General features: G+C 37.2%; 1 non-coding gene across 1 annotated transcript; it reads right to left on the reverse strand.

The window, feature by feature from the left end:
• Nucleotides 1–62,575: 62,575 nt before the first annotated feature.
• LOC149828528 (small nucleolar RNA R71) lies at nucleotides 62,576–62,678 on the reverse strand. Its single transcript, XR_016434535.1, has one exon. It is a non-coding gene; the product is annotated as a small nucleolar RNA R71 (small nucleolar RNA).
• Nucleotides 62,679–144,179: the final 81,501 nt, after the last annotated feature.

A 144,179-nucleotide genomic window follows, 5' to 3' on the forward strand; every position in this document is an offset into this window, starting at 1 on the left:
AAATTGCAGAAAAGTTTGAGTAGGTTTAAACCTTTAAAGGAAAGCTAAACAAATCGAATTTGGGAGAAAATTTGTGTCGGAACTCTAATTTTTTGTACCGATTCTAAACATTTGAATTTCATTTGGAAGAAAATTCGAGTCAGAACTCTAATTTTTTAGACCAATTTAGAAGGAAAAGAAAACTCGGGTCAGAACCCGAATCTTCGAAGAAAAACTAGATTCATTGTGGAAGGAAAAGAAATTCGAGTTGGAACTCGAATCTTAAAGGAAAAGTAGATCAATTTGGAAGAAAAGAAATTTGAGTCAGAACTCAAATCCCGAAGGAAAACTAAATTAGAAGGAAAGAAAATTTGAGTCTGAACTCGAATCTTCGAAGAAAAACTAGATTGGTTAGAAGGAAAAGAAATTCGAGTCGGAACTCGAATCCTGAAGGAAAACTAGACTAATTAGAAGGAAAGAAAATTTGAGTCGGAACTCGAATCCCGAAGGAAAACTAGATCGGTTAGAAGGAAAGAAAATTCGGGTCGGAACTCGAATCCCGAAGAAAAACTAGACTAATTAGAAGGAAAGAAAAATCGAGTCGGAACTCGAATCCCGAAGAAAAACTAGACCAATTAGAAGGAAAGGAAATTTGAGTTAGAACTCGAATCCCAAAGAAAAACTAGATCAATGTGGACACTGAATTTTAAAGTGTACCAGTGTGAACACCGGATTTTTGAAAATGTACCAGTACAAGTATTATGTGGATTTTGAAAATGGATCAGTACGAATACTGTTTTTGGAAGAATTACCAGCACGAACACTGGATTTTGAAGATTTACCAGCACAAACACTGGATTTAGAACATTTTACAAGCACGAACACTGGATTTTGAAAATCTTATCAGCACAAACACTGGATTTTTGAAAATTTACCAGCACGAACACTGGATTTTGAAAATTTACCAGCACGAACACTGGATTTTGAAAATATACCCAACTGATTTTGATGAGAGATTTTCAGTCTTCACCCTCACGACGATTTGGACAACTGTCGGGGCCTCAGGATTTATCCCTTATCCTGAATGGGTGGTTCAGGTTTATTCCTTAACCTAAAGGGGAAATGAATTTGATGCAAATGCAAATTGATGGAGATGAATGCAAATGAATGCATGCAAATGCAAATGAATGCAAATGCTGTAATTGGGTGCACATGCATGCAAAATAAGAGATTTGTGTGATCCTGCCTGCATAAGGGACGCTTTGAAGACAACTTTCAAAATAATACCCCAGTGTAACTGGGAAAGAAGAATTTGACCATTAATAAAGAAGATATATTGAGGAATTACAAATGATGGAATAGAGGATTTAAGTATAGAAAATTTTCAAATGTTGAGCATTGATGGGGTCTGATAATTCCACACCATCGGCATTGATGAGCAGATATGAATTGCGGGGTAATGCTTTCTCGATAACATAGGGCCCTTCCCAATTCGGCGACCATTTGCCACCTGGGCGGTGCTTGAGATAAGCTGTGGATCCAAGCACTAGATCATTAACTCAAAATTTCCTTTCAATGACAAATTTTGCATATTGTCTGGCTACCCTCTGCCGATATGATTGAATGTGCTCTGTTACTGGAAGCCTTTTTTCATTAAGCAAATCAAGTTGTACCAGTCGCTGCTGTTGATACTGATCAAGCGATAACTCCAGCAGTGATGCGAACTTCAAGGCAGGTTTCTGAACATGTAGAGGCAGTACTACTTTAGTTCCGTAGACAAGTTTTGACGGAGTAGCATTAGTTGGAGTTCGAATGGTGGTTCTGTATGCTCATAATGCATCTTGGATCTTCTCATGCCAATCACGGCCTGTTTCCAAGGTTCGCTCTAGGATTTGAATCAAAATCTTATTGGTGGCCTCTGCTTGACCATTCCCTTGAGGATAATAAGGAGCAGAAAAATGATACTGAATTCTGAACTTTAAGCAGAATATCCTCATTCTCTCATTCTTGAAATGACTGCCATTGTCCAACACGATATCGTACAGTATGCCGAAACGACAAAGAACATTCTTGTGGATGAATGAGACCATGTGTCGACTTTCTACTGTATGCAAAGTGATAGCTTCGACCTATTTACTGAAATATTCTGTTGCGGCAAGAAAATATTTGTGGTCGTTTGAAGCAGAAGGAGTGATGGGGCCCACAACAGCAAAGACCCACATAGAAAATAGCCATGGAGAGATGGCGGTTTGCAAATATGTTGCTGGTGAATGAATAGAAGGTGCATGTATCTGGCATAAAGCACACTTCTTCACAAAATGGTAGCAATCTTGCTGCATAGTCTTCCAATAATATCCTACCCGGATGATTTGCTTGATAAGAGTTTGGTAGCCGATGTTACTACTGCAAATGCCTTCGTGTACCTCCTGCATAACTTCTCTGGCTTCATCTTCGTCTAGGCATTTAGAATATTCAGAACTGAATCCACGACGATAGAGGACATCGACAAGAATAAAATATCGGCCTGATATACGCTGAATCGCTCGTTGCTCTTACCAGTGATATTCTGAGAGAAGGAGATAGATGTCTTCTCCTTGATGGGAGCTTTTCTGAAACTGATCTCAACTTGCTCAAACATCATCCTAATCATCATTTTCTTGAACATCTGATATGCAGCAGGATCAATGTCATCCCTATCATTTGAAATCTATCTTCTGGCATATCTTGAAGAATCAATTTCTTCTTACTTGATGCTTTAAAAATCACTGGTGCACTGATACAGTGGTGTCTTTTTGCTTGATCGGATCTGAACCACTTAAGAATTCTGATATTCTCTATAGAATGAGATGGATGATTAAATTTTGATGATGAAGATTCAGGATAAAAATGAATATAGGAAAAATATTTGATGAGAATTTGGTAGATAATTGGAAGAATATCCCATTCCTAGGGATTGGGTCACCGCTGGAGTCACGACAATTGTGTTGCCATTCTTTGCGAGGAGAACGAACAACTGCAAATATGCCTTGTCACCTTGGTGAGGTCGTCAAACCAAGAATTGAAGAATTTGCAAGATTTTTATTTATTGAAAGGAAAACATGATTGCATCAATAATAAACTTGGGAAAGAGGGGGCAGACAGACAATTTGCCACCACTCCTTATAACTAGTAGAGACACGAGGACTGGGAAAAAGTGGAAGAGTAACAAAAGAGTCTCAGCCATATCTAGCAGAATGGTATGTTATGGACCACTGCGCTGATGTAAGGTCGAACTCTGGCACGACTCCTGATAGCAGCCGCATCTCTATGTGCTTCTGTCTCTGAGAAAACTGTCGAACACACCGATCTGGATGATAGTAAGCGCAGAAGAATGGACCAAGCAGCTTGAATCTCTTTTCATATGCATAGGTGTATCTGAGAGGTGATAATTCTCGATCAAAATAATCTCATACTACTTCTTCTTCCTGCAGATAATCGATCAGAAACCGATATCGCGCAACTGGAAGGAGCTCCTTGCCATTGTATCTGAACGAACTAGCTCTGGTCGACACATGCTGAAGGAACCAAGATTGAAGTGTGTAAGTAAACGCCTCGACTAAGATGGACTTTCCAAGTGTGAAGCGGGTCAGTCCTCTGTATAGAAAAGCCAGCGCGGCCATGGCTATCGAAAGACGGCTGGTCTGTCGACTTCCCCATCTTCTCAGAAGTTGTACTATTCTGACATCCACATAATTTTGTCCACCTAAAAAGAAAGCAAGTCCCACAGTACACAAAATCATCACATGTTGAATTCTTTCTCGAGCTGTCTTGGACAACAAGCTGACTTCTATGAATTCTCCATACTGTCAGTAGATCTCGATCAGACTCACGTATTCATTCCTATTTTCCTCAATCATTGGCCAAAACTTACTCCATGTCATGTGAGCCACAACATCTTTAGGATTCAGACCCTTGACATTGATTCGAAACTGCTGCTCTAATGGATCTCCAGGCTGACCAGCTGGCTTGAGCAATCCCATTATCTCTGAAAATTCGTCCATCAACAGAGTCATCTTGCCCCATGGGAACCAGAATGTGCATCTGCACGGATTCCACCGCTCTGCTAATGCATGGATCAAATTGTCATTGACTGTCAACTTTCCCGCTGCAGATGCTAATTTCAACCCGCAATCGCTCAAGTGGTCCAGAAAAATACGAGAGAAGTTCTTGAATCAAGTAGAGTACCACCGGGAAAAGAAGGGTCCGGCTCTAAGAGCTTGATGCTTAGGAAGACTTTGTCGCACCTCATAGGAGATGTGACCCTCAAGAAAGACAGAGTCGAGCTGACTGAACGCCATTGGACTGAAAGATAAGAAGATTGGAATTAGACTTTGGAAAAATACAAGAATTTTGAAAATTGCAGGCAGGATAAAATAAAAAGCTGGAAATTCGAAGTCTAGAGGAACGAAAGAATGAAAAATCACCTGGAGTTTTGAAGAAAAGGTAGATAATTTGGAAAAATCGTCAAGGTTTTTTGAGAAAAATGAAATATTTCATAAAAGATGGAAAATGAAGTATTTTGAGAAATTATCCAATATTTTGGAAAATTTGGGAAAAATATGAGAAAACAAGACAAAAGTGAATATCATACATTCAATCACAAACAATTATGCACATACAGCATTCCCTAAGAAGCTGACTCTAAATGCATCAATTTTGAAAGAGCTTTAGGACCCTAATCCTGACTCTAGGCTCAGATCAACTGTGTCCAATTATGCTATGCTAATATACTCGAGCCGAGGCTCGATGTACGTGGCATAAAACTCATCTCCATGTCTTGGCTTGTGTTTTCCCAACATCCTTAAGCGCCTGCCGATATACGTCGGACTATGGCCCTTGGTACGTGGTAGGGGGGCGTTAGCCCAAATAAGTGGTCCAGTTGTGAGGCTTTGTCCCGAACTGTGGTTCTGGAAGAGATCCCAGCAACGTGAAGATCGGGTAGACATAGGTGGGGTGGTTTTTGAAAACATGATCACATGCAAGCAAACAGAGGGCTCTGAAACCTAAAGAGATAGAGATTTTGATTTTTTTTTGAAGAAGCAAGTGAGCATGAATAATTCTCCTCAATTGCTCCTACCAAACCATGTCTAGTGTACGTGCAATTCATGTCAGTTAGGTTCAAGCCTAGGCTCCTAGGTTCACATGATATCAGAAAATAAAGCTGACATTTTGTAAAGCACAATTTTGACAATTTGAGCTAAGTCAAAGCACACAATTGATCAGGCGAAGACAGGTCCCATCTCGGTCGCCAAACCTGTTATCATCGCAAAATTTTTTCCCTCCCTTGCGAGAGAGAAACGATTTTCGCGAGTCAAACTCGACCAAATTTTTGAAAATGGTTTTAAAAATCAATCACCTCCGTTTTGAAAATTTGCGGGAAAATTCTGTGGAATAGGATCCGTCTGTCGGTACGAGGTTCAACCGTTCCTGGCGCCTTTACAAGGGGTAATTGAACCAAGGATCAATTATGTGCTTTAACTTGACTCAAATATCTAAATTATGCTCTATTTTTCCTAGAATGCACAAAGAATCAGGCTTGTGCTATTAAATTTTGAAAAGATGCAAGTCTAAGAAAATATGATGTTTGCCTTTAATATTGAAATATGCTTGGAAAAGGATTGGAAAAGTACTTGAAAATTGAATTCCTGGGAAAATCATTGAAGCTCATTGGAAATCAGAATTTTGAATTGGAAAATGAATACTCAGGAAAAATTGAACTTTGGAAAATCAATTTTTGAGATTTGGAATTGCTTTTATGAGGAAATGGATTTGAGAATCTTGAGAAAATCAGGAAATTCATTGGAAAATGATTTTTGAAATGGAAAATGGATTCTCAAGAAATTGGATCTTTGAGAAAATCGATTTCTGAAAACTTGGAATTTTGAAAATCAAGAATTTTAAAACATTGGAAAATCTTGATTTGAGATAGGGAAATGCGTTTGAAATCTCATTTGAAAACTCAGGATTTTGACAAAATCAGATCCTGAGAAAGACATGAAAATTCTTGAGAAAACTGAATTTTCTGAAATTAAAATTGGAAAATGAATTTGAAAACAATGCAATTTGAATAATATGAATGAATGAATATGAATTTGAAAGGGAATTTCAATTGAGGAATTGAAAAATCCTTTTGAAGTTTTTGAGAAATGCATTGCATTTTTGAAGTTAGCCTAAGAGTGTAGGCTGAATGTGACTAATATAAAGATCATAAATCTTGGTTTTCTTCGTATTCTGACTATGGCCATAAATATGAATCCCACCGAGTTTATAAACTCCATAAAAGCTCGTGCATGTGCCAATCGTGTAAATCATAGTGAATTTGAAATAAATATGCATGAATCATACATCAAATATTGAAATTTGCTGAAATTAAACTATATGCAATGCAGCCCTATTCTAAGCAAAAATGTAACTCTTATTCCAAATATTACATTGATTTTTACATTGAATTGAATAAAATAAAGAAATAAAGTGACTAATCCTTCTTCTTGAATGTTCCTGCAAAACTGAAAAACAAGGTTAGCACAAAAATGTAGGTTTTCTGAATTTATCCGAAAATATGGGAAATTATCAGATATTATTCAGATATAAACCCAAAATCATACCCCCTTTGATATAAACATGATAAATAATGAATAAATTTTGAAAATAAACTTGAAAATTCGAAATTGGGGGTCAAAATGACCAAAATACCCCTGATGACCTTGAAATCAGGGTTTTATGAAAGAAATTTTATAAATTTTGGAATTTTGAAAATCAAATAAAATAAATCAAATACAATATGATGAAATATGATGATGTGAATGAAAATTTATGAAATTAAAGATTGAAATTTTGAAATTTAGGTCAAAATGACCAAAATACCCCTGATAACAAGACTATGGCCTTGAAACCAGGGTTTTCTGAAATAAATTTTGCAAAAATGAAAAATGTGAATTGAAAATGACATGGAAATTAACCCTAATATTATTCTACATGCTCAAGTACATGATAAAAATCCTAAAATTGCGAGAATATCATAAAATATCAAATTTAACCTGATTTTTGCCTGATTTTTGCTTCTGAATTAATAGATAAACTAACACATGGAGCAAATGAACTTAGAATTAATCCAAATTTGGCATAGATACCTAAAATAATCGTAAAAATAGAATGGAACTCAAAAATCTATTTTTTTTGTATTTTCTTAATATAGAAAATAGCTAAAATCCTAAGAAAATCCAAAATTTACTTAAAATGCTGATTCTAAAGGGGTGTTCGGATATAAAACTTCTATAAAAAATTTCCAAATTTTATGGGGTGACAAAGGACAGTAAGGCAAGAATTTTTTCCTTTTACACTTTCTAGTTTTGACCTATGGTCGGAGCTGTACCACCCCGGCAAGTCGGATCGGAATCCGACGACTCTAGGATTTAGGGGAAACAGACAGGTTTCGGTAGAAAATGTTCGAAAAACAACAAACAGATGGAAAAAGGAGTGAAATTGTAGGAAAATGTTCCTGACAAATAGGAAAAAAATTGATATTTTTACACCAATGGGATTTGGGTTACTGTTTGGAAAAGGGCACACTGTTATCAGAGACCCGAATCTCTGAAATTTCTGGATATTGAAATCTGTTAAACAGAAAAGAAAATTTTGGGAAAAATAATGAAACAGTTTGACAAATCCCAAAATTTTGGGAAATGACAGAAAACTATGTTAGAAACAACTTTCATGTTGAACATTTTTGCATACAGGCTACGGATTGAACGTACTTGGTGCATTAGGGTCTATCTACACCCTGACAAAGGAAAATCGAGATTTTCCCAGAGGTATGGAAAATACGATTTTTGACATAAATCAAAACTACTTGGAAAAACCTTAATAATTCCATATCATTAGTAGATTCAATTACGAATCCACTGTGATTTTTGTAGAAAAATCTGAATCTCCCACGCGGGTGATGCCGGGGGTTCTTGTCTGCTAAAGCTCAAACTGGAAATTCAGAGATACCGAAAACCCGATGTAGGGTTTGATCGGTTTAGATGGGTTTCAAAACCCGGATCATTCTGGGTTTCTGGCAAGATAACACAGGCAAGTAGGGCATTCATAACCTTTTTTTTTAGATTTATTGACAAAAAACTAAGCATAAAATCATAACTGAACTGTATGCCTAAGATAAAACACGGTACACTATAAATGTAAATTGAACTTAAGTAACAAGGAATGAATAAATGATATTAAATGCAATACCTAAAACATAAAATTTATCTAAAACCTAGAATGAAACATGGAAAACTTAGTGGGACATGAATCTATTTCACTTTATTGTTGTGGCTATGAGAAGGGAGGATCCGGTCCATTGATTGGACGGATTATTTTCTCTCAATAGCAAAAGCATAGAAATGAAAAAAAATGAAAAAAAAAACAAAATAGGATAATATGAATATCTTACCTTGGATTAGCTTGCTGCATGGTTGGAGATCTAGAAGGTAGCAAGGTGGGCTGCAGTTGGAGAAGTTGGTTTTAGCACCAATAAGAACGGTTGCAATGGAAGGTTGGACCTTGCTTGTTGGAGTTGTTACGGTGGTGAAGGTGCGCCAGCTGAAGTGATACTAGAGATGATGGTCACCAAAGAAGGCTGAAGGTGACTGTGGTTGGAGCTGTAGCTGTTGTATAATAGAAGGGTCTTGTGGATGGAGAGATTGTTGTGCTTGCAAAGGTTGTGGTGGAGGTTGCAGACAGAGTGGAGGCCACTGTTGTTGTTGCTGCCCCATGTTGGGTGGTTGCCCAGGATATGAGTGAGCATGATGTAAATGAGGTTGTGGCTGCTGATGGAACTGTATCATAGGTACCTGTTGTGGAGGAATCTGTGCTGGAGGTAGGAACCGTGAGATGAATGGATGGAGTCCTTGGAGAGGTTGCTGTCAAGGGAAGATGGAGCTGCTATTTGGTGGCTGCCAATGGTGGAGGTGAAGCAAGGGAGGCTGGATCCAGTGGAATGTGGCTGGAGAGTTGAAGGGCTTAGAGAGGAGAGAGGGAGAGAGATGAGAGATGAGAGAGCTGTGGGAGGAGAGATGCGTTGAATGGAGAGCAGCCGTCTGAGACCTTTTTTCCTTTTCTTTTTTTTTGTGTGTAAGACTTAGGGTCTAATAACCTTCCAACCTAAGTTTCCTAATAATATGGTTAACAACCATCTACGTGAATGGCTGGAGGCTCTTGTGCCTTTGAAAAAGATGGAAATGAGGTAAGGAAGAAAGGGGAAAGAAGGAAGGGAAGGAAAAGGAAAGAAGAGGGGAAGAATGAAAAGGAAAGAAAGGGGAAGAAAGAAGAGGGAAAGAGGAAGAAGGAGGGGCTGAAGAAGGATGTATGTGAGTGGAGGGAGAGGAAAGAAAGGAGGAAAAAAACAAAGAAAGAAAAAGGAAGAAGAAAGAAAGAGAAGAAAGAAAGAAGGAAATAAAAAAAATAAAAAAAATGGAAAAATAAAATGGAGGAAGAAAGAAAGGAGATGGGCTGGATTGAGGGCTAGGGTGGTCGACCCCCTTGTGGGTCCCACCTTAAAAAGAATAAAATAATTAAATAAAATAAAAAATAAAATAAAATAAACAAAAAATAAAGAAAAAGATAAATTTTTTTCTTTTTTTATAAATTAAAACAAGAAAATGCAAATGGTTGGGCCATCTCAGAGCGGGTCCAAATTCCACTTTTGAAATTCAGTTTAACGATTAGAGGGGTAAAATAGTCTTTTCATAAAATTTTCAGACGAAATGAGCTATTTTTGGCAGTTTTTGAAACGAGTTCGGATTTTGAAGTTCAATACCCCGTTGCGAAGCAAATCCAATGTAGAATTTGAAAATTTAATTTTGAAAGAAATCTAGATTGTTTTTCTCGAGAAAATATTTCCAAATTTAGACTCCCAGGGGTAAAATTGTCAATTTTGGAAACCTGGGGTTTGAAATTGATTTCTGAAAGCTTTTAAAACTCGATCTGGATTGAAATTTATAAAACTGGAGTTCTGGACTTCGAAAATGGGATGAAATGTGATGAAATGTTATGAAATACTGAGAAATGATAGGAAATGATGAGAAATGACATTCGAAATGCTAACCCTGAATGAAGAATTTTGGAAATTAGACCCCGATTGGCAGTTTTACCAGTTTAAAAAGCATTAAAATTGATAAAATATGTAAAATAGTTGAAAAATGGTTTTCAGGACTCTACTGGGTTAGAGTGACACTGAAAATTGGAGTTCAAGCTGGATTGAACTGAGATGAGCTAGATTGAGCTGGGTTTTAGAGTTTCAGAACTTCAATGAGCTGACAATGATACTGACTCAACTGGACTTTCCGACTAAATTTTCAAGAAATACTGTCATTTTTAGAGAAATGGTACGGAATGGTCAATAAAGTGAAGTGAATTACGAACCTGAACTGGGTTTGAGCTGAAACAAAGGCTACTAATACTGAGATGAACTAAAACCAAAGCTCAAACACTAGCTCAACTAACTGAACTCATCTCAGTTTCAGCTGAAAGAGATGAAATGAGCTAAAATGGGCTCCTAGACATATAGAAATGGTTTTGAACTGAAATTGGAGCGCTTAAACTCCTGGTGAGCTTAAGTTAGACTTTGAGGAATATGACTGAATAAGAATGACTGCCTAAGAGACAATTGGCTTGGATTTGAGTGAGAAATGAGCTCATTTCTGAAGAAATGATCCCATTTTGACAGGAATGGTCAGAAATGAAAATGGTCTTCTAACTGTGAGCTCAAATGAGCTTAAAATGACTGATATTCTAAATGTTCTAAACTAGCCAGTGTGCTTTGTTAACTCTGACTGACTGGGGTCCGGGATGACCTAGGGGCAAAATGGTAATTTTCCTACTAAAAATGGGTAAAATGGTGATTTTCTGAAACTGACTCGGGGTTGGACTCCTACACTGACCTAACAGGGTTGGCACTGCACGAGGAGGGTTGTTTGAGAATGGATGATGAAAATTTGGGGTGTTTACAGATGCCCCTCTTTGCTACTAAGCCGGCTTGAAGACGAGCTTAGTGGCAAAGAAAAACGCACTAAATTTGGGCTATAAAAATGCCCCAGTTAGAAGGATCTGGATGGATATAAAAATATTAGCCCTGATGAAAATGGTAGATATGAAATGGAGAATAAAGAAGAAAGAATTTACCTCAAAAAAAGTGAGATTCAGGTTTTGCCCTTAACCAGCATGGGACGGGAAATACCTCGTGTAGAAACGAAGCTCAGGTTTGACCCTTAACCTAACCGGGAAATGAATTACCTCATCAGAATGAGGCTCAAGTTTAACCCCTTAACCTGACCAGAAATGAAATACCTCATCAAAATGAGGCTCAGGTTTAATCCCTTAACCTGACCAGGAATGAAATACCTCATCAAATTGAGGCTCAGGTTTAGTCCCTTAACCTAATCGGGAATGAAATACCTCATCAAAATGAGGCTCAGGTTTAATCCCTTAACCTGACCTGGAAAATAGAAAATGATAAGTTGGATGGCGAATAAGACAATTCTTTTGAAGAAAAATAAGGCGACTCTTTTGACAATGCGAAAGATGACAAGGTGATCCAAAGGAACAAGACGATTCTTTTGACAACGCAAAAAATGAATTCTTTTGACAACGCGAAAGATAACAAAGGTGATCCAAAGGAACAAGGCGATTCTTTCAACAACGTGAAAGATGACAAGGCGATCCAAAGGAGCAAGGCGATTCTTTTGACAACGCAAAAGATGGATTCTTTTGACAACGCGATAGATAGCAAAGGCGATCTAAAAGAACAAGGCGATTCTTTCAACAACGCAAAAGATGACAAGGCGATCCAAAGGAACAAGGCTATTCTTTTAACAACACAAAAGATGGATTCTTTCGACAACACGAAAGATAGCAAAGGCGATCCAAAGAAACAAGGCAATTCTTTCAACAACGCGGAAGATGACAAGGCGATCCAACGGAGCAAGGCGATTCTTTTGACAATGCAAAAGATGGATTCTTTCGACAACGCGAAAGATAGCAAAGGCGATCCAAAGGAATAAGGCCATTCTTCCAACAATGCGAAAGATGACAAGGCGATCCAAAGGAGCAAGGCGATTCTTTTGACAACACAAAAGATGGATTCTTTCGACAACGCGAAAGATAGCAAAGGCGATCCAAAGGAACAAGGCGATTCTTTCAACAATGCGAAAGATGACAAGGCAATCCAAAGGAGCAAGGCAATTCTTTTGACAACGCAAAAGATGGATTCTTTCGACAACGCGAAAGATAGCAAAGGTGATCCAAAGGAACAAGGCAATTCTTTCAACAACGCGAAAGATGACAAGGTGATCCAAAGGAGCAAGGCGATTCTTTTGACAACGCAAAAGTTGGATTCTTTTGACAACGCGAAAGATAGCAAAGGCGATCCAAATGAACAAGGTGATTCTTTCAACAATGCGAAAGATTACAAGGCGATCCAAAGGAGCAAGGCGATTCTTTTGACAATGCAAAAGATGGATTCTTTCGACAACGCGAAAGATAACAAAGGTTATCATTTCAAAGAAAAGGCTAATCTTTCAACAACGCGAAAGATGATAAAGGTTACTCCCTCAAGGAGGCAAAAGGTGATACCAAGATGTGTCAAGATGGACATCGAGCTCTTCACTTCATGTCAAGATAGTAAGAAAATATTGCTAAAATGTTAAAAATTGTTTGTTGATTCAAAATAATTGAAAATGATGCACATTGGTTTGAAAGTATTCCCTCTTTTCTACCTGAAGTATTACCTCCGACTGGGCTTAACTCCGTAGAATCAATATTCAGATTCAAATTTCTTTCAATTGACTTTCTTTCAAGGAAGCTATCAATTTCTTTGATATGAACAGAAAAGAGAGTATTCTTGATATTGTGAAAACAATTGGTGAAAGAATATTGATAGTAGAATTTCACAAAATTAAAGAAGATTCTTTGGTAGATTCGGCAGTCTGATATCCTGGGATTCTTTTCTCATGATGATCTTTCTGCCCACCTTTTTTTTTATTGGCAAAATTAGCTCTTTTTTTGAAGGGTACGTCACAAACTCCTTCATCTTGGAGATGCTCTGATCCTTCTTTCTCTCAGGGTTGATCTTGACGGTATTGGCTCATTGGTTGGGAATCTCTTAATGATAACAGAAATTAAATATCTTTTAGGGTTTGTCGGGAGGCTCATCGCAGTCGCCTTCATCTTGACGGTGCTCTGAACTTTCCCTGGAAGAATCCGTCACAAACTCCTGCATCTTGGAGATGATCCAAATCTTCTTTGACCCCAGGAATCTAACTCGGATAATTCATCCTCATCTTGACGACAATTGAGAGATTCCTTTTCTAGATATTTAATTACAACTTAAACGATTTAGGAGATATGGAAATTGAATGGATTTTTCTGTGTCTCCCAGGATATTTTGACTGCTTTAATTTCCAAGAATGATATTTAAAATGTGCCATCGACTGCAATCAATACCGATCACTTATGGCTTTGCAACAATATTGAATTTTCTTTGCTGGCCATATCGAGGATTTATTCTTCATCCTTTTGGTTGGCCATTAGAAAGATTTTGAATTTTGAATTCTTTTTTCGCGAAAGCTTTGTCCTTTCAGAAGTAATACTGAAGGTATTCTGAGGTAATGTTTTTGTGCAATAAAGATTTTGAAATCAACAAGTATTTAATGACAAATTGGCAAAATTTTCTTGAAATCTTTGGTGAAAGAAATTGCTTGAGGTCTAATTGACACATCCATGACCAAATTGAGTCCTGAAAAGACTCGGTAAAAGATCAACTCAAAAGTTGGGCTTTGTTTTGACTAATAGCTCGAAAGCAAGATTTGTTGATCGACCAGCTCGACAACAGGATTTTGATTGAAAGATTGAATTTGATGATTTGAAATTGATTGACATTGATGAAGTTGTAACCCAAAAGCTCAGAAAGTGATAGATATTGATAAAGTTGTAACCCGAAGGCAGAAAAATGACTGAGGTTGGTAAGATTATAACCTGAAGGCTTGAATTTGGAAATTGATCGACCCGAAGGTCGAAATTAGAAATTAGTTTATTGTGAACAACATGGGTTTAATTGAGAACGACATTGATTCTCTGGGAACAACATGGGTTCAATAGGGATTCATCCTAAGAACGACATTGGTTCAATTAAGAATGTCATGGGTTCAATAGGGATTTAGTCTAAGAACTATCAATTCCATAGGAATTTAACCTAGGGATCACATCGGTTCAGCAGAGATTCAACCTACAAACGATTAATTCCATAGGAATTTAACCTAGAGATTGCATCGGTTCCGCAGAGGTTCGACCTATGAACTACCAATTCCATAGGGATTTAACCTAAGGATCACAGTTTAAGAAGGAAGGATTCAACTTGTGAGCTTTGAATGGACCAGGTGCTAAATTGGGTTTTGAGGGAAGATTCACATTAGAATTCAAATCTTCAAGGAAAAACTAAATGAATTGGGTTTTGAAAGAAAATTCAAGTCAGAACTTAGATCTTCTAGACCAATTACTAAATTGCAGAAAAGTTTGAGTAGGTTCAAACCTTTAAAGGAAAGCTAAACAAATCGGATTTGGGAGAAAATTCGAGTCGGAACTCTAATATTCTAGACCGATTCTAAACATTTGAATTGGATTTGGAAGAAAATTCGAGTTGAAACTCTAATTTTCTAGACCAATTCAGAAGGAAAAGAAAACTCGGGTTGGAACCGAAATCTTCGAAGGAAAACTAGATCCATTGTGGAAGGAAAAGAAATTCGAGTTGGAACTCGAATCCTAAAGGAAAAGTAGATCAATTTGGAAGGAAAGAAATTCGAGTTCGAACTCAAATCTCGAAGGAAAACTAAATTAGAAGGAAAGAAAATTCGAGTCAGAACTCGAATCATCGAAAGAAAACTAGATTGGTTAGAAGAAAAGGAAATTTGAGTCGGAACTTGAATTTTGAAGGAAAATTAGACTAATTAGCAGAAAAGAAAATTTGAGTCGGAACTCGAATCCCAAAGGAAAACTAAATCGATTAGAAGGAAAGGAAATTTGAGTCGAAACTTGAATCCTGAAGGAAAACTAGACTAATTAGAAGAAAAGAAAATTTGAGTTGGAACTCGAATCCCGAAGGAAAACTAGACTAATTAGAAGGAAAGGAAATTCGAGTCAGAACTCAAATCTCGAAGGAAAACTAGATCAATGTGGACACTGAATTTTAAAGTATACCAGTGTGAACACCGGATTTTGAAAATGTACCAGTACAAACATTATATGGATTTTGAAAATGGATCAATACAAATATTTTTTTTGGAAGAATTACCAGCATGAACTCTGGATTTAGAACATTTTACCAGCACGAACACTGAATTTTAAAAATCTTACCAGCACGAACACTAGATTTTTGAAAATTTACCAGCACGAACACTGGATTTTGAAAATTTACCAGCATAAACACTGGATTTTGAAAATATACCCAACTGATTCTGATGAGAGATTTTCAGTCTTCACCCTCACGACGATTTGGACAACTGTCGGGGCCTTAGGATTTATCCCTTATCCTGAATGGGTAGTTCAGGTTTATCCCTTAACCTGAAGGGGAAATGAATTTGATGCAAATGCAAATTGATGCAGATGAATGCAAATGAATGCATGCAAATGCAAATGCTGTAAATGGGTGCACATGCATGCAAAATGAGAGATTTGTGTGATCCTGTTTATATACGGGATGCTTTGAAAAAAAATTTCAAAATAATGCCCCAGTGCAACTGGGAAAGAAGAATTTGACCATTATTGAAGAAGATATATTGAGAAATTACAAAGGATGGAATAGAGGATTTAAGTATAGAAAATTTTCAAATGTTGAGCATTGATGGGGTATGATAATTCCACACCATCGGCATTGATGAGCAGATATGAATTGCGGGGTAATGCTTTCTCGACAATATAGGGCCCTTCCCAATTTGGCGACCATTTGCCACCTGGGCGGTGCTTGAGATAAGCCATGGATCTGAGCACTAGATCATTGACTCAGAATTTCCTTTCAATGACAAATTTTGCATATTGTCTGGCTACCCTCTGCCGATATGATTGAGCATGCTCTGCTGCTCGAAGCCTTTTTTCATTAAGCAAATCAAGTTGTACCAGTCGCTGATGATGATACTGATCAAGCGATAACTCCAGCAGTGATGCGAACTTCAAGGTGGGTTTCTGAACATGTAGAGGTACTACATCAGTTCTGTAGACAAGTTCTGACGGATTAGCATTAGTTGGAGTTCGAATGGTGGTTCTGTATGCTCACAATGGATCTTGGATCTTCTCATGCCAATCACGACCTGTTTCCAAGGTTCGCTCCAACATTCGAATCAGAATCTTATTGGTGGCTTCTGCTTGACCATTCCCTTGAGGATAATAAGGAGCAAAAAAATGATGCTGAATTCTGAACTTTAAGCAGAATATCCTCATTCTTTCATTCTTGAAATGGCTGCCATTGTCCAACACGATATCGTGCAGTATGCCAAAACGACAAAGAATATTCTTGTGGATGAATGAGACCATGTGTCGACTTTCTACTGTACGCAAAGTGATAGCTTCGACCCATTTAGTGAAATATTCTGTTGCGGCAAGAAAATATTTGTGGTCGTTTGAAGTAGAAGGAGTGATGGGGCCCACAACATCAAAGACCCACATATAAAATAGCCATCGAGAGATGGCAGTTTGCAAATATGTTGTTGGCGAATGAATAGAAGGTGCATGTATCTGGCATAAAGCACACTTCTTCATAAAATGGTATCAATCTTGTTGCATGGTCTTCCAATAATATCCTACCCGGATGATTTGCTTGATAAGTGTTTGGTAGTCGATGTGACTACTGCAAATGCCTTCGTGTACCTCCTGCATAACTTCTTTGGCTTCATCTTCGTCTAGGCATTTAGAATATTCAGAACTGAATCCACGACGATAGAGGACGTCAGCAAAAATAAAATATCGGCCTGACATGCGCTGAATCGCTCGTTGCTCTTACGAGTGATATTCTGAGAGAAGGAGATAGATGTCTTCTCCTTGATTGGAGCCTTTCTGAAACTGTCCTCCGCTTGCTCAGACATCATCCTAATTATCATTTTCTTGAACATCTGATATGCAGCATGATCAATGTAATCCCTATCATTCGGAATCTATCTTCTGGCAGATCTTGGAGAATCAATTTCTTCTTACTTGATGCTTTAAAAATCACTGGTGCACAGATACAGTGGTGTCTTTTTGCTTGATCTGATCTGAACCACTTGAGAATACTGATATTCTCTGCAGAATGACATGGATGATTAAATTTCGATGATGAAGATTCAAGATAGAAATGAATATAGGAAAAATATTTGATGAGAATTTGGTAGATAATTGGAAGAGCATCCCATTCCTAGGGATTGGGTCACCGCTGGATTCACGACAATTGTGTTGGCATTTTTTTGCGAGGAGAACGAACAACTGCAAATATGCCTTGTAACCTAGGTGAGGTCGTCAAACCAAGAATTGACGAATTTGCAAGATTTTTATTTATTGAAAGGAAAACATGATTGCATCAATAATAAACTTGGGAAAGAGGGGGGCGGACAAACAATTTGTCACCACTCTTTATAACTAGTAGAGACACGAGGACCGAGAAAAAGTGGAAGAGTAACAAAAGAGTCTCAGCCATATCTTGCAAAATGGTATGTTCCGGACCACTGCGCTGATGTAAGGTCAAACTCTAGCATGACTCCTGATAGCAGCCACATCTCTATGTGCTTCTGTCTTTGAGAAAACTGTCGAACACAGCGCTCTGGATGATAGTAAGCGGAGAAGAATGGACCAAGCAACTTGAATCTCTTTCCATATGCATAGGTATATCTGGGAGGTGATAATTCTCAATCAAAATAATCCCATACTACTTCTTCTTCCTACAGATAATCGATCAGGAACCGATATCGCGCAACTGGAAGGAGATCCTTGCCGTTGTATCTGAACAAACTAGATCTGGTCGGCACATGCTGAAGGAACCAAGACTGAAGTGCGTAAGTACACCCCTCGACTAAGATGGACTCTCTAAGTGTGAAGCGGGTCAGTCCTCTGTATAGAAAAGCAAGTGTGACCATGGCTATCGAAAGATGACTGGTCTGTTGACTTCCCCATCTTCTCAGAAATTGTACTATTCTGACATCCACATAATTCTGTCCATCTGGAAAGAAAGCAAGTCCCACAGTACACAGAACCATCGCATGCTGAATTCTTTCTCGAGTTGTCCTGGACAACGACCTCACTTCTGCGAATTCTCCATACTGTCGGTAGATCTCGATCAGACTCACGTATTCATTCTCATTTTCCTCAATCAGTGGCCAAGACTTACGCTCTGTCATGCGAGCCACAACATCTTTAGGATCCAGACCCTTGACATTGATCAGAAACTGATGCTCTAACGGATCTCCAGGTTGACCGGCTGGCTTGGGCAATCCCATGATCTCTGAAAATTCATCCATCAACATGGTCATCTCGCCCCATGGGAACCAGAATGTGCAACTGCGCGGATTCCACCGCTCTGCTAATGCATGAATCAGATTGTCGTTGACTGTCAACTTTCCCGCTACAGATGCCAATTCCAACCCGCAATCGCTCAAGTGGTCCAGAAAAATATGAGAGAAGTTCTTGAATCAAGTAGAGTACCACCGGGGAAAGAAGGGTCCGGTGCTAAGAGCTTGATGCTTAGGAAGACTTTATCGCACCTCATAGGAGATGTGACCCTCAGGAAAGACAGAGTCGAGCTGACTGAACGCCATTGGACTGAAAGATAAGAAGATTGGAATTAGACTTTGGAAAAATACAAGAATTTTGAAAATTGCAGGCAGGATAAAATAAAAAGCTAGAAATTCGAAGTCCAGAGGAACGAAAGAATGAAAAATCACCTGGAGTTTTGAAGAAAAGGTAGATAATTTGGAAAAATCGTCCAGGGTTTTTGAGAAAAATGAAATATTTCACAAAAGATAGAAAATAAGATTTTTTTAGAAATTGTTTGATATTTTGGAAAATTTGGAAAAAATATGAGAAAATAAGATGAAACTGAACATCATACATTCAATCACAAACAATTATTCACATACAACATTCCCTAAGAAGCTGACTCTAAATGCATCAATTTTGAAAGAGCTTTAGGACCCTAATCTTGACTCTAGGCTCAAATCAACTGTGTCCAATCATGCTATGCCGATATAATCGAGCCGAGGCTCGATGTACGTGGCATAAAACTCATCTTCGGGTCTAGGCTTGTGTTTTCCCAACATCCTTGAGCGCCTGCCAATATACGTCAGACTATGGCCCTTGGTACGTTGTAGGTAGGCGTTAGCCCAAATAAGTGGCCCAGTTGTGAGGCTCTGTCCCAAACTATGGTTCTGGAAGAGAGCCCAGCAACGTGAAGACCGGGTAGACATAGGTGGGGTGGTTTTTGAAAACATGATCACATGCAGGCAAACAAAGGGCTCTAAAACCTAACGAGATAGAGATTTTGAATTTTTTTTGTAGAAGCAAACATTGTTTTCACATAAATCCTAGATTGAGGAGTGTTGTATTTCAAACTTAAGTCTAAGTGAGCATGAATAATTCTCCTCAATTGGTCCTACCAAACCATGCTTAGTCTACATGCAATTCATGTTAGCTGGGTTCAACCCTAGGCTCCTAGGTTCACATGATATCAGAAAATAAAGCTGACATTTTGTAGAGCATGATTTTGACAATTTGAGCTAAGTCAAAGCACACAATTGATCAGGCAAAGACAGGTCTCATCTCGGTCGCCAAACCTGTTATCATCGCAAAATTTTTCCCGTCCCTTGCGAGAGAGAAACGAATTTCGCGAGTCAAACTCGACCAAAGTTTTGAAAATGGTTTTAAAAATTACTCGCTTCTGTTTTAAAAATTTGTGGGAAAATTCCGTGGAATGGGATCCGCCTTTCGGTACGAGGTTCAACCGTTCCTGACGCCTTTACAAGGGGTAATTGAACCAAGGATCAATTATGTGCTTTAACTTGACTCAAATATCTAAATTATGCTCTATTTTTTCTAGAATGCACAAAGAATCAGGCTTGTGCTATGAAATTTTGAAAAGATGCAAGTTTGAGAAAATATGATGTTTGCCTTGAATATTGAAATATGATTGGAAAAGTACTTGAAAATTGAATTCCTAGGAAAATCATTGAAGTTCATTGAAAATCAGAAATTTGCATTGGAAAATGAATACTCAGGAAAAATTGAACTTTGGAAAATCAATTTTTGAGATTTGGAATTGCTTTTATGAGAAAATGGATTTGAGAATCTTGAGAAAATCAGGAAATTCATTGGAAAATGATTTTTGAAATGAAAAATGGATTCTCAGAAAATTGGATCTTTGAGAAAATCATTTTTTTAAAACATGGGATTTTGAAATTCGAGAATTTTAAAACAATGGAAAATCTTGAATTGAGCTTGGGAAATGCTTTTGAAATCTCATTTGAAAACTCAGGATGAAATTCCACTAGAGGGGGGGTGAATAGTGAAATATGATTATGATCGATAAAATAAAATAATTAAGCAATAAGGCACAACACATAAAACACAGAAGTTATACTGGTTCGGTCAATATCCAGACCTACATCCAGTCCCCAAGCAAACCACTTGAGATTCCACTATAACATCCGAGTTACCGGATAAATAGTACAACACCCTCTTCCCAAGAGGTCTTCTTCTCTCAACAAAGAAGGGGCACACCCTCTTCCCAAGAGGTCTTCTTCTCTCAACAGAGAAGGGCAACACCCTCTTCCCAAGAGGTCTTCTTCTCTCAACAGAGAAGGGCAACACCCTCTTTCACAGAGGTCTACTTCTTTAAACAAAGAAGGAGTACAGTGAATAAACAGAGTTACAATACTTCCTATAGAACCTTCAGAATGATATGAATGCACGAATGAAGGATTCTAAGAATGTTCTGTTTGTCACTCAAAGGATACTCTTTGTCAAAGAGCTGGACTTGACTTTTTCACTTTTCTTTCTTTTTCTTTTTCTCTTTCTTTTTCAAGGCTCTCTTTTCAAATCACGAATAGAATATTTTTCTCTTTGTAAGCTCACACGTCTATTTCATTCCTCTTATTTGAATAGTTTATGTGTGTGTGTTTATATAGCTTATAAAAAGTAGTCGTTACATTTTGGAATTGTAACTTTTTGAAATATGAAATGTTATGTCTTTTCAAAAATATCTTTTAGAGAAGATCGAGAATGCCTTTTTCCAGAAGAGTAAAATAGAGGGTACACTAGTCGTTGTAGTGTTTTAGGTAATACATATTTCATGTAAGAAAGTCTATCTCTTACAATAGTACATTTGAACGTTGGGTTGTAGTTTTGTCTTTATTCTAATTAATGATTTGAGGTACATTAGTACTTCTTTACTTTAAATGAGTGTAAGTACTATGAGTGCTTTGAGATATTTATTTGTACATAGTCATGTCAAGTGTATTCTTTATGTAGTGTATTTTAAAGTCTTCAGAGAGAATGAGGACCAAAAAGAAGGTCGACATTCTTTGGGAAGGATATTTAGAAGGGATTTGTTACAGAAGGCATTTAATGCTTTGTAGAGAGAATGATGACTTCAAGTAAGTCGACATTCTATGGTTATGAGAAAGAGGTAACTAGAGTCCTTAAAAATTTTAATTTATTTTTCTTATGTAGCCGATTTTATGTTTTTGTCTTTTTCCTACATTCCTTTTTCATGTTGTCTTGTAAGGTACAATGACAAAATGTCTTTTTCATAAAAGGTTGTAAGAAGGTACAATTATTATATGACAAAATATCTTTTTCATAAAAGGTTGTAAGAAGGTACAATTATTATATGACAAAATATCTTTTTCATAAAAGGTTGTAAGAAGGTACACTTATTGGTTTTCAAAAAAAAGAAGCTTTTTGAAACTATCGTATACTTTTATGATATAGTATGTATGAATGAGTATGTAATATGCAAAATGCAAGTTCCTGAAGGTTCTGTTACATATGACTTTAAAGAGAAAAAAAAATCTTCATCTTGAGGTAGCCGATTTCTTCATTTGAGCTTTAGGAAAGCATGGCTCATCAAGCTTTTTCTTCAAGGAGTATGATTGCACCATAGTTGTACTTGAACAGGAAGTCTCCATCCTTATTGGGTGAGATATCCTTGCATCAAATACTCATTAGATTTAAGGCAAAACATATTCAGTCATAATATAACATTATTTCAAGAGAACATATTATCATATCATACAAAATCAAATAAGACAGTGTATCATATTATGTGACATCAAAACCGAATTTCTCAACATTCTCCCCCTTTTTGATGATGACAAAATATGCTCCCCCTGTCAAAAAGACATTATGCATAGAAATAATAATATGATAAAAATGTGAAATAATGTTTAAAGAGAGAATGTTTCTCCAATAATGGAGACAGGTTTTCTCCCCCTTTGTCATGGACAAAAAGGAGGGATCAGAGTAAAAAAGTTATTACAGACCAAAAAATAATTTAAAAGTTATTACAGACTAAATATAAAAATGCGTTTATCTCGAAGGTGGAGAAGGTGAAGGCGTTCGGGTGGCACGATTCCGCTTGCGAGTCTGCTGCAACAGGGCTTGATTACGAAGGATTCGATCTTGAGTTTGCTCGATATCCATCATAGCAGAAAAGTAATTGAAGGAGGATATTGGATCTGCTTCATCAGAGTCGGGCATGTGCAGGGACCTTAGATTGAAGGTGGTAGCATCGAGGACGTGAGAGGATCGGAGGATGACTTCGTTGTGAAGTGGTACTTGGAAGTAGTTGAAAATGGGAGTTATAAAACACCCAAAAAGAAGAGGCTCAAATTTCTGATAACGAATAAAGAGGTTGAAAATAATGGATGACCAATTTATCGGAAGAGAAGAAAGGATGGCGTAGATAAGAAGAGAGATTTTTCGAGGAACTAATCCCTGGCGGGGATGCTTGGGATAGAGGTTGTGGAAAAGAATCTGGGCAAGTAGCTGAGCTTGAGGTTGGAGATTCCTCATGTGCCACGGAAGTTGGTAGCAGTTGGTGCAGAGAAGTATTTTTCGAAGTACCGATCGGTCGATTGGTACTATGGCGTTAAGGTCGGTACCGGTGGAAGGTAGATTTAGAATTCTACCTAGGTCGGAAGCATTGAAAATCATCAGCTGTCCTCGGACTTTGCTGGTGATTGAGGTTTGTTCATGATCAGAAGAGAAGTTGGTATAAAACAGTCGAACTAGTTCAGGATAATAGGCGGCTGGGGATGAAGATCCTATGAGAGGTTTGAGTTCGGGGAGATAGGTGTCTAAGTCGAAGAACATGAAGTCGTCAAAGTTGATCAATTTTCCTTCATGAATGGGGCGAGAGCAGAGTTAGGTGTAGGTGTGAAACAAATCAGGATACCTTAGATCGGCGGAGGTGATCACATTGGTAGAAGAGGAAGCCATTTTCGAGTGTCTTGAAAATAAAGCACTAGGAGAGAAAGGAGCTAGAACCGAGAGAAAATTTGTATAAGGATAGAAAAGATCGAATGGAATGGTAAGAGATGAACCAATTGATTAAATAGAAGGAAGAAAATAATTGTTGATATGAAATGAGGAAATGAGTGAGTTGTAAAATAAGAGACTTGTGAATGACAAATCAAATCAATTTTGGAAGAAAGTGTATTATATTAGCATAGATATTAAGAAGGACATAGTTTCGAAATAATTTTTCTATATATGTAACAAATTTACTATGGGCAATCTTGTTGGATAGTGAGAAGAGTCATGAATTAAGTATGGAGTGTCATATTAAACGTAAGAAAAAGAATGATTCAAGAGTTTTTAGAGATTTTCGTGAAGATCATGAAGAATAGAGAGTGAATAATGGCCTAATAAGAACAAACAACTTTTTCAAGAATTTACTTTATGTGAAAGCATTCCAAAATCGTGAAGAGGGAGTTTGGAATAGGACAAACATGAGAGTATGAGGAAATGCAATAATTTCTTATTTAAGAAGTGTATATTTTGATATACGTGACAGGAGTGTGAATAGATATAAAGGAGGGTGATACGGATATGTAAAAGAAATGAGAGTGGTCATAAAGGACACCAATCACTTGAAGTTGGATAGAAATTGTATGACATAAAGTGGAGTGAAGGACAAGGTTTTAATGAATCTCGATTGGAGAGAGATATAAAATATATGAGAGAGTCATGGTCACGGATGAAAAGGAACTTCGTATAATGTAGAGAGAGAGATAAAATGGTGATACAAAACGTACTAATGAGTGGAGTACAAGTTTTTGAAAAGAGAATTTTACAGTACTTTTTCGTAAAAGATGTAAACCATGAAGAGACGATAATAGATTGTTCTTAGGCTATGATATAATAGATGATATAGTAAAAATTTATGTGAAATATAATAACTTAAAAGGTGGTACGAGAGGATAATCATTTGAATTTTTCATGAAAGGCATTAATGTCTTAGTGAAGTGTCTCGATAGGAGGAAAGGAAGACATGATAAAAATAGAGTGTACATACTATATGATATAACAAATGATATAGTAAAATTTATACGTAAAAACATAGCAACTAGATCTTTAGAAGAAGGTAAAAAGAACCAAAAAACATCATTCGATTTTGACTAAAATTTGAAAAGTAAGATTTCTCATAAAATAATATGTTATCATGTTGAAGGTGAATCAACTTATCGTAAGAGAAGTTTTTACAAAAGGACAACAAATAATAAAGGAGATATGAGATGAGTGATGTGAACAATGTCATGATAGCTTTTAATATAATTAGTTCTTATGGATATGAGTGAAAGGAGATAGGACAAGGAGTCATTATGGATGTGTACTTGAAAGATGACAAGTTGAAAGACATAAAGAATGTGTCTTATAAGAGTTTAGAGTATACGTGAATATGGAAACCTAGTTTGACTAACAAAAATCGATAAGAAGAAAAAGACTTTTAAAATAAGATTTTAACAAAACTTATAAGAAGTATTATATTAAGTGTGATTAATTTATAAGTCACTTAGTTTACATATTCCTAGTTCTCTTCTAATTCGTGTGAAGTCTTCATGTTTTAATGGTTTAGTGAATATGTCTGCTAACTGTTGATTAGTGGGTATGAATTCTAGTTTAATTATGTTGTTTAAGACTTGTTCTCTTAAGAAGTGGTGTCTTATTTGAATGTGCTTAGTTCGTGAGTGTAAAATAGGATTCTTAGATAGGTTTATAGCACTTGTATTATCACAAAAAATAGTTGTATTTTCAAAATTTAAACCAAAATCTTTTAATGTTTGTTTCATTCAGATAACTTGAGTACAAGCTAGGCTAGCAGTAATGTATTCTGCTTCAGTAGTTGATAATGATACACAATTCTGTTTCTTACTGAACCATGATACCAGTGAGTGCCCTAGCATGTGACATGTTCCACTTGTGCTTTTTCTGTCAGATTTACTTCCAGCAAAGTCAGCATCACTGTATGAGATTAGATCAAATGTAGAGGATTTTGAATAGAATAATCCAAAATCAACTGTGTCTTTTAAATATCTCATTATTCTTTTTACAGCTTTAAGATGTGATTCTTTTGGGTTTGACTGGAATCTAGCACACAAGCAAACACTAAACATTATATCTGGACGGCTAGCAGTTAAATAAAGAAGTGATCCTATCATACCTCGGTATACCTTTGTATCAACAGTCTTACCATCTTCATCTTTGTCCAACACAGTAGTAGTGCTCATAGGAGTGGATTTTGAAGCAGTTGAGTTCATGTTGAACCTCTTCAGAAGTTCATGAGCATACTTAGATTGGTTGATGAAAACTCCATCATTGGTTTGCTTAATATGCAGTCCAAGAAAGTAGGTGAGTTCTCCCATCATACTCATTTCGAATTCCTTCTGCATGGACTTAGAAAAATCTTCACAGAGAGTGCTGTTAGAAGATCCAAAGATGATGTCGTCGACATAGATTTGAACAATTAGGGTATGATTATCCACTACTTTGACAAATAGTGTAGAATCTGCTTTGCCAACAGAAAAACCAGTTTTTAATAAAAAGGTTTTAAGTCTTTCGTACCAAGCACGAGGTGCTTGTTTTAAACCATACAAAGCACGTTTGAGTTTAAAAACATGATCTGGGTATTGTTCATTTTCAAATCCTGGAGGTTGTTTTACATAGACTTCTTCATTTATAAAACCATTTAAGAAAGCACTTTTAACATCCATTTGAAATAATTTGAAATCCATATAGCTTGCATATGCTAAGAGCATTCTAATAGATTCAAGTCTAGCAACAGGAGCAAATGTTTCATCAAAGTCAATACCTTCCTCCTGGTTGTATCCTTGAGCTACTAGTCTGGCCTTGTTTCTTATAACATTACCTGTTTCGTCTAGCTTGTTTCTGAAGATCCATCTTGTCCCAATGATTGGATGATCCTTTGGTCTCGGCACAAGATCCCAAACGTCATTTCTTTGGAATTGATTCAGTTTTTCAGTCATGGCTAGCATCCAGAACTCATCAATGATGGCTTCATCAATCTTCTTTGGTTCAAGTTGAGAAATGAATGCCATGTTTGCAATCCGTTCTAGCTGAGCTCTAGTTTGAACCCCCTTTGTTAGTTCTCCCAAAATCTGCTTTTGAGGATGATCTTTGATATCGACAAAGGTTCTTTGGTGATCATCTTCATTAGACTTAGCTGTGTTATCTAAAAATAAATCTATACTTTCAACATCATCATTAGTTTGTATATGAACAGATTGATCAATAGATTCACAAAAACTAACATGCATAGATTCTTCAATAGTATTATGACGCTTATTGAAAACTCTGTATGCTTTACTATGACTTGAATATCCTAAGAATATGCCTTCAACAGATTTAGCATCAAACTTATCCAGGCTATCTTTTGTGTTTAGGATAAAGCATTTACATCCAAAGACTTTGAAGTAGTCTATTCTTGGAGTTCTGTCATAGAATAGTTCATAGGGAGTTTTATTTAATAAGGGTCTAATGAGAACTCTATTTGTTATGTAGCATGCAGTATTAACAGCTTCTGCCCAAAAAGATTTTACAAGATTATTGTGTTGGAGCATAGTCCTGGCAGATTCCTGAAGGGTTCTATTCTTTCTTTCTACTACACCATTTTGAGGTGCAGCTCTAGGGAAGGCAAAGTTATGAGAAATACCATGCAAGTTACAAAAATTTTCAAAGAGTTCATTTTCAAATTCTCCTCCATGGTCACTACGGATTTTAACAATAGAACATGATTTTTCGTTTTGTAATTTTTTACATAAGATTTCAAACTGACAAAACATGTCACTTTTGTTTTTCAAAAATATTACCCAAGTAAATCTTGAGTAATCATCTACAATGACAAAAACATATCTATTATGATTAAGGCTAGCTACCCTAGAAGGACCAAAAAGGTCCAGGTGGAGAAGCTCTAAAGGTCTTTTACTTGAGATGACATTTTTTGATTTGAAAGGAGATTTTGACAATTTTCCTAATTGACATGCATCACAAAAATAATCCTTTTTAAAAGATATGTTGGGTAACCCACGTACTAATTTATTTTTAGCTAGTTTGGACATGTATTTTGAATTGACATGGCCCATTCTCATGTGCCATAGATGTTGAGTGTCATTATTAGCTATAAGACAATGTTCTGTGATGTTTTCTAGGTATAGTTCGTATATATTATTCTTTCTTATACCTTTTAAGATGATGTTTTCATTTGTGTCAGCTATGAGGCATGCATCATGATTAAAGCTAACATTATAACCTGTGTCACACATTTGACTGATACTTAGTAGGTTATGTTTTAAGCCTTTAACAAAGAGAACGTCTTTGATAAGAGGTTTGTCTATGTTACCAATATTTCCAATACCAATTATCAAACCTTTGTTGTTATCTCCAAAGGTGACGGTTCCTCCTTCTTTATGATGAAGAACAGCAAAAAGGTCTGGATGTCCTGTCATGTGCTTTGAACATCCACTATCTAGTATCCATCTGTTCTTCTTTGGAGTCTGCAAAACATTAAGTAAATCTTCTTTTTGGTACCCAATCGGGTCCTTTTTTGTTAGACTTTGGAACCCATATCCATTTGGATTTGGGTTTGTCTATCTCTTTAGAGGAGTTAAAAAGATTATCAATATAATACTCCTTATTTGGTTCAGATGAACTTTTCACAAATGTGGTCTTTTGATTTATACAAGAAGGTTTTTTGAAATGAGAATAGCCAATCCCATTCTTGTAAAAGGAGACCTTCTGAGAGGATAAGAGTTTATCCAAGTTCTCTTTACCTTTAGTAAACTTGAAAACCGTTTTCATGAGGTTCTCAGTTTTACTTTTTAGCTCTGAAATTTCTACTTGCATATCTTTAGTTTTGGAGCTAGTAGAAGAAATTTCAGATATAAGCAAAAGATTTTTCTTTTTCAACTCAGAATTTTCACTGCTGAGTTTTTCATTCTCTTGAGAAAGCTCTAAATTTTCAGATTTTAAAGCTTTATTTTTGAAACTCAATTTTCTAGATTCTTCAAATAGTTCTTGAAAAGCATCTAGAAGTTCTTCAAAGGAAAAATCAGAGATTTCACTTACCGAACTTTCGTTTGCCATGAAGCACATATTTGCAGTTTCGGCTTCATCATCACTTGACTCTTCACTAGTGGATGGTTCTGAATCATCCCATTGAGCATGCAGAGCCTTTTTCTTGAAGAACCTCTTCTTTGGTTCCTCAGTCTTGGACTTTCTTTTGAGAAGGGGACAGTCACGTTTTAAGTGCCCTGGCTTATTACACTGAAAGCACATGGGATCTTCTTTAAGATCTTTTCTTTCCTTGTGCCTGTTTGGAAGCCGGTTCCTTCTCATGAAGCGCTGGAATTTTCTGGTAAGTAGCGCAAATTCTGATTCTTTATCTGAGTCTTCATTCTCAGATAGGGCTGGGAAAGCTAGAGTTTTCTTTACTGGTTGCTCTTCTTCCCTTCTTTCTTTCATGTGGACTTCATAGGCCACAAGATTGCCTATTAAGTCGTCCAATGTAAGCTTAGATAAATCTTGAGCTTCTTCAATAGCAGTGGTCTTTCTCTCCCAATCAGTTGTGAGAGATCTCAAGATTTTCTTCACCTTTTCAGTCTGGGAATATGTTACACCCAGAGATTTCAGATCGTTGGTGATGTTGGTGAATCTGGTAAACATCTCTGTGATGGGTTCATCTTTGTTCATTTTGAACAACTCATATTTTCTAACAAGAGATGATATTTTGGCTTCTTTAACTTTGTTGGTTCCTTCATGAATCACCTCCAAAGAATGTCAAATGTCATATGCAGATTCACATATAGATATTCTGTTGAATTCATTTTGATCAATGGCACAATATAAGGCATTCATAGCCTTTGCATTTAAGTTTGCCATTTTCTTTTCTTCATCAGACCATAAGTTATAGTCTGCGGATGGAGATGTGTATGGATGCTCAACAATTTTCCATACAGCAAAGTCTATGGATTTGAGAAAGATAGCCATTCTGCACTTCCAATATCCATAGTTGGAGCCATTGAAGAAGGGAGGACGAGATGCGTGTTGACCTTCAATATCACGAGCATAAGAGGTAGATGCCATTTGTGCTGGAAGACTTGTTACGTCGAAACCAGCAAACCTGCTCTGATACCAAATGAAATTCCACTAGAGGGGGGGTGAATAGTGAAATATGATTATGATCGATAAAATAAAATAATTAAGCAATAAGGCACAACACATAAAACACAGAAGTTATACTGGTTCGGTCAATATCCAGACCTACATCCAGTCCCCAAGCAAACCACTTGAGATTCCACTATAACATCCGAGTTACCGGATAAATAGTACAACACCCTCTTCCCGAGAGGTCTTCTTCTCTCAACAGAGAAGGGGCACACCCTCTTCCCAAGAGGTCTTCTTCTCTCAACAGAGAAGGGCAACACCCTCTTCCCAAGAGGTCTTCTTCTCTCAACAGAGAAGGGCAACACCCTCTTTCACAGAGGTCTACTTCTTTAAACAAAGAAGGAGTACAGTGAATAAACAGAGTTACAATACTTCCTATAGAACCTTCAGAATGATATGAATGCACGAATGAAGGATTCTAAGAATGTTCTGTTTGTCACTCAGAGGATACTCTTTGTCAAAGAGCTGGACTTGACTTTTTCACTTTTCTTTCTTTTTCTTTTTCTCTTTCTTTTTCAAGGCTCTCTTTTCAAATCACGAATAGAATATTTTTCTCTTTGTAAGCTCACACGTCTATTTCATTCCTCTTATTTGAATAGTTTATGTGTGTGTGTTTATATAGCTTATAAAAAGTAGTCGTTACATTTTGGAATTGTAACTTTTTGAAATATGAAATGTTATGTCTTTTCAAAAATATCTTTTAGAGAAGATCGAGAATGCCTTTTTCCAGAAGAGTAAAATAGAGGGTACACTAGTCGTTGTAGTGTTTTAGGTAATACATATTTCATGTAAGAAAGTCTATTTCTTACAATAGTACATTTGAACGTTGGGTTGTAGTTTTGTCTTTATTCTAATTAATGATTTGAGGTACATTAGTACTTCTTTACTTTAAATGAGTGTAAGTACTATGAGTGCTTTGAGATATTTATTTGTACATAGTCATGTCAAGTGTATTCTTTATGTAGTGTATTTTAAAGTCTCCAGAGAGAATGAGGACCAAAAAGAAGGTCGACATTCTTTGGGAAGGATATTTAGAAGGGATTTGTTACAGAAGGCATTTAATGCTTTGTAGAGAGAATGATGACTTCAAGTAAGTCGACATTCTATGGTTATGAGAAAGAGGTAACTAGAGTCCTTAAAAATTTTAATTTATTTTTCTTATGTAGCCGATTTTATGTTTTTGTCTTTTTCCTACATTCCTTTTTCATGTTGTCTTGTAAGGTACAATGACAAAATGTCTTTTTCATAAAAGGTTGTAAGAAGGTACAATTATTATATGACAAAATATCTTTTTCATAAAAGGTTGTAAGAAGGTACAATTATTATATGACAAAATATCTTTTTCATAAAAGGTTGTAAGAAGGTACAATTATTATATGACAAAATATCTTTTTCATAAAAGGTTGTAAGAAGGTACACTTATTGGTTTTCAAAAAAAAGAAGCTTTTTGAAACTATCGTATACTTTTATGATATAGTATGTATGAATGAGTATGTAATATGCAAAATGCAAGTTCCTGAAGGTTCTGTTACATATGACTTTAAAGAGAAAAAAAAATCTTTATCTTGAGGTAGCCGATTTCTTCATTTGAGCTTTAGGAAAGCATGGCTCATCAAGCTTTTTCTTCAAGGAGTATGATTGCACCATAGTTGTACTTGAACAGGAAGTCTCCATCCTTATTGGGTGAGATATCCTTGCATCAAATACTCGTTAGATTTAAGGCAAAACATATTCAGTCATAATATAACATTATTTCAAGAGAACATATTATCATATCATACAAAATCAAATAAGACAGTGTATCATATTATGTGACATCAAAACCGAATTTCTCAACACAGGATTTTAACAAAATCAGATCCTGAGAAAGACATGGAAATTCTTGAGAAAACTGAATTTTCTGAAATTGAAATTGGAAAATGAATTTGAAAACAATGCAATTTGAATAATATGAATGAATGGATATGAATTTGAAAGGGAATTTCAATTGAGGAATTGGAAAATCCTTTTGATTTTTTTGAGAAATGCAGTGCATTTTTTAAGTTAGCCTAAGAGTGTAGGCTGAATGTGGCTAATATGAAGATCATAAATCTTGGTTTTCTTCGTATTCTGACTATAGCCATAAATATGAATCCCACCGAGTTTATAAACTCCATAAGAGATCGTGCATGTGCCATTCGTGTAAACCATAGTGAATTTGAAATAAATATGCATGAATCATACATCAAATATTGAAATTTGCTGAAATTAAACTATATGCAATGCAGTCCTATTCTAAGCAAAAATGTAACTCTTATTCCAAATATTACATTGATTTTTATATTAAATTGAATAAAATAAAGAAATAAAGTGACTAAGCCTTCTTCTTGAATGTTCCTGCAAAACTGGAAAACAAGGTTAGCACAAAAATGTAGGTTTTTCTGAATTTACCCAAAAATATGGGATATTATCGGATATTATTCAGATATAAACTCAGAATCATACCCCCTTTGATATAAACATGATAAATAATGAATAAATTTCTAAAATAAACTTGAAAATTCGAAATTGGGGTCAAAATGACCAAAATACACCTGATGACCTTGAAATCAGGGTTTTCTGAAAGAAATTTTGTAAATTTTAGAATTTTGAAAATCAAATGAAATAAATCAAATACAATATGATGAAATATGATGATATGCATGAAAATTTATGAAATTAATGATTGAAATTTCGAAATTTAGGTCAAAATGACCAAAATACCCCTGATAACAAGACTATGGCCTTGAAACCAGGGTTTTCTGAAATAAATTTTGCAAAAATGAAAAATGTGAAATGCAAATGACATGGAAATTAACCCTAATATGATTCTACATGCTCATGTACATGATAAAAATCCTAAAATTGCGAAAATATCATAAAATATCAAATTTAACTTGATTTTCGCTTCTAAATTAATAGATAAACTAACACATGGAGCAAATGAACTTGGAATTAAGCCAAATTTGGCATGGATACCTAAAATAACCCTAAAAACATAATGGAGATCAAAAATCTAATTTTTTTTGTATTTTCTTAATATGGAAAATATCTAAAATCCAAAGAAAATCAAAATTTTACCTAAAATGCTGATTCTAAAGGGGATTTTGGATATCAAACTTCTATAAAAATTTCCCAAATTTTATGGGGTGACAGAGGACAGTAAGTCAATAATTTTTTCTTTTTACACTTTCTGGTTTTGACATATGGTCGGATCAAAATTCGATGACTCTAGGATTTAGGGGAAACATACAGGTTTTGGTAGAAAATGTGGGAAAAATAGCAAACAGATGGGAAAAGGGGTGAAATTGTAAGAACCTGTCCCTGACAAATAGGGAAATTTTTGATTTTTTTACATCATTGGGATTCCGGTTACGGTTTGGAAAATGACACACTGTTATTAGAGACCCGAATCTCTGAAATTTTTGGATATTGAAATTTGTGTGACAGAAAAGAAGTTTTTGATAAAAATACTAAAACAGTTCCAAAAATCACAAAATTTTGGAAAATGATAGGAAAATATGTTAGAAACAACTTTCATGTTGAACGTTTTTGCATACAAGCTACGGATTGAACGTACTCGGTGCATTAGTGTCTGTCTACACCCTGATGAAGGAAAATCGAGATTTTCCCAAGGGTCTGGGAAATTCGATTTTTGACAGAGGTCAAAACTGCTTGGAAAAACCTCAAAATTTCTATATCAATAGTAGATTCAATTACAAATCCACTGTGATTTTTGTAGGAAAATCCGGATCTCTCAAAAGGGTGATGCCGGGGGTTCTTGTCTGCAAAAGCGCAAACTAGAAATTCAGAGAGACCAAAAACCCGATGTAAGGTTTGATAGGTTTAGATGGGTTCCAAAACCCGGATCATTCTGGGTTTCTGGCAAGATAACACAGGCAAGGAGGGCATTCATAACCATTTTTTTTAGATTTATTGACAAAAAACTAAGCATAAAATCATAACTGGACTGTATGCCTAAGATAAAACATGGTAAACTATCAATGTAAATTGAACTTAAGTAACAAGGAATGAATAAATGATATTAAATGCAATACCTAAAACATAAAATTTATCTAAAACCTAGAATGAAACATGGAAAACTCAGGGGGACATGAACCTATTTCACTTTATTGTTGTGGCTATGAGAAGGGAGGATCCGGTCCATTGATTGGACGGATCATTTTCTCTCAATAGAAAAAACATAGAAATAAAAAAAAAACAAAATAGGATAATATGAATATCTTACCTTGGATTAGCTTGCTGCATGGTTGGAGATCTTCAAGGTAGCAAGGAGGGTTGCAGTTGGAGAAGTTGGTTTTAGCACCAATGAGAACGGTTGCAATGGAAGGTTGGACCTTGCTTGTTGGAGTTGTTACGGTGGTGAAGGTGCGCCAGCTGAAGTGATACTGGAGATAATGGTCACCAAAGATGGCTGAAGGTGACTGTGGTTGGAGCTGTAACTGTTGTATAACAGAAGAGCCTTGTGGATGGAGAGATTGTTGTGCTTGCAAAGGTTGCTGTGGAGATTGCGGAAAGAGTGGCGGCCACTGTTGTTGTTGCTGCCCCATGTTGGGTGGTTGCCCAGGATATGAGTGGGAATGATGTAAATGAGGTTGTGGCTGCTGATGGAACTGTATCATAGGTACCTGTTGTGGAGGAATCTGTGCTGGAGGTAGGAACCGTGAGATGAATGGATGGAGTCCTTGGAGAGGTTGCTGTCAGGGAAGATGGAGCTGCTATTTGGTGGCTGCCAATGGTGGAGGTGAAGCAAGGGAGGCTGGATCCAGTGGAATGTGGCTGGAGAGTTGAAGGGTTTAGAGAGTAGAGAGGGAGAGAGATGAAAGATGAGAGAGCTGTGGGAGGAGAGATGCGTTGAATGGAGAGCAGCCGTCTGAGACCTTTTTTCCTTTTTTTTTTTGTGTGTAAGACTTAGGGTCTAATAACCTTCCAACCTAAGTTTCCTAATAATATGGTTAACAACCATCTACGTGAATGGCTGGAGGCTCTTGTGCCTTTGAAAAAGATGAAAATGAGGTAAGGAAGAAAGGGGAAAGAAGGAAGGGAAGGAAAAGGAAAGAAGAGGGGAAGAAAGGAGAGGGAAAGAGGAACAAGGAGGGGCTGAAGAAGGATGTACGTGAGTGGAGGGAGAGGAAAGAAAGAAAGAAAGAAAAAGGAAGAAGAAAGAAAGAAGGAAATAAAAAAAAATGGAAAAAGAAAATTGAGGAAGAAATAAAGGAGATGGGCTGGATTGAGGGCTAGGGTGGTCGACCCCGTTGTGGGTCCCACCTTAGGAAGAATAAAATAATTAAATAAAATAAGAAATAAAATAAAACAAACAAAAATAAAGAAAAAGATACTTTTTTTTCTTTTTTTATAAATTAAAACAAGAAGATGCAAATGGATGGGCCATCTCAGAGTGGGTCCAAATTCAACTTTTGAAATTCATTTTGATGATTAGAGGGGTAAAATAGTCTTTTCAGAAAATTCTTAGACGAAACGAGCTATTTTTGGCAGTTTTTGAAATAAGCTCAGATTTTGAAGTTCAATACCCCGTTGCGAAGCAAATCGAGTGTAGAATTTGAAAATTTAATTTTGAAAGAAATCTAGATTGTTTTTCTTGAGAAACTATTTGCAAATTTAGACTCTCGGGGGTAAAAAATGTTAATTTTGGAAACCCGACGTTTGAAATTGATTTCTGAAAGCTTTTAAAACTCGATCTGGATTGAAATTTATAAAACTGGAGTTCTGGACTTCGAAAATGGGATGAAATGTGATGAAATGTTATAAAATACTGAGAAATGATACAAAATGATGAGAAATGACATGCAAAATGCTAACCCTGAATGAAGAATTTTGGAAATTAGACCCCGATTGGCAGTTGTACCAGTTTAAAAAGCATTAAAATTGATAAAATTTGCAAAATGGTTGAAGAAATGGTTTTCGAGACTCTACTGGGTTAGAGTGAGACTGAAAATTGGGGTTCGAGCTGGATTGAACTGAGATGAGCTAGATTGAGCCAGGTTTTAGAGTTTCAGAACTTTAATAAGCTGACAATGACACTGACTCAACTGGACTTTTCGACTAAATTTTCAAGAAGTACTGCCATTTTTAGAGATGGTACGGAATGGTCACTGAAGTGAAGTGAATTACGAACCTGAACTGGGTTTGAGCTGAAACAAAGGCTACTAATACTGAGATGAACTAAAATCAAAGCTCAAACACTAGCTCAACTAACTGAACTCATCTCAATTTTAGCTGAAAGAGCTGAAACATGCTAAAATGGGATCCTGGACACTTAGAAATGGTTTTGAACTGAAATTAGAGCGCTTGAACTCTTGGTGAGCTTAAGTTAGACTTTGAGGAATATGACTAACTAAGAATGACTGCCTAGGAGACAATTGGCTTGTATTTGAGTGAGAAATGAGCTCATTTTTGAAGAAATGATCCCATTTTGGCAGGAATGGTCAGAAATGAAAATGGTCTTGTCACTGTGAGCTCAAATATGCTTGAAATGACTGATATTCTAAATGTTCTGAACTGACCAGTGAGCTTTGTTGACTCTGACTGACTGGGGTTCGAGATGACCTAGGGGTAAAATGGTAATTTTCCTAGTGAAAATGGGTAAAATGGTGATTTTCTGAAACTGGCTCGGGGTTTGACTCCTACACTGACCTAACAGGGTTGGCACTGCACGAGAAGGGTTGTTTGAGAATGGATGATGAAAATTTGGGGTGTTTACATCCTCAAACCCCGACTTTGGGAAAACCTTAGATTTTCTATGATTTTTTTTGAAAGGTTTTACTGAAAACAACGGAAAACAAGATGTAAGGAAGGTGGCAATGCCGCGAGTCTGGACGACCAAAGGTGAGTACAACTAAAGTAACTAATAGTGTAAATAAAAGTACAACCACAAATATAAGGAGGGTGTATAACCCGACAGTTTAAAGTTTACAAAATGTGATAGTACAAAATCTCCAAAAATAGGGAATATATCCCAACCAAAACCCAAAACCACTGAGACAGGATCTGCAACTAAGTGTGGGTCCCTAAGCCTCCATCGTGTGCTGTCGCATCAACACTGCACTTGTTTGTCTCCTACATTCTCATAAAACGGGGTCAGTCCTCTCGCGAGGTGGTGAAGAAACCACCACAATATATATGTCAATCTAAGAGGAAAAATAGGAAACATAACAAGAACTAACAAGTGTAGGTGTCTGTGTCAGGCAAGTGCGTACGTGACAAGTGCTAGTCAAGTAAAGAAGTAACAGAACTGAAGTAACTGTAAGCAAGTAACTAAGAGCAGTAATAGAACTGTAACAAGTACTTAACAAGTAAAGTAACTGACGTAACTGCTGAACAAGTAAACTAACTAGAACAACTGCTGAACAGTAAAGCAACTAAAGTAACTACAGTATGTCAGTTGTGATTGGTGATCATGCATATATTTTAGGGATTTTTCATATAAAAATATGCATGATTTCATGAGAAAATGATTTAAAAACCCAATTTTATGTTAGTTTCGAGTAAATGTGCTAAAATGATTTAAAAATAGAAAATGCATGAAAAATAGTTTTATTTTACATTTTAATGCCTATTTTAGTGTTTGACATAATTGTAGTAGTTTAGTTTTTTTTAAATCATAAAATAGACTTAGTTTTGTATTTTCTAAAACATAGTCATTTTGAGGTATTTTGTAAATAACTTTTTGAAGAGAGTTTTTTGAAATGAAATTTTACAAAGAAGAGGGACTTATGGAGAAAAGTTCAAAATTATAAATATGATACGTAGGGGGAAGAGAGGCTTGTCTTCTCTCTTTTGCCTAAGCCCTCTCTTCTTTCCCTTCCTCTCCACCTCTTCTTACCTCTTCTTCTTCTTCTCCCTATTTTCCCCTCTTTTTCTCATCTTCTTTCCGGTGGAGAATTCCTACAACAGCTGAAGCAAGAAAGAGGATTCCAACCTCTCTTCTAACCCCTCCATTTACGGTGAGTTTTTCTTCTTCTTCTTATCTTCTTCTTCTTCTTCTTCCTCTTCTTCTCTTCTCTAATTCTTTCTTCTATGTTTCAATAGATTAGTTATCTGGAATAAAATCAAAACAAAATAAAATTGTAGCATTTATGATTCATTCTGAAAATGTAGATTCAAAAAGAAAATTCTAGATTTCACTGTAATTTGTAGTTCATATGTAGTGCATAGTATTAATTTTTTTTCTGCATTGATAATAAAATCGATGAAGCTTTAGCATCATTTGAACATTAATTTTTCAAATTCACTCAATCCGGTAATCAATAGCAATTTGTGATCGATCATCGGATGCCTGGAGTAATTACATTCAATCAAATGGAATTCTGATGACTGATCGGGGAAATTAAAACTGGAATGAATCTGATCCGTGTTGTTGATAAAATTTCTGGCGAATGAATGTTTTTGCTTCTGATAAATCAAGTTTTGTTGATGTAACGATCTGAATCTATCGATCGATTACCTAATATTGATCGATCAGAAGAGGAGATTACCTTCAGTCGCCAGATTTTCCCTTCAGCCACCGCAGATTACCTTCAGCCACCGCAGATTACCTTCAGCCGCCGGAGATTACCTTCAGCCACCGGAGATTACCTTCAGTTGCCAGATCTTCCCTTCAGCCGGCGGAGCATTTAGATCATCTGGATCTAGAGTCATTAATAAATTTTTACAAAATGTTAATCGATCATCTGGATCGATCAAAGTTGATTCAAAGGATTCTGTCTCCGGTGATGAAATCATAATAGTTGATCGGATGAATGTTTGATTCCAAAGCAATCGGCTATCTGAATCAGTTTTAATTTTTTTCTTCTGATTTTAACATCAAAGAAAAAATAATCACCAGCCGTATTGAGATTTATCTGATGTTCATTGCATTCTCCAGTGATTGACTGCCGTTTATGGATTTGTCCGGCAAGTGATTGTTTTCCGGCAAGTAATTGTTTTCCGGCAAGTGATGTTTCGAAATATAAGTGAAGATCTAAAGATTAGTAGTTGAATGTCTGAATTTTATCAAACATCGATTGAATGTCTGCAGTTTTTATTTGATCTTAAATTGATTTCAGGCTGAGTGAGTCGTCCAATTTTTGATTATCATGTTCTAAAGTTTTTCAACATCTCTGTTACCAGCAATAGATTGCCTGATCTGTTCGGCAATCTGGAATGTTTTTGAATATTGCATTACTGGTGAAAATCTATTAGTTGCTGCATCTCTGGTGATTCTCTTGCTTGAATGACATCCTCTTGCCCGAATCCCCTGATTTAACTGGAACAACTTCACGATTACCGTGAAGAGGTGAATCCGGTGGTTTATTTCTTGAGCCACCGTGAAATGTATTTCACGATTGGTATTCATTGCTTCAACTGGAATTAAATTTCATTTCACCAATGTTATTTCAAATCAAGAAAGAGGATTGTTTCTGGTAAATGTGAAAGAAATTGGGTTTTGATTTCAATGTGAGTGTGAAAGAAACTGATTTTCAGTTAGTTGATTACTGAATTTTTTTTTGTGACTGATATATTTTTTTCTGAGTGTTTTTTCTGGTTGATCGACTGTTTGGAATCCATTGAAGTTAATGTAGTTGATATTTGTAATATTTGAGCTGTAAATTGTGTTTGAATTCCAGCAGTGATTGAAGAACTGGATTTATTCCAGCCGGTTATGAATAGTAAAATTCTATAGTCTGAAATTCATTTGAAAATTGGATGGATGTTTGCAGCTTGAAAGTTTGATTTTCAATGTGATTTGGATGGTTGAAATACAAAGTATGTAATGAGTTCATTGTTAATTGTTTTGTAATTAGCTTAGTTAGTTGATTAGCATATCTTGGTTTGTAGTGTAGAGTTCTTTCATACTATATTTTAGTTTTTTTTTAGTATTAGCAATTAGTTAATTTGGATGTTCTGTTTAGTAGATTTTCTACTTCTTTTTCTTGTACTGCTCGTGTCCTTTTTGAATTGTGCAGGATCGCACAGAAGAGGAACAGAAGTGACTACATGACATACGAGATGCAAGATTAGAAGATTTTTACTTTTAAATTCAGAATTAGAATTTTAATTGGATTTGTAAATATTGCACTTTACGCACTCTGCGAAGGGTATTCATTTGTTGTAATAGTTAGTTGTCTTTACTTTTCTTGAATATTTTACATTTCAAATAATTCGACAATAAAGATTAGTTTAGATTTGTGTACTTGAATACGATATATTCCCGTTCCCTGAGTTCGACCCGGTCTCATCCACTAGTGAGAACGGGTTTTTATTATTTGATGTCTGGTTTTCACATGCTTTTCATATAAAAATCTTTTCAAAATTACAACGATTTAAAAGAAGACATCAAATTTTTGGCGCCGTTGCCGGGGAACGGCGTAATATTAGTATTCGCTTTATTGCCTATTGTTTGTGTTGCATTTAGGTTTAGAACCACGTATGTGCATAGCTTAGAGAAGAGCTTACTTTTCTGCACAGCCCACCTACTAGGACCCCCTTAGAGGTGACTGTGTACGATTGGTACCGTACACATAGATTTTATATTTCTTTGCATCATCTCTGTTATGTTTACTTGCGTGGTGATTGTCTAGTTTTTGTTGTTTTTAGTTTACTCGCTTTGTGGTTTGCGTGGTTTGGCCGCTTAGTGAGTTAGTTAGGTAGAAAATCCAAAGTTAGGACGTGAGCTACACCGGTCTACTACAAGGTGTATGCAAGGGCGACGCTCACTTGACCCTGAGTTGGTAGAGCCGATTGAGGACCCCGAGTCCCTTATTAGGAGAGCCCAGAGATCTGCAACCATGACTGATAATTAGCAGATTACTCGTCCTTTGAGGGAGTATTTCATTCCCAACACTTACACTCCCGCCTCCTGCATCACAAGACCTGATGTAGGAGCTAACCATTTTGAGATAAAGGCCAGTGTGATCCAAATGTTACCCTCGTTTTATGGCCTTAGTAATGAAGACCCATATCGTCATCTAGATGAATTTTTAGAGATTTGCTCGACAGTGCGAATCAACAACTTTGGAGATGACGCGATGAGGTTGACCCTGTTCCCCTTCTCTCTAAAGGACAAAGCGAAGAGTTGGTTAAAATCATTAGATACTGTTCGAATTACCACTTGGGAACATATGCAAAGAGAATTTTTAAAAAAATATTTCCCAATTGGTAAAACGAACCAGTTTCGTAAAGCGATAACCAGTTTTTCCCAAATTGAGGGAGAACAGTTTCATGAGTCATGGGAGAGATTGAAAGATCTTCTCCGCAAGTGTCCCCACCACCAGGTGCCTCGCTGGCAATTAGTGCAATATTTCTATGACGGTCTTACTGAAAAGAACCGTCAAATGGTGGATGCCGCGTGTGGGGGCACATTTATGCTCAAAAGTGAGGATGAAGCATGGTCACTTTTTGAGACATTGAGTGAGAATTCGATGCACCATGCGACAACCTCACGATTTGATAGGGCTGCACCTGCACAGGATAGCACTAAGAAGGCAGGTATTTTCGAGTTAGGGATGAACCTTGAATTGAGCAACAAGGTAGACCAACTGTCCCAGAAATTAGATCAGTTCTTATTGGGTCCCTCCCCTGCCATGCAGGTGTGCGCGTTGTGTGCAAGTCCTGCACACCATGTCTTCGAGTGCCCAGTTGCGCCACAATATCCTGAGTTTGTCCAAGAACAAGCTCAGATGGCTCAAAACTTCGCTAGGCCCGTACCTAATCCATTTTCCAACACTTATAACCCGGGCTAGCGAAATCATCCCAATTTCTCATGGCGCAGCTCACAGATCCAACCCCCCAACCCTTCCCATAGTCAACCAAGTCAAGGTGGTTATGCACCTGGATTTCAAAGATCCAGTTATCCCCCAGTCCAACCTGTTTATACTCAACCCCAGTCTCAGGAGCCTTTGCATAGTCAATCTTTTGAGGATAAGATTTTGCAAGCTTTGAGCTCACATACCCAATCTATTGCAAAATTAGAGACTCAAATGGGGCAGCTTGCCGAAGCACTCAGCAAGCGAAGTGAGGGGACATTACCTAGCCAGCCTATTGTCAAACCTAAGGGAAAGGAACCCATGTGTAGCTTGCATATGACTGATGCACATAAAGAGCAAGCTCAAGCAGTAACCCTTAGGAGTGGGAAGCAGTACCAAGCGAGGGAGACTGCAGAAGAAAAAGAGAACATAAGTGAAAAGCAGTCTGTCCCTAATAAATTACCTCAGGAAAGCGAGAAGGTTCTTCCATCTGAGCCTTCACCATCCTACATTCCCAAAGCCCCCTTTCCTGAGGCGTTAGAAAGGCCGAGAGCATTAGGTAAGTCCGGAGTGAACATGCAAGAGATGCTTGAGATATTCAAGCACGTTCAGATAAACCTCCCCTTATTAGATGCTATTCAACAGGTCCCTGCATATGCAAAGTTCCTCAAAGAACTTTGTACGCAGAAAAGGAAGTCGAAGTCCCATGTGCAGAAAAAGATTTATTTAACCGGGTAGGTGAGCGCAGTATTGCAACATCAAACCCCACCTAAGCTCAAGGACCCAGGGACTCCTATCATCTCTTGCGTCATAGGAAACATCACTGTTGAGCGTGCATTGCTCGACCTTGGGGCAAGTGTTAACATCTTGCCGGGTTTCTTTTATGACCAATTTGGATTGAAAGAGATGAAACCTACACCTATGACTCTTCAGCTCGCAGATAGATCTATCAAGATCCCAAGAGGGATACTTGAAGATGTTTTAGTCAAGGTGGAGGATTGTTATTTCCCTGTCGACTTCGTGATATTAGATATGGAGGGAGTTGATAGTCCACAGCAGACTCCTATTATTCTCGGTCGCCCCTTCCTAGCTACCGCCAATGCATGCATCAATTGCCGCACTGGTGCGATGGATGTGTCATTCGGAAATAGGAAGATACGGCTAAACATTTTTCGTGCTGCTATGGGGCTTACTGTTGAGGAGGCTTCTTTCGAGGTTGATGTCATTCAAGACCTCGTAGAAGCAGAATATGCTTGGTTATTGAGTGATCCACCTCATGAGGAGGATAAGGAATCACTAGAAGAGTATCACCTAGAATTACGTGAAAATCAGATAGGTGAGTTGAGTTGGATCAGGCACTTTGAGCCATTTAGAGGTAAACAGGACAGGAACATAGTGCGCAATGTCACTGATGACATTATTTTTCATAGAGAGCCCGATTGAGTCTGACTTCATGTCCATTGATCTCATGGACGATGAAGGATTTTTCAAGGGATCCGTCTGGCTGGGGACGTGAAACTTAGCGCTTTATGGGAGGCAACCCATATTCTGTACAGTTTTACATTTGTTAGGATTTGTAGATTTTATTTGGTTTTATTTTCATGAGTTTCAGGTTTTGTCATGTTTACATTCATAGAATGTGCATTTTTAATTCATGTCAGCTCATTCTACTCTTTTCCCTCATTTATTTCTCTCATGTGCATTCACTTAGTTTCATTCAAGCATGGGGGAGTGCCACTGGGACAGTGTCATTCAAGCATGGGGGAGGGTGTAGAGTGCACACCTTGATATTTCTGTTTACGTTCTTGCACATGTTTACACATCTCTCATGAAAAGTAAATTTTTAAAGAAAGAGTTTAAACTTATATGAATGTTATTTCAAATCTGATGTTTTTAGAGGATTTTTTAAGCCCCACAAAAAATTTTTCTGACATAGATCTAAAAATTATGGTTGTTTATGTGGATTTCAAGGAAATGATGATAGATACATGTTAGAGTTTATTTTGAATCATAAATATGAATATGCACAGTTTTATTTTTGAAAAACTAAGCAAATGAACAAAAGCATAAAAATGAGCTCAAAAAGTGAGAAAAAGCATGCGTTAGGTTATTTGGATAATTCCACAATCCTTAGTAGATGGAACTTAGATGTAAGTTGAAACTTTTAATTCCATTTTCGAAAAGGAGAGTGGAAACTTCGTGATCCTAAGTAACTGAGAACAGATACAAGTTGAAATGTTTGACTCTCATGTTATAAGGGTGAATGAAGGAAGTCACTTTTATGTCTTAGTTGATATCTTTTGATATATATTGAAAAAGTATAAAAGATATTGACATTGCACAAGGCATAAAAGCAGACCACACGCAAGCTATAAGAGAAAAATAAGTGCGCAAAAAGAAAAAGCGTGAAAAGAAAAAAAAAAGAAAGAAAGGAAAGAGCTTAAAAAGAAAGAAAAGTTCAATGCTTAGAAGTGTGATTGAGAAAACCTGTGTAGAAAACATATGAGTGAGGATAAGTAAATAATAATATGTTTTTATTGGATTTTCTAAGAATAAAACATAAATAATTGTGATTTTTAGAAAAGTGAAAGAAATTCTTTTTCTGTGGTGGTACATAAAAGACTCTAATTATATTTTGATTTTGAAATAACAGGAAATATTTGTGAAAATAAAGTCTTTGATTACCTACTGATTGTGAGGGTGTGTAATATTATGCATACATGACAGAGATGTTTGTGGGTAGCATCACTGCAAACCCTCACGAGACCTTACTCGTCCACTGGGGTAACCCAAGGGTTGAAAGGGCTTGTTGCATGAGCTAAATGCAACCGTGATTCCTACGAAAGTGAGTTAGGTGATAGTTTGATTTCTTGCATTTTTCTAGTTTGCTCGAGGACTAGCAAAACATAAGCATGTGGGTATTTGATCATGCATATATTTTAGGGATTTTTCATATAAAAATATGCATGATTTCATGAGAAAATGATTTAAAAACCCAATTTTATTTTAGTTTCGAGTAAATGTGCTAAAATGATTTAAAAATAGAAAATGCATGAAAAATAGTTTTATTTTACATTTTAATGCCTATTTTAGTGTTTGACATAATTGTAGTAGTTTAGTTTTTTTAAAATCATAAAAAAATTAGAGTTAAAATAGACTTAGTTTTGTATTTTCTAAAACATAGTCATTTTGAGGTATTTTGTAAATAACTTTTTGAAGAGAGGTTTTTGAAATAAAATTTTACAAAGAAGAGGGACTTATGGAGAAAAGTTCAAAATTATAAATATGATACGTAGGGGGAAGAGAGGCTTGTCTTCTCTCTTTTGCCTAAGCCCTCTCTTCTTTCCCTTCCTCTCCACCTCTTCTTACCTCTTCTTCTTCTTCTCCCTATTTTCCCCTCTTTTTCTCATCTTCTTTCCGGTGGAGAATTCCTACAACAGCTGAAGCAAGAAAGAGGATTCCAACCTCTCTTCTAACCCCTCCATTTACGGTGAGTTTTTCTTCTTCTTATCTTCTTCTTCTTCTTCTTCTTCTTCTTCTTCTTCCTCTTCTTCTCTTCTCTAATTCTTTCTTCTATGTTTCAATAGATTAGTTATCTGGAATAAAATCAAAACAAAATAAAATTGTAGCATTTATGATTCATTCTGAAAATGTAGATTCAAAAAGAAAATTCTAGATTTCACTGTAATTTGTAGTTCATATGTAGTGCATAGTATTAATTTTTTTTCTGCATTGATAATAAAATCGATGAAGCTTTAGCATCATTTGAACATTAATTTTTCAAATTCACTCAATCCGGTAATCAATAGCAATTTGTGATCGATCATCGGATGCCTGGAGTAATTACATTCAATCAAATGGAATTCTGATGACTGATCTGGGAAATTAAAACTGGAATGAATCTGATCCGTGTTGTTGATAAAATTTCTGGCGAATGAATGTTTTTGCTTCTGATAAATCAAGTTTTGTTGATGTAACGATCTGAATCTATCGATCGATTACCTAATATTGATCGATCAGAAGAGGAGATTACCTTCAGTCGCCAGATTTTCCCTTCAGCCACCGCAGATTACCTTCAGCCACCGCAGATTACCTTCAGCCGCCGGAGATTACCTTCAGCCACCGGAGATTACCTTCAGTTGCCAGATCTTCCCTTCAGCCGGCGGAGCATTTAGATCATCTGGATCTAGAGTCATTAATAAATTTTTACAAAATGTTAATCGATCATCTGGATCGATCAAAGTTGATTCAAAGGATTCTGTCTCCGGTGATGAAATCATAATAGTTGATCGGATGAATGTTTGATTCCAAAGCAATCGGCTATCTGAATCAGTTTTAATTTTTTTCTTCTGATTTTAACATCAAAGAAAAAATAATCACCAGCCGTATTGAGATTTATCTGATGTTCATTGCATTCTCCAGTGATTGACTGCCGTTTATGGATTTGTCCGGCAAGTGATTGTTTTCCGGCAAGTAATTGTTTTCCGGCAAGTGATGTTTCGAAATATAAGTGAAGATCTAAAGATTAGTAGTTGAATGTCTGAATTTTATCAAACATCGATTGAATGTCTGCAGTTTTTATTTGATCTTAAATTGATTTCAGGCTGAGTGAGTCGTCCAATTTTTGATTATCATGTTCTAAAGTTTTTCAACATCTCTGTTACCAGCAATAGATTGCCTGATCTGTTCGGCAATCTGGAATGTTTTTGAATATTGCATTACTGGTGAAAATCTATTAGTTGCTGCATCTCTGGTGATTCTCTTGCTTGAATGACATCCTCTTGCCCGAATCCCCTGATTTAACTGGAACAACTTCACGATTACCGTGAAGAGGTGAATCCGGTGGTTTATTTCTTGAGCCACCGTGAAATGTATTTCACGATTGGTATTCATTGCTTCAACTGGAATTAAATTTCATTTCACCAATGTTATTTCAAATCAAGAAAGAGGATTGTTTCTGGTAAATGTGAAAGAAATTGGGTTTTGATTTCAATGTGAGTGTGAAAGAAACTGATTTTCAGTTAGTTGATTACTGAATTTTTTTTAGTGACTGATATATTTTTTTCTGAGTGTTTTTTCTGGTTGATCGACTGTTTGGAATCCATTGAAGTTAATGTAGTTGATATTTGTAATATTTGAGCTGTAAATTGTGTTTGAATTCCAGCAGTGATTGAAGAACTGGATTTATTCCAGCCGGTTATGAATAGTAAAATTCTATAGTCTGAAATTCATTTGAAAATTGGATGGATGTTTGCAGCTTGAAAGTTTGATTTTCAATGTGATTTGGATGGTTGAAATACAAAGTATGTAATGAGTTCATTGTTAATTGTTTTGTAATTAGCTTAGTTAGTTGATTAGCATATCTTGGTTTGTAGTGTAGAGTTCTTTCATACTATATTTTAGTTTTTTTTTAGTATTAGCAATTAGTTAATTTGGATGTTCTGTTTAGTAGATTTTCTACTTTTTTTCTTGTACTGCTCGTGTCCTTTTTGAATTGTGCAGGATCACACAGAAGAGGAGCAGAAGTGACTACATGACATACGAGATGCAAGATTAGAAGATTTTTACTTTTAAATTCAGAATTAGAATTTTAATTGGGTTTGTAAATATTGCACTTTACGCCCTCTGCGAAGGGTATTCATTTGTTGTAATAGTTAGTTATCTTTACTTTTCTTGAATATTTTACATTTCAAATAATTCGGCAATAAAGATTAGTTTAGATTTGTGTACTTGAATACGATATATTCCCGTTCCCTGAGTTCGACCCGGTCTCATCCACTAGTGAGAACCGGTTTTTATTATTTGATGTCTGGTTTTCACATGCTTTTCATATAAATATCTTTTCAAAATTACAACGATTTAAAAGAAGACATCAATTGGTTAGTCTTTAAGTTCTTCTTGTTACTCCTTCGGGTATGCGAAGGAACTTCGCATTCTGTGAGACATGCACCCGATGTCTGTTATTCAAATTCTAGTGTGGTAACCGGGGATGCTACAGACTGAGTAAACCTCATGCGAGCAGCACGCAGCTGAGAGAAACTCTCACATAGGCAAGGATTGTAATCCATACTACTGCAGTAGTGATTCCTAAAAAGGCAACCTCGACCTCCCTGACTCTGAGTGACTGGAGGCCAAAGGGCGTTACGGCTCCTGTCAAAACACGTGTCGTAGTAACGACAAGTCACTCAGGGTTGTACCATCCACCCTCTCCAAGGCGAACCATCTATGAATGGGGCAAAGCAGGTTTATCTTTCTTAGGCTCATTGTTTAGTCATACCTCTCAATGAGGATTTTGTGCCTCGTGGTCCCTGCAGGGTACGCAAAACGAAGACTTGGCCTACCCATCCACGTGCTCAGCCTCACACGACCAACAAGAGCACATCGCTCGTGAAAGCGATCATAACACCATGTTATTTATTTTCTAATTCAGGGTATAGTCACATGTGAGTCCACTCACGACAGAAGGCCATTGCCCAGAGACTCCAACTGAGTCCAAAGCATAAATCATATTCATTCATACCCTATGGTGTTTAAGTTTCAGTCTTTTCATTTCATGAAGTAAGTGCACCTTGTGCACTCACCAATGCCTCAAGCAATGTACCAGTCGAGGTACGCACTACTCAGTACAAGTGTCAGGATGTGCCACGTGCAAAGTGTATCAATACCACATGCTTTCTATCGTTTGCACAATCATAAGAATAGAGGCATTATATAATTTCATTTCTAAGAGGCAAGGAAATGTGCAAGCAAGTATACAGTTTCATGCATATGACATTTCATCAATTTTCATCACCCAAGTAGTTGTCTCTAAATCATTAATATTGGCACGTTCCATAACATGAAATTATTCTTGTAGGGGAAATTCATGATTTGGCGTACTTAAGTGTTGAGATTAAATTTAACAATAATCCCATACTTATGGGAATAACATTAGCATTTCCACGGTGTAGGGTGCCGCGCCCATGGACCCGATACAAAAATATTGAACAGTGTTTGTGATTTGTAACCAATGTAGTCTCTAAGTACGTGGAATTGCAATAGTGCTCATCCGCTTACTTCACTAGTCCGTCGAAACGAAAACCAAGGCGTAAGTGTTTTCCTTACGCAGCACGACACACATACGTGTCAAAGGTGAATTCTGGAATTAACCCATCTAATGGGGATTACATTGGCTTTTCCACGGTTCGGGGTGCCGCGCCCGCGGACCCGAAATGAACCATTTGACAAGACGATCGTAAAATAAACACTATGTAATTCATTTCCATTTCAGAGTATAAAACATAGGTGGAAACACTTGGACGGGACACAAGGGTGTCACGTGCCCATTCGGTCGCACCGAAATACTCAATTTTGTGCATTAACCTATATATATATATATATATATATATATATATATATATATATATATATATGTTACGAGGCTTACAATTATCGACATATACATATATTTACATTTTTACAAGTACATTCAATAATGCATACCTCTTTATGTATGTATATATATATATATATATATATATATATATATATATAATTACCCGCATCCGGTGCATCCCAAGGCATGTTCACGCATGCCAAACACCCTAACCGAACTGCGAAAGGGTGTGTGGCAAGACCAAACATGAGTCTGGACCACTATGGTTCGGTTATGAGTACGGTTTGGTGCTGGTCTTAAAAAAATAAGGTGATTAATAGGGACAGCCGATTAGGTGGATTAACGAGGCTGCGTGGGTTTTCGACAAAAAGGGTCGCGTACCAGCTGACAAAGGAGTCTACCTAAAAATGCAAGTCTGGTCATCCGGACCAGACTGCTCAATCCACTAGGGGAATCTGGTCTGACTCATAGTTCGGACCAGACCGCCAAAATGGTTCGGTTGGGACTGAAGCAAACTGCCAAAAGGGTGACAGCCGCGGGTGACTAGACGGATCGAGGTGCCAAGGGAGCTGGAGAGGGGTCTGGTCCATGGGACCATACCACGTTGTCAACACACTCAGGTCTGAACATTTTGGTTCAGACCTAGATCCACAAGGGTCGGGCACACATGGCCTGGGTGCCCAACACCACACGGCTGGCACTCGGCTCCAAAAATGGGAAAACCAAGGCTGGCACCATGTGCCACGCCCGACTGCCAACGCACTCAGGTCTGAACATTTAGTTCAGACCTGAATCCAAAAGAGGTTAGCCGAAAGGTGGCCTGGGTGCTCAGCACCTAGTGGCTCCCACCTGGCTCCAACAAGGAGAAAACTGGGCTGGCACCAAGTGCCAAGCCCGGGCTGGAGTCTGGCTTGTGAACCAGACGGTTCCAGCCAGCTGTAGCACTGGTTTGAACCCTGGGTTCAGACCGGTACTACAGCCCAAAAACAGTAACAAATAGAAAACAAGAAACATAAAGTTCTGGGTGACTAATGCTGAGCGCGTGGATCATCCGCATGGCGCCTAGCTCCAACACAAGGTAAACAGGTTTGCTAAGGGGTCTGGTTCCCTGGACCAGACCGTGCAACTATCCACGCCCACGTGCTGGAGCCTAAGGCTCAAACAGCTGCTGCTAGAGTGGGTTGGGCGCCTGTTATAGGCTGGCCTTAACCCGTCAAACCACTTGGGTGCCCGGTTGCTCGTTGCGCCAACCCCAACGAACCAGAAATGAAAGAGAAAAAAAATAAAATAAAAGGATTTCAATGCCGAAGGGCCAAGGGCCCTTTTTCCAGCAATGGGGCCTGGTCACGTCGTGACCCAGGCCAGCACAAGGTTGCAGCACCAGTCCCAAACGTGTTGGGACTGGGTCGAACCCAAAGCGCCAAAGAAGCTCAAGGAGGGAGGTGGCGACTGCAACACACCAGTCGCTGCTTGCATGCACATCAAGGGAGTTTCGAGTGGGCTGGGTGCATACTGGACGAGCCCAGCTCGGTCCAGTGCACCCTAGCAAGCTTATCACGTCCAACAACAAAGGGGGAAAAACTCCAGCAAGAAGAAAAAGTAAAGAAAGGTTCCAGCAAAGCTTGCGAAAAAAAGACATATACATTAGAAAGATGCATCAGGATGGAAACACATAATCTGTTGGATGCAATGGGAGAAGTCTGTGAGCCGTTACTAGAGGAAGCAACGACTGGTGAGGTGTTTATATTACTCATAAACTGAAACACACGACCCTTTTTTGGTTCACTTGCTGCAGTCACCCATGCTGCAGGATCAAATGATGGATGCTGAGTAGAGTCATCGTCATATCGCTCTACCATCTGTTGCTCATATAACTTCTACAAAATAATGTTTACAGTATGATTTAATAATTTAGAATTATAATGTTTATGATAACTTGTATATTACAATGATTATTAATACAATAAATACATATTGTTGTCGTTCTCGCCTTTTCTGATACAAACTCTCCTGCGGTCTTATGTTTATGTGTTTGAACAAACACATTCTTGTATGGCACAATGCCTCCTTTTTCTGCTTCCTGCAAAGTGAAATGATAAATGATTTAGTTAACAGGTTTGCAACAATACTTATAAAATTGATTTGTTTATATATTGATGAGTTACCATTTTCTTCAGGTGGCTCCCAAAAGTCCTAGATCCATCTGTGTGTAGATGGACTTCGGGCATTTTCGCTCAATTTTGTGCAGCCTTCGCTAAGCGGTTTCGAAATGCATCCCCAGCCCACTTGTCACACATTGCATCCCAAACATTTGACCTGATAATAGGAGGTCCATGGCCCTTCCACTACAGTGGATCATCTCTCCCGCCAGATGCTTTTCTTGCTGCAATCTTCATATTGTGTAGCAGGTATGCAAATCGATTGGCAGCCACCTTCTGCCACACCTTCCTTGCATCATGTTCTTCCATCATAGTCGGGAAGTGATTCAAAGCCTATAAATATTTTCAGAAAGTTAGTAGACATGACTATAACAAATAATTAAATATGAAATACTTTAACTATGACAAACAACTGTATACCGTGAATGAGGACCACAATCTGTCTATCACCTCTTTTGGATACTCTTTCCATTGAGCGATCGGTCCTGGTAGATGTTAAAGTAGTGAATTCCTAATATCGTGTAATACTTCTTGTGGCTCAAACCTCGTGATGCACATGAATTGGTACACAGTAAATATCAATATACAATATTTATAAGATATACAATAAGTGAAAATAAAATACTTACGGTCGATTATCAATATACAATATTCAAATGAGTCTTCTTCTGCTAGACTGCGAAGACCCTGCATCCTCAGTTGGCTCCTGACTTGTATGATCAACTGGTATAGATGGGTCATGTACAGGCGAAACATCATCTGTAAAAAAATACGTTAGAAATTCTCAAAATACGCATTTCAACTAATCAAGCATCCAATTAGTTAAATGATATACCTATCAAAGGAGCCCGTGAAGATGAAGGCTGAGACTGGCTACTACTGGATGAACAACCACTGTGAGCTTTACGAACCATATTCTAACAAATAAAAAATGTCATGCAATACATTCAAATTATTTTAAATCATTCACATCAAGTATTTCAATACATTCAAATAATTCAAATCAAGTATTGCAATACAATCAAATCATTCAAATCATTGGAATACCTACAAATCATTCAAATCATTGCAATACATTTCAATACATTCAAATAATTCAAATCAAGTATTGCAATACATTCAAATCATTTAAATCATTGGAATACCTGCAAATCATTCAAATCATTGCAATACATTTCAATACATTCAAATAAATCAAATCAAGTATTGCAATACATTCAAATCATTGAAATACCTGCAAATCATTCAAATCATTGCAATACATTCAAATCATTCACATCAAGTATTGCAATACATTCAAATCATTCACATCAAGTATTGCAATACATTCAAATAATTCAAATCATTCACATCAAATATTACAATACATTCAAATCATTCAAATCATTTGTCACATATTTCTATACATTCAAATAATTCACATAAAGTATTGCAATACATTCAAAACATTGGAATACATTCAAATAGAGGTTTGTATTACAAGATTTTGCTCACTATCTCGAGAATTCTTCTTCATCAATTGTTTGACTTTCATATTCTTCTTCTTCTTCTTCTTCATCTTTGTCTTCATTGTTTACCCATCCACTTGGTATATCATTTGAATCACATTCTTCTATGAATGTTTCATCGACTAATGGAGATATGACATGCATATCATACGCAACATCGTGACCATAAGAAAAGTCATAGATATCATCTGATTGATAGTAATCACTCTCTTCAGTTAACTTGTCTTCCTGTAACTGATCATACTCAGGGTATAGTTTGGACTTCACCTAGCAAACTGCCCACCATTCATTTCTATCTAACTTTTTTGTACTTAGATATGAAATATATTAAACTTGTTGAGCTTGCGAGGCTAATATGAATGGTTCATATGTTCCAAACCTTTATTTATGATTCACCTCCACAATGCTTGAGGCTTTGTCGACTCTTGTTGCAGTTGGATCAAACCAATGACACTTGAATAAAGTTACCCTATTATTTACGCATAAGTAAGTCAACTCCATTATTTCTTCTATAACACCATAGTAATCATGTTCATTTTCACCGTAGCTGCTACCCTTGACACACCCTACTATTCATCATTGATTTGTTTATACCGTAGTCTTTTGTATGGAATTGATAATCATTTATGATGTACCTGTTGTAACATTGCACAACTTTGGTCGGACCATTTTGTAAATCACATATTCCTCGATCTTTAACATCATTATGGAGAACCTACAAACATAAACAATGATTGTTAGCACGACCAATTAAGTAACTTAGTGTTGTTTATAAGTGCACAATTTATGTGAGCATCCTTACCAACTCTTTCAACCACTCCATAAACTTAGTTTCACGTTCTTTTTGTACTTCTGCATCAGTGAGATGTGAAACTTCTCTTCACAACTCCAGATCAAATCATCTGCAAACCACAAATACTTATATTATTGAACCATGTATGCACATATAGAACATAAAAGGATTTAGAATTATGTTGCATCTACATATACTTACTCGATGTATGGGTCAATCACTGAGCAATTAAAAAGAATATAGATGTGTGTTGCGTCTTGCTCTCGATCTGCCAAGAGTCTTGATCGGCAACTACCAAATACATGCCCAAGTGATTGAAATATCGACAGTTTGTCAGCTACAATTACTTGTTCTTCATCATCGTTATGAGGTGGGCATGTGTAACGTGTTGAAATGTGAGGTTCAAAGTACATAGATGAGAAATTTGAAATCTCTTCTAAAGTGTATGCCTCACAAATAGAGCCTTCTACTCTTGCTTTATTACGAACCTTTTTTTTGAGGTCAATCATGCATCTGTCAAAAATATATATTTTAAATTTGAAATATCTGTCATTAAAGAGACAAATATAAGAAAACATATACTTTCTAAATGGGTACATCCACCAATATTGCACAGGACCACCAACCCTTAGTTCATATGGCAAATGTATGATCAAATGTTCCATAACATCGAAAAATGCTGGCGGAAAAATCTTTTCTAGCAGACAAACAACAGTGATGACAGAGTCCTCGAGATTCTTTACATCAAATACTATGACTTTTGATGCACACAATATTTCTAAATTCTTCACCATGAAATATCCAATTTTGATAATCACTCACAAACCCTTCCTGTATAGGTGATGTCTAACGCCATGCGGTTCTACAAATCGATTGTTCTTACAAATCTTGCAGGGACACCTAATCCGACCTGTGGGATCCATTGTACTGACACTTGCCATTGCAAATTCAAAAAAACTTTGAACACCATCCATATATTCATGCGATAACTCATTGTCAATTATCCTACGGTACATCCATTCACGGTTTGCAGTCATTTTGTCGTATGATGTTACGAATAGTATTCTGACCAGTTAAAAGAAAATCATCAAAATGTTATGATGAAGAAAATATCAAATTTATCATGCAATATATGATGTCATACAATCACAAGAATTATGATGCATGCATTGATAACTTAATATTTTCATGTGCAAACTATTCATAACACGATATATTCATTTGAAGCATGCTTTCATTATACAATTTCACATGTAAGTTATAATCAAATTGAAAGTAACTACACGCAAGCATGGATACAAAATCATACAATCACATCAAACAATGCAATACATCGAAAACATTCATATCAAAAAAATGTCAAACATGTACCTACAACAAACACACTCCAATATCCCGCTAACTACTACCATGCCTAGCATGGAATCCGTACTCCAAAAATAAGAACACTTCTATTCTCATACATTAAAATCATGCTCAGCATGATCTTCAAACTCCAACAAAGCAGTCCTAGATATCAACAACTAAGTGAGTGTGTGAACAGTAAAGTGTTGCATCCAATAAATTAAAAAATATGTGAAGCGCTTGCATCACTTACTCACCACGGGTATGTACCCGATTTGCATTATTTTTGTCACTTACTTACCACGGGTGGCGGGGCACAAGCGGGATCCGTTGAGAAATCTGCAAGAGACACTGTGTTAAAATGAAGTCACCCTCTGCTGAAAGGAAAAAATTTAGAATAAATATCAAAGTCAGACATGATTCTGGTGAGGCAGAATGCCTCATAGGTGTCGACCACCTCTCCGTTCGGCACAATAGGTTTTTGAGTTCGACTGGCCAGTTAGTAGGCCAACGATGTACGACAGCGGCACGAGGTCTCCGGAGGCAGTGATTGTCCCCCAGAGCGGCAGGCATGGAGTGATGTCATGGTTCAGGAACCCGACGATCACCAGGTGCCCCCCGGCCCATCGCCCCCCCCCCTCCTGCCAGAAAAAAAAAAAGATGCAGGGGGGCGACCCCTGCCGAACAAAAAAATTTGAGGCAGGGGATCGCCCCCCCCCTATCGAAAAAAAAAAGAGGCAGGGGGGCGACCCCCTGCCTAAATAAAAAAATGAGGCATGGCGACCCCTTGCCGAACAAAAAACATTGAGGCAGGGGTCCCCCCCCCCCTGCTGAAAAAAAAAATGAGGCAGGGGGGTGACCCCTTGCCGAAAAAAAAAAACAAGGCACGGGGTCGCCCCCCCTACCGGAAAATAAAAGAGGCAGGGGGGTGACCCCCTGCCAGAAAAGCAGAGGGGCGACCCCCCTAACGGAAATAAAAAATGAGGCAGGGGGCGACCCCCTGTTGAAAAAAAAAATGAGGCAGGCGCCCCCCTGCCGGAAAAAAAGAATGAGGCAGGGAGGGTGACCCCTTGCCGGAAAAAAAAATGACCCACTTACCTGGGAGAAGCCGGGCGGCGAGCGACGAGCGGCGGAATGGGGGGCGATGGGCCGAGGGAGGGACGGGCGGTGGAACAGGGGGCGATGGGCTGGGGGAGGGACGAGCGGCAGACCAGGGAGAACGGGCGGCGGGCCGGGGAGTACGTCGGGCGGGAGAGGGCGACGACCGGGGGAGTGCAACGGGTGGGAGAGACGAAATAGGAAAGAGAAAGAAGGGTTCTGATTAGGGATTTACAAGAAACTTAGCGATGGATTTGGCGATGGCCTACTTCCGTCGCAACTCTGTCACAAATTTACATGACCAGTTAGCGACGAAATATTTACGTCGCTAACATCGTCGCTACATAGCGACGAAAAAACCTCTGTCGCAAAATCCGTCGCTAAATGCCATGGGTATTACGACAAAAACCTGACGTCGCTAAGTCGTCGTTAATTAGCGATGGATTTGGCAATGAAAGTTTTTTCGTCACTATTTTCATAAATATTATGAATTTTAGCAACGGATTTGTTTCTCTCGTTAATCCGCTGCAAAGTTGTGACGGAAAAAATCCATCGCAAACTTTCGTCGCTAATGGCCATTTTTCTTGTAGTGTCAATGTACATGCAATCATGATTCAATTACGCATATTTGAATATTGTATCGCATACGAATGCTGAATGTACACTCACTTGCACATTCTCACATATTGGAAATATGTGTAAGTGTCATTATTTCAATTACGAGACTTGTGTGAAAGATTAAAATCATGTGTAATATTGCTTCACACGTACACATTGGCATATTTTGACACTTGTACTATTTAGTAAGTACCTCAAGGGTACACCTTAGTCTCATGCTTAAAACATTGAAAAGTGCACCAAGTGCACATTACATAGTTGATATAATGATTGAAACTTGAACACCATAGGGTATTAGCAAATACACCAGTTGAGGTTTTACGACTCTGTTGGAGTCTTTGGATGGAGGTCCCATGTTCGTGAGAGAGCTCACGTATTGTGATACCCTAGAAATGAAAATGAAAAATGGTGTTGTATCGCCTTCACCGGCGATGTAATCGTTCTGAAGCTGTGTGAGGCAGAGCACGTGAATGGGCAGGCTAAGTCCTCGTTTGCATACCCCGCAGGGACCACGATGCATATGTACCTTGGAAGGAGGTATGCTTTGTCAAACTAGCTTAAGAAAGATAAACTGACGTGCCCCATTCACAAAACAGTTCACCTTAGAGAGGGTGGATGGTACAACCCTGAGTGACTAGTCGTTACTACGACACATGTTTTTATAGGAGCTGTAGCATCCTTTGACCTCTAGTCACTCAGAGTTAGGGAGGTTGAGGTTAGCTTTTCAAGACCTTTACTACTGTAGTAGTACGGATTGCAATCCATTACCTATTCGTGGTTTCTCTCAGCCATGCTCTGTGATGATGCATGAAATGCACATCATGTAAACAAGTTTTTTATGCATTTTATATCAAGTTTAAGGTTTTAAACCCATGTTTAGATGTGTTTTGATAGTAAGGGGCTATGGTTCGAATTTCAGAAAAATCAGAGTTAAAATGAGAGAGTTATGGCTATTTCAGTGTTTGGGCACGGATTTTGAGGTGGATTGGATCCATATCCGACCCAATTAGGTTAATTGGACCTTGGATCAACTCTTTAAAAGTCCAAAACCCAACCCACACGCCTATCCAGATCCATTTCAAAAAGTTTTTCTGAAAACCCCCCAAAAAAGAGGCGCCTAGAAAATATTTTTTTTATAACATTGTTTTTGCAAATTCCAAAAAGTATAAATATACTTTTTAGAGAAGCCCTAGGCGTCTTTGGCTATGTTTGGACGCCCCCTACAGTGACTCTACAGCAGCAGCTCCTTCTTCTCCCTCTCCCCTATGTGTTGGCCATTGAAGATCGACCTATGCTTGATTTTCAAGCATATTTTCGAGTTTCTTTTGTTTCTTTTCATTTCTTTCTTGTTCCTTGCTGTCTTTTCACCATTTTTCTGTACTTTTGCAGGTGTAGCAGAGGTGGAGACCATTAACCTTGGGCGGGAGTGCGCAACACACCACCAAGGTGAGCCGGTCCTACCTCCATCCGGCTTTCTACACCCTCCGATCGAGAATCGGCCCACACTCCATCGTCGGTGGATCTCCAACGTGTAGCAGCTGCAATAGGTGCCGTTTTTTGGTGAAGTACAGCATCCTCGAACTGTAAAGGACGTCCATCTCCAGCCACGGTCCGCTCTTCTTCATCCCCCCGGTCGTCGGATCTTCCAAAAGGTAGGTCTTCTTCTTTCTTCTCTTCTAGATAAAACCGATTTGTGTGTGTGAATTCTGTTTTGTTATTTTTTGTATGTTTCTTAGTTTTCTTTTTGTTTCAACCTTAGAGTAGTATTGGTGCATAGACCAGCACGTTAGATTAGGTTTATGTGTTTGGTTGATTCGTTGGAATTGAGTTTTTATTGTTTTTTCATCCTTTTTATAAAAATCGGCTAGATCTTCATCTAGCCGATTCTTCAAGTTTGTCATAAGTGTGCTTGGTGTTGTTTTACAGAAAATCCAATAAAGAAAGTGTTTATTTTGATTCATCTTAGTCGGTTTTGTGTGTGGGTTGCATTTGATTTTAATTGAAAATAAAAATTCAAAAATCGGCTAGACTTATTCTAGCCGATTCTTGATTTTTACAAAAATATTTTTTCTGTTTTGATATTTTTGTTTTGTCCAGCATGTGTCTTGTATTGTGTTGCTGAAAATCTCATTAGGAAATTTCATTTTAGTTTATTCTAAGTCATGGGTTGTGTTTCGTTTTGATTTTATTTTTTTTGAAAAAGAAAAAATCGGCTAGAGATGTTCTAGCCGATCTTTGTATCTTGGTTAAATGTTTGTGTTGATGTGGATATACCGTGGAGTTTGCTGTGTTTTTGTATGTTGACAGTAGTACAAATTGGTGTTCATCATTTCATTGTTTTAGGATTGGGTTAATTAGTTGTATTAATCATTTTTCGTTTTTGTGTTTTGAGTCTATAGTAGAAAATTACAAAAATCAAGTTTTTGTTTTCTCTCATGTTTTTAATTCCAGCATAGTGTTGTTCTTGTTAGCTTTGGTGTAATTAGGAGTCATTTGAATTATTTTCTAAGTTAGTTTTATCAAAATAGTGGTTATTTCGTATATTGTTTTTTTTTTTTTTGCTAGTTTACAAATTTTATATCTTTTTTTTATTTTCGTGTGGTTCTTCTTCTTCCCCTAGGTGGGGCGGCAGCCATTAGAGCTCTCCTTGAGCTCTTGGTTGATTTTTTTTTAGTAAGTTTTAATGGAGTTAGGTAGGTGTAATTAGGTTGTCTAGGTTCAATGTATTAGGTCTTTCTTTTCTAGCCGTTTTTAGAGGTTAATTAAGTAGGTTTTGAGAATTAGGTTAGCATTAAACTCTTAGGAAATCGTTTTTCTCTTTAATTCCTTTTATTCCCTAGGTAGATTTACTTCTTTTTAGAAAGTGTATCCATTTTTAGAGTTGACGATTTTTGAGAGGAGAAACAATTAATGCATTGAAATGTGGAAAGTTTTTGGAAAAAGATAAGTTTCAAAAATCGTGTGGACTATTTGAAGAAAGATTTAATTCTTGAGTGCCTATTAATATGGAGTTACAAATTGAGATTTTAAAAGCCAATTTGAAAATTAATTAAATTTCCAAAGGAGGTGTATGAATTCAAGAAAGAAGTAATTGCACCTAAATTCTTGGTTGGAAAGCTAAAATCGTGTGATTATCTAGGTTGGACGATTTGGCTTCTCAAAAAGGAATTAATTGCAATTAAAGGCTTTCCCTCACCTTGGTTTTGGAAATAGCATTACTCCTTGTTTCCCAAGGGGATTTAAAAGCTCTTTAAGGTTGTAACTCCCCATTAAAAAGGACGATTTTTGGACTTCTCCATTTCCAAAATTATCTTTGATTTTGTTATTGGGTGCCTATCCTTCTAACCGACCCCAGTCAACCTAGTCCAAGACCTAGACCTAACCAAAATCGAGCCTAGGTCGAGGCAAACCTAGTTCAACCTACTTGAGTCTAGTCAAGTCAACCTTAGTTTGAGTTAACCGAGCTTACCTTACCCCATTTGAGCCTAGTCAAATCTCAGTTGAGTCGAGCTTAGTTGGACCTAAGTCAACTCGAACCTAGTTGACTAAGTCAACCATAAACCGAGTTCAACCTAGTCCTAATAAGCCTAAGTCCAAGACCTAGACCTAGCCCTAGTCAAGACTAAGTCAAACCCTAACCTAGTCTAAGTCAAAGTCAAGACCAACCTGAGGTCGAGTCAACCTTAGCTCGAGCCTATCTCTTTCAACCTAGTCAAAATCGAGCCTACCTAATCCCATCCGAGTGCATCCAAACCCAATCCGAACCTACTCAAGCCAAAACCGATCATAGTCGAGTCAACCGAGTGAACCCTAACCTTAACCTTTGTTCTTTAGTGAAGTAAGTTCATTTAGTATTATTTCTTTTGATTTCTATACTAATTAGTTTATTTATCTAATTTAGTTTTAGTGTAGAAGTGTGTGTACGTATAGCGTATTTGTTTAGTATGTGTGAAATGTGTTTTGTTGTGGTTTGAATGATAGTTAGATATTAGTTAACTTAGTAGTTAGATTGTATTTTATTATTTAGCATAGTTGCATTTCCATTGTTAGTTAACGTAGTTCTAGTCATAAATTGCTTGTCGTGTTTTGTTCGTCGTGCATTTAGTATATTCATAATTATCATCTGCATATACACTATTATACAGTGTCATTTAGATTTCACTAGGTGTAGATTGCATTTGATAGTGTTTACATAGGTTCATAAAGTGAATAGTGCACTCAAATAAAAACCAGATTTTTGCCCTGTTGCAACAGCATTATTTTCTGTGCAAAAATTCTGTGTTTTCCAAATTTTTTTCTTCTATTCACTTTATTGACGTGTTATTTAACTGCAGACCAAATTTCAGCTCATTCGGAGTTGATTTGGTCTGACTTTTAAGCGTTTTGCGAAAACCGCTTTTTCTGGATTTTAAATTACAGGACTGGCGATATCCTGATTTTTCCCAGATTTGAAACGCTTATATCTGGAGTTCCAGATACTGTTTTTCAATTCTGTAAAAACTGTCGTTTTGTTCAATCTATCAGTTGCAGAACAGAACAAAATTCGGGAAAATCGGACCTCGTTTTCCCTGTCAAACAGTGGTTTTCCGATAACCTATCAGAATGCTATTTTACACTAGTTAGGGGCAGTTTCGTAATTTTCTTAGTTTCGGCCTTTTAGATTTGTTTTTAGTAGTTTCTGCATTTTAGGAGTTGCATCATCATCATACAGCATTAGTAGAGTTAAATTGGTTAATTTTAGCATTAATTTAGTATTTTATTTAATTTTTGCTTGATAAATAGTATTTGTTTTACAATTTCCGTAAAATTAGAAATAGTTTTAGTTATTGTTTTCATTATTAGAATAGAAACTAACTTTGTATTTTTCTGCATTTTCAGGTTGAAAAACATAATTAGTGTCCCAGGGGTATTGTCCAAGTGAGAAGATTCTTTAAGTGGCGAAAAGACGGAAATACCCTTGGCGTGGAGCAGAAGACTGATTGCTTGTTTACTTTTCTTTTAGTGTTTAATTGTAGTTGTATTAACTTTGTAATTGTAGGTTGACATTTGGCATTAATAAATTGAATTTTATAGAAATATTGTGTTTAATTTCTGTTCCCTGTGGATTCGACCCGTACTTACCACTTGGTGGAAAGTCGGTTTTTAAAATTTTTGGTTGACGATTTTCCAAGGCTTTATTGAAAAAAATTGTTTTAAAAAGAGCATCTCAAAATATCAACCAAATTTTGGCGCCATTGCCGGGGAACGGCGAATTAATTACTTTATTTCTTAGAGTTTGATTTATTAATCAGTTTTAGTTAATTAGTTGTTTTATTTTTAGTTAGTAGGATTAGTAAGTGAATATAGGATTAACATAGTCAGTAAATATAGGATTCACGTTCTGTCTTTTTAGGATTCACTTGAAATTCATTCTGCAAGGAGCGATTAGACAGGTGGGTTTTAGAAAAACTTAGTTTGTGATTTCCTGTATTTATCTTTTCAGTGCTTTAGAGTAGTTTAATTTGTTATTTCATTTACTTAGTTAGATCATTCTGACATAATTAGTTTAGCATATTTGTTTAGTAGTTGTTTATTTTGTATTATTTACATTTTAGTACCTGTGTAGTTTAGATTTAGAGTTAGGTCGTTTGCTTACATCTGGTCTTAGCACCAGTGTATGCAGGGTCGAGGAGGTCTAGGAACCCCATTACACACATTTGTTGACAACCCAGAGAGAATTTTACATTCTCATCGAAATTCGGCAACAATGGCTGACATGGATCCTCCACCTCCACCCCCAGTTCTTTCACGCCCTCTGCGGGAATACTTCATTCCCACAGACTATGTTCAGGCATCCTGCATTCGGAGACCCGATGTAGGAGCGCCATATTATGAGATTAAGGCCAGCATTATTCAAATGCTTCCATCCTTTTATGGCCTTAGTCATAAGGATCCCTACCGACACTTAGATGAATTCCTCGAAATCTGTTCTACTGTTAAGATACAGAATTTCGATGATGATGCGTTGAGGTTGACTCTATTCCCCTTTTCATTGAAGGACAAAGCCAAGTATTGGCTAAAGTCCTTAGATTCTGTAGAAATAGAGTCCTGGGATCAGTTGCAACAGGAGTTTCTTCGGAAATACTTTCCCATTGGTCGCACGAACCAATATCGTAGAGCCATCACTAGCTTTTCAGAGCTAGATGGTGAGCGCTTTGATGAGACCTGGGAGAGAATGAAGGATCTCCTCAGGAAATGTCCCCATCATCAGGTGCCGAAATGGCAACTGGTGCAGAGCTTCTATGATGGATTGTCTGACAAGAATCGTCAGATGATCGACTCTTCATGTGGAGGGACATTCATGCTGAAGAGCGAGGACGAAGCATGGAGACTATTTGATACATTAGCCGAGAATTCTCTCCAGCATGCTTCGAGCTCTCATTCTGATAGAGCCACACCCAGCATTCAGAAGAAAGCTGGTGTTCTTGAAGTTGGTCCATCTACTGCACTACAGTGCAAGGTAGACAAGATTGCTCAGAAGTTGGATCAGCTTCTTTCAGGACCATCCACTACACAGCAGGTGTGTACTCTTTATGCTAGTCCGGCACACGAGATCACTGAGTGCCCTTCGGCAGCTCAGTACCCTGAATTTGTTCAAGAACAAGTTCAGGCAGCTCAGGGTTACGTCAGACCGCCGAATAACCCATTTTCATCGACATACAATCCGGGTTGGTGTAACCATCCCAATTTTTCATGGAAGAATCCACAGTCTTCCATGCAGATGCCTACATCCTCTCAGCCAGTTCGGCAACCATCTTTTACTCAGTCATTTCAAAGACCGAACTATGCTCAGTCTTCTTCTTCTTCTGTTACTCCCCCGATTCAGCAGGAGTCTGCCCCGCAGACATCTTTTGAGGAGAGACTTCTCCAGGCATTCCAAGAGGTGAAAACCACTAATCAGAACTCCTTCGAGAAGTGTAGCCAGATTTTGAGCTCGCATACGCAGTCCATTGCGAAGTTAGAGTCGCAAATGGGACAGTTAGCTGAGGCTATTAGTAGGAGACCCGAGGGTACATTGCCGAGTCAGGCTGTCATGAACCCGAAGGGTAAGGACCAGATGACTGGAGGCCTATTTCATACCGAGACACAGCAGCAGGCTAAATCAGTTATGGCCTTGAGGAGTGGACGTGAGTATCACGTCGAGAGCAGAGAGCGAGAGAGTAGAGAGAGGATAGAGGAGCCAGAGACCATTGTTTCACCTACGTCGGCTCAATCATCATCATCTTCACCATCTTCATCATCTTCATCCTCAGAGAAGAAGAAGAAGAAGAATAGGAGTGAGCCTTCTCACAAAGAGGAGGAACCATCAGAGTATATTCCCCCACCACCCTATCCCAAAGCATTAGAGTCTCCTGGATATAGAGGGAAGCAAGGTGCGAAGATCCAGGACATGCTTGACATCTTCAAGCATGTGCAGATCAACCTACCTTTGCTCGATGCTATTCAGCAGGTGCCGACATATGCCAAATTCGTGAAGGAACTATGTACGCTGAAGCGTAAATCTAGAGAGCGAGTTCCTAACAGGGTCCATCTGACTGAGCAGGTGAGTTCAGTACTTCAGCATCAGACACCACCAAAGCTCAAGGACCCTGGAGCCCCTATCATTGCTTGTACTATAGGGAACATCCGGATAGAACGAGCATTGCTCGATCTTGGAGCAAGCGTGAACATTCTGCCCGGATATTTCTTTGATTCTTTCGGGCTAGGAGAGATGAGATCGACTCCAATTACACTGCAGCTGGCAGATCGTTCCGTCAAGGTACCGAGAGGTGTCTTGGAGGACGTGCTAGTTAAGGTGGATGACTTTTATTTTCCAGTCGATTTCATTATTCTTGATATGGAAGGAGTGGATAGCCAGCACCAGACTCCGATTATTTTAGGCAGACCATTCTTGGCGACTGCCAATGCGTGCATCAACTGTAGGACCGGAGCCATGGATCTCTCATTCGGCAATCGAAAGGTAAAGCTGAATATTTTCAATGCCGCAATGGGACCAGCAGGAGACATGGACTGCTTTCATGTAGACATTGCACAGGAGTTAGTGGAGGAGCAGCCCGAGTTGTACATTACTGAGGATTCTTTAGATTTGTATCATATAGAGAAGAATAGCTGTGTAGATAGTGTAGACGTGTCTAGAGTGTCGTCAGAGAGACCACCTTGGAGAGCGGTCAGGGAGCCTCTTCCACCACTTGCTAAGACCCCCGCCAAGTCTTCGATCGAGTCACCTCCGAAACTTGAGTTGAAACCCTTACCGGATTCACTCAAGTATGCATACCTCGAAGATGATGAGACTCTGCCTGTGATCATCTCATCCTTGCTCACTGAGGAGCAGGAACAGAGATTGCTGACTATTCTTCGAGAGCACAAGGCCGCGATTGGATGGGGAGTTGCTGATCTAAAGGGGATTGATCCTTCATTCTGCATGCATAGGATCCATTGTGATGAGGAAGTCAAGCCATTTAGGGATATGCAGAGAAGGCTAAATCCCAACATGAAGGAAGTGGTAAAGAAGGAGGTGGTGAAGTGGTTGGATGCCGGAATCATTTACCCTATTTCTGATAGTCAGTGGGTCAGTCTGATTCAAGTTGTGCCGAAGAAGTCAGGACTCACTGTGGTTGAGAATGAGAAAGGTGAGAGAATTCCGATGAGGACCACTACAGGATGGCGAGTCTGCATCGATTATAGGAAGCTGAATGTGGCAACTAAGAAAGATCATTTCTCATTGCCATTCATTGATCAGATCTTAGAGAGACTCGCAAGACAGAGCTACTACTGCTTTCTAGATGGATATTCAGGATACAATCAGGTAGCTGTCCATCCTGACGACTAGGAGAAGACCACATTTACATGTCCTTATGGCACCTTCGCGTTTAGACGTATGCCGTTCGGGCTCTGTAATGCCCCGGCTACTTTTCAGAGGTGCATGCTTGCTATCTTCTCGGACATGATTGATGATGTGATGGAAGTTTTTATGGACGACTTTTCAGTGTATGGCTCTTCTTTTGAAGATTGCCTCCAAAAACTTGCTCGAGTACTGAGTAGGTGTGCGGAGATCAATCTCGTCCTGAGCTGGGAAAAGAGCCATTTTATGGTCCAGGAGGGGATTGTGCTAGGACACATTGTGTCCAAGCGTGGTATTGAGGTTGACAGAGCGAAGGTGGAATCCATTTCCCGTTTGACTCCACCCACCTCTGTGAGGCAGATTCGATCATTTTTAGGGCATGCGGGATTTTATAGGCGGTTCATAAAAGATTTCAGCAAAATCTCTCGACCGCTTTGCACGTTATTGGAGAAAGACCAACCCTTTGTTTTCGGTGAGGATTGTATGAAGGCCTTTGAGATTCTCAAAGAGGCCTTGATTACTGCACCTATTTTGAGACCTCCAGATTGGACTCTCCCATTTGAGATTATGTGCGATGCATCAGATTACGCTATGGGGGCTATTTTAGGACAACGCATCGATAGGAAACCCTATGTGATCTACTATGCAAGTAGAACTCTGTCTGATGCCCAGATGAATTATACTATGACAGAGAAGAAACTACTTGCGGTAGTTTTCGCATTGGATAAATTTAGGTCCTATTTACTCGGTTCGAAGGTGGTTGTCTATTCTGACCATTCTGCATTGAAATATTTGTTGAATAAGAAAGACACCAAACCGAGATTGATTCGTTGGGTCCTACTACTACAGGAGTTTGATCTCGAGATTCGAGATAAGAAGGGAAGCGAGAATGTAGTAGCAGACCATCTTTCCAGACTGATCGTGGAGACCACGCAGGATCAGAGACCAATCAGTGATTCTTTCCCCGACGAGCAGATCATGTCAGTCAGTACATCGCAGTTACCTTGGTTTGCAGATATTGTGAACTATCTGGTTTCGAGGAAGATACCTGAGCATTGGAACAAGAATGAGCGTGAGAGATTCCTATCTCAGGTGAGGCACTATTATTGGGATGAACCAGAGTTGTTCAAATACTGTGCAGACCAGATCATTAGGAGATGTGTTCTGGAGGAAGAGTATCAGTCCATTCTGAATTTTTCCCATTCGTTAGCCTGTGGAGGGCATTTTAGTAGTAGGAAGACGGCTGCAAAGGTTTTGCAGTCAGGATTTTATTGGCCTACACTCCACAGGGATGCTCATGAGTTCTGTAGGCGATGCCTGCGATGTCAGCAGATTGGGAACATGTACAAGAGGGACATGATGCCCTTGCTTCCGATTTTGATAGTCGAGATTTTTGATGTTTGGGGCATTGATTTCATGGGACCATTTCCGCCTTCATTCGGAAATTTATACATTCTGGTGGCGGTTGATTATGTGTCCAAGTGGGTCGAGGCTGTGGCAACCAAGACCAATGATCATAGAGTAGTGCTTAAGTTCATTAAGCACAACATTTTCAGTCGTTTTGGGGTGCCACGTGCGATGATTAGCGATGGTGGCAAGCATTTTAGGAATATACAGATAGCTTCTCTGTTGAGAAGATATTCTGTCAATCATAGATTCACCACTCCATATCATCCGCAGACTAGTGGACAGGTTGAAGTGTCCAATAGGGAGAGTAAGCGAATTTTAGAAAAGACAGTTCGTTCGGACCGCAAGGATTGGTCCCAGCGCTTAGATGATGCACTTTGGGCATATAGAACTGCATTTAAGACTCCCATTGGCATGTCCCCGTATCGCCTTGTATTCGAGAAAGCATGCCATCTTCCTATCGAGCTAGAGCATAGAGCGTACTGGGCTATCAAGAAATTGAATTTTGACCTCACCCAGGCTGGCAAAGAGAGAGCACTGCAGCTCTCAGAATTAGAAGAACTTAGGAATGATGCATATGAGAATGCCAAATTATACAAAGCTCGCACAAAAGCATTTCATGATAAGCATATTGTCAGAAAAGTGTTTGAGCCAGATCAGAAAGTGTGGCTATACAATTCTCGTTTACATTTATTTCCAGCGAAGTTAAGATCGAGATGGACAGGTCCGTACATTATGAAAGAAGTATTTCCCCATGGAGCAGTGACACTATTCGATCCTATGACCCAAGGTACATTCAAGGTAAATGGGCAAAGACTGAAGCCATTTATTTCAGATGCCTTGCAAGATGGTGAGTGTGAGATAGTGCATCTCACGAAGGCATGAGGGTTCAACCAGAGGGATGTATCATATGTACATTATTTCTTTTTCATTTCAGAGTTTTTATTTATTTAGTATTTCATTGCACATGTGCTAATTTGTGTTTTGATGTATGCAGGATGAACTTAACAATTAGTGTATCAATTACCAGGAACAGAGAAGAGCTTTCAAAGAATTCAAGGATCAGAGGAAAATCAACTTCAAAAGCTCAGAGAAAATCAGGTTGTATCTATCCTTTCTCCCATATTTTTGTTAGTGTCTTTTAGTGTGCATTTGCATTACATGTTTATTCATTTTGTATGCCACTAGGGACAGTGTCATTCAAGCATGGGGGGGTGGTTTAGATGCATGCACACAAAAATACACAAAAAATTTTTATGACTGGTAATCAAAGTAGGCATTTGAGAACAAAGTGTAGCATATATGATTGTTTTTGGCATAATCTAACAGTTTATAAATTTTTAAGCCCCATAAAAAAAAATTTATTTTCTGAACTGAGTCAAATAGAGTAGTTATTCATGAGAAAATTCAAAGAAAAGATAGTATTTGACTGTTCGAAAATTTTGAATCACTTTAGTATAAGTATGCACAGTATGTTTTCTGAAAGAAATAAGCAATGGAAAGATGTGTTTGAAAAATGAGTTTAAAAGAATAGAGCTACGTTTAGTTGTTGATGTCTTCGTGAATTCTAGTAGTAGAACTCAGACACGAGATGAAGTGTTTGAGTATCTTAACGAAAAGGATAACGAAGAAGATCATCTTCTTGTCTAAATCGATATCTGTGGCCTTTGTAGCTCGAGTAAGTAGAATCTGAAGGGTATTTTACACCTGGTGCCCCAAAGCCAACTGGTTTGGGAATCACTGGTTTGAAAGCTTGTTACATGGACTGCATAGAAAGCCTAAGAGATAGAGACATTGCACATGACGAGAGGAAGACTATACGTAAACTATTAGAATAAAAGGTTTAGTGACTCGAGCAATTAAGTCTGAGGGATACTCTGTATCTAGTGCCCTAAGGTCGGCCGACTTGGGAGTCACTGACCCAAAGCTCGCTACACGGGTCACGAAAACTGACTATTCGAAATAGTGATCATATGAGAAGAATCAGCAAGAGATCAAAAGTTGAAAAAAAAGTGAAAATGAAAGAAAAGGATGTGCTGAATGAGAAATTTTTCATTGCTTAGGCATAAATGTGTATTACTGTGCAGAAAATATACAAGTGAGAATAAATGAGTAAAACATGAGAAGACTTGACTTTCCAAGAAAAATCATGAACTAGCTATAATATTAGAAAAGTGAAGGAAAAGAATTTTTACTGTGGTGGCATGAGATTTTTAAACTTGTTTTGAGAATGTCAATTACATGAAATATGTATTACAATTGTATTCTTAAAAGCCTAATATTTTTGAAAGATCATCCTCGCATTTCATTGATGTTTGTGGGTAGCATCGCTGCAAACCCTCACGAGACCTTACTCGTCCACTAGTGTAAGCTAGGGGTTTAAAGGGCTTGTTGCATACGCTAAATGCAACCGTGATTCCTACGAAAGTGAGTTAGTATTATGCATTCATGCTTAGCATTTCTTGTCTTCAGTGCATATCATGATTAGGGTTTGTTAAGGGACTAACAAACATTCAAGCATGGGGGTATTTGATGATGCATGAAATGCACATCATGTAAACAAGTTTTTCATGCATTTTGTATCAAGTTTAAGGTTTTAAACCCATGTTCAGATGTGTTTTGATAGTAAGGGGCTATGGTTCGAATTTCAGAAAAATCGGAGTTAAAATGAGAGAGTTATGGCTATTTCAGTGTTTGGGCACGGATTTCGAGGTGGATCGGATCCATATCCGACCCAATTAGGTTAATTGGACCTTGGATCAACTCTTTAAAAGTCCAAAACCCAACCCACACGCCTATCCAGATCCATTTCAAAAAGTTTTTCTGAAAACCCCCCAAAAAAGAGGCGCCTAGAAAATATTTTTTTTATAACATTGTTTTTCCAAATTCCAAAAAGTATAAATATACTTTTTAGAGAAGCCCTAGGCGTCGTTGGCTATGTTTGGATGCCCCCTACAGTGACTCTACAGCATCAGCTCCTTCCTCTCCCTCTCCCCCACGTGTTGGCCATTGAAGATCGACCTATGCTTGATTTTCAAGCATATTTTCGAGTTTCTTTTGTTTCTTTTCATTTCTTTCTTGTTCCTTGCTATCTTTTCACCATTTTTCTGTACTTTTGCAGGTGTAGCAGAGGTGGAGACCATTAACCTTGGGCGGGTGTGCGCAACACACCACCAAGGTGAGCCGGCCCTACCTCCATCCGGCTTTCTACACCCTCCGATCGAGAATCGGCCCACACTCCATCGTCGGTGGATCTCCAACGTGTAGCAGCTGCAATAGGTGCCATTTTTTGGTGAAGTATAGCATCCTCGAACTGTAGAGGACGTCCATCTCTAGCCACGGTCCGCTCTTCTTCATCCCCCCGGTCGTCGGATCTTCCAAAAGGTAGGTCTTCTTCTTTCTTCTCTTCTAGATAAAACCGATTTGTGTGTGTGAATTTTGTTTTGTTATTTTCTGTATGTTTTTTAGTTTTCTTTTTGTTTCAACCTTAGAGTAGTAATCATGCATAGACCAGCACGTTAGATTAGGTTTATGTGTTTGGTTGATTCGTTGGAATCGAGTTTTTATTGTTTTTTCATCCTTTTTATAAAAATCGGCTAGATCTTCATCTAGCCGATTCTTCAAGTTTGTCATAAGTGTGCTTGGTGTTGTTTTACAGAAAATCCAATAAAGAAAGTGTTTATTTTGATTCATCTTAGTCGGTTTTGTGTGTGGGTTGCATTTGATTTTAATTGAAAATAAAAATTCAAAAATCGGCTAGACTTATTCTAGCCGATTCTTGATTTTTACAAAAATATTTTTTCTGTTTTGATATTTTTGTTTTGTCCAGCATGTGTCTTGTATTGTGTTGCTGAAAATCTCATTAGGAAATTTCATTTTAGTTTATTCTAAGTCGTGGGTTGTGTTTGTGTTTCGTTTTGATTTTATTTTTTTTGAAAAAGAAAAAACCGGCTAGAGATGTTCTAGCCGATCTTTGTATCTTGGTTAAATGTTTGTGTTGATGTGGATATACCGTGGAGTTTGCTGTGTTTTTGTATGTTGACAGTAGTACAAATTGGTGTTCATCATTTCATCGTTTTAGGATTGGGTTAATTAATTGTATTAATCATTTTTCGTTTTTGTGTTTTGAGTCTATAGTAGAAAATTACAAAAATCAAGTTTTTGTTTTCTCTCATGTTTTTAATTCCAGCATAGTGTTGTTCTTGTTAGCTTTGGTGTAATTAGGAGTCATTTGATTTATTTTCTAAGTTAGTTTTATCAAAATAGTGGTTATTTCGTTTATTGTTTGTTTTTTTTTTTTTGCTAGTTTACAAATTTTATATCTTTTTTTTTATTTTCGAGTGGTTCTTCTTCTTCCCCTAGGTGGGGCGGCAGCCATTAGAGCTCTCCTTGAGCTCTTGGTCGAATTTTTTTTAGTAAGTTTTAATGGAGTTAGGTAGGTGTAATTAGGTTGTCTAGGTTCAATGTATTAGGTCTTTCTTTTCTAGCCGTTTTTAGAGGTTAATTAAGTAGGTTTTGAGAATTAGGTTAGCATTAAACTCTTAGGACATCATTTTTCTCTTTAATTCCTTTTATTCCCTAGGTAGATTTACTTCTTTTTAGAAAGTGTATCCATTTTTAGAGTTGACGATTTTTGAGAGGAGAAACAATTAATGCATTGAAATGTGGAAAGTTTTTGGAAAAATATAAGTTTCAAAAATCGTGTGGACTATTTGAAGAAAGATTTAATTCTTGAGTGCCTATTAATATGGAGTTACAAATTGAGATTTGAAAAGCCAATTTGAAAATTAATTAAATTTCCAAAGGAGGTGTATGAATTCAAGAAAGAAGTAATTGCACCTAAATTCTTGGTTGGAAAGCTAAAATCGTGTGATTATCTAGGTTGGACGATTTGGCTTCTCAAAAAGGAATTAATTGCAATTAAAGGCTTTCCCTCACCTTGGTTTTGGAAATAGCATTACTCCTTGTTTCCCAAGGGGATTTAAAAGCTCTTTAAGGTTGTAACTCCCCATTAAAAAGGACGATTTTTGGACTTCTCCATTTCCAAAATTATCTTTGATTTTGTTATTGGGTGCCTATCCTTCTAACCGACCCCAGTCAACCTAGTCCAAGACCTAGACCTAACCAAAATCGAGCCTAGGTCGAGGCAAACCTAGTTCAACCTACTTGAGTCTAGTCAAGTCAACCTTAGTTTGAGTTAACCGAGCTTACCTTACCCCATTCGAGCCTAGTCAAATCTCAGTTGAGTCGAGCTTAGTTGGACCTAAGTCAACTCGAACCTAGTTGACTAAGTCAACCATAAACCGAGTTCAACCTAGTCCTAATAAGCCTAAGTCCAAGACCTAGACCTAGCCCTAGTCAAGACTAAGTCAAACCCTAACCTAGTCTAAGTCAAAGTCAAGACCAACCCGAGGTCGAGTCAACCTTAGCTCGAGCCTATCTCTTTCAACCTAGTCAAAATCGAGCCTACCTAATCCCATCTGAGTGCATCCAAACCCAATCCGAACCTACTCAAGCCAAAACCGATCATAGTCGAGTCAACCGAGTGAACCCTAACCTTAACCTTCGTTCTTTAGTGAAGTAAGTTCATGTAGTATTATTTCTTTTGATTTCTATACTAATTAGTTTATTTATCTAATTTAGTTTTAGTGTAGAAGTGTGTGTACGTATAGCGTATTTGTTTAGTATGTGTGAAATGTGTTTTGTTGTGGTTTGAATGATAGTTAGATATTAGTTAACTTAGTAGTTAGATTGTATTTTATTATTTAGCATAGTTGCATTTCCATTGTTAGTTAACGTAGTTCTAGTCATAAATTGCTTGTCGTGTTTTGTTCGTCGTGCATTTAGTATATTCATAATTATCATCTGCATATACACTGTTATACAGTGTCATTTAGATTTCATTAGGTGTAGATTGCATTTGATAGTGTTTACATAGGTTCATAAAGTGAATAGTGCACTCAAATAAAAACCAGATTTTTGCCCTGTTGCAACAGCATTATTTTCTGTGCAAAAATTCTGTGTTTTCCAAATTTTTTTCTTCTATTCACTTTATTGACGTGTTATTTAACTGCAGACCAAATTTCAGCTCATTCGGAGTTGATTTGGTCTGACTTTTAAGCGTTTTGCGAAAACCGCTTTTTCTGGATTTTAAATTACAGGACTGGCGATATCCTGATTTTTCCCTGATTTGAAACGCTTATATCTGGAGTTCCAGATACTGTTTTTCAATTCTGTAAAAACTGTCGTTTTGTTCAATCTGTCAGTTGCAGAACAGAAGAAATTTTGAGAAAATTGGACCTTGTTTGCCCTGTCAAACAGTGGTTTTCCGATAACCTGTCAGAATGCTATTTTACACTAGTTAGGGGTAGTTTCGTAATTTTCTTAGTTTCGGCCTTTTAGATTTGTTTTTAGTAGTTTCTGCATTTTAGGAGTTGCATCATCATCATACAACATTAGTAGAGTTAAATTGGTTAATTTTAGCATTAATTTAGTATTTTATTTAATTTTTGCTTGATAAATAGTATTTGTTTTACAATTTCCGTAAAATTAGAAATAGTTTTAGTTATTGTTTTCATTATTAGAATAGAAACTAACTTTGTATTTTTCTGCATTTTTAGGTTGAAAAACATAATTAGTGTCCAGGGGTATTGTCCAAGTGAGAAGATTCTTTAAGTGGCAAAAAGACGGAAATACCCTTGGCGTGGAGCAGAAGACTGATTGCTTGTTTACTTTTCTTTTAGTGTTTAATTGTAGTTGTATTAACTTTGTAATTGTAGGTTGACATTTGGCATTAATAAATTGAATTTTATAGAAATATTGTGTTTAATTCCTGTTCCCTGTGGATTCGACCCGTACTTACCACTTGGTGGAAAGTCGGTTTTTAAAATTTTTGGTTGACGATTTTCCAAAGCTTTATTGAAAAGAATTGTTTTAAAAAGAGCATCTCAAAATATCAACCACTCTGCCTGCATGAGGTTACTCGGTCAGTAGCTTCTCTGATTACCACACTAGAAATTGAATAACAGATGCCGGGTGCATGTCTCACAGAAAGTGAGGTTCCTTCGTATACCCGAAGGAGTAATCAGAAGAACATAATTACTAACCAAACAGACTAACATACTTTAGTTGTTTACTTGTTTATGATAGTACAACTCTTGTTCCTGTTTTGCTGGTTGTACCGTAGTTGCACGTATAATAGTTGATTTGCTTTTTTCCTTGTTCTGTTTGTCGTAGCCCGTTGCACTTGTTACTTTTCTAGTTGCTTAGACTTGTAACACGTACACTGACCTGACACATGCACATATACTTGTTACTTGACCAGTTTTCATACTAGATGCTTCTCCTTTAAAATGATATTGTATGGATGTTTATCTCACCAACTTGCAAGAGTTTTGACCCCGTTTTATGGGGATACAAGTGATGAATAGGTTCAGTGGTGATGCGATGGCGCACGGTTGGAGGCTTGGAACCCACACTTAATCTGCAGATCCTGGCTTCTTGTTTCGAGGTTTGAGGGGAGTTTTCCTCTCGTTTTGAGAGACTGTTTGAATTGATGTATAATGTCTCATTTTGTAATTTTGTAATTTTGAAACATTATGGCATTGTATATATATTTGGAGTTGACTTATGGTATGTATCACCTACTATGGCCCACTCAGACTTGCGGCCTTTTCTTACCCCTTTCCTTTTTGTACTTTTGTTGTTTGATTTAAATCCATATCTATCAAAAAAAAAGAATTTTTTTTTGCTAAAACCCAAAGGTTTTTCCAAGGTCGGGGTTTGGGGCGTCACAGCAACTCTTGGATAGCTAGGTCAAACTCTACAGGCTCTCCAGACTGCTCTACTGTTTTGCTGATTTTTTTTTGCCTTTATCCGGTGGATCCCTATCGGCTTTGAAACAATGAGAGGAAAAGTATTTCGGGAAAGATTAGGATTGTGTAAACACCCCAAAATTTTCTCATCCATTCTTAGATATACCCCTTCGTGCAATGCCAACCCTGGTAGGTCAGTACAAGATTCCAACCTCGAGTCTGTCTTAGAAGATTACCAATTTACTGCTTTCACTAGGAAAATTACCATTTTACCCCTAGGTCATCCAAGACCCATGTCAGTCAGAGTCAACCAAGCTCATTGTAAGCTCAGAATAGTTAGAATATCAGTCATTTCAAGCTCACCTGAGCTCACAGTGAGCATGTCAAGTTTATTTCTGACAATTTCTGCCAAAATGGCATCATTTTTTTAGAAATGAGTTCATTTCTCACTCAAATCCAAGTCAAATGTCTCTGAGTCAGTCATTTCCAGTCAGTCATACTCCTTTGAGTCTAGCTTGAGCTCATCAAGAGTTCAAGTGCTCCAGTTTTAGTTCAAACCCACTTCCAAGTGTCTAGCAGCCCATTTTAGCCCATTCCAGCTCATTTAGCTGAAATTGAGCTGAGTCCAGTCAGTTCAGCTAGTGTTTGAGCTCCAGTTTTAGTTCATCTCACTATTATTGACTTTTTTTCTAGCTCAAACCCAGCTCGTGTTCGTAATTCACGAAGACAAAACAATGGTCGGTATCATGGCCTACTGCCCGATGATATTTACAGAACTGACTCATGAATTTTCCCATGATCATGGGAGGATTTGTGACCCTTGAGAGCTTTACCAATTCCTTAGTCAACATATATTAAAAGATTTCATCGAGAGGCTACTCAAGAGGAGTAAACTGGCGATCGTTACCCTAACCATCCGGCTTTATCTTTTCTTTCTGTTGGGATTTCTGGTGAGAATCTGAAAGGAAAGACTTGTTGTCTTGCTTGAAGGCATCCCCCTTTTTGCCTCTATTGTTGCTTCTGTCGGACTTAGAACTTTCTGCGTTGCTGCTCTTGGAAGTGATATTCTTGGAGAAGGAAACAGATACCCTTTCCTTGATGGGAGCCTTTCTAGGATTGTCTTCAGCTTGCTCAATCATCATCTTAATCATCATTTTCTTGAACAACTAATATGCAGCGAGGTCGATGTCATCCTTGTCAGTCTGATTTTGTCCTCTAGCAGATCTTGAAGACTCCATCTCTTTTGACTCGCTGTTGAAATCATTGATGCACTGATATAATAGTGTCTTCTTGTCTGATCTGGACTACTTGGGAACACTGATGCTCTCTGCAGAATGAGATGGATGATTAGAATTCGGTGATGACGATTCTGAATAGAGGAAAAATATTTGATGAGATTTTGGTAGACAATTGGATGGATATCCCATTACTAGGGATTGAGTCATCGCCGGAATCATGACAATTGTGTTACTATTCTTTGCAAAGAGAACAGACAACTGAAAATAGGCCTTGTTACCTAGGCGAGATTGTCAAACCAAGATAGAATAAAAATTGAAGGATTTTAATGAAGAAAAATATGATTTTATCAATAGTAAACTTTGACAAAGAGGGGGCAGACAGACAATTTGCCACCACTCCTGATAATCAGCAGACACTCGAGGACCTAGAAAAAGAGTAAGATTAACAAAAGAATCTCACCCATGTTTGGCATAATGGTATGCTCCAGACCACTGCGATGATGTGAGATCAAATTTTGGCATGATTCCGGATAGTAGTCGAGCTTCTACGTGCTTCTGTCTTTGAGAAAACTGTCTGACACATCACTCTGGATGGTAATAGGTGCAGAAGAATGGACCAAGTAGCTTGAATTGCTTGCCATATGCATAAGTGTATCTGTGAGCTGACTCCTGACGATCAAAGTAGTCCCACACGACCTCTTCCTCTTGAAGGTTGTCAATCAAGAATCAGTATCATGCAACTGGAAGAAGTTTTTTGCCATTGTACTTGAATGAGTCAGCTCTGATTGGCACATACTGAAGGAATCAGGACTGCAAGGCATAGGTACACCCTTCTACTAGGATCGATTATCCGAGTGCTAAATGGGTCAACCCTCGGTACAAAAAAGCAAGTGTGGCCATGGCCATCGAGAGGTGGCTGGTCTGTTGACTTCCCTACCTTCGTAGAAGTTGAACTATCTTGATATCCACATAATTTTGTTCGCCTGGAAAGAAGGTCAGTCTCACAGTGCATAGGACCATCGCATGTTGAATTCTCTCTCAAGATGTTCGGGATAATGAGTTGACTTCTACCAATGCCCCATACTATCGGTAGATCTCAAGCAAATCTGCATATTCATTTCCATCTACTTCGATCAGTGGGCAAGATTTATGTTCTGTCATGCGAGCTAAAGCATCTCGGGGATCTAGACCCTTGACATTAATAAAAAATTGTTGCTCCAATGGATCTCCAAGTTGACCGGCTGGCTCGGGCAATTCCATAATTTCTGAAAACTCGTCCATCAGCAGGGTCATCTCCCCCCATGGGAACCAGAAGGTACAAGTGTGTGGGTTCCACCGCTTTGCCAGTGCATCAATCAGATTATCGTTGATCGTTTGATTACCCACTGTGGATGACAGTTCTAACCCATAGTCTCTCAAATGGTCTAGAAACATACGAGAGAAATTCTTGAGTCAGGAATAATACCACTGGGGAATGAAGGATTCGGTGCTAAGAGCTCGATGCTCGGGAAGATTTTGCCACACCTCATAGGAGATGTGACCCTTAGGAAAGACATAGTCGAGCTGACTGGATGCTATTAGACTGGAAAACAGGGAAAATTAGAATAAGACTTGGGAAAATACAGGAAATTTTGAAAATTATAGGCAGGATAAAACTAAAATTGAAAATTCGAGATCCAGAAGAACGAAAGGATGGAAAATCACCTGGAGTTTTGAGAAAAAGTAGATAATTTGGGGAAATCGTCCAAGGTTTTGAGAAAATAGTAAGAAATGCTTCATAAATTGGAAAATGAGGTATTTTGGAAAATCGTCCAATATTTTGGAAAAATTGAGAAAATAAGGGAAAACAAAGGAAAAATTATTACAATACATCACATCCTAAACAAACAATTATGTACATACATCATTCCCTAAAAGCTAACTCTAAATACATCAATTTTGAAATAGCTGTAGGACCCTAATCCTGACTCTAGGCTTAGATCAACTGTGTCCAATCATGCTATGCCTATATACTCGAGTCGAAACCCGAAGTACATGGTATAAGAATTCATCTCCGGTTCTAGGCTTGTGTTTTCCCAACATCCTTAAGCGCCTGCCGATATACGTTGGACTATGGCCCTTGGTACGTGGCAGGGGGGCGTCAGCCCAAATAAGTGGCTCAGTTGTGAGACTTTGTCCTGAACTATGGTTCTGAAAGAAAGCCCAACAATGTGAAGAATAGGTAGAAATAGGTGGGGTGGTTTTTGAAAACATGAGCACATGCAATCAAACAGAGGGTTCTAAATCCTAAAGAGATAGATTTTGAAAATTTTGAAGAAGCAAACTTTGTTTACATACAAATCCTAGATTGAGGAGGGTTATATTAGACCTAGGTCTATGTGAGCATGAAAATTTCTCCTCAATTGGTCCTACCAAACCATACCTAGTGTAATACCCAAAATTTTTAATGATTTATAAATTCTGAAGAAAATTCAAGTTTTAATTTTTATTTATTCTGAATGTGAATTATAGTGTTAAAACCCTTATTTTTATGGTTAGTATTGTTCAAAGTAAAGATCTGAATATATATTTAAAATCCTGATAAAATTTTGTTGAGGCTTGTTCAAAAATCAGAATTCAGGGACATTCTAGTCATTAATCAAATTGTCAAAGGGTAGCTTAGTAATTCGCCAATTCAGTGGCATTTTTCGGTAAAATACCCAACTATATAAGGTCAAAATAGTAATCTTTCTTTTAGGATATTTTCAGGGAATTAATAAAATTGTCAGGGACGAAAATGGTAATTTACCATTTTCAATGGCAGGCTATGTAATTTATTGAACCACAGAAGGACACTCAAGTAATTCTAAATCTCCTATGGCATTTCTGAAAGATGGAATTGAGCCAAGGTTAACTTGGGTATTAAAAAGTAGCAAATTGAATAAAATATATTAATTTATAATATTTTAATCTCAGACCATGGTTTTAGAAAAACCACTGGCCCAAAACCATGGACAGGCCATGGTTTTCCAAAACCATGGGAGGACAAGTGTCACTCCTCAGTGAGGAGGTGACACTAAGCCTCTCTCTCTCTTTGACACTTGTCAGAAGAATGACAAGTGTCATTCAAAAATTAATTTTTTATTTACTTTGGTGACAAATGTCACCAAAGTGGGCCCCACAAGGGGGGGGCGACCTCCCTTCTCTCTCCTATAAATACCCCTCACCCCCTCTCTCTCTACTCAAGTTCAAAACCCTCCCTTCTCTCTCTAAGCTCTCTCTCTCCTACTTTCTCTCTCTACCTTTGATTTTCTCTCTCTAACTTTTAAACCAAAACCTCTGTAGAATCTCAGATTTTTTCTGAGAAACCTCTTCTAGCCCTTTTCCTCTTTCTTTTAGCAAAGTCCGTTCTTCTGCAAGAAGCTCCGTCAGATCAGAAACAGCCTCAGAAGCACTACCTGCAGGAGTTCTGCTAAACTTAGCAGAAAAGTCAGATTTGGATAGCGGAAGCGCTGCTCAAATCAACTAAACAAGGTTAGTATTCAAGAACCATCTTCTGAATTCAAATTCTCCTTCTAAACCCCAATTCTACTTTGTGTGGATTTAAATTTTGACAATTTTGTCAAAATTTAATCCAACCCAGCCTCTACGCAAGGGAAGTTCTGTTCAAATTTTTCTAAATATTTTTAAGTATTCCAAACTACTTTAGCAGTAGTTCTGGCAAAAATTTTATAAAAGACTTTTGAAAAATTAAGTTTTTATAGCAGGAGTTCTGTCAAAATGATTTAAAGATTTTTGAAAAAAGTAGAATTAGTATAGCAGTAATTCTGACCAAATTTTTAAATAATTTCTAAAGATTAATTATTTTAATCAGAATTTTGGCAAAAGCTTTTCAGATAGTTTAGAAAATTTTAGTAGAAGATATATCAAAATTTTTATAATTATTTCAGAAAAAAATTGATTTTTATAAAAGAAATTTTGTTAAAATTTTTCAAAAATCCTTTTAAATATTTAAATCAAAATTTTTGAAAAACCTTTATAAAAATATTTGTGACGCAAAGTCATGTTCGAATTCTTACAACTCGAATTCAAGTTCAAACCTTTTTTCGAACATTTGAGTTATTACAGAGGAAACTCTGTGAAAATTCTTATAAAAGTTTTAAAGTCAATTACAAATAAATTTTTTTAGATTTTTAATAATTTCTTCAAAAGATACTTCTTTAAATCATAGGGCAAATACTACTCAAAATTTGATATAAAAATATTAACTAATATAATGAATTCTATCAGATTAAATCAAAGCACGGGCGCTTTATCCTATCGAAATCCAAGTAAGTTATTCTATCAAAATCTTATAATTTTATATTAGACATGCTTTTGATTCATGTTTTTGATTCATGCATGATTATCTAAATTTGATTTATGATCAAATGCATATTTCAATATCTGCATATTTCAATTTCAAATCTTATGATTTTAAATCGAATACTATGGTTAAGACATTGATGATATTGATAAATAGAAGAATTTTGTATAGCATGTTGATTTTTGAAAGATTTTATTGCTGCATGAGTCATGTCTACACAAACTTAATTCTCGCCTTCACAGGCGAATGCTCGTTGTGATAGAGCAAAATTCTGGATGGGCTGGATACATATGAACCGTGTTTATTTGAAAGGAATGATTTGGCTATTGAGCCTAGTTTTTGAAAAGATGAAAAGTCCTATAAAAGAATCCTTCAAGCCCATCTAGGTTTAGCCTACCCTGGAAGGGGTAGTGGTACAACCAGGAGTGACATTGTGAAGATGATGATTGTTGGGAGCGATAGATTCCCTGGACCTCCTGTCACTCGGGTTGAGGAGGTCGAGACATCGGGTCTCAAGGCTGCCGCATGCCAGTGGATGCATCCAACTCTCCTTGTTTGCTCGCCATTGCTGAGAATCTTCCCGGTCGTTGACCGCTCGCATGGGAGCCCGTTTCACTCAGGTATCCGGGTAATCCACAATAGAATAATATACCCCCGGAATACTTAGTTTGAGATCGGAGTACTCTCCACCGTACCAGGAGGGCGTTAATATCGAAACAATGACCTCTTTCTTTCACAGAATTTGATCTGAGATTATGCATTATTTTAAATTGTTTTTAATTGCCTTATTTTGCATAATTGTTCTTGAATAAATGCATTTTGATTTGTAAATTATTGAAATCATGCTTAATATTTGAATTGTATGGTTTTGATTAATGACTTACTTGGCTATCATAAGTCTAACCCTGTTTTATGGGGATTTCAGGTTCAAATATGGAATAGGAAATCTTACAATGGATGTTGGACAAGTGTGGCATCGAAGAATCCAGATTCCCAAGATCCTGAGATTAATTTAGGATTTATTTTAAATTTAATCCTAAATGTTTTTCATTTTTGAACCTTGTGAAAAGACTATGTATATAATGTTGATATAAATTATTGTTGTTTTTATTGTTAATTGGAATGTGACGTGCCAGAGGTTTAGGAAACCGAAAATCAAAAATTATTTCCGCTGTTAAAAAAAAAAAATCTGCATTTTTAAAGGTTTTAAAACCCCGGGGCGTTACAGTTGGTATCAGAGCAGAGTTTTGGGAAATCTGGTTCGAGATCCACCTTGTTCATACATTACACTGTAAGTATGTACTTTAGATTTTTATTTTATTATTATTGTTAAATCATTATTCTTCTTATAGATGACTCCTCAAGATCTGGTCAATATCATTAAAGAACTTGTCAAGGATGTTCAAAAGCTAGAAGAATCACAGACAGTACAAAAACGGCTGGTGGATAATTTAGAAAATCAAGTTCTAAGTCTTACAAAAGAAAAAGAAAACTTAGAAAAATGTCATAGGTGTTTACAAACCCATTTATCACAACCTTGCCCACTGAAATTGGAAGAATGTTTATTTTGTGGAGAAGTTGGGCATATAGAAAAAGAATGCCAAGTGAAGACGGGTTGCATTAAAAGACAGCAAGCCGCTGAAAACCTACCAGATCAACAATCCCGTGTGGATATTCTTGCTCCTCCTCCTCCAATGGAACCTATTGTCATTTCATCCGACTCAACCATAATACCTGCTCCTGCACCCACTTTAACTCCTTTGGACTTTGTATTTTCACTCCAACCCCCTGATCCTATATATACCCCAAGGGAACCTAAGGATGACCTTAGCTTATATTTAGGAAATCCAGATAAACAAGTTTATAATATAGATCCAAATATTGCAGGGCCTTCTCATCCACCAGAGCGGATTTGAAACAAGAGGAATTATTTGGGAAAATTCCTCAAGCTTCCATAGGATATCTTTTGTTTACTTTTGTTAAATATGTAAATTCTTGTAAATATGGGTTTTGATGTATATATATGTTCATATGAATAAATGTTCTTTCTACTTTAATCTAAGTCTGATCATTATTTATCAAGGATGCCTCGTCAAACATCAAAAAAGCAACCCAAGGAGCAGAATGGTCAACAAGAATTCATTATGGAAACATTAAATAATTTGGCAGCTGTTATAAGAGATCAGAATCAGAATAGGCAAGACTCAGCTACATCTTCAAAATCCTATCAAAACCATAATGAAGTATCTTATGAGAAGTTTCTCAAATTAGATCCACCTACATTTTCAGGAAAGATGGATCCAGAAGCTGCTGAGGTTTGGATCCGAGAAATAGAAAAGATTTTTCGTGTTCTGACCGTACCTGAAGATCGTAAGGTGAACTATGCAGCATACAGATTAAAAGGAGATGCAGAAAGATGGTGGGCATCCACCTTAGAAATTAAATTTAGCAATGGATCCGTCACTTGGGAACAATTTGTTGAAGTTTTCTATGCTGCATATTTCCCCAAACATGAAAGAAGCCGTAAAATGAGGGAATTCCTTGAATTACTATAAGGAGGACTCTCTTTATCTGAATACATTACTAAATTCAGAAATTTAGAGAAGTATTGCCCAAATGTCTATATTACGGAAGACGAGAGGGCAATGAAATTTACTAGAGGATTGAAACCAGTTCTACGAACCAAAGTCCTCACTAGTAGGCCAAAAACTTTAGACAAGGCGGTGGAAATAGCTACATTGATACAAGAAGATTGGGAAGAAATACAGAAGAATCAATCTGGCAGAACGGTTTCTCAATTCAGAGGCCAAAGGAGTTGGCCTAAAAGAAATTTTGAAGGAAGAAGGTTCATCCCTCCAGCAAAGAGGCCACGACAGCAGTTTCAAGTCAATCAACCACAATTACCAGCTACACAACTACCAGCTAGATCGTGTCAGAATTGCTATCGATCCCATCCAGGACAACCCTGCCCCCGAACAACTGGTGGTTGTTTATATTGTGGTAAGTCTGGCCATTTCATTAAAGACTGCTATAAAAAAGAAATGGATGAACATGCTCGAGGCCTTATTAGACCTCGCCCTCAGCAACAACCCCAGTATCCGTACCAGCAACAACAACAACAGCAGCAACAACAACAACAACAACGACCGCAGAATAAAAAAGTACCAGGTCGCGTTTATACCGCCAATGTTGATCAACTACCTAAGGGTGACCTGATTCAAGGTACTTTATCTATAGCTGGACATGCTGCTTTTACTCTATTTGATTGCGGTTCAACTCATTCTTTTATTTCCAAGAAGTTTACTACTTTACTTAATATGCCTATCAAGTCTTTGAACTGTGCTCTGGAAGTGGTCAACCCAGTAGGATGTAAATCTTTTTGTGGGTTATACTTGCCGAATCTAGAAGTATATATTGAAGGACAGAATTTACCTGCTGACCCAATTCTATTAGACATGTCAGATTTTGATATTATATTGGGTATGGATTGGCTACATCAACATCATGCAAGAATATTTTGTCAGGAAGGAAAAGTTACTTTTTCTCAACCAGGTATTCCTAAGGTAGAATTTAGATTATCCAATTCTACTCCTAAAAATCGAGTTATTTCTTCTTTAAAGGCCCAGAAATATTTGAGGAATGGATGTACAGCCTTTCTAGTCAGCATTACTCTTGCCAGACCAGCAGAAATTTCTCTTGAAAGTCTGGATATTGTTCATGAATTTTCAGATGTTTTTCCTGATGAATTACCAGGACTTCCTCCACATAGAGAGATAGAATTCGGTATTGAGTTAATGCCAGGAATTGCACCAATTTCTAAAGCTCCTTATAGGATGGCTCCCGCAGAACTCACAGAATTAAAAAAACAATTATTGGAATTAATGGAGCTGGGATTTATTAGACCAAGTATGTCTCCCTGGGGTGCACCAGTATTATTTGTAAAGAAGAAAGATGGGTCATTAAGATTATGTATAGATTACAGACTTCTTAATCAAGTTACCATAAAGAATAAATATCCGTTGCCACGAATTGAAGATTTATTTGATCAATTACAGAAGGCTAAGGTATTTTCAAAGATTGATCTTAGATCTGGATATCATCAACTTAGAATCAAGGAAGAAGACATTTCTAAGACAGCCTTTCGGACAAGGTATGGACATTATGAATTCACTGTCATGCCTTTTGGACTTACAAATGCACCAGCAGCCTTTATGGATCTTATGAACCGTGTGTTCAGACCGTTTGTAGATACATTTGTGATTATTTTTATTGATGATATTTTAATTTATTCTGAAAATAAGGAACAACACCAGGAACATTTAAGGATTATTTTGGATACTTTGAGGAAAAATCAGTTATATGCCAAATTTTCTAAGTGCGAATTTTGGCTGGAAAAAGTTATGTTTTTGGGTCATGTAATTTCAAAAGATGGAATCTCAGTAGATCCTGCTAAAGTGGAAGCAGTATTAGAATGGAAACAACCTAAGAATATTACAGATATTCGAAGTTTTCTTGGACTTGCTGGATACTACCGAAGATTTATTCAAGATTTTTCCCGTATAGCATCACCACTGACTAGACTTCTGAAGAAGGGTGTTAAATTTGATTGGGACATTAAATGTGAAGAAAGTTTCCAAATTTTGAAAGAAAAGCTCACTACATCTCCAGTGCTTACTTTACCCTCGGGACATGGTGGATTTGAGGTATATGCAGATGCTTCTGGTACTGGTCTAGGTTGTGTATTGATGCAACACAGAAAAGTTATTGCTTATGCATCAAGACAGTTGAAAAATCATGAGAAGAATTATCCAACCCATGACTTAGAACTTGCGGCAGTTGTTTTTGCACTAAAAATCTGGAGACATTATTTATATGGAGAACAATTTGAAGTATTCAGTGATCACAAGAGCCTCAAATATTTATTCTCGCAGAAAGAATTGAATATGAGACAGCGACATTGGCTAGAATTTATTAAAGACTATGAGTTCACACTTTCTTATAATCCTGGAAAGGCGAATATTGTAGCTGATGCTCTTAGTCGCAAAACTAGAGACACTTTGGCAAGTCTCATAGACAAAGAATGGAAACTTATTGAAGATTTCATTAATTGGAAACCCTTTGCAACTAATACAGGAAGGATTTTATTATCAAACTTAATTGTTCGACCAGAAATCCTCATCCGAATTATTTCTGAACAAAGTAAGGATTCTCAACATGAAGAATTTTTAGCTCGAGCCCAACAGGAAGATGATGTTTCTTTTCGACTTAAAGAAGATGGGAGTATTTTGATGAATGATCGAATTTGGGTACCAAATAACCCTGAATTGAGAAATGAAATCCTTGAAGAAGCCCATAAAAGCAAGTATACTATCCACCCAGGAAGTACAAAGATGTTCAAAGATTTGCAAAGAAAGTACTGGTGGACTGGTATGAAGAGAGATGTGGCAAATTATGTTTCAAAGTGTTTGATTTGCCAACAAGTTAAGGCAGAACATCAGAAGCCAGGTGGAATGATGCAACAAATTGAAATTCCACAATGGAAATGGGAAGAAATTACTATGGATTTCATAGTGGGTTTACCAAAAACTCGAAAACAGCACGATGCAATTTGGGTTATTATTGACCGATTAACTAAATCAGCTCACTTTCTACCTATTCGTATAAGTCAATCTTTGGAAAGTTTGGCAGATTTATACATTCAAGAGATTGTAAGACTACATGGAATACCATTTTCAATTATCTCTGATCGTGATCCCAGGTTTACTTCTCGATTCTGGAACCAACTTCAGCAGGCTTTGGGAACAAAGTTAAAGTTCAGTTCTGCATTTCATCCCCAAACTGATGGACAATCAGAGCATACTATTCAAACTCTGGAAGATATGTTACGCGCCTGTATGCTAGAATGGAAAGGAGATTGGGATATTCATATTATGCTAGCTGAATTCGCTTATAATAATAGTTATCATACCAGTATTGGAATGGCGCCATACGAAGCTTTATATGGAAGACCTTGTCGATCGCCACTCTATTGGAATGAAATTGGTGAACGAAAGTTAGAGTCACCAATGATACTACAACATTATACTCAGCAAGTAAATTTGATCCGAGACAGACTACGCGCTGCCCAGAGCCGACAAAAAGGATATGCTGATCAAAGACGGAAAGAACTCGCTTTTGAAGTTGATGATATGGTCTTCGTCAAAGTATCTCCAACCAAAAGTGTGTTCAGATTTGGAAAGAAGGGAAAGTTAAGTCCTAGATTTGTAGGACCTTTTAAGATTCTAGAACGAATCGGTGAAACTGCTTATAGAATCGAATTGCCTCCTCAGTATGCACAGATTCATAATGTATTTCATGTTTCAATGCTGCGAAAATATTTTTATGATCCATCTCATATTATCCAGCATCAAGATATAGCAATTCGAGAAGACATGACTGTTGAGGAAAAGCCTATAGAAATTATGGATAGAAGAGATCAAATTTTGAGAACAAAGATTATTCCTCTGGTTAAAGTCAGATGGCAGCATCACGGAATTGAAGAATGTACTTGGGAACCTGAAAACAGCATCAGAGAGAAGTATCCAAAATTGTTTGTTTAAATTGTACATAAATTTCGAGGACGAAATTTTTTCTTTTAGGGGGGTAGAATGTAATACCCAAAATTTTTAATGATTTATAAATTCTGAAGAAAATTCAAGTTTTAATTTTTATTTATTCTGAATGTGAATTATAGTGTTAAAACCCTTATTTTTATGGTTAGTATTGTTCAAAGTAAAGATCTGAATATATATTTAAAATCCTGATAAAATTTTGTTGAGGCTTGTTCAAAAATCAGAATTCAGGGACATTCTAGTCATTAATCAAATTGTCAAAGGGTAGCTTAGTAATTCGCCAATTCAGTGGCATTTTTCGGTAAAATACCCAACTATATAAGGTCAAAATAGTAATCTTTCTTTTAGGATATTTTCAGGGAATTAATAAAATTGTCAGGGACGAAAATGGTAATTTACCATTTTCAATGGCAGGCTATGTAATTTATTGAACCACAGAAGGACACTCAAGTAATTCTAAATCTCCTATGGCATTTCTGAAAGATGGAATTGAGCCAAGGTTAACTTGGGTATTAAAAAGTAGCAAATTGAATAAAATATATTAATTTATAATATTTTAATCTCAGACCATGGTTTTAGAAAAACCACTGGCCCAAAACCATGGACAGGCCATGGTTTTCCAAAACCATGGGAGGACAAGTGTCACTCCTCAGTGAGGAGGTGACACTAAGCCTCTCTCTCTCTTTGACACTTGTCAGAAGAATGACAAGTGTCATTCAAAAATTAATTTTTTATTTACTTTGGTGACAAATGTCACCAAAGTGGGCCCCACAAGGGGGGGGCGACCTCCCTTCTCTCTCCTATAAATACCCCTCACCCCCTCTCTCTCTACTCAAGTTCAAAACCCTCCCTTCTCTCTCTAAGCTCTCTCTCTCCTACTTTCTCTCTCTACCTTTGATTTTCTCTCTCTAACTTTTAAACCAAAACCTCCGTAGAATCTCAGATTTTTTCTGAGAAACCTCTTCTAGCCCTTTTCCTCTTTCTTTTAGCAAAGTCCGTTCTTCTGCAAGAAGCTCCGTCAGATCAGAAACAGCCTCAGAAGCACTACCTGCAGGAGTTCTGCTAAACTTAGCAGAAAAGTCAGATTTGGATAGCGGAAGCGTTGCTCAAATCAACTAAACAAGGTTAGTATTCAAGAACCATCTTCTGAATTCAAATTCTCCTTCTAAACCCCAATTCTACTTTGTGTGGATTTAAATTTTGACAATTTTGTCAAAATTTAATCCAACCCAGCCTCTACGCAAGGGAAGTTCTGTTCAAATTTTTCTAAATATTTTTAAGTATTCCAAACTACTTTAGCAGTAGTTCTGGCAAAAATTTTATAAAAGACTTTTGAAAAATTAAGTTTTTATAGCAGGAGTTCTGTCAAAATGATTTAAAGATTTTTGAAAAAAGTAGAATTAGTATAGCAGTAATTCTGACCAAATTTTTAAATAATTTCTAAAGATTAATTATTTTAATCAGAATTTTGGCAAAAGCTTTTCAGATAGTTTAGAAAATTTTAGTAGAAGATATATCAAAATTTTTATAATTATTTCAGAAAAAAATTGATTTTTATAAAAGAAATTTTGTTAAAATTTTTCAAAAATCCTTTTAAATATTTAAATCAAAATTTTTGAAAAACCTTTATAAAAATATTTGTGACGCAAAGTCATGTTCGAATTCTTACAACTCGAATTCAAGTTCAAACCTTTTTTCGAACATTTGAGTTATTACAGAGGAAACTCTGTGAAAATTCTTATAAAAGTTTTAAAGTCAATTACAAATAAATTTTTTTAGATTTTTAATAATTTCTTCAAAAGATACTTCTTTAAATCATAGGGCAAATACTACTCAAAATTTGATATAAAAATATTAACTAATATAATGAATTCTATCAGATTAAATCAAAGCACGGGCGCTTTATCCTATCGAAATCCAAGTAAGTTATTCTATCAAAATCTTATAATTTTATATTAGACATGCTTTTGATTCATGTTTTTGATTCATGCATGATTATCTAAATTTGATTTATGATCAAATGCATATTTCAATATCTGCATATTTCAATTTCAAATCTTATGATTTTAAATCGAATACTATGGTTAAGACATTGATGATATTGATAAATAGAAGAATTTTGTATAGCATGTTGATTTTTGAAAGATTTTATTGCTGCATGAGTCATGTCTACACAAACTTAATTCTCGCCTTCACAGGCGAATGCTCGTTGTGATAGAGCAAAATTCTGGATGGGCTGGATACATATGAACCGTGTTTATTTGAAAGGAATGATTTGGCTATTGAGCCTAGTTTTTGAAAAGATGAAAAGTCCTATAAAAGAATCCTTCAAGCCCATCTAGGTTTAGCCTACCCTGGAAGGGGTAGTGGTACAACCAGGAGTGACATTGTGAAGATGATGATTGTTGGGAGCGATAGATTCCCTGGACCTCCTGTCACTCGGGTTGAGGAGGTCGAGACATCGGGTCTCAAGGCTGCCGCATGCCAGTGGATGCATCCAACTCTCCTTGTTTGCTCGCCATTGCTGAGAATCTTCCCGGTCGTTGACCGCTCGCATGGGAGCCCGTTTCACTCAGGTATCCGGGTAATCCACAATAGAATAATATACCCCCGGAATACTTAGTTTGAGATCGGAGTACTCTCCACCGTACCAGGAGGGCGTTAATATCGAAACAATGACCTCTTTCTTTCACAGAATTTGATCTGAGATTATGCATTATTTTAAATTGTTTTTAATTGCCTTATTTTGCATAATTGTTCTTGAATAAATGCATTTTGATTTGTAAATTATTGAAATCATGCTTAATATTTGAATTGTATGGTTTTGATTAATGACTTACTTGGCTATCATAAGTCTAACCCTGTTTTATGGGGATTTCAGGTTCAAATATGGAATAGGAAATCTTACAATGGATGTTGGACAAGTGTGGCATCGAAGAATCCAGATTCCCAAGATCCTGAGATTAATTTAGGATTTATTTTAAATTTAATCCTAAATGTTTTTCATTTTTGAACCTTGTGAAAAGACTATGTATATAATGTTGATATAAATTATTGTTGTTTTTATTGTTAATTGGAATGTGACGTGCCTGAGGTTTAGGAAACCGAAAATCAAAAATTATTTCCGCTGTTAAAAAAAAAAAAAAAAAAAAATCTGCATTTTTAAAGGTTTTAAAACCCCGGGGCGTTACACCTAGTCTATATGCAATCCATGTCAGTTGGGTTCAAGTCTTGGCTCCTAGGTTCACATGATATCAGAAAATAAAAGTTGACATTTTGTAGATCACGATTTTGATAATTGAGCTAAGTCAAGGCACACAATTGATCAGACGAAGACAGGTCCCATCTCGGTCGCCAAACCTGTTATCATCGTAAAAATTTTCCCTCCCTCTGCGAGAGAGAGAGAAACGATTCTGCGAGTCAAACTCGACCAAAGTTGTGAAAATTGGTTTTTTGCCTCCATTTTTTGAAATTTGTGAAAAAATTCCATGGAATGGGATCCGCCTGTCAGTACGAGGTTCAACTGTTTTTGGCGCCTTTACTAGGGGTAATTGAACCAAGGATCAATAGTGTGCTTTAACTAAGCTCAAATATCTAAATTATGCTCTTTTTCGTAAAATTCACAGAAAAGCAAGTATGTGTTATGAGATTTTGAAAAGATGCAAGTTTGAAAAATATGATGTTTGCTTCTGATATTTGGAAAATGCTTGGAAAAGGAATTCCTGGGAAAATCATAAATTTCATTGGAAATCAGGAATTGCATTGGAAAATAACTTTTGAAGGGAAAATTGATTCTCCAGAAAATTGGAACTTTGAGAAAATCGATTTTTGAGATTTGAATTGCTTTTCCTGAGAAAATCGATTTCTAAAGAGGATTTGAGAATTCTGGGAAAACCAATTTCAGAGGTACTTCAAATATTTTGAGAAAATCAATTTGTGAACTTTGAAAATAAAATTGAGAATGTCAAAACATTAGAAAACCATGATTTGAACTTAGGAAACACTTGAAATATCATTTAAAAACTCACGGTTTTGAGAAAATCAATTCCTGAGAAAGACTTAGACAATCTTGAGAAAATTGATTTCTCTGAAATAGAATTGGAATTTGAGTTAGAGAAAAAATGATGTAAATTGAATGAATATGGATTTGAAAGACATTTTCTGAGGAAATTGAGAAATCATTTGAGAAATGCAGTGCATTTTTGAAGTTAGCCTAAGAGTGTAGGCTGAATGTGGCTAATACGAAGATCACAAATCTGGGTTTCATTCGTATTCTGACTATGGCCATAAATACAAATTTCACCGAGTTTTTCAACTCCCTAAGAGCTTGTGCACATGCCATTCGTGTCAACCATACTGGATTTGGAAAAATGTGCATGAATCGTATATTAGATATTGAAATTATGAAAGCAAACTATATGCAATGCATCCTATTCTAAGTATAAAATATAACTCTTATTCCAAATTTACAACTTGATATTATATTGAATTGAAATAAAAGAAAAATAAATGAAGTCTTCTTCCTGAATATCCCTGCAAAACTAGAAAATGGGGTTAGCACAGAAATGTAGGTTTATCTGGATTTATCCGAAAATATTGGAAAATTATAGGATATTATCCAAATATAAACCCTGAGTCATATCTCCCTGATACAAACATGAGAAATAAATGATAAAAATAAATGGAAAATCCAAAAATAAAGTTTGAAAATTCGAAATTGGGGTCAAAATGACCAAATTGCCTCTGATAACAAGACTATGGCCTTGAAATCAAGGTTTTTCAGAAAGATATTTTGTAAAAATGAGATTTTGAAATTCCAATGAATGCAAATGAGATGAAAATCAAACATAATATGATCTAAAATGATTATATGCATGCTAAAACCCGAAAAATGCAAAAATATCATAAACACACCGAATTTCGTCTGAGTTTCGCTTTTGATTTTAAAAGTTAACTAATACACAACACAAATGAACTTGGAATTACCCCAAATTTGGCATGAACACCTAGACTAACCCTAAAGGAAGAATAGAATCTGAAAATTCATTTTTTGGCATTGTCTAATATGGAAATTAACAAAAAATCCTGAAAGAATAAGATTTTTGCCTTTTATTCTACACCTAGTCTAATGAAAACCAAAATTCGAATATAAAATTATCATGAAAATGCACCAAAGTTTATGGGGTGACAAAGGACAGTTAGGCAAGGTTTTTTTTCTTTTTTACATATTTAGGATTCAACTTATGGTCAGAGATTTACAACTCCAGCAAGTTCGGTCAGAATTCGGTGACTCTAGAATTGGGGCAGACTGACAGGTTTTCACCAAAAATCAAAAGAAAATGGCAGACAATGGCCAAAATAGCTAAAATTTTAGGAGAATGTCTCTGACACACATAGGAACAAATCCTATTTTGTTAGTTTCTGCATTGGACCTATGGTTACAGAGGACACAAGGGGTTATCAGACCTCTAAATCTGATAAAATTAAACTAACAGGCATTTGACAGGCAGACTTCTAAAATCTAGAAATGGTAAAAACCTAAGTCCTAAAATTCTGAAATTTTGGGAAATGATAGAGTAATTTATGAGGAACAACTCTTTTTTTGATAGTTGGAGCATCCGACCTACGGATTAAAGTGTCACAATAGACTAAAGTCGGTCTAGACCCTGACAAACATATATCAAGATTTTCACAGGGGTCTGCAAAACCCGAATTTTGAAGGGTAGTAAACCATTTTGGAAAAATCTCACAAAATACATAAAATAGTAGATTCATGCACAGATCTACTGTATGTTTTAAAGAGTGACTCGGATCTCCCATGAGGGAGATCTCGAATCCACAAATCTCCTAAAGGGAAGTCTTGAATTTCCAGAGGGTTAAAAATCCGATTTGGTTTCTAATTTTTGAAATAGAGTTCCATAACTCAAATCAAATTGGGTTTTTGATAGGAAATCAGGAATAAACACGAGTATTTAGTAGCAAATTTTCAAGATTTAATAGACGAAAATTTATACATGCAATAACGACTGGACTGGATACCTAAGGTAAAACATAATAAACTATCTATATAAATTGAACTAAGCAACATAAAACATAAAAATTTATCTAGAACCTGATATAAAACATGAAAATTCTGGGAGATACAAATCACGTTCTTTTATTTTTGTGGCTATGAGAAAGGAGGGTCCGGTCCATTGATTGGATGGATCCTTTTCTCTCAATAGCAAAAGTATGAAACAAATGAAAAACTGGAAAAGCAAAGTGAATATCTTACCTTAGGATAGCTTAGATCGGTTAGTGAGAAGGTTGTGGTGGTAGCAGGTGGCGTCACCAAGGAGGTGGTTGTTGTTGGATGTGGTGGTTGTCATCACTTTGATGTAGTTGAACCCGCTACAATAAAGGAACTGGAGGTGGCGCTGGAGGTGTTGGAAGGTGGAAGGTGCCACCTGAAGGTTGAAGTTGCTACCTATAGAAGGCTGGAACAAAGGTTGAAGTCACTGCAAAGGCTGAAGGCTGGAGGTTGCAGCTATCCTGGAGAAGAAGGCTGTTGTCAAAAATCAGAGAAAGGGAATGGTGCCCAAGAGAACTAGCTGAATGAGAGAGAAGAAAAGACAAGATAGGGTTAGGCATGAAAGGAGAGGGAGCTGGAGAGAGAAGTGATAGGGTTTGAGAGAGAGGGAAAATAGCAGACGTCTGGTGCCTTGGTTGCTAGGGTTGAGAGAGAGAGAGAGAGAGAGAGAGAGAGAGAGAGAGAGAGAGAGAGAGAGAGAGAATAATGGGAGATAGAGAGGGGAGTTAGGGAATGTGAGAGTTACGGAAGAATCAACAGTCGTATGATGATCCCCCTAAAAAATAAAAAAACTTAGGTTTTAATAGAATTAGAGCTAGATCCAATGAGAGAGAGATAGGGTTAGCAAAAGGATCCCAAAAGAGATCCTCTACTCCAACCGTATGGTGTGGTTTTTAGAAAGAAGAGGAAGGAAGAAAGGGGAAAGAAAGAAGGGAAGAAGAAAAGACAGAAGAAAGGGAAGAAGAAAAAGAAAGAAGGAAAGAAGAGGGGAAAGAAGAAAGGAAAGAAGGAAAAGGCGAAAAGAAAAGGAAAAAGGGAGGAGGAAAGGAAAAATCTGGAATTTTTTTTATTATATATATTTTTTACATGTGGCGCCACCTTCAAGTGGGCCCACATGATTTTTTTAAAAGAATTTTCAAAGTGGGGCACCACATTGGAGTGGGCCCACACGGTTTCTAAAAAGGATGTAATTAAAACCTGAGAAGATTTAAGTGTGGTGCCACTTAGAGTGGGTCCCACTTATGAAAAAAACAAAAAAAAGGGTAAAATGATTTTGTAAAGTTCTTCAAAAGATTTTTTGCTATTTTTTTCAGTTGTGAAATAAAACTCGAAATTTGAAATCTTATACCCCTTTGCAGAGCAAATCCAGTTTGAAAAATTGAAAATCAAGTTTGAAAAGAATCCAGATTGTTTTCTCAGAAAAATATTTCCAAATTTAGAGCTATGGGGTAAAAATGTCAATTTTGGAAACCCAGAGTTTGAAATTGATTTTTAAAAACTTTAAAACTCAAATCTGGATTGGAATTTTTAAAACTAGAGTTCTGGATTTCAAAAATGAAATAAAATGATATCAAATGATGAGAAATGATATGAAATACCATGCAAAATGATAACCCTGGATGAAGAATTTTAGATATTAGACCCCGCTTGACAGTGGTACCAATTCATAAAGTGTTAAAATTGATAAAAATGGGCTAAATGATTCAAAAAATGATTTTTGTCTCTACCGGGCCTAGGGAGACACTGAAAATTGAGGTTTGAGCTGATTCGAACTAAAATGAACTGGAATGAGCTGGGTTCTTAGGTTTCAGAACTCAACTGGATTGACAAGACACTGACTCAACTGAACTCCTAGACTGAATTGTCAAGAAAAACTATCATTTTTAGAGAAATGGTCATTGGAGTGCATATCGACAAGAATTTCTTCTTTGAGGATGACAAAGAATACCAGTCGACTGTTTTGGCCGAGTCTCAATAGAAAGCAAGCACTCGAGAGAAGATAAAGCATGATGGTTGGGGTTATGACCGCAAATTCACTTCTTTAGATCAGCTGCTTGAGGAAGTTCTTGAACACCTGCTCGAAGAAGATATGATCAAACTCCCAAGGGTTGCCAATCCTCTAGCCGTCTTAGGGAAATGGAAAGATCGTTTCTGCAAGTTCCACCAAGCAATGAGGCATGATACTGAATGTTGCTTCATCCTCAAGAACATTATTCAAGACTGCATCGACAAAAAGCTACTTGTGGTAGATGAAGAAGAGAACCAGCCAACATCTTGATTGAGCCTTTCCTCGATCCGCCTAATATTTTCTCCTTTCTTGCTTTGTTATTCTGAAGGGACAATATAATCCTGTTCTTTTCTAGATTTGTCATTCAATGCATCAATAAAATTGACAATTTTTCTTATAAGCTTGATGCCACCTTTTATTCTTCTTCTCTGCAAAATGTCTTTTCATGAGGAATGACCCTCTCCAGAGTCTTTCCTAAATCAATCAAAAGTCAGTTGCTTTGTCACCTTCAGAGAGCGTATTTTAAACGTCAATCATTTATCCTTTTGTTCAAAATCTTCTTCCTCTCATTACACTACGATATTTGTTCTTAAAATTGTTTTTAAAATATCCCGTATGCAGGTAGGATAAACCAATCTCTCATTTTGCACACGTGCATTCATTATCATTCATTTGCATTCATTTGCATCAACTTCATTTCCCATTCAGGATAAGGGATAATCCTGAGACCATCATGAATAGTTCTAATCCCAAACCATCTTGGGTCAAGAATTTTGAATGAATTTCTCATCTTTGAAAAATTCGAAATCTTCAAATTCAATTCAATACTTTGGCTGATCCCTCTCAAAATCTGACTTCTAGGTTGGAAGATTTTTTGTTTTAAAAATTTGAGTTCCGACTCGAGTTAATTTTCTTTTAAAACCAAGTTTCGACTCAGATTTTCTTTTAAAAACCGAGTTTCGACTCAAATTTTCTTTTAAAAACCGAGTTCCAACTCAGATTTTCTTTTAAAACCGAGTTCTGACTCAGATTTTCTTTTAAAACTGAGTTCCAACTCAGATTTTCTTTTAAAAACCGAGTTCCAACTCTGCCATTTTCTTCCAAAACCGACTTATGACTCGGCCCCTTTTCTTTTAAAACCGAGTTCTGACTGGGCCTTGCTTTCAAAACCGAGTTCCTACTTGGCCATTGTCTTTCAAATTCGGGTTCTCACTTAGATTTTCCTCCAAGTTAATCTTTTCTCCAGAGGTCACAATTGGTCCAGAAGATCCGAGTTCTGACTCAAATTTTCTTCCAAATCCAATTCAAATGTCAGAATTGGTCCAAAAGATACGAGTTCTGACTCGAATTTTCTTCCAAATCCAATTCAAATGCCAGAATTGGTCCAGAAGATCCGAGTTTCGACTCAAATTTTCTTCCAAATCTAATTCAAATGTCAGAATTGGTCCAGAAGATCCAAGTTCTGACTCGAATTTTCTTACAAATCTAATTCAAATGTTAGAATTGGTCTAGAAAATCAGAGTTCTGACTCAAATTTTCTTTCAAATCCAATTCGCCTAGCTTTCCTTTAAAATTTGAACTTCTACTCGAACTTTCCTGCAAATTTAGTAATTAGTCTAGAAGATTCGAGTTTCGACTCGAATTTTCTTTCCTTTATATTCTAATTTTTACTTTGGGATTTGAGTTCCAACTCGAAATTTCTTTCCTTTAAATTCTAATTTTTCCTTCGAGATTCGAGTTCTAATTCAAATTTTCTTTCCTTCTGAATTTTTTAGTTTTTCCTTTAGGATTCGAGTTCTGACTCGAATTTCCTTTCCTTTAAATCCAAATGGGTCTAGTTTTTCTTCGAAGATTTGAGTTTTGACTCAAATTTTCTTTCCTTCAAAACCAAACTTTCTAGTTTTCCTTTAAAGACTCGAGTTCCGACTCAAATTTTCCAGTTTTCCTTATAGGATCTGAGTTTCGACTGGGTCGTTCTTTCAAAACCAGCCCTCTATAATGATAGCCATTCTTAGTTGAAATGATAGTGTTCCCAGTGAACTGATAGTCGTTCTTAGTTGAACTGATAGTGTTCTCAGTGAACTGATAGTCGTTCTTAGTTGAACTGATAGTGTTCTCAGAGAACTGATAGTCGTTCTTAGTTGAACTGATAGTCATTCTTAGTTGAACTGATAGTGTTCCCAGTGAACTGATAGTCATTCTTAATTGAACTGATAGTGTTCTCAGTGAACTGATAGTCGTTCTTAGTTGAACTGATAGTGTTCCAAGTGAACTGATAGTCGTTCTTAGTTGAAATGATAGTGTTCCCCAATAGTTGTTCTTCATTGAACTGACATTATTCCTAGTGAACCTATATTGTTTTTAGTCAAACCAATGTTGTTCCAAGCGAACTTATGTTGTTCTTAGTCAAACCAATGTTGGACCTCAAGCAATTTCTTTCACCAAGGATTTCGAGAACATTTTGTCAATTTGTCATCAAATACTTGTTGATTTCAAAATTCAAAATCTTTCTATTGGCTAACCAAAAGGATGAAGAATAAATCCTCGATATGATCGGCAAAGGAAATTCAATGTTGTCGCAAAGCCATAAGTGATTGATATTGATCACAGTCAATGACACATTTTTAAAGACCATTCTTGTAGTAATAAGGCAGTGAAAATATCCTGGGCGATAAAGAAAAATCCACTCAATTCCTATATCTCCTTAATCATTTAAGCTACAATTAAATATCTGCAAAAGAAATCTCTCAATCATTGTCAAGTTGAAGACTGGTGAATGAGTTAGACCCCCGGGGCCAAAGAGGATTTGGATCATCTCCAAGATGAAAGAGTTTGTGATGGATCCTTCCAGAAAAAGTTCAGATCACCGCCAAGTTGAAGGCGAATGCGATGAACCTCCCGACAAACCCTAAAAGATATTTGATTTCTGCTATCATCAAGAGATTTCTAACCAAAGAGACAATATCGTCAGTATAATTCCTGAGACAAAGAAGTCTCAAAACATCTCCAAGTTGAAAGAGTTTGTGACGTACCCTTCCCAAAAAAAGAGAAGAAGAAGGACCAGAGCATCTCCAAGTTAAAGGAGTTTGTGACGTATCCTTCCTAGAAAAAAGAAAAGTCAGGACATCTCCAAAATGAAGGATGATGCAATAAATTTCTCCCCCAAAACCCAAGAGAGCTCCAATCCTGTCTCAAAAAGATCATCATGAGAAAAGAATCCCAGGATATTAAATTTGCCAAGAATCTTCTTTAATTTTGTGAAATTCTATTATCAATATTCTTTCACCAATTGCTTTCACAATATCAAGAATACTTTGTTTTTTTTTCATATAAGGAAAATTGATAACTTCCTCGAAGAAATCCAATGGCGAGTAATTCGAATTTGAATCTTGATTCTACAGAGTTAAGCCCGATTGGAGGTAATACTTCAGATAGAAAAGAGGAATATTTTTGCACCAATGTGCATCATTTTCAATTATTTTGAATCAACAACAAATTTCAACATTTTGACAATCTTTTCTAGCTATCTTGACGTGAAGTGAGAGCTTGTTGTCCACTTTGACACATCCTGGCATAATTTGTCATCCCTTGTTAGGACTTGATAATGGGAGTTTTCAAGATTCCTTCCCTTCTTTGGTATAATTTGAGCGCCTGGGCTCTCATATTCGCACATTTCCCTGTGTCCCCACTGTCCCACCATAGACAGTCCCATTTTGATTCAAGGTTAAACCACCAACCATTTTCTTGCAAAAGGTCATCAATTTCAAAAGTTATTTAGTCTCAGTAGTGGATGCTCAAAATCAACCCCTTTTCAAGCTTTAGGGACCCCATTTTCATCCTTTTGCAAAACCCCTATCGGATTCATTGTGCAGAAGTCTGAAGGTTCCATCATGGTCTCTTCTTTTAAGAATTTCATTCATTTCTCGATCAGGTTAAGGGTTTAAACCTAAGCCTTATTTTGATGAGGTATTTCGTTTCCCGATCAGGTTAAGGGTTAAACCTGAGCCTCATTCTGATGAGGTATTTCATTCATCGATCAAATTAAGGGTCAAGCCTGAGCCTCATTTCTACACGAGGTATTTCCCATCCCATCCAGGTTAAGGGAAAAACCTGAACTTCACTTATGTGGAGTGAGTCTTTCTTCCTCATTCTTCATTTCATATCTACCATTCTCATCAGGGATAATCTTCTCATAACTAGTCAGATCCTTCTAACTGGGGTATTTTTATAACCCAAATTTGGTGTGTTTTTCTTTGCCACTAAGCCCGACCCTAAACCAGATTAGTAGCAAAGAGGGGCATCTGTAAACACCCCAAATTTTCCTCATCCATTCTTAGATATACCCCTTCGTGCAGTGCCAACCCTGGTAGGTCGGTACAAGAGTCCAACCTCTAGTCCGTCTTAGAAGATTACCAATTTATCCTTTTCAGTAGGAAAATTACCATTTTACCCCTAAGTCATCCTAGACCCATGTCAGTCAGAGTCAACCAAGCTCATTTGTAAGCTCAGAATAGTTAGAATATCAGTTATTTTAAGCTCACATGAGCTCACAGTGAGCATGTCAAGTTTATTGCTGACAATTCCTGCCAAAATGGGATCCTTTTTTCAGAAATGAGTTTTTTTCACTCAAATCCAAGTCAATTGTCTCTGAGTCAGTCATTTCCAGTCAGTCATACTCCCCTGCGTCTAGATTGATCTCATCAAGAGTTTAAGTGCTCCAGTTTCAGTTCAAACCCACTTCCAAGTGTCTAGGAGCCCATTTTAGCCCATTTAGCTGAAATTGAGCTAAGTCCAGTCAGTTGAGCTAGTGTTTGAGCTCCAATTTTCGTTCATCTCAGTATTACTGAATTTTGTTCTAGCTCAAACTTAGCTCGTGTTCGTAATTCACTTCATTCCAGTGACCATTTCTCTAAAAATGACAGTTTTTCTTGACAATTCAGTCTGGGAGTTCAGTTGAGTCAGTGTCTTGTCAATCCAGTTGAGTTCTAAAACTCAAGAACCCAGCTCATTTCAGTTCAAACCAGCGCAAACCTCAATTTTCAGTGTCACTCTGGGCCCGATAGAGACAAAAATCATTTCTTGAATCATTTAGCCCATTTTTATCAATTTTAACACTTTCTAAACTAGTACCACTGTCAAGCGGGGTCTAATATCCAAATTTCTTCATCCAGGGTTAGCATTTTGCATAGCATTTCATATCATTTTCATCATTTCATATAATTTCATTTAATTTTCGAGATACAGAACTCCAATTTTGAAAATTCCAATCCAGATTCGAGTTTTAAAGTTTTCAAAAATTAATTTCAAACCATGGGTTTCTAAAATTGACATTTTTACCCCCAGGGCTCTAAATTTGGAAATATTTTTCCGAGAAAACAATCTGGATTCTTTTCAAACTCGATTTTCAAATTTTCAAACTGGATTTGCTCTGCAAAGGGGTATAAGATTTCAAATTTTGAGTTTTATTTCAAAACTGCCAAAAATAGCCATAAATCTTTTGAAGAACTTTACAAAATTATTTTACCCTTTTTTTTGTTTTTGTCATAAGTGGGACCCACCCTAAGTGGCGCCACACTGAAATCTTTTTGGGTTTTATTTATATCCTTTTTAGAAACCGTGTGGGCCCACTCCAAGGTGGCACCACATGTAAAAAAAATATATAATAAAAATAAATAAATAAATAAATAATCCAGATTTTTCCTTTTCTTCTTTCTTTTTCCTTTCCTTTTCCCCTTTTCCTTCTTTCTCTTTCTTCTTCCCTTTCTTCTTTCTTTTCTTCTTCCCCCTTTCTTCCTTCCTCTTCTTTCTAAAAACCACACCATACTGCTGGAGTAGAGGATCTCTTTTGGGCTACTTTTGCTAACCCTGCCTCTCTCTCATTGGATCTAGCCCTAATTCTATCAAAACCTAAGTTTTCTTTATTTTTTAGGGGGATCATCATACAACTGCTGATTCTTCCCTAACTCTCACATTCCCTAACTCCCCTCTCTATTTCTCATTATTCTCTCTCTCTATCTCTATCTCTCAACCCTAGCAACCAAGGCACCAGATGGCTGCTATTTCCCCCCGCTCTTAAACCCTATCTCTCACTTCTCTCTCCAGCTCCCTCTCCTTTCACGCCTAACCCTATCCTCTCTTTCCTTCTCTCTCATTCAGCTAGTTCTCTTGGGCACCATTCCCTTTCTCTGATTTTCGACAACAGCCTTCTTCTCCAGGATAGCTGCAACCTCCAGTCGGTGCCTTCCTTCAGCCTTTACAGCGACTTCAACCTTTGTTCCAGCCTTCTATAGGCAACAACTTCAACCTTCAGCCGGTGCCTTCCACCTTCCAACACCTCCAGCACCACCTCCATTTCCTTTATTGTAGCGGGTTCAACTACATCAAAGTGGTGACAACCACCACATCAAACAGCAACCACCTCCTTGGTGACGCCACCTGCTACCACCACAACCTTCTCACTAACCGATCTAAGCTATCCTAAGGTAAGATATTCACTTTGCTTTTCCAGTTTTTCATTTGTTTCATACTTTTGCTATTGAGAGAAAAGGATTTGTCCAATCAATGGACCGGACCCTCCTTTCTCATAGCCACAAAAATAAAAGAATGTGATTTGTATCTCCTAGAGTTTTCATGATTTATTCTAGGTTCTAGATAAATTTTTATGTTTTATGTTGCTTAGTTCAATTTATATAGATAGTTTATTATGTTTTACCTTAGGTATTCAGTCCAGTCGTTATTTCATGTATAAATTTTCATCAATTAAATCTTGAAAATTTGCTACTAAATACTTGTGTTTATTTCTTATTTCCTATCAAAAACCAAATTTGATTTGAGTTATGGAATTTTATTTCAAAAATCAGTAACCAAATTGGGTTTTTAACCCTCTGGAAATTCCAGACTTCCCTTTAGCAGATTTGTGGATTCGAGATCTCCCCCATGGGAGATCCGATTCACTCTCTAAAATATACAGTAGATCCGTGGAGAAATCTACTATTTTACTATATTTTATGAGATTTTTTCAAAATGGTTTACTACCCTTCAAAATTCGGGTTTTGCAGACCCTTGTGAAAATCTTGTTATTTGTATGTTAGGGTCTATAACGACCTTAGTCTGCTGTGGCACTTCAATCCGCAGGTTAAATGCTCCAAATATCAAAAAAGAGTTGTTCCTCATGAATTCCTCTATCATTCCCCAAAATTTCAAGATTTTAGGACTTAGTTTTCTACCATTTCTAGATTTTAGAAATCTACCTGTTAAATCCCTGTTAGTTTAATTTTATTAGAATTGGAGGTCTGATAACCCCATGTGTCCTCTGTAACCATAGGTTCAATGCCAAAACTGTCAAAATAGGATTTGTTCCTATGTGTGTCAGCGACATTTTCCTAAAATTACAGCTATTTTGGCCACTGTCTGCCATTTTCCTTTGATTTTTGGTGAAAACCTATCAGTCTGCCCCAATTCTAGAGTCACCGAATTCTGATCGAAATTGTCGGAGCTGTAAATCTCCGACCATAGGTCGAATCTTAAATCTGTAAAAGGAAAAAAATCCTTAACTAACTATCCTCTGTCACCCAATAAAATTTGGTGCATTTCCAAGGTAAGTTTTTATTCGAGTTTTGGTTTTCATTAGGCTAGGTCTAGAATAAAAGGCAAAAATCTTATTTTTCTAGGATTTTTTTGTTAATTTCCATATTTGAAAATGCCAAAAAATAGATTTTCAGATTCCATTCTGTTTTTAGGGTTAGTCTAGGTGTCCATGCCAAATTTGGGGTAATTTTAAGTTCATTTGTCTTGTGTGTTAGTTAACATTTAAAATCAAAAGCGAAACTCAGGCAAAATTTAGTGTGTTTATGATATTTTTGCATTTTTCGGGTTTTAGCATGAATATAATCATTTTAGATCATATTATGTTTGATTTTCATCTTATTTGCATTCATTGGAATTTCAAAATCTCATTTTTACAAAATATCTTTATTAAAATCCCTAATTTCAAGGCCATAGTCTTGTTATCAGGGACAATTTGGTCATTTTGATGCCAATTTCGAATTTTCAAACTTTATTTTTGGATTTTTCATTTATTTTTATCATTTATTTCTCATGTTTATATTAGAGAGGTATGAATCAAGGTTTATATTTGGATAATATCCAATAATTTCCCAATATTTTTTGATAAATCCAGATAAACCTACATTTTTGTGCTAACCCCATTTTCTAGTTTTGCAGGGATATTCAGGAAGAAGACTTCATTTATTTTTCTTTTATTTCAATTCAATGTAATATCAAGTTGTAAATTTGGAATAAGAGTTACATTTTCTGCTTAGAATAGGATGCATTGCATATAGTTTGCTTTCATAATTTCAATATCTGATATATGATTCATGCACATTTTTTCAAATCCACTATGGTTGACACGAATGGCACGTGCACAAGCTCTTAGGGAGTTGACAAACTTGATGAAATTTGTATTTGTGGTCATAGTCAGAATACGAATGAAACCCAGATTTGTGATCTTCGTATTAGCCACATTTAGCCTACACTCTTAGGCTAACTTCAAAAATGCGCTGCATTTCTTAAATGATTTCTCAATTTCCTCAAAAAATGTATTTCAAATCCATATTCATTCATTTCATTCAATTTACATCATTTTTTTTCTAACTCAAATTCCAATTCTATTTCAGAGAAATCAATTTTCTCAAGATTGTCTAAGTCTTTCTCAAGAATTGATTTTCTCAAAACCCTGAGTTTTCAAATGACATTTCAAGTGTTTCCCAAGTTCAAATCATGATTTTCTAATGTTTTGACATTCTCAATTTCATTTTCAAAGTTCACAAATCGATTTTCTCAAAATCTTTGAAGTACCTCTGAAACTGGCTTTTCCAGAATTCTCGAATCCTCTTCAGAAAATGATTTTCTCAGAAAAAGCAATTCTAATCTCAAAAATCAATTTTCTCAAAGTTCCAATTTTTCTAAGAATCAATTTTTCCTTCAAAAATTATTTTCCAATGAAATTCATGATTTTCCCAAGAATTCCTTTTCCAAGCATTTTCCAAATATCAGAAGCAAACATCATATTTCTCAAACTTGCATCTTTTCAAAATCTCATAGCACATGCCTGCTTCTCTTTGCATTTTAGAAAAAAGAGCATAATTTAGATATTTGAGCTTAGTTAAAGCACACTATTAATCCTTGGTTCAATTACCCCTGGTAAAGGCACCAGGAACAGTCGAACCTCGTACCAACAGGCGGATCCCATTCCACAAAATTTTCTCACAAATTTCAAAAATAGAGGCAAGTAATTTTCAAAAACCAATTTTTAAAACTTTGGTCGAGTTTGACTCGCAGAATCATTTCTCTCTCTCGTAGAGGGAGAATTTTTTTTTGCGATGATAACAGATTGGCAATGAGCTTCCTTATCAATTTGGGAGGCATTCTAAAAGGCCTTGAAAATAAAAGAGAGACTTTAGGAAAGAATACAAATCGTAGAAGCCATCTTGTAAGAGAAATAAAGAACAATAATAAATCACATAGGCGAATGAATATAAAAGAGATGGACACCATAAATATGAAGAAAATTGATACTTCATTGATGAATAAGAATAGATGTTAACAAACGACTAAGGACTATATTGTCCTGACGAAGTGAAAAACTAGGAAAAAGAACTGGGATTACATTGACCCCCATAAAGCGACAGAAACAAAAGAAGAAAGCAAGAAAAAACATTGGCATTGCAGCTCTTAATTCATCCCCTTGACAAAAACAGTTCTTTTGTTAGATCTCCTGTCTGTGAATCCCAATCCTGCGTTCTCTAGATGTCGAACAAGGATAATAGGTTCCAGTTTAGCATCTTTGCTCTTTCCCAGACCTTTAAAAAGCCTATAACCAAGCTTTAGCAAAAGATCAAAATCCCTTCTTGGATTTTGAAAATTAGAGGAATAAAGGGTGATCTTTGAAGGTGTTGTAATCAATGCATCCTCCGAGCTTGAAAAAGTGGAGCCCTTGCCATTGAATCACTGCCATAGTGTTTTGCATTGGCTCCTTTAATTTTAATATTTTAAGACTTTCACTCAAATCGATTTCATCACTTTCCCTAATGCTGGGGATGTCAGATGTGAAAGTTGGGTGAGGGATCATTGGCTGTGGCAATCTTTCCTCGGGATCTTTGCCCAAAATAGTAGTAATCATTTATTCTTTTGACCACTTGATGAACTGATAAAGAGTGGAGGGTGCAACATTGGCATTATGGATCCATATTTGTCCCAGCAAGAGATTGTATGTTGGCAGCATATTGATGACATGGAAGAGGATAGTATGGACAAAATAATTAATAAAAATCTCCAAGAAGATTTTTTCTTTTATCGTCTGCCCATGATTGTCGAAATCATAAATAGTAATTGGATCAAGCACATATTCTTCCTCTTTTATTCCTAGAGCTTTTGCAGTCATTTCAGGACAAATATTGAGGTTGCTGCCTTTATCAACAAGCACGTGAGGGACTATCATTTTTGTGGTCCTCACCACGATATATAAAGCATTATTATGAAAAGTGTGAGGCTTCGACAGATCATCATCAAAAAAAGTTATGGGTGCATTGGTCATTGCCTGGTTTACAATTTGTGCCATATCTTCTGGAGTTGTGCCTAGTTTTACTTTGATTTTTCTCAGTGAATCATCTAGGTCTTTCTGATGTTTTGAAGAAGCATGAGCCAATTCAAAGATAGATACGTTTGAAAGTGCAGTGATCGGCTTCTGAAGGAGGTTGGCATGCTCTTCTGCTGTTTTAGAAGTTTTTTGTCTCCTCCGTAAGGGTTTGCTTCTTCTGCCAGACTCCTTTGATAAATTTCTTAGGTAGGGCTAGAGTCTTCCTGGCAATCATAGTTGGTGCTTTAGTAGGCTCACCAGATAAGTCCATCTTGCCTAGGGCCGAGATAATGTCAATCTTTTTAGGAGCGGTCTGGGCTTGATGGAGGAACATAACCTGATGCTGAATGATGATATCATCCTTGGAACACGGTCGGATGTGATCTTGTGGCTGAAATGGTTGCTCTATAGTGATTGCCACCGAATGATCGGGGAAAGGATTGGAGAAGACACCTGGCTGATTCTCCTCCTCATCTTCTACAAGAAGATTTTTATCAATGCAGTCATAGACAATGTTCTTGAAGACAAAGCAATTTTCTATATCGTGCCCCATTGTCAAGTGAAACTTGCAAAATCGATCATTCTTCCTCCCCAAGATAACAGGAGGATCGGTGATCCTCAAAAGTTTGATTATTTTTTTAGTCAGCATGTATTCAAGAACTTTTTTAAGAGGCTAATCTAAAGGGATAAACTCACGGTCATAACCCCAACCATCGTGCTTTGGCTTTTCCTGAGTTTTTGTTTTCTACTGGGAGCTGAACAAGAAAGACTTGTCATTTTACTTGAAGGCATTGCCCCTTTTGCCTTCATTGTTGTTTTCATCGGGCTTAGAACCTTCCGAGCTGCAGCCGTTATGATTCTTACAACCCTTATTATTATTGCCATTGTTATTGCCTCCGGTGGTGTTCACTGAGAAGGTGACATGTGCTTTCTTTTTGGTATCTTGATTGCTCTTTGAGAGCGTGATTCCCTTGTATACACCATTGTCCATCTCTATTTCGAGCAATTCTGCTCGTTCTGTGAATTTGATAAAGGATCATGATGGGGAAATAGAGATGAGGCTCCTCAGAGGTTGAGAGAAATTATTTAGAATGATAGACAATGCATGTTCCTCTCAAATTGGATTCTTCATTTTATTGCAAGTGGATCTCCACCTACGAATGAAGTCTCTTGCCTTCTAGTTCTCTTTCTATTGAGGTTGCAGAGATAGTTCAGTGTTGGTGAAGCCTTAGTGTTAAAGAGAAAACGTTCGATGAATAAGTTGATAACTTTATCAAATTTGCGTAGCTTGATTGGGTTGATATGCTTCGCATACCATTTTGCTGCAGTGCCTTTCAGGCTGTGAGGAAAACATCTGAATAGGGCCCTATTGTCCTTTCTAAATCTGTTGCATTCTGGGAAGAACATGGCAAGGTGGGCCTTGGGATCGCCAGTCGTGTCAAACTTTATAAACTTGCGTGGAAGATCTTCCAGACTGTCATCCCCTTCAATGCCATCATAGAAATCTTTGCTAGTATAGACCCTTTTGCCCCTGTCTCTGGCTTGAAGGTCCTTGACCATATGTGCCATCTCTTTGAGCTGAAGCTGGACTGGGTCTTTAGCTGGGGCTTGAGTCTTGGGCTGACTCGCTGCTTCTGGTTCCTCAATATGAATGTATCTCTTAGGCTGATACAGAGGGTTCATGAAAAATGAGGGTTGCTCTTTGATGAAGTCTTCCTCTACTGACTCTATTTTTTCTGAGTCACTGTCCTGCTGATTCTTCCTTTTTGCAATCTTGATATGTTTCTTCACAGGATTGCCCTTGGTTTTCTTTTTGGATGAGGTTTTCCCTGGACCTGCTACGGCTGGCTCTGACAGGAGTTTCACCATCATCTTTTGGAATACAAGATACATGGCGGGATTAATATCATCTCCACCCTTCTGACCATGTCCTTTGGACGAGCTTGGGGAATTTCTTTCCTTCATGTATGTTCTGCTTTTCGACGGACCAATACTTTTTTCAGATCTTGTCTCAACCATGCGACAATGCCAAAATTTTCTGGATTATAACAAAAAGGGATAGTTAGACAAAGGGGAAGTTTTGAAAGATTTTCAAAGGAAAGACAATGAATAAGTAAGAAGACAAAAAGACAAACAACAAAAGTCTGATTAATAATTAAAAATGATATCCCATTACTAGGGACTAGGTCGTTACTGAAATTATAACAATTACATTGTTATTCCTTGAAAGGAAATAAACAACTAAAGGATACCTTGTTACCAAGGTGAGGTCGTCAACCATGATGAAAATGCCATTTTGAAAGATTCATATAAAGGAAAGAATTTTATTAAAAGAATGATTCAGCAAAATCATGGACAAAAAGAAGGTGAGCAAACAATTTTTTACCACTCTAGATAATCAGAAGATACATTGGGTCAAGGAAAGATAAAAAGAGTGACAAAAGGGCTCCAGCTATATTTGGCAGCATGGTATGCCCCAGACCACTGAGTAGACTTCAGATTGAACTTTGGAATGATGCTCGATAGAAGACGAGTGTCAACATGCCTCTGTCTCAGCGAAAACTGTCTGACACATCTCTCTGGTTGATAATTGGCATAGAACAATGGCCCAAGCAACCTATAATGCTTGCCACACCAATAGGTGTAGCGAGGAGGTGACTCCTGCTGATTGAAGTAGTCCCAAATGATTTCATCTGTATGCAGACTCTCGATCAAGGCTCGGTACTGGGGAGTAGGCTGGGGCTCTTTGCCATTGTACTTGAAGGAGCTGGCTCTTGTTGGCACATGCTGAAGAAACCAAGATTGTCGAGCATAGGTACACTCTTCCACCAAAACTGTATCATCGAGGGTGAAGCGGGTCAAGCGACAGTAAAGAAAGGTCAGGGCGGCCATGGCAATAGAGAGGCAACTAGTCTGCTTATTTTCCCATCTTCGTAAAAGCTGAATGGTTCTGATATCCACATATCTTTGTTCATCCTAGAAGAAAACCAATCCTACGGTGCATAGGATCATAGCATGTTGAATTATTTCTCTAGTTGTCCTAGACAAAGTAGAGACATCCTCGTATGTCCCATACTGGCGATAGAGCTCAAACAGATCGACATATTGGATTCCACATTCTTCAATAAGTGGCCAAGACCTACATCCTGTCATTTGGGCTAGAGCATCTTGGGGATCAAGTCCATCCATATTGATTAAGAATTGTTGCTCTATGGGATTGTTTGCTAACCAGCTGGTTCGGGTAGTCTCATGATGTCGGTGAACTCATCAAGGAGCAGGGTCATCTCACCCCACGGAAACCAAAAGGTGCAGGAATGCGGGTTCCATCTCTCTGTCAGGGCTTGGATAAGATTGTCGTTGATAGTCTGTTTTCCCATTGCTGATGCTAGCTCTAATCCACAGTCATTCAGATGGTCCAGGAACATACGAGTGAAGTTGGTGAACTAAGAGTAGTACCACCAGGGAAGAAAAGAACTAATGTCTAAGATCTTATGCTCTGGAAGACCCTGCCTTATCTCATATGAGATATGGCCCTCTAGAAAGATAGTATCATTTTGGCTGGATGCCATTGGGATATACTGTAAATTGAGAATAACAAAAGTTAGATGACAGGATCTGAACAAGATTTATTGAAAATGTGGCAGGATCAGATCTGGTTAAAGAATCGAGATCCAGGATAACAAGAAGAGAAAAAGATACACGCCTGGGTTTTTAAAAATAAAGGAAGAATTTGGAAGACACCCAGGGTTTTGAGAAAAACTATTCTAAAATGTAAAAGATGTGGAAAATAATTGATAAAGGCCATAAAATCAAATTCACACCACAACAAAGCTGTATAAACAAGGATGCACACACAACACTCCCTAAAAGTTGACTTTAATATGCAATGTTGAAAAAGGCTTGTAGGATACTATCGTAACTCTAGTGTTCCAGATCATCTGTATCCGATCATGGTATGCCTATATACTTGAGTCAAGGCTCAATGTATGTGGCATAAAAATATCTCCAAGGTTCTTAAGGGTATGACACTTCGATCTCCTTTAACACTTGTCGATATACCTTGGACTATGGCCCATGGGACTAACAGAGGGGTTATTAGCCTAGATAAGTGGTCCAGTTGTGGGGCTTAATCCAGAACTATGGTTTAGAGATAAAGCATAGCAACGTGATGACCGGGACAAAATGGGTAGAGGTATTTTATAAGAATGATTCAATCATGCACAATCAGAAGGATCTAATGCAATAGGGCCTAAGATAGAGCTTTAAATAAAATAAGAGTATACACTTGCAAACAAGGTTTGCATTCAACATCTAGATTAAGGAGAGTTATAGCTGACCTAGGTCTAAGTGAGCATGAATAGACCTCCTCAATCAGTTCTACCAAACCATGCCTAAGCTCATATGCTCCATGTTAGCTAGGTCAGATTCTAGGCTCCTAGGCTCACAAATAAAGTCTGACATTATAGAATAATAACTTATACATTTAAACAAGACAAGGCATAAGTTCAATCAATTTGAAGATAGGACTCATCACGGTCGCCAAACTTGTTGTCAAGCAAAATTTTACTTTTGCAATTCAACTAACATTTTGAAAAAGTTTTAAAAAACTCGCCTTCATTTTTAAAAATGCAAAAAACTTGAGACATGAGGCCCACCTATCGGTACGAGGTTCAACCATTTCTAGCGCCTTAACAAGGGGTAATCGAACCAAGGATTGAACGATATGCCTTGTTTATTCAAATGCCTAGAGATTATTCTAAGTCCTAGAATGCAGAAAGAATTAAACACACATATGATATGATTTTGAAAAAGAATTTGAAAACATGATGCATGTCTAAAATTCTTGAAAATATTTTGAAAGGAAATTTAGAGAAAATTCTTGAATTGAATTTCTAAAAGGATCAAATGATTGGAGGTGTGGCCTTGTGGGCTCATGCACGATGCAATCTAAGTCTAAATGATGCATGAATAGAATCCCTTTTAAGAAGAAAATTTGAGAAAAAACATTGATAACTCCCCTCATTTTATAAAAAACCCTTTGATAAAAAAGGGGTTTTGTGCCTTATAGAATTCAGATGAAATAAATTTTCCACATATTTATGACTATGGCCACAAATATATTTTAAATATACTTCATTTAAATCCTAAGAGGAAGGTTTCAAAAAATATTTTGAAAGTATGCAATGATTTTAAGAATAATCTAAGTATGAAGGTAAAAAAGACTAAAATACCCCTGAGAATTTAGACTAATTGCAAAAAAACAATATTAAAAACCAGGGTTTTAGAAACGAGTTTTGAAATATGTCTAATACAAAGGCTAAACAAGTTCAAATCGGCACCAAATCGGGTGGAGAGCACCCTGACATAATCAAGAACATGATCAAATTTAAAAACTATAAAAGCTATTTATGAAGACGATAATATAAATAAAAATACGTCGAATCTGCCCTTACTTCTGCAAAACAGGATTCTGCAGAAACTGGTTCTTAAAAAATAGTAAAATAAAATATTAAATGACCTTCTAAAATTTTGAAATTTGACATGAACACTCTTAACAACCTTAAAGACAACATGCAAATGGGATATTCTCTACCTATCACGGTTTCAGGATAAAATAAAATAACAAATAGGCATAAAAAATTACAAAACATTTCATAAATAAACTAGACATGATAATGAAAAAATCCCTTTTTATGGATCTGAAAAATCATCTTCGGTTAGGAAGATGTGACTCTGACAAGATGCCCCTAATTATGAACAACGGCCTCACGGTACAACAAAATTGGTTCTGATTTTAAACTACAATAAAATAGCAAACGGACATAAAAAAGTACCAAGCTCACCAAAAATAAACTAGACATGCAGACAAATAAGACATGTTTTACGGATCCAAAAAATCATCTCAGATTAGGGAGATATGACTCCAGCAAGTTGACCTAGGCTGCGAATAGCGGCCAGACGGTGCAGGAAACAGGTTTTGGTTTTGGTTTTTATTTTTGAAAACAGCCCAAAGATTCTGAAAAATAATGAAATTTGACCCACTTCACGTAGACATATGAAAGTATATCTCATAAAAATTTTAGCTTAAAACAATAAAAATAAACACATAAAATAATGATGCTAACGTGAAGACCCGAATCAAAATTTTAGAGCATAGCTATTAAACAAGATCAAAATCTAAACATGCATAAAAGAGAAAGAAAAGATTAAATATTATTGATTCTATATATGGATGCAAACAGGATACAAATCTAGATTTATAATGCATATAAATAAAATATGAAAAAATATGATGAAACATGATATATATTTCATTGTAACTGATTAGGAGGAGAGATTCGGCTTATGAAAAGCTGAATCTCAACCCTCTTGTGGCTGATAAAAAAATGCAACAACTATGATTAAAATAACAATACATAAAAAGAGAAAATAAGAAGAAAGGAAGAGAGATTACTTGGATTTGGACGGCCTTCTTTCACCCTTTTGCTACAACAAAATAAAGAAGAAGAAGAACTAGAGGGGAGGGGCGACACTTAGGGAAGAAGAAGGATGAAAAGAAAAGAAGAAAAATCAAGAAGAAGGAGAGAGGCCCCCTTTGACGTCCCCCTTGAATCCTTTTTATAGATAAAATTAGAAGAGGATAGGGACTCCCTAGTGGGTCCCACATTTGTTTAATTAAGTAATTAACAAGTGAGGAGAATGATCTATAGGTGACGCCACCTAGGTGGGTCCTTTCTAGTGTGAATTGGATCTAAGATCCATTAAAAAATCCAATCTGGATCTAGATCTGGCATACATTATTTTTGAAAAAGATGTTTTAAAATACCAAATCCTGAGATAAAAAATACTAGGTTCAAATTAAAATTTATAAAGATCAATTGTTGAACCTAGGTTTAAAACTGGATGAAAAGAATGTTTTGAATTCAGATATGGATCTGAAGTTTTAAATGACAAATGGATCTGGATCTCAGACAATGAGTCTGGCCCATGCTTAAAAATGGTGGACGGATCCTAGATCAAAGATAAGACATTTAAAATGGATCCTAGATAGTAAAAGGGTAAGCTGGATCCTAGATAAATAATGATCTTTGCAGAAGCGAATCTTGAATCAAGATAATATGGTGGAAATGGATCCTGGATATAAAATAAGAATTGAAGAATGGATCCTAAATAGTAAATGATTGATAAGTGAACCCTGAATATCTAATGTAGAGATCCAGGTTTGAGAACAAGATAGATCTAAGATAACAAAGTGGATTGGATAAAAAGATCTAGGTCTAAAATGGAAAATGGTTACTGGACATCAGATCGAATATTGGATTGGATCAGATATCAAATTTCCAAATTGTAACATGAGTTGGATCTCGAATATAGATATAATCTCAGAAAAAGAATTGATTCGAGTCTAGACTAAAAATTATTCTGGCTTAGAAATTGATTGAATTGTCCCTCTGAATAGAAATGAGCATAAGTATAGACGTTTTTGCCCTCATAGGCAGGCACGTGAAGTAGAGTGAAGGGTAACACCTGGAAAACAAGGTTTGAACTAGTTTGAATAGGGTTTTAAGGTTTCTGAACTCAGATAAACTAAATACACACTTTCTCAACTAGACTCCCAGACCAGATGATCGAAAACCGACACAATTCTAAGTGAAATGGTGAGAAATTCACTATAGAGTGAAGTAAGCAACAAGAATGTACTAGATGTAGTGAACAAAACACTGGGTTTAAACTAAAATAACAGTCAACTGTACTAAGATGAACTACTCCAGAGCTTAAATAAACTAAATCCTAGCTAGGCTGACTAGGGCTAGCTCAATTCTAGCTTAATTGAGCTGAATTGAGCTAAAAATGAACTCCAATAATGTGAGAAAACAAGTTTAGACTGAAGTTGGACCAATTGAACTTCTAATGAGCACAAATTAAATACAGGAGAATAGGATCAACTGAAATTGACTAACTTTGGGATAATTGGATTGAATTTGAGCTAGAAATGAGCTTATTTCACATGAAATGAACCAATATTAGCTGAAATAAACAGGGTCTACTCATCGTGAGTTTAGGAGAGCTAGAAATGATTGATATTCTAACTCTTTTAAGGTTAAAATGAGTTTGGTTGGGTCTAACTAACAAGGATCTAGGGTTACCTAGTGATAAAATGGTAGTTTTTCTGGTAAGATGGGGTGAAATGATACTTAAATTGGAATGGACCTAGGGGTTAGAGTCCTACGTTGTGCAACAGGGGTTGACATCTATGAAAGGAGATGTCCATAAGTGAACTTTGAAAATTTAGGGTGTTTATAGTAGCTACTTTGCTTGATTGTCACTAGACGGAGTCACAAAAGTCCCAACTAACCAAGAATATGCAGAACACAGGTGGCCAGAGAAGCTGGCTCAAGAAGAAAAAATTTTCTAAGAAGAACTTCAGTGGTAAGAAGTTTACCCCAATGACTAGAGCAGGCCACAATAGCAGAAGCAGGACAAGCAAAAAACTATAGCAAGATGTGTGTATGATGCCATAATCGAGCAACTGACTCATGACGATTTGGTGCAAGGTATCATGCTAGTCGTTGGACAAGCAACTCTTGTCTTATTTGATTATGGTGCAACTCATTCATTCATATATAAAAAGTTTGCTAAACAATTAGATGTGCATGTTGAGTCTTTGTACTATGCCTAAGATGTACATACGCTTATTGGTAGTCATTCATTATGCATGACTTATGTTTCAAACATAAAAGTATTGTTAAATGGGCATAATCTAGCTACAAATACGATCCTCCTGGATATGACTGATTTTAATGTCATATTGGGCATGGATTAGTTGTTCGAGCATCATGCTCAGGTTTTATATTGAGAAGGTAAGGTTGTTCTGTCATGACCCGGAGTCCCAAAGGTGGAGTTTAGAGTTTCTAGACCTACTCTGAAGAACCGAGTAATCTCTATGTTGAAGGAGCAGAAGTACATGCAAAAAGGATGCATTGCCTTTCTGGTCAATATCTCTTTGGTGGAGCCAAAGACTATGCCTATTGAGGAGCTGAACATTATACGAGATTTTCTAAAGAAGTTTCCTAGACTTCCGTCGCATCGAGATAGAATTTTGCATTGAGTTGTTGCCTGAAACTGCACCTATTTTCAAGGCACCATATTGTATGGCACCAACAGAGCTTAAGGAGCAGAAGAAGCAACTGCAAGAATTAACAAAGTAAGGTTTCATTCGACTAAGTGTGTCACCGTGGGGTGCACTAGTGTTGTTTATGAAGAATGACAAAATGATGAAATTGTGCATTGATTACAGAATGCTCAATCAGGCTACTATCAAGAATAAATATATGTTACCATGTATTCAGAATTTGTTTAACCAGTTGTAGAAGGCCAAAGTATTTTCGAAGATCGACCTTAGGTTTGGGTACCACTAACTCAGAATTAGGGATAAAGATATTTCAAAGACTGTGTTTCAGACAAAGTATGGGCATTATGAGTTCATAGTGATGTTTTCAGATTTATCAATACACCAGTAGCTTTTATGGACTTGATGAACCGAGTGTTCCATCCATTTTTTAATACATTTATAATTGTATTCATGGATGATATCTTAGTGTATTTTGAGAGCTTGGAGCAGCATCAGGAGCACTTGCAGATTGTTTTAAGAGTCCTTAGAGAGTACTGTGAACACCCCAAATTTTCCAAAAAATTCAAAAATTCTCTTTCTGCCCTTGGCCTCCATTTTCTAAGTAAATTGAGTCATCTTCAACCTAAATTCCAGTTATTTCTCGGGTTTTGCTGGAATCAAATTCATTTTTATATATCTGACTCAATTTCAAATTAAAATTACAAAAATACCAAAAATAGTTTTTGAATGGCTCAGACAGTCCATCCGGCATCCGTTTGGATTCATTGCTCTATATTTCTCAATTCAAGGTTCAAAACTCGAAATTTTTCTCAAAACCTGAATTCAAACCCGCTTTCTGAAGAATTTTTCAGAGAATAGCCTTGAATTCTCAAAAAACCTTCCCTTTGTAAATATTTTCAATTTTTACAAAAATATGTCAAAAATCCTTTGTTTTCTCGTAAATTTTAGAGTTTTATTGTCAAAAATACAAAAAAATGTGAAAACACGAAGAAAAACAACAACAAAAAAATAAAAAAATAAAAATTACAAAAGATAACTTTTGAACCCCTGTTTAAAAAAATCTTTTATTTTTTTAGAACCTTGTTTTTGAAATTTTGAAAGTTTACAATGGCTGATTGCCTCGCACTCTTTCTCTCTCTCCTGATCACGAAAAGGCTCCTCTCATCTTTCATCGCCCTCACTCTTGCTCAATGGCCATCCATCGATCGCCATCCTCGATCGATGCCCTCCATCTCCAACCATCGCACCTTCGCCTCCCTCAGTTCGTTGATCTCCAACGAACCTCCCTCTTCTCGATCATTCCCCTCCTTCTATATAAGCAAGTATCGAGAGAGGGGTAGGGCATCCGTTATTAACAACCTCCATCCATTTTCCACCTCTCTATTCCCTCTTTCTTCTCCGTTGGCTTCTCTAGTCATCCTTCCCCATTAGCTCCTCCCAAGAGCTCCTCTTCCGGTTAGCAAAGAGATCCTCAGTTCCAGCAAGAGAAAGCAAAAGAATCCCCCACAGCTGCGAGAATAATCTCATGGTCATACTCAACACCTTCTCATCTGTATACTGCCCACCAGTCTGAGTGAATCTGATAAATCGGCAAGGTATGTTTTACATGTTTTATTAGACATCTTCGTATCTGTGTTAAACATTGAAACAGTTGTTTGCAACATTGCAACAGTTGTTTGTATATCATATTGAATTCATATCAGGAGTTAGCATGCCTTGAATTATAGCATCAAAATCCTATTAGTAATATGTGTAGGTCAGCCTTTGTTAACATGAATGTGCCTGTAACCTTGTGTCAAAAATATGTTAGCAGAGTGTATTAACAGTACATCAGATAGTAAAGCCTATGTTATAATATGTGCGTCATCCTTTGTCAGCATGGATTGTGCCAATTTAAGGTAGTAGTATTGTTTGTGTCAAGACAATATGTTACATCATCTGTGTGAGTGTAGTAGTGAGGGATAGATTAACAGTAGACACGTGGTTAAGATAACCAGCGAAAGCCATGAAAATATTTGAAATACACACAAGCTGGCTAGCTAATAGGCTGAAGACCTCTCTGAAATCTTACGAGGTTGGCAGGCTAGAATTTGCTCAACATTTTCAACCCCCACTGCATACATGCTTATCTGTCCATGACATTTACAGGACACCACTGTAGCGCCCCTGCTGCCTTGTTTTCTCCAGCATCAAATTCATTGCCTTATCACTCAGTTTCTTTTCCCTTTTGAGTATCTACAACAATGTCAAGCATTGTTGTAGCTTGTTACATTGCTATTTCATCATTTTTTTTTAATTCAAATTAGATGCTTGTCCCAAAATCCCATGCATGCATTATGTATATAAAGGCAAAAGCACACTAATGCATATGCGTGGTATTTATATAGATCATTTCCTCTCCAGCTGGCATACGAGCATCCTTCATCGGTATGAAGTATGACATCTTAAGTGGATACATACAAACTCATATTTTGCTTAAAGCATGGCATATTTTTCTTTTGTATAGATATTTGGATACATTATAACGTTCATCTTTCTAAATAGCCTAGAATATTATATATGTATTTTCATTTACGTAACATTTCCCATCTCTTTATACACTTGTATTTTGCTAAATCAGTTTTTGCAGGACTTCTTTCTTAGATTAAGGACATTTGACATTTTCAAATTCAATTCCAATATTGTAATAGCTAGATATAATGAGAATTCTTTGCATTTTTCGGCTTTTTAGCTTAGAATGTATGAGCATGTAAATATCACAAATTACTTGTTTCATATTATTTTACCTTTATTTTTCAATTCACAAATGGGAACACGAATGGCACGTGCACCATTCTAATAGGAGGTGATTAAATCCTAAGTTGATGATTTGCATCAATGGCCATAGTCAGGGTGTGAACAAAACTTATGGTTTTCATCTTTTATGGGATAACATTAGACCCACACTGGGTCCCTTTCCAAAAATCTTCATATTTTCAAATATTTTCTTCTTTTATTAAAGCTTAACTTAAAATTAATTCAAAATGTATATCAATGGCCATAGTCAAGATATATTGAGGGTTAATTTCATTTTAAACTCTATAAAGGCACCAAAATGTATTTTATTCTCTATTTGAATTTAAATACGATTACTATATAATACATTCGATGACCATAGTCAGAGATGTATTATATCTTCAATCTTATTTCAATTCATTTAAAGAATTAAATATGCTTTTTTCAAAATACATTCTAAAAAATTATTAATTCATTCATCATTTAGGATAGAATTATATCATATTTTCCAAATTCCTTTTTCAAAACTCCAAGTGATTTTGAGTATCTTCATCACTTCTCAAATCAATCTTCAATTCTTGTAAATTCCAATTCATCTTTTCATTCTCAATTCTATCTCATTTTCAATCTCAAAGTCCAATTTGACTTTGAAATTTCAAATTCATTTCTGTATTCAAAATTCAATTTCCAATCAAATTTTGAAGTTCAAATCAACTTTGAAATTCCAAATTCATTTCCAGGATTCAATTTCAAAATCAATTTAACATCCCAGATCAAAATTCAAAGTTCAATTTAACCTTGAAACTCTTGATTCATCTTCTGATTTCAAAACTCAAGCTTTAAATGAAGTTTATCCTTTATTTTTTATTGAATCTTGATTCTCAAAATTCAAAATCAAAGTTTTGAGATTGATTCTGAATCTCAAAATTTGATTCTTTCTAAAGTTTTAAATTCAATCTGAGTTTTCAAAAAACCCAGATCCATCTTCAAAAATCCCATTTTGGATTTTCAAAATCCAATTCCAAAATTAGAACCCAATTTCAATTTGGATCCAGATTTCCAAATTCAATCTCCATTTTTTGATCCCAGACTTCACATCCAACTCCATTTAGGATTCCAAACTTCGGATCCAACTCCATTTAGGATTCTAGATTTCGGATCCAACTCCATTTCGGATCTCAGACTTCGGATCCAATCCATCTTGGATTCCATATTTCGGATTCAACTCCATTTTGGATTTCAGACTTCGGATCCAATTCCATTTAGGATTCCAGATTCTGGATCCAGTTCATCTCCCAATTCCATATTTCAAAACCAATTCTATTTTCAGATCCCATTTGGGCTTCTTAAATCCAATTCTATTTTCAAAATTCCATTTGGGTTTCTTAAATCCAAAATTTCATCCTGATTTCGAATTTTAAATCTAAAATTCAATTCCATTTCAAATTTCATCTCTACTTTGAAATCCAGATTCAAAATTCAAATTCAAAGTCCATTTTGACTTTGAAACTTCATTTTCTCTATCTCAGGTTCAAAATCCCCTTTCTCTTCATTCTTTTCAATTCAATATTTATTTTTCCAACTCTGATTATTTCAAGACTTAGAACTTCAAATATCTTTTCAGATCCATCTCTAGTTCCAAATCAGATTTAATTTTCAAAAACCATTTCTTCACTCCATTATCAAATTCGTCTCAGAAACACTTGAAAATTTCCAAATCATTTTTTTTTCTCAAAAGAGCATACATCCTTGCATTGCACAAGCATGACTCTTTGTGCATTTTAAACTTAGGATAAATTCTTAGATGATATTTTAGCAAAGCAAAAAGGCATAAATTCGATCCTTGGTTCGATTACCCCTGGTAAAGGCGCCAGGATCGGTCGAACCTCATACCGACGAGCAAATCCTGTCTCTCCATTTTTCTCGCAAATTTTCAAAACAGAGGTGAGTAATTTCCTAAAATATTTTCAAAATTAAGGTCAAGTGAGACCTTCGCGAAAGAGTTTCCTCTCTCTCTTCTTTCTTTTCTCTTCTCTCTTCTTTTCTGTCTTTTATTTTTTCCTTTAAAAAGGGAAAATAGAAGTTAGAAAGGAAAAGAGAAGGAAGAGAGAGAAACCAAAGAGGAAAAATTTTGCGATGATCACAGGTTTGGTGACCGAGATGGGAGTCATCTCCGTCTGGTCGAATTTATGCCTTTTGCTTTGCTTTGATATTTTCTAAGTCTTTATTCTTCAAATGTCAACTTCATTTCCATGCAAACCTTAGGAGCCTAGACTTTGTCCTAGCTGACATCATTGCATATAGGATTTAAGTATGGTTTGGTAGGACCATATTAAGGAGATTATTCCATGCTCACATTAGACTTAGGTCTGAAATACAACTCTCCTCAATTTTAGGGATTGAATGCAAACAATGTATGCAAGTGTATGCTCCTCTTCATTTAAAAATTCTATCTCCTTAGGGCTTGCATTAGAGCCATCCGATTCCTTGCATGTTGAGCATGTTTTTGAAAACATCCCTACCTATATTGTCCCGGTCTTCACGTTGCTGGGTTGTCTCACTGAACCATAGTTCAGGAGAGAGCCTCACAACTGGACCACTTATTTGGGTTAACACCCCCCTGCCACGTATCTAAGGGCCATAGTCTAAGGTATATCGGTAGGTGCTCAAGGATGTGGGGAAGCCATTACCATAGAACTAGAGAAATATTTCTATGCCACGTACTTCGAGCTTCAGCTTGAGTATATCGGCATATCTTGATTGGAATCAGATGATCTAAACCTTAGAGTTAGGATCAATGTAAGACCCGCAATTTTTCAGAAAATATCTGAATAAAATTCATGAGGCATTTACCGGTAAAAATGGCATTTTTCTCAGAATGCGAAACGAATCAATTCCTGCGAGCCAGTTACACTTAGGATATTCGTCGAATCGCGAATATATGCTCAAACACTCTGGAAGCCATAACTTCCTATCTGAACAAAATCAAAGGATTCCTGCGAGCCAACTTTCTTAGTGGCATCAATACGAAGATAATGGCGTACTCAGAATTTTTCGAAAAAAAAATCGCCGAAAACCCGAAATTCTTGCGGGACCCACAGAAATATGGGTGGGACCCACAGAAATATTTCTCAGAAAATATTCTAGAAGATTCTAGAATATTCCAGCACCTTCCAGCACCTTCCAGAGCCTTCCAGCTCCTTCCAGCACCTTCCATGGAAGGGATTCTCAGAAAAGCCCAAGGGTAAAGAGGGGATTCTGAAACTTGGGGCCCAAGTTTCAGAACCTATAAATAGAGGACCCCCCCTCCTTTAGAAAATCGCCAACCCCTCTCTCTCTCCTCCTTTTCCAAACCTCCCCTACCTAGCCTAGCCCACCTGAGCCCACCTGACCTGGTCTGAGCCTGCCTGACTTAGCCTGAGCCTGCTTGACCTGGTCTGAGCCTGCCTGACCTGGTCCTAACCCACCTGACCTAGGTCTGAACCTACTTGACCTAAGTCTGAACCCAGTTGACTTGACTTGAACCTGGTTTGGTTCAAAGTCAAAGTCCAAGTCCTATTTCGTCCGAAGTTCGAAGTTGATCCTTTTTCGAAGTCGAGCCTCGTTCGAAGCGTTTGAAGCAATCGGAGTCGTTTCTTCCTCAAATTGAAGTAAGTTCGCTTCATTAAACCATCTCTCTCAAGTATTTGATTGTTTGTATATAGCATATACTTTCTGAAGTAGTATCTTGCTTTAGTTCTTGGTTGAGCCCTCTAGGACACTTCGGTGTTCACGCGCTCGCCTCGTAACTATCGTCGGATATATATGTTCGAATACGCAGTATATGCGTTCTTCAAAATAGTATCTCACCCTAGTTCTTGGTTGAGCCCTCTAGGACACTTCGGTGTTCACTCGCTCGCCTCGTAACTATCGTTGGATACAGATCTAGGTGTATATCTGCTGATACTGCCGACGCGTCTTATATCGCACAGGCCATGTAATTTACCTTTGCCGTCGCGTCGTATGATGCCAAGGCTCCCTGCTTTCTGTACTTCCGATTACTGCACTTCCGATTATGCATTTACTTACGCCGTCGCGTCGAACGATGCCAAGGCTCCTGCTTTCTGCAATGTATTTACTTACGCCGTCGCGTCGAACGATGCCAAGGCTCCTGTTTTGTTATATATGTAGAATATTTCGTTCAGTTACACACCCTGAACAATAGTATATGCATTTCCTTTACGCCGCCGCTGTATAAAGCACAGGCTTCTGCTTATATTACATATATGGCGCGTAAGTGAGCGTTCAAACGGAGATCAATTCCAAAATCACCCATGCGATTCCCTTACCGCTCCTCGTACAAGATTCTGCTTGACGAATGAAGCCCCTATTGGAAAGGCTTCGCCTTTTGGCAAAATGCTCTTTACGTAAAGACTAAATCAATTACGTATGGCCTGGCTATGGCCCAAGGTTCCTGCAACCTTGATGGATGCAAAGTACGCACAACGGTGCGCATCCATTTCCCGAGTTAAGCGTAGCGATTTCCCACCAAAGAGGGGAGATGCCGCTGAAACGGATAAAAGAAACGCACGCTTTCTCCGTAAAAGAGAGGAAGTGCTGCTAAAATTCCTGAAGGAGCTAAGAATGGCTCAGAAAGAACGTAGCAGAAGTGCTACCCAGTTATGGAACGCCTTCTACAATGTAGAAAGGTTCGTCGCACCACTGCCGGTAGAGCAGAGAAGGTGTTGACAGAATGGTTGGCAGAAGAGCTGCCAAAACCAGTTAAGTGGCACAATGATGTCCTTTGTTGGAACGATGTCAGAATGACTCGTCTCCCTGACACCTGCAAGGGCATCATACTTGTAAGAGCCGTTGCGCCAAAGTAGTGGTAGCGCCTTGACGAGGTCCTGAGCTCGTTGCGTAAAAATACGCCGAGTAGCCGATCCGTAGAGATCGAGTCATGTGCATGCTCATTGAGAATTATCAGACAACCAGACTCGTAAGGGCCGCTGAGCCGGAGTGTGTTGTTTCCACCGAAAGAGGTGAAGTGCTCGTCAAGGCCGAAGTGCCGAGAGCAGAGTTAAGCATGCATATGAATAAAACCTTTGTTCCACGGTGAAAACCGTGTGGTTGATTGGGGTCGGGTACATACTTCTCAAAGGCTGCCCTATAGGCATGCAATGTTCGTCAAGTAATTGTAAGACCGGCAGGCCCCTTTCAGAATTTCTCACCGAGGAAGACGGTGATGGCGCAGCCTTGAGTGACATATATTTCACCCGAACCTGATAGAGTTCATTGATGGCCTTCGTCACTCAGAGGTATGGAGGTCGTGGTTATCCTTAAATATCTAAGGATTGAACCCAACTACTGCAGTAGCAGAATGCATTCGGATACCTAGTAAGGATCTCTTCCGGTATGTTGTACCGTCCTACTAGGGGGATGGGGTCAACAGGCCTCTGGGGTATCTAAAATACATAGAATAATCAACCCCCAGATCGTCGCGTTGTCGCCCAGATATGAGTTCCCTAAGCCCAGGGGGAGGTGCAATTATCGAAACAAAGCATTAGCTTAGGTACAGCGCTACTTTGAATGGATGAGTGGATGACGTTGTTGAGTCAGTCCTGCATAACCTTTGTGAAGGTGTCATGGTCGGTATACTACTGGACCGATTGGGAAAGAACCCCATTGATATCCGTACGACTAAGTGAAGCTCGGAGAGCTGTCCTTAGATTCGTAGGATACGGATGTGCCAAGCATAAAGGCTTGAGCTAGACATCCATTCGTGACTCTAAGGAAGTCAAGGCTAAGTCGTAGAGACTTGAGAGGTTATTCTAACTCACAGCCCTGAAGAGGCTTATGCGAAGTCATGACGACTTGCGTGGATGTTCAACTCATAGCCCTGATGAGGCTTGTGCGATATACGCTAAGTCATGGAGGCTTGAGCGTCGTATTACGAACTGCGACCCTGAGTGGTCTATGCATTTACTTGAGTTGAATAGATAGGTGTTTGCCTACTTACCAGACCATCAGTGGTTCTGACCCCGTTTAATGGGGATTTCAGGTGTTGAACCTGCGTGGCGATATGCGGAGCAAGGCGGCATCAAGTTCCAGGGTTTCTCTAGACAGAGTTGTACTGCTTCCTTTTTATTGAACCTTCACTGCTTTTCTAAGCAGTAATGTTGTAATAAACATGTGCTTTCGATAAAATGGAACACTTTGGTGGTCAATGAGTTGCTTGGCCACATACCTGCAACGTGCTCGGAGTTTTCTAAAACCGACGACTCATTATCGTCTTATTCTGCTGCTAAAAGTTTTTCTAAGTTCCGCTGCAAAGAAAAAAAAAAAAGAAATCCATGAAAATTTTAACTTAGCTTTGTTTTGAAAATCCGGGGCGTTACAATCAAGGTCCTACAAGCCATTTCAAAATATTGCATTTCAAGTCAGCCTTTAGGGAGTGCTGTTTGCGCATCTTTGTTTGTGCAACTGTGGTTATGCAATGTTTCTCATATTTTCTTATATATACGTATCAAACTTTTTCAAAACCCTGGGTATATTGTTCAAAAATTCCTTTATTTTCATAAACCCAGGTATGTATTTTTCCTCTATCTACACTCTTTTTTCTCTTTTATATCAAATTTTCTTTAAAAACCCTGGAAATCCCTTTTCTAAATTCCCTTGATCTTTTAAAATTTTTCAGGATTTTGTGTCTATCCTCTTTTTCTTCAAGAGTCTATCCGTGAGTCCAGCATTCTATCTAATTCTCCTCGTTCTTCTTTGCCCCAGTGTTATTTTCAATGGCATCCAATTCCTCTGATGCTATCTTTCCCTAGGATTATGTCTTCTATCAGATAAAAGATAGATCCCCAGATCATCGGGTTATCCAGACTCATTCCTTCTTCCCTCGGTGGTATTATTCTTGGTTCGCCACCTTCTTAAGTATGTTCCCAGACCACTTGGATGACTGTGGATTGGAGATGGCATCAGTAGTGGGCAAGCGAACCATCAACGAAAGTCTGATTCAGGCTATGGCAGAACGGTGGAATCCATGTACCTGCACATTTTGGTTTCCATGGGGAGAGATGACTCTACTGATGGACGAATTCAATGACATTATGGGATTGCCCGAACCAGCTGGTCAGCCAGATGATCCTGTCGAACAACAGTTCCTGATCAACATCAAAGGGGTAGATGTTCGAGAAGCTTTGGCCAGAGCAACAGGGAGCAGATCTTGGCCTCTCACTGAGATCAATGAAAGTCAGTTCATCGACATGTTTGGACTTTATCGCAAGTACGGAGCTTACGAAGAGGTTGACACCTTGTCTCGAGCAACAAAAGACAGAATTTAGCATGCCATGATCCTATGCACAGTGGGATTGGCATTCTTTCAAGACGGTCAGAATTTCATCTATGTCAGAGTCGCCCAACTCTTTCAAAGATGGGAAAGCATGCAAACCCATCAACTTTCAGTTTCTATGGCAGCCTTAGCTTTCCTTTACCGGGGTTTGGCTTGCTTCAATCTTGGGAAAACCATTCTGGTGGAAGGATGCACTTATGCTCTGCAGTCATGGTTCTTGTGACATGTGTCATCAAAGGCTAGTTCCTTCTGGTTCAACAGTAAGAAGCCGAAGTCTACCAGTCAGTATCGAGCCTTGATCGAGAAACTGCATCAGGAAGAGATCATTTGGGATTTCTTCGACAGGAGAGAGTCAGTTCCTTGCTACACTTATGCTCGCAGCAAGCGCTACAGATTGCTAGGCCCCTTCTTCTGTGTCAATTATCAGCCAGAAAGGTGTCTCAGACAGTTTTCGCAGCGGTAGGTTCATGCCAACATTTTCTTCCCGACATGTAACATGCCAGAATTCAATCTGCAGTCGAATCAATGGTCTGGGACATACCATGTAACCAAATATACTTGGGATTCCTTCATTTCTCTATTTGTATTTCCTGGATCAAATGTATCTTCTGAATATCAAGATTGGTGGCAAACTGTCTGTCCGCTTTCTCTTTTTCTCTGAATCTATTATCAATAAAATTTATTTATTTTTTGCTCTTTTGAAAAGTTGTTTGGGCCAAATTTTATTGTTCAGTTATTTCTCCTTGGCCATTTTCCATGTGGGCTTTCGACGTCGTAGGCTCAATTACTCCTTTCGCTTCCAATGGACACAAATATTTTCTGGCTGCTACAGAATATTTCACCAAATGAGTTGAAGTTATTACTCTACGCACAGTAGAAGACCGTCATGTGGTTTCTTTCTTTCACAAAAACATTCTTTGCCGCTTCGGCATACCACATGACATTGTTTCAGACAATGGAAGCCATTTCAAAAATAAGATGAAAACCTTCTGTTCTAAATTCAAAATTTGCCATCATTTCTAAACTCCCTACTATCCTCAAGGGGATGGCCAAGCAGAGGCTACCAATAAGATTTTGATCCGCATTTTGGAAAGGACTGTGAGAACAGGTCAAGATTGGCATGAGAAAATTCACTATGCACTTTGGGCATACCGAACCACAATTCAGACTCCAACTAATGTCACTCCTTCAGAACTTGTTTACGGAACTGAAGTAGTGTTACCTCTCCATGTCCAGAAGCTCGCTCTCAAATTTGTCTCTCTTATAGAATTGCCACTTGATCAATATCAGCAGCAGAGATTGGAGCAGCTAGATCTACTGGATAAAAAGAGGCTCAAGGCAGCAAAGCATGCTCAAGCTTATCGTCAGAGGGTAGCTTGGCACTATGCCAAGTCCGTCATTGAGAGAAAATTTTGAGTTAACGAGTTGGTGCTCAGATCGACAGTTCATCTCAAGCATCGACCACTGGGCAAGTGGTCACCCAATTGGAAAGACCCTTATGTGGTTAAGGAAGCACTGCCTCACAATTCATATCGTTTGATCAACGCAGATGGGGTGGAAATGCCAGATCCTGTCAATGCTCTGCATTTGAAGAAGTTTTATACTTGAAATGTTCATTGTAGTCTTTTGTACTCTTCAAAGAGTCGTTTCAATAAAACAATGATCTTTTATTAATTCTCACATTCTTCTCCATAATACTGGGGCATTTTATTTTAGATACATTTGTCTTCCCTTCATCATATGCAGGCAGGATTAGACAAAAACTTTTTTTCTCAAATCCTACCAATTTTCAATCAATCTTGTGATCTTTACTAATCTCATTCATTTTGTTCATTTTTCGATTCAATCAAATTTTCATCAAACTATTGTCAAGTTTTAACAATTTTTCATCAATTTTATTATTAAATTTTATCAATCTTTATTTTTAAAATACCCTTTTAGGTTAAGGGATAAACCCGATGCCTCCTTTCAATGAGGTGCTCCTTTATTCTTCTCCCCGTTCAGGATAAAGGGATAAATCCTGAAAGCGAACCACATACAGTTAAACTATGATGGTCCATTGAATTCAGAATTTCCACCAAGAATCTTTACTTTCTAAATTCAATTTAAAAATCAAGCTCATTTGCAAAACTCAATCCTCGCGCTGGGTATTCCTCAGAATTTTCAATCATATACCGAGCCCATTTGCAAAACTCAATCCTCACATTGGGAACTTTCAAAATTCAATCTTCTGAAATTCTAGTTCTCACTTGAACTCCCAAAACTTGACTTATTCTCAAAAGATCCAACACTCGTTGGTCATGTATTCCAAAAGATCCAGCTTTTGCTGGTTATGTATTCTAAAAGATTCAACACTCGTTGGTCATGTATTCTAAAAGATCCAGCTTTTGTTGGTCATGTATTCCAAAAGATCCAACACTCATTGGTCATGTATTCCAAAAGATCCAGCTTTTGCTGGTCATGTATTCCAAAAGATCCAACACTCGTTGGTCATGTATTCCAAAAGATCCAACTTTTGCCGATCATGTATTCCAAAGGACCTAGCGCTCGCTGGTCATGTATTCCAAAAAGACCCAGCTCTCGTTGGCCATGTATTTCAAAGGATCCAGCTCTCGCTGGTCATGTATTTCAAAAGTTCCAGCCTACACTGATCGAACTCCCAAATCAATTGTTAACTTCACAATCGAACCTTCGGGTTTCAAATTTCCCAATTCTATCATTTCCAAACCTTCCGATTTTTTTCTCTCTCAATTCTATCAGTTCCTAAACTTTTAGATTGCAATATTCTCAAAATTTCACCAACCCTCGGGTTATAATCTCCCAATTTCAATCATTTTTAAGCCTTCAGATAAAACCTTTTCAAATCAAAATCTAGTATTTTTCACTGATCAGGATTATCAAATCCAGTTTCTCATAACTGGTCGGGATTATCAAAATCTAGTATGTTCATTGGTCGAGATTTCAAATCCAGTATTTATCACTGGTCGGGATTTCAGAATCCAGTTTCTCATAACTGGTCGGGATTTCAAAATCCAGTTTCTCATAACTGATCAAGATATCAAAATCCAGTTTCTCATAACTGGTCGGGATTTCAAAATCCAATTTCTTATAACTGGTCGGGATTTCAAAATCCAGTATATTCACTGGTCGGGATTACAAATCCAGTATTTATCACTGGTCAGGATTTCAGAATCCAGTTTCTCATAACTGGTCGAGATTATCAAAATCTAGTATTTTTCATTGGTCGGGATTATCAAAATCCAATATCTCATAACTGGTCGAGATTATCAAAATTCAGTATGTTCACTGGTCGGGATTTCAAATCTAGTATTTATCACTGATCGAGATTTCAGAATCCAGTTTCTCATAAGTGGTCAGGATTTCAAAATTCAGTTTCTCATAACTGGTTGGGATATCAAAATCCAGTTTCTCATAACTGGTCAGGATTTCAAAATCCAGTTTCTTATAACTGGTCGGAATTTCAAAATCTAGTATGTTCACTGGTCGGGATTTCAAATCCAGTATTTATCACTGGTCGGGATTTCAGAATCCAGTTTCTCATAACTGGTCGGGATTATCAAAATCCAGTATTTTCACTGGTCGGGATTATCAAAATCCAGTTTCTCATAACTGGTCGAGATTATCAAAATCTAGTATTTTTCGCTGGTCGTGATTATCAAAATCCAGTTTCTTATAACTGGTCAGGATTTCAAATCCAGTGTTTTCACTGGTCGGGATTATCAAAAATCTAGTGTTTTCACTAGTCGAGATTATCAAAATCCAGTTTCTCATAACTGGTCTGGATTATCAAAATCCAGTATTTTTCGCTGGTCGAGTTTATCAAAATCAAGTTTCTTATAACTGGTCGGGATTTCAAATCCAGTGTTTTCACTGGTCAAAATTATCAAAAATCCAGTATTTTCACTAGTCGGGATTATCAAAATCCAGTTTCTTATAACTGGTCGAGATTTCAAATCCAGTATTTTCACTGGTCGGGATTATAAAAAATCCAGTGTTTTCACTAGTCAGGATTTTGAAAATCCAGTTTCTTATAACTGGTCGGGATTTCAAATCCAGTGTTTTCACTGATCGGGATTATAAAAAATCTAGTGTTTTCACTGGTCGGGATTTTCAAAAATCCAGTTTCTTATAACTGGTCGGGATTTCCAAACCTAGTGTCTTCCACTAGTCAAGATTTTTAAAGTCTGATTTTTACACCATTCCTCTAAATTTCAGCTAAAGGTCTCATCAAAATCTATATTGAGTGATTATTTCACAAAAGGATTCTGGAACATTGTGCCAATTTGCTAAAAACATTTATTGATTCCAATATTCTTACTACACAAAAGAATTATCAAAGATTACCTCTAGTATTCTATCCAAAAAGGGTCAAACTTTTTGTGAAAAATGGATAAAATTCAAATCTTTTCCTGTTGATCAACCAAAAGGGTGTAAAAAATATCCTTGGTATAATTAGCGAAAGAAATATTCAGTGATGTTGAAAAGCCAGAAACGAATCGATATTGATCATAGCTATGGCGCATGGTTAAAGACGATTTTCTGGCAATCAGGCAGTGAAAATGTCCTAAGTGATAAAAAAAATCCACTCAATCCATATCTTCTCATTCATTTAAGCTACAATCAAATATCCGCTAAGGGGATCTCTCAATTGTCATCAAGATGAAGACAAATATGCAAGTTCGACCCCCGGGGCCAAAGAAGATTTGGATCATCTCCGAGATGAAGGAGTTTGTGACGGATTCTTCCAGGGAACATTCAGATCACCGTCAAGATGAAGGCGACTGCGTTGAACTTCCCGACAAACCCTAAAAGATATTTGATTGCTGCTATCATCAAGAGACTTTTGACCAATAAGCCAATATCACCAGTATAATTCCTGAAAAAAAGAAGGATTGGAGCATCTCCAAGATGAAGGGGTTTATGACGTACCCTTCTCCGAAAAAGAGAGAAAGGCCAGGACATCTTCAAAATGAAGGATGATGAAAAAACCAAAGAAAGCTCAATGTCTTAAAAAGAGTGTAAAAAGACCATCATGGGAAAAAGCCTCAGGACATCAAAACTGCCAAAATTGTCAGAAATCATCTTTTCTTATGAAAAATCTTTTCATCAATGTCTTTTCACTACTTGCTTTTATAAAATTAAGAATATTTCTTCTCTATTTCATATCAAAGAAATGGATAGCTTCCTTGAAGAAACTCAACATAAAAATTTGAATTTGACCCTGGAAATCAGGGAGTAAACCTCATTCGGAAGGGATACTCCAGGTAAAAAGAGGGAATATCTTTCGCACACACGTGCACTTTCTCAAGCATTTGAGTCAACTAGAGTTTTATCTTATTGGCAAAAATTTTTAGCTATTCAAAAATGAAATAAATGTTCGATATCTATTTTGATACAACCTATTGTTGTTTACATTTTCAAAAAAGAGTTGCCTCATTCAGGCTAGGCATCTCTTCAGTCCCATCATGGTTTTCCCCATCAGGAATCCATGCTTTGTATATCCATTCAAATAAGGATTATACCTGAACCTCGTCTCACGAGGTATTTTTCAAAAATGTCCCATCATGGTCTTTCAAAATATCTTTGTCCCATCCAGGTTAAGGGCTAAACCTGAGTCTTTGCAAAAAAATTCTTATTTTTGTCTCGGCCATGAGACTTCTTTAAAATCTCTCGTTTTTTCCATTTCGGGATATTCATCCCAAATTCCCATCACGATTTCTTCATTTTCTTCTGTCCAAATTATTTTCATTCTCGAGGATTTCATTTATTGGCAAAGCCATTCAGGATAAGGTACAAAACCTTAAAATAAAGTTTCGCAAAATAATTCTTCCACACCCAGTTTAGACTTTCTGACTGGGGCATTTTTATAAGAAAATTTGGCGTGTCTTCTTTGCCACTAAGCTCGGCTCACAACCAGCTTAGCAGCAAAGAGGGGCATCTGTGAACACCCCAAATTTTTCAAAAAATCCAAAAATTCCCTTTTTGCTCTTGGCCTCCATTTTCTAAGTAAATTGAGTCATCTTCAACCTAAATTCCAGTTATTTCTCGGGTTTTGCTGGAATCAAATTCATTTTTATATATCTGACTCAATTTCGGATATGGATCCATTGTTAAAATCCAAATCTGAGCCTTGTTGTCCAAATTTTCAAATTAAAATTACAAAAATACCAAAAATAGTTTTTGAATGGCTCGGACAGTCCATCCGGCATCTGTTTGGATTCATTGCTCTATATTTCTCAATTCAAGGTTCAAAACTCAAAAATTTTCTCAAAACCTGAATTCAAACCCGCTTTCTGAAGAATTTTTCAGAGAATAGCCTTGAATTCTCGAAAAACCTTCCCTTTGTAAATATTTTCAATTTTTACAAAAATATGTCAAAAATCCTTTGTTTTCTCATAAATTTTAGAGTTTTATTGTCAAAAATAAAAAAAATGCAAAAACACGAAGAAAAACAACAACAAAAAAATTTAAAAACATAAAAATTACAAAAGATAAGTTTTGAAACCCTGTTTAAAAAAATCTTTTATTTTTTTAGAACCTTGTTTTTGAAATTTTGAAAGTTTACAACGGCCGATTGCCTCACACTCTTTCTCTTTCTCTTGATCACAAAAAGGCTCCTCTCATCTTTCATCGCCCTCGCTCTTGCTCGATGGCCATCCTCGATCGATGCCCTCCATATCCAACCATCGCACCTCCGCCTCCCTGAGTTCGTTGATCTCCAACGAACCTCCCTCTTCTCGATCATTCTCCTCCTTCTATATAAGCAAGTATCGAGAAAGGGGTAGGGCATCCATTATTAACAACCTCCATCCATTTTCCACCTCTCTATTCCCTCTTTCTTCTCTGTTGGCTTCTCCAGTCATCCTTCCCCGTTAGCTCCAACCAGGAGCTCCTCTTCCGGTTAGCAAAGAGATCCTCAGTTCCAGCAAGAGAAAGCAGAAGAATCCCCCATAGCTGCGAGAATAATCTTACGGTCATACTCAGCACCTTCTCATCTGTATACTGCCTAGCAGTCTGAGTGAATCTGATAAACCGACAAGGTATGCTTTACATGTTTTATCAGACATCTTCGTATCTGTGTTAAACATTGCAACAGTTGTTTGCTTCATTTAAGCTCTGCATTCGAGTTGTACTGTGTTCCTTTAAACAGATTTCATCATGTTCTTTTATTTGTATATCGCATTGAATTCATATCAGGAGTTAGCATGTCTTGAATTATAGCATCAAAATCCTATTAGTAATATGTGTAGGTCAGCCTTTGTTAACATGAGTGTGCCTATAACCTTGTGTCAGAAATGTGTTAGCAGAGTGTATTAACAGTACATCAGATAGTAAAGCCTATGTTATAATATGTGTGTCATCCTTTGTCAGCATGGCTTGTGCCAATTTAAGGTAGTAGTATTGTTTGTGTCAAGACAACATGTTACATCATCTGTGAGTGCAGTAGTGAGGGATAGATTGACAGTAGACACGTGGTTAAGATAACCAGTGAAAGCCAGGAAAATATTTGAAATACACACAAGCTGGCTAGCTAATGGGCTGAAGACCTCTCTGAAATCTTATGAGGTTGGCAGGCTAGAATTTGCTCAACATTTTCAACCCCCACTGCATACATGCTTATCTGTCCATGACATTGTTATCATCGCAAAATTTTACTTTTGCGAGTCAAACTGACCTTTGATATCGTTTTTGAAAATAACTCGCCTCCGTTTTTAAAATGAGGGATTATTCCGAAGAATGGGACTCGCCTGTCGGTACAAGGTTCGACCGTTCCTGCCACCTTTAACAGGGGTAATCATGTTACGACAATGAAGCCAAACATGATACTTCAAGTACAAGGTTTTGATGATGAGCAAGTGGAATCAACTGCATTTCAGCTAAGGTTATGAAGAAATTGAAGAATTCAGTGAAGAATCCTTGAAGACTAGTGTGCAAATGTTTAATTCATTAAAAGTCTTAGATTCTTGTAAGAGCCTTACTTAGAGTGCATATTTAGGTTGCATTTCACCTTAAAAGTCTTTAGAAAAACTTTTCTAAAAGAAACTCTTTTGAAAATCTTTTTAGAAAACTCTTTTCTTAAATTTTCATGTTTATTAGTCGACCAATAGACTTATCAGTCGACTAATCCTTTCGCGCCATATTTTCTAAAAAATCATTTTTGTCAAATTAGTCGACCAAAGGTTTTATCAGTCGACTGGACAGAATGTCTGTTTTCTGGAAAATTAGCAGCAGTCGACTAATGGTTTTATCAGTTGACTGAACAGAATATGTGTTTTCTGAAAAATTTAGCAGCAGTCGACTAATGCTTTTTATCAGTCGACCGAACAGAATGTTTATTTTTCAGAAGATTTTAGCAGCAGTCGACTAAAAGGTTTTTCAGTCTACTGATGATATTATCAGTCAACTAACTTTTCTCAAGTCGACTAAGTTTCAAAAGTTCAGATTTTCAAACGGCTCGAATAACAGATCAGTCGACCGACGATAACTGTCAGTCTACTAATAACTAACTATTAGTCGACTAACTGATGTTTCAGTTGACTAATTTTGCCGTTTTCCTGAAACTTCAAAAAAGGTGTGTCTTTTCATTTTCCAAACGTTTTGATTGTTCGAAATGGACCGTTTTGACACCCTTTCATACTCTCAACGTATGGAATCTTTTAACTATAAATATGAGTGCATTTTACACTAAAAAACAATAATTCAATCGATTTGAATCTTGCTTTTCACTCTTATTCATTCAAGTATTGATTTTCTCACTCACGTGATATTTTCACTTCAGTTTTTCACTCAAATCACTTTGAGAGATAGTGAATTCGTGAGTAGAGTGTTTCAACAACCTTAAAAGCCAATTGCATCTCATTTGCATTCAAAAGGAAGGCTCATAGGTTGTATTGTAAGTTCTTATTTCTTTTCTGTAAAAAGAAGGACTCCTTGGTGTAAAGGAGTTGTTTGCTTTCAGTTGGGTTGTTACTGAAAGTGGGACCGGTTATGGTCTGTGTGATCTTGTAGTTTACAAGGTTGATAGTGGAAAATCTCAAGCGGGTTTTGCTTGGGGACTGGATGTAGGTCGGGTTTGACCGAACCAGGATAAAATCTTGTGTTCTTTGTGTGTTTGCTTTGAGATTTGCAAAATCATTCAATATTCCGCAGAAAAGTTTTAAAAGCACTATTCACCCCCCCTCTAGTGCTCGTTGCCTCGATCCTAGTGCACTTTCATTTGGTATCAGAGCACAAGTTTGCTATTACTTTGATTTGACCATCATCTAGCATAACTACAACATCTCAACACAAAGAAGGAAGCTCCTCTGTTCGTCCTTCTCTCTTCGATGGAACAAACTATGGATACTGGAAAGTAAGAATGACAATATTCCTGCAATCCATGGATCTCGATATCTGGAGAGTTGTTTCAGAAAAGTACCAAACTCCATCAACTGATTTCAGCCGATGGACCGATGAAGAAAAGAAGATTGCTTCACTGAATGCCAAAGCTATGAATGCGCTGTATTGTGGCGTTGACAAGGTAGAGTTCAATCGCATCTCTCAATGCTCTACAGCTAATGAAATCTGGCATACTCTTCTCGTAACACACGAAGGTACGTCAAAGGTAAAGGAATCTAAAATTGCTTCTTTAGTTCATAAATTTGAATTGTTCAAAATGAAGCAAAATGAATCTATATCGGACATGGTAACTAGAATGACCGATATAACTAACACTTTGAAATCCCTTGGAAAAGAATATTCACAAGTGGATTTAGTCAGAAAAATTCTAAGGTGTTTAACTCCTGAATGGGAGAGAAAAACCACTGCTATTGAAGAAGCAAATGATCTCAATACTCTCACTCTTGAAGACTTAGTTGGTAACCTAATGACATATGAGGTCCAACTTCAAGACAGACAAGAAGAAGAGCCTAAAAAGAAATCTCTTGCTTTTAAGGCTACTTCTGACTCAGAAGATTCTGAAGAAGATGAAGATGAAGATATTGCCCTCATCACAAGGCAATTCAGAAGATTCATCAAAAAGAGAAGATTTCGAAGAAAGGCAAAGAAAGTAGATTCTTCCATTCCCAATGAAGTAAAGTGCTTTAACTGCAAAAAAGCAGGACATATCAAGAAAGATTGTCCTCTTCTCAAATTCAAGCCCAAGGACCAATTCAAGAAGAAAAAGGCATTTCAAGCCTGTTGGGATGATAGTGACTCCTCCTCCGATGAAGAATCAAATGAAGATGTAAGACCCGCAATTTTTCTAGAAAATATCTGAATAAAATTCATGAGGCATTTACCGGTAAAAATAGCATTTCTTCTCAGAATGCGAAACGAATCAATTCCTGCAAGCCAGTTATACTTAGGATATTCGTCGAATCGCGAATATATGCTCAAACACTCTGGAAGCCATAACTTCCTACCTGAATGAAATTAAAGGATTCCTGTGAGCCAACTTTCTTAGTTACGTCAATACGAAGGGAATGGCGTACTCAAAATTTTTTGAAAAAAAAATCGTCGAAAACGCAAAATTCTTGCGGGACCCACGAAAATATTGGTGGGACCCACAGGAATATTCCTCAGAAAATAACTGGTGGGACCCACAAAAATATCCCATGGAATATCCAAGTGGGCCCCACACCAAGGAACCTCTTGGCATTAAAAAGAAGCCAAGGGCAAATGGGTAAAGGGGAAACTTGGGGCCCAAGTTTCATTTCCTATAAATAAAGGCCCTCCCCTTTAGAAAAAATCGTCCCCCCCCCTTTCTAGCCTCCTCTTTCTCTCTCCTACTTCCTAAAACCTCCCCTACCTAGCCTAGCTCACCTGACCTGGTCTGAGCCTGCCTGACTTAGCCTGAGCCTGCCTGACCTGGTCCTAACCCACCTGACCTGGGTCTGAACCCACTTGACCTGGTCCAAACCCAGTTGACTTGACTTGAACCTAGTTGGGTTTAAAGTCAAAGTCCTTTTTGGTCCAGATTCCGGTTTGGATTTCTGAACCCAGACTTAGCCTACTTGAGCTGAGTTCGAACCTGCTGAACCCAGTTGACTTGGATCGAACCCTGTTTGGTTCAAACCACTTAGGTTGAGTAGCTTGACCTGCTCTACCTCTTTCTCAACTAAGTCAGCTTCATCTGACTTAGTCTGACCTCTCGAAGGAAGGCTCGAAGCCAAAGGAGCGACCCAGAGCTATTTCTTCCATGATTTGAAGTAAGTTCGCTTCATTAAACCATCTCTCTCAAGTATTTGATTGTTTGTATATAGCATATACTTTCTGAAGTAGTATCTTGCTTTAGTTCTTGGTTGAGCCCTCTAGGACGCTTCGGTGTTCACGCGCTCGCCTCGTAACTATCGTCGGATATATATGTTCGAATGCGCAGTATATGCGTTCTTCAAAAATAGTACCTCGCCCTAGTTCTTGGTTGAGCCCTCTAGGACACTTCGGTGTTCACTCGCTCGCCTCGTAACTATCGTTGGATACAGATCTAGGTGTATATCTGTTGATTCTGCCGACGCGTCTTATATCGCACAGGCTATGTAATTTACCTTTGCCGTCGCGTCGTATGATGCCAAGGCTCCCTGTTTTCTGCACTTTCGATTACTGCACTTCCGATTATGCATTTACTTACGCCGTCGCGTCGAACGATGCCAAGGCTCCTGCTTTCTGCAATGTATTTACTTACGCCATCGCATCGAACGATGCCAAGGCTTCTGCTTTGTTATATATGTAGAATATTTCGTTCAGTTACACACCCTGAACAATAGTATATGCATTTCTTTACGCCGTCGTTGTATAAAGCACAAGCTTCTGCTTATACTACATATATAGCGCATAAATGAGCGTTCAAATGGAGATCAACTCCAAATCGCCTATGCGATTCCTTGACCGCTCCTCGTTCAAGATTCTGCTTGACAAATGAAGCCCCTATTGGAAAGGCTTCACTTTTTGGCAAAATGCTCTTTACGTAAAGACTAAGTCAATTACGTATGGCCTGGCTATGGCCCAGGGTTCCTGCAACCTTGATGGATGCAAAGTACGCACAACGGTGCGCATCCATTTCCCGAATTAAGCGTGGCGATTTTCTACCAAAGAGGGGAGATGCCGCTGAAATGGATAAAAGAAACGCACGCTTTCTCCGTAAAAGAGAGGAAGTGCTGCTGAAATTTCTGAAGAAGCTAAGAATAGCTCAGAAAGAACGTAGCAGGATACTCTGACATATAGCAGAGTGCTACCCAGTTCATGGTTTGCCCCCTACAACGTAGAAGGGTTCGTCGCACCACTGCCGGTAGAGCAGGGAAGGTGCTGACGAAATGGTTGGCAGAAGAGCTGCCGGAACCAATGGAACGGCATAATGATGTCCGTTGATGGAACGATGCCAGATCGGCTCGTATCCTTGTGCCTGCAAGGGCACCTTGCTCGTAGGGGCCGCTGAGCCAGAGTAGAGGTTGCGCCTTGGCTAGGTTTGGACTCATTGCGTAAAAATACGCCGAGTAGCCGATCTATTTAGATCGAGTCATATGCATGCTCATTGAGAACGGTTACGCAACCAGACTCGTAAGGGCCGAAGAGCCAGAGTGTGTTGTTTCCACCCAAAGAGGTGTGATGCTCGTGGTGGCCGAAGTGCCAAAGAGCGGTGTTCTGCATGCATATGAATAAGACTTAAGGTCGCACATAACCCGCGGTTGAAAATCGTGTTAGGGGTACCCCCTCAGTAATGACTGTGTTGGGGCAGACTGAATGGGGTCGGGTACATACTCCCGTAGTGCTGAAAGCACGGGCTACCTAAATGGCATGCAGATTCTGTCCAAGTAATTGTAAGACTGGCAGACCCCTTCAGGAATTATGCTCACTGTGGAATGACAGTGATGGTACAGCCTTGAGTGACATGTATTTTACTTTGGACCTGATAGAGTCCACGATGGCCTCAGTCACTCATGGGTTTTGGGGTCGTGGTTATCCTTAAGATCTAAGGATTGAACCCAACTACTGCAAGTAGAGGATGCATCCGAATATGGGCCTAGTAGGGTTCGCCCAGTTGAAACACACTGCCCTACTATGGATAGGGTCAACAGGCCTCTGGGGTATCTAAAATACATAGAATAATCAACCCCCAGAACGTCGCGTTGATGCCCGGACAATAGCTCTACCTGCGTACCAAAGGCGGGAGCAGTTAATTATCAAACAATGCATTAGTTCTAGGTACAGCGATGCTTTGAATGTATGAGTGGATGACGTGTTGAGTCAGTCCTGCATAACCTTTGTGAAGGTGTCATGTTCGGTATACTACTGGACCGACTGGGCAAAGACCCGTGTTGTATCCGCACGACTAAGCGAAGCTCGAGGAGTTGTCCTTAGATGCGTGGGATACAGATGTGCCAAGTATGAAGACTTGAGCTAGACATCACTTTGAGACCCGGAAGAGGTCATAGCTAAGTCATGGAGACTTAAGCGGCTATTCAAATCACAGCCCTGAAAAGGCTTGCTCTAAGTCATGAGGACTCGAGCGGATGTTCGACTCATAGCCCTACGGAGGCTCTTGCGATATACGCTAAGTTTTGGAGGCTTGAGCGTCGTTATTGCGCATTGCGACCCTGAGTGGTCATTATTGTACTTGAGTTGAATGGATGTATGACTGCATGCTTACCAGACCATCAGTGGTTCTGACCCCGTTTTATGGGGATTTCAGGTGTTGAACCTGCGTGGCGATATGCGGAGCAAGGCGGCATCGAGTTCCAGGGTTTCTCTAGACAGAGTTGTACTGCTTCCTTTTTATTGAACCTACACTACTTTTCTAAACAGTAGTGTTGTAATAAACATGTGGTTTTCGATAAATGGAACACTTTGGTGGTCAATGAGTTGCTTGGCCACATACCTGCAACGTGCTCGGAGTTTTCTAAAACTGACGACTCATTATCGTCTGATTCTGCTGCTAAAAGCTTTTCTAAATTCCGCTGCAAAGAAAAAAAAAAGAAATTCATGAAAATTTTAACTTAGCTTTGTTTTGGAAATCCGGGGCGTTACAGAAGAAGTCGCCAACATCTGTTTTGTAGCATAAGAGAATTCGGTAAGTCAATTTGACTATGATGAGTTATTTGAAGCATTTAATGATTTATATGCTAAATTTAAGAGTCTTAGTTCTAAAAATAAAGAGTTAAAAACTGAAAATTTAACTCTTGACTCTCAAAATAAAGTGTTACTTCAAAAAATAGAAGATCTCAAGAAGGAAAATTCTTGCCAAGCACTTAAGATAAAAGAAATTGGAGTTAGAACCAATCTCTTACAAAAGGAAATATCTAGTCTTAAAGAAAAGTCAAATGATCTTCTTTCTATAGTGACCAAATTCACAAATGGTCAAGAGAATCTAGAAAAACTTCTTGGTTCTCAAAGATGCTCGGTTAATAAAACCGGATTGGGATATAGCTTCTTTGATAGTCAAAATAGACCAAACTATGTGGTGAAAAATCAAAGACATTATTCTCAACCTTTTGTTCATAAAACTAAATTTTCTAGTTCTAATAGAAATGCATCTAGATATGATTGTTCTAGACATGTTTATTCTAAATCCTTTTATAGAAAAAATACTTATTATCAAAGGAAACCAAAATCCAAATGGATATGGGTTCCTAAGACTAACTCTCATGGACCCGAAAATAGAAAGGGGTCAAATGCTCTGTTTTCTGATTTTGTTGTAGGTATACAACATAAGGAGCAAATGGATATTGGACAGCGGCTGTTCCAAACATTTGACTGGAAGGCCGGAGTTATTTTCCACCCTCCAAAATAAGGATGGAGGAACCGTCACCTTTGGTGACAATAACAAGGGAAAAGTGATAGGTATTGGTAATATTGGTAATCCAAAATTTCCCTTGATAGAAAATGTTCTTTTAGTAGATGGTTTAATGCATAATTTAATATCTATTAGTCAATTATGTAATAAAGGTTTTCATGTTTCTTTTGAAAATGATTTATGCTTAATTTCTAATTTTCAATCTAAAAAGATCATTTTTAAAGGTAAAAGAAGAAACAATGTGTATGAACTATATCTAGATGAATTACCCTCTTTTAATGAAAAATGTCTTATTGTTTCAAATGAAATTCAATGGTTATGGCACAAGAGACTTGGACATGTTAATTTTAAAATTATTTCAAAATTATCCAAGAATGATCTTGTAAGAGGCCTACCTAGAATACCATATAAAAAGGATCACTTATGTGATGCTTGTCAAAGGGGTAAACAAATTAAGAGTTCTTTTAAAGCTAAAGATATAGTTTCAACAAAACGTCCTCTTGAACTTTTACATTTAGATCTTTTTGGACCATCTAGAATTCAAAGTTTGAATGGTAGCAAGTATGCTTTTGTTATAGTAGATGATTACTCTCGGTTTACATGGGTGATTTTTCTAAAAAGCAAAAATGATGCTTTTTCAGAATTTTCTAAACTTTGTAGAAGAATTACAAATGAAAAATCTACATCTATTATTAAGATTCGTAGTGATCATGGTGGTGAATTTGAAAATAAATCTTTTCTAAAGTTTTGTGATTTACATGGTATATCTCACAACTTTGCTTTTCCTAGAGCAGCTCCACAAAATGGAGTTGTTGAAAGAAAGAATAGAACTTTGCAAGAATGTGCTAGAACCATGCTTCAAGATAAAAATTTACCAAAATATTTTTGGGCTGAAGCAATTAATACAGCATGTTATGTCTTAAATCGTGTTCTTATTCGACCAATTTTACATAAAACATGTTTTGAATTGTATTATGATCGTATACCAAAGATCTCATATTTCAAAATTTTTGGTAGTAAATGTTTCTTGTTAAATACCAAAGATAATCTTGATAAGTTTGATTCAAAATCAGATGAATCAATATTTCTTGGATATTCTTCTAGAAGTAAAGCATATCGTGTTTTCAATAAAAGAACATCTTGTATTGAAGAATCTTTACATGTTGCATTTAATGAGAATTGTGAGCAGGTTATTCCTCTAAGCGAAGAAGAAGAAGCAACACTTCAAGAAGAACCCTTGATAGAGAGTACTTCTCAAGAAAATATTCCTCTTCAACCGGTTTGGAAAGAAGTTCCTAATCATCCACATGAACAAGTTATTGGTGAAATAAAGAGTGGTGTCCAAACTAGAAGGCAGTTAGAAAAATATATTGCAAATGTTGCTTTCATATCTAAATTAGAACCAAAGAATATCAATGAGGCATGTGATGAATTGGGAAAAACTTTTTGTATTTTTGAGAAATGCAGTGCATTTTGAAATTAGCCTAAGAGTGTAGGCTGAATGTGGCTAATGTGAAGATCATAAATCTGGGTATCATTCGTATTCTGACTATGGCCATAAATACAAATTCCACCAAGTTTATAAACTTCATAAAAGCTAGTGTATGTGCCATTCGTGTACACCATAGTGAGTTTGAATATGCATGAATCATCATTCATCACACATTAACATTATTTAAAAAAATAAACTATATGCAATGCTGCCTAAGCTAAGCAGGAAATGTAAATTCTTATTCCAAAGTTTAATTTAGTTTACATCACTATTGAAATTTAAATACATGAAAAATAAAGTCTTCAATGTGTCTGCAAAACTAGAAAACTTGGTTAATGAAAATATGTTGGCTTTTCTAGGTTTATCCAGTAATATCTAGAAATTACTGGATTTTGCTAGATATAAGCCTTTTTGCCATGATTCCATTAAATCAAAATGATAAAGTATAAAATAAAATTGAATAAACAAGGAAGATAAGATATGAAATTTCGAAATTGAGGTCAAAATGACTAAAATACCCCTAATAACAAGACTATGGCCTTGAAATTAGGGTTTTCAGAAAGTTATTTTGATAAAATGCAAGTTTTGAAATTCAAATGCAAATATACTAAACTAAATATGATATGACATGCTTAAAAATATGAAAATTAGGGTTAGGGATTTCGAAATTTAGGTCAAATGACCAAATTGCCCCCGATAGCAAGACTATGGCCTTGAAATCAGGGTTTTTAGAAAATATTTTGGTAAAAACTTAGGTTTTATGCACTAAATGAAATCAAATGAGCATCAAATTAAACCTAAAGCATCCTAATATGATTATGAATATGATTAAACCCTAAAAATATATGCTTATGCATGAAAATCCAAGAATATCACAATTTTTGTGATTTTTGCAGTGTTTTGGAATTCTTCGGGTGCCCTGTTTTGCAATTTGCTAAATTCAGCCATCAATCAGATTCCAAAATTCATCAAATTTGATACCTACACTTGTTATAACCCTAATTTTGAATTAGAATTATAAAAAATATTTTTTTGGCATTAAATTAATCTGAAAATTGCATCAAAACCTAAAAATATGCTATTTTGACCTAGTTCACCAACCAGTTTCAGAGTTATACCCGAATCAGGGGTCAATCTTTCATGAAAACCTATGAAATTTTACAGAGACAAACTAGGAAGAAAAAAAAAGATTTCCTAATTTACAGATTGGAAAAAGCATCTTCGGTTAGGGAGAAACCCTTCCGGCAATCTGAACTAAAATCTAACAGGGGTTAAAACAGATACTTTCAATTGATAATTTTGGGATAAATAGCAATACGGATCTAAAATATCTGATATTTTATCAGTAAACAGTAGACAGAAAAATAACAATACTCACTTTTTACAGATCATGAATCGGATCTGTGGTTTGGGATTTATGAATAACACAAGTCTGATTAGGTTTTGGTAAACCCTAACGAGTTTTAAATTGAAAATCATAATCTCTGACAGAAGAAAAATACTAAACAGCAATCAAAAATTCTAAAATTTTTACAGTAGATAGATCTAATCAATATGAATCCATGGCACTTTACAGATCTAAAATCGGATATAAGATGAGAAAAATATCATCACAGCAAGTTACCTTCTTGATTTTAACTTCGATTTTAAAGATTTAAAAACCCGATTTGATGTCTGATTTTTCTGACAAAGTTTCCGAAGTTCAAATCCTCTGATTTTTTTACAGTAGTTTTTTTAGATATGCATGCATCACATATAAAAAAATCAGAAATAAAAAACGAATATTTCAATCCGAAACAGCATGCTCTTTACTGTTCTAAACTAAAAAACACACAGAAATCTAAGAAACTTAAGAAATCATGCATTAACTAATGAAAACAATAAAAGAAATACTAAAACAGTGAAATAAAAATTATTTCTATGCTGGAAACATCTAATAAACATGAATAAACAAATAAATAAATAAAATACAGGGAATCAATGGCTGGAATTTGCTTTCACCTTTGAAATCATGGATTTAACCTATTTAACGGGTAAATCTCACGTTTCGTCGGTTAAGAACATGAAAAACGTACCTCTCATCGATTCTAATAGATTAGAATCCTTGAAATCACCCTCAAACTGAGTTAGATCATCTTCTTGGGTCGATTTTGGGGTTCTTGGATGAAATCCATGGTTAAATCTATGAACACAAGAGTTTTCATGGTGAAATCTATTGAAAAATCATAAAAACTAATAAAATAATAATAAAATAATATTAAATAAACTCACCTTGGAGCTGCAGCTGCAATGAAGGAAGGTGGAGGTGCTGGAGAGGAGAGAGAAGCCACAAAAATTTGAGAGAAAAGGAGCCCTTTTTGACCTCTTGAAGTCCCCTATTTATAGGTTTTCAAAACCTCCTTAATTAGGGTTAATTAAGGAGTTTTATTTTTTTAGAACTCTTTCTAATAAATCCAATGAAGGGGGCAACGATTTTTTGGAGAATTATAGCCTAGGTGAGACTCTAATTAATCCCAAATTAACCCCTAATTAAACCCTAGAAAGTCCAAATGTGGCACCACCTAGTATGGACCCACATTTGGTTTTTAAAACCTGAATTTAAAACCTTTAAAAACCAATGGTTTAAAAGTTAAATAAAATAGATTTTTAAAATTGATTTTGACTCCTCTAAACCCCTAACCTAACTATGACAGTGACTAACCCTAGTCTAACCTTGACTTAATCAAATGTGGCGCCACCCCGAGTGGGCTCCACTTGAATTTTCAAAAAATGATTTTAAAACTTGAAAATGAGAGGTTTTTGAAAAGAAATTCAAAAGTAGACTTTGAGATTGAAAGTTTTGAAATGGTACAGAGTCTTGATTGAGTCAGAACTCCTCTAGATACGGCGCTAATGGGGTGGGCCTCACATCGAAGTTTTGAAAAACTTGAAATAAATACTAAAAATGGCTTTAAAAAAAAGGGTTAAAATCAACAGTTGAAATTCAAAGTTTTAAAAATAGAGTTCTAAGCAAACTGGAACTCTGGGCTAGAGTCCTCGATTTATAGGACTCTGAGATTTTGGTTTTTAAAAGCCAAATAAAGGAGTTTTTGAAAAGATTTAATCGAAAATGATGAAATAAGTCAGAAAATACTGTCAGGGTTAGACTCCTAACTCAATCAGAACTCTGAAATAGAGTCCTGGATTAACTGGACTCTACAAAATGACCTAAATTTTGAA

This window comes from Nuphar pumila, chromosome 9 (assembly GCF_984573655.1).
Source record: "Nuphar pumila chromosome 9, dmNupPumi1.hap1.1, whole genome shotgun sequence".
Taxonomy (NCBI): Eukaryota; Viridiplantae; Streptophyta; class Magnoliopsida; order Nymphaeales; family Nymphaeaceae; genus Nuphar; species Nuphar pumila.